The 144,179-nt window shown below is 39.1% G+C and overlaps 1 protein-coding gene, 1 long non-coding RNA gene and 1 other non-coding gene across 4 annotated transcripts; all 3 read right to left on the minus strand.

Moving 5' to 3' along the window:
* Positions 1 to 373: 373 nt before the first annotated feature.
* Positions 374 to 114,123, minus strand: IARS1 (isoleucyl-tRNA synthetase 1). 2 transcript variants are annotated; one of them, XM_049826141.1, is made up of 35 exons: positions 114,025 to 114,123; positions 111,349 to 111,439; positions 108,531 to 108,650; positions 107,838 to 107,994; positions 107,244 to 107,363; positions 104,218 to 104,300; positions 95,367 to 95,484; positions 92,458 to 92,605; positions 90,445 to 90,532; positions 86,169 to 86,229; positions 84,521 to 84,616; positions 78,396 to 78,518; positions 76,853 to 76,944; positions 71,843 to 71,941; positions 60,234 to 60,360; positions 55,236 to 55,309; positions 54,683 to 54,877; positions 48,691 to 48,777; positions 47,896 to 47,979; positions 43,752 to 43,899; positions 39,645 to 39,765; positions 35,084 to 35,175; positions 34,625 to 34,702; positions 34,024 to 34,145; positions 30,802 to 30,904; positions 30,507 to 30,590; positions 22,580 to 22,754; positions 21,690 to 21,802; positions 21,312 to 21,407; positions 19,113 to 19,289; positions 15,263 to 15,374; positions 14,149 to 14,274; positions 7,597 to 7,740; positions 6,440 to 6,592; positions 374 to 1,923 (listed from the first exon to the last, which is right to left on the minus strand). In XM_049826141.1, the coding sequence occupies exons 3-35, from the start codon at positions 108,647 to 108,649 to the stop codon at positions 1,841 to 1,843; spliced, it is 3,798 nt and encodes a 1,265-aa protein (XP_049682098.1). In that variant the 5' UTR covers position 108,650; positions 111,349 to 111,439; positions 114,025 to 114,123; the 3' UTR covers positions 374 to 1,840. The 2 variants fall into 2 exon arrangements, with proteins under 2 accessions (XP_049682098.1, XP_049682096.1); XM_049826139.1 differs by lacking the exon at positions 114,025 to 114,123 and adding an exon at positions 112,930 to 113,882.
* On the minus strand, positions 110,632 to 110,766 carry LOC126049990 (small nucleolar RNA SNORA84). Its single transcript, XR_007509356.1, has one exon. It is a non-coding gene; the product is annotated as a small nucleolar RNA SNORA84 (small nucleolar RNA).
* Positions 114,124 to 120,760: 6,637 nt separating the features above from the next.
* On the minus strand, positions 120,761 to 127,700 carry LOC126049775 (uncharacterized). The gene is made up of 3 exons (XR_007509303.1): positions 124,760 to 127,700; positions 121,642 to 124,650; positions 120,761 to 121,593 (listed from the first exon to the last, which is right to left on the minus strand). It is a non-coding gene; the product is annotated as an uncharacterized LOC126049775 (long non-coding RNA).
* Positions 127,701 to 144,179: the final 16,479 nt, after the last annotated feature.

Here is a 144,179-nt window from a genome sequence, read left to right on the forward strand (position 1 = left end):
GAAAACATATATGTGTGTGTGTGTGTATATATATTAAAAAAATATATATAAAAATAATATAATCCAGTCCTTACACAGAAGAACTTGGCCAGCCAACATCCTTAGAAATAAAAAACATACACATACACAAAATGCTAAATCCCAAGTAAGTCTTTAAAAAGCAAGTAATGTTGTTCCCTTACATTGTCTCATTAAGAATGAGGTTAGATTGCAGTCATTTACCATCTTCATTTATTCTCCATAATAAAGCAAAGTTATTCAGCTTAGGAATAGCAGTCTTACCTTTGCAGAAGACGTAAGCTGGACATTTTTAATGTGAAAAAACCCCACCCAACCAACCCAAAACCAATACAAATTTCATTTCCATGTCACTATGTCAATAAAAAGATAAGCAAACTGACTTACAGGGAATGGTAGAGGGTAATGTCCAGTATTCATTAAACTGAACAAGCCAGTGTTTCAGTAGGTTCAGACACTGACATTTTTAACACTGATAAAAATAATTTTATATAAGCTGAATGCCAGAGACTTGATTTACTTCAAATGAGTATTTACAATTTTGGTATGGTCCACTAGAGCACAGCAGTTACACAGAACCACAGTTATAGTTATTCCCACTAACACAGTGTTATCACAAAAAAGCTTTGGTTTATATTCATAGTGTAAAGATGAAAAACAGAGCAACGGAAAAACATGCCAAGCAAGACTTTGTTATTCTTACAAAATATTACTCTCCTTTAATACTCTTGTTCGCAGTGTACGTAATCTTGTTCTCAGGAAGCTAATAATAACGGCACAGCAGTGAAGGCAGCTGCATGCACGTATACCTTCTGAAGTTCCGTACGCTGTACAACAGCAAGTTTCAACGCTGATTAACAACACTATTGAAATGCAGTGAAACTTAAGTGTGCTTAAGTTTCTAGTTTAAGACAACTAGTCAAAAAACATCCTCAAACTTAAAAAAGGTTGCCTGTTATTTCACTTACCTACAGATACAAAAGTTACCATTAAAACATTTGGCAAGTTACATCGATTATTATGAAAACTAAAAAACCAACACTAATTTCAATCTAAAACTGCTTTTAAATCTGAAATCAAAGCCAACAACCCTCCCCCAAAAACCTAACCAAACAAAATCCCCCAAACCTGTCAGTATCACAATCCAAACAGTCACTGGCATTCAGTGTGGATGTTTTCAGATTTTGAGTTTCTCTAGGTTTTCCTGATCTATACAGTGGGCTAAGCGTTATCTTCTTTAGAAAATGTAAGGAAGCAAAGTACTCTGAACTCAGGGAAACAAGCGTTTGGAGATGAAGCAAATTTATTGTTCCAAGTGTTGAAATTAGGGAGTATTTTAAATCAACAGCCACATACTTCATGGAAACCCAGCTAGTATGAATGAACAAATCCAGGTAACTTAAATAAGTTTCAAAGCTATTGTAACATGGTATATATATATCATAGAGCCTTGTAGGTAACCCATGGTTTAGAAAATCAAAGATGCCCTCTGCATAAAGGGCAGGCAGACAACAGCATCACTGAGGTACTAGTCCCATTTCTTTCAGGCAAATTACTGCATAGATATCTAAGGTTAAGGAGTTCTGAAATTTTTCTGAACAGCTTTTACAGTATCATAAGATAACATAATGAAAATACATTGTATTCGAAACCGAAGAGCAGCATATTAGACATGCACTGGTAGAAAACATCCTGTGTGCAATTTGAGATGTTAAAAGTACCGTACACAACTTGGATGTTCATCTAAAAGCATACTAATTTAATTTGACTTCATTTTTTGTGGTAAAAAGTCTACATGGTTTTATTCATAAAAATGGAATTCTCAACATTCAGCTGTGGTGGGTGTAACACAAACATACACAGTCTTCATGTTCAAGTTCTTCATGGAGATGTCCTTTGTGATCTCTGAACCAAGAAAACAAGAGAGAGACAGAACACAGTTAGTGCTCTTGCTTACAGGTAAAACTATGAATTTTTAATATTTTTTTTTTCTCATTTATTCAGACAGTTCTGCTGGTTCAATCAAAATGGGACTAGGACAGAAACTGCTCAGCTGAAAATTCCCTCCTGTTAAAGCATGGTACATTAAAGGAAGGGTCACCACTCGCCAGGATTGCCACTGCAAGAGCTGAAGGTACTGTTCTAGGCTACAAAGTACATTTTTTTGAAAGCCTATGTCAGCCCAGAGCTCCCAGCTTCACATCCAAACAGAATTATCTCTAGTTCAGAAAACTATTTCATAACGCCATGATATGAAGTCAATATTAACAATACACCACAATGCACTGAAAATCAGAATCCCTTATAAACATTATGTAAGAATGGCCATATAGAGATCCATCTCCTCTAGTATCCCATCTCTGACAGAATATAAAACAATGTACATGCGAAGGAGTGCAAGAATAAAAACATGCATACATTAACTTGAGTTTTATATGTAAAGAAAGGATTGTAGTAGTATCTGCTGAAAAAACTAATGTTGCAATCTTGTCAAGTATGCATGAAGAATTTCATACCACACCAGATCAATTCCTTAAGTCTTTTCATAGCTGTACGCACAGTTTGGAACAGTAATAGGATAAAGTCTCCCCAGAAACGTCTTCTAAGGATACAGCATACTTCCAACAGGCTGATTCAGGGTTTGTAATTATTTATGAAACACAAACACAGAATAATTGTACTTTGTGGCTGCAAAGTTGGTAGGAACTGGAAATCTCTTTCACTATTCTTGCCACCTTACAGAGAGCATTTTTCCCAAGAAGTTAGGTGCTTCTTAGCTCAAGGCTTCCCAGCAGCCATCAGCTGTAGCAAACTACGCCATTAACAGAGCAGATTGTTTTGAATACTGGGAGGTAGAGCTCTGGAACAAAAGTAATCTGAATAACAAAGATACCAGAGGTCTCTTTACTAAGAAACTTCAAAGTGGTAAGAAACTTCAAAGTGGTAACCACAAATACATCCACTGAAACCAAAGCAAAAGAATATTGGGGGTTACAGTGTTTATGCTGCACACTAGAATCCCTATACACAACACAAGCAAGTAAAAGATAATTTTAAATTTTGGCACTAGCGTTAGCACAAATGACAGATTAATAACATTTAGAATGCCTGGGTGGTTTTTTTCAGTAGAAACCATTTTGTAGTGTACTGCAGTGTATCACAGAACTGACGTCTGCTATTCACACTGCTCTAACTTGGGCTCACCTCCAGCTGAGAGAGACCAAGGCAGCGTGTGTGCGGTGGGGGGAGGCAAGTCTGCGAAGTGCATCCATGGAGATAATGTAAAAGCCGCTTAGTTTTCAGTAACATGATGTCCAAGTGAAAACTGATTCTAGAAATGGCAGCAAGGAGTTTTGTTTCCATGTAACAGTATGCACGCTCCTTCTAACATTAAGGCCCCTATCTTTCTTTGAAAAATATTTCATTTTTAGACTGAGCAGATATAGTCTGCATTGAAGTTTAAAAGCCATCTATTAATTAAAGAATTAAAAAGCCCTTACGGATCTTGATGGTACTGGTTTTAAGGAGTTCTCTTCTGTGTAGTGCTTCTGCTTTAAGCAGCTGAATACCCATCTACAGAGCTAAAAGTGTGGAGGAATAATCCAATTCAGCAATTAGGGCTTTATTCCCTCATTAACCTTCCTTCCCTCCCCATGAAATGTTACATCAGTACGTAAAAAAGTTATTTTGGTCTGCAGAAGCAGCCAAACAAACTACGAACTTGGTCTCAAAGTCTTTTTTTTTAGTTATTTATTTTTAAAATCCTGAAAAATGAGGAACTACACGAAGGTACTATTTTCAACAGTGTTTTACACAACAATTACTTTTAGAAATTGGAAACTTGATTTATCAACAAAATATAAGAACATCCTCCCTTCTGTGCCAGTTCCTCCAAAGGAAGGCTTTGAACTTATCATGTTAACAAGTATTGCCTTCATCCTGAATGTGTCTTTGAATCGGCTACCTGTAACTCGTGTTTAAATCTCATGAATAAGCAACGGTCACCACTTTGACATCTATTTATAGAATGTTTTTCCAGTACTACAAAGGGGGGGGGGGGGGGGGGGGGGGGGCGAAAACCACATTTTTTAATGAAAAGTTGGCAAGCTTTTATGCAATAGACAGCAGATGCCCAACTGCCTGTACCTGACAACATCTATTAAAATGATGTTTGCAAAACTGATAACTCATTTCCCACTAAGTGATTTATTTTTTTTTCTTTTTATAAGACAGGTATCAACCTTCCAATTCATGGGTTACTTTCAGCAAACGGTTCAAATGGTTAACAGCAAATAATTTTTTATTTTTAGAATAAACTATGAAAAAAGCTACTGAAGAGACTGAACTTTTTTTGTTTTGAAGGTAGGACCTTGAAATATATAGATAAAAAGATGAACAGAGGATTACAAAGTTGCAACAATACACACTAACATTAATTGACCTAATATTTTTCCACAGGCATCAAACTGTTTGTTTTATATGCAGCACTTATTTATCTTATAAAGAGATCTGAAGATAAAGTACAACCTTTTAAGTGTTTGTACAATTAAAAAAATGTTATAAAGAGAGCTGCATAGTGAGAATTAAATCTGAGATAGCAGACGCATAGCTATATAGCATAAGCATGTGTTTGCTACACAAATAAAGCTCCAGGACCAAGTTCTCTACATTCTGACTCTAAGAAAGACCAGAGCAGTTATTTTAGCCTTTGAAGAGTTATCAAATCTTATCTTTCACATCATCGTGATTTGTCGCTTTATAGACTTCATTTGAAGTTTAAACGGCTCTGGAGAATTCATACCACAAATATGTTACAGTGATTCAACTGATTTCATACAGGTAAAAGGCTATATATTTTCCTGTTTTGTCAGTCACTTCCCTCTTTCAAAGCTCAAAAGTTTTCTACAATAGTTATTTTAGTATCTTAACTGAACCATATGCTGCTGTGAACCCCTTTTGCCCTGTATGAATGACAGAAACCAAAAAAGAAATATGTATAACATCAATTGCTCCAGAATGGCTAAATTCCTAGTCAGCAAGGTTTCGCACATGAATACATTTTTTCTTTATGCAAATGAAGTGTGGTTGATATACTTGGTTCTTACACCTTGTGCTGTTTCTAAACACTACAGTCTCCGGTTCTCTCTGTTTGTTAACACCATTCAGCACATTATTTTTAGCATTAGCTCAAACTATCACTAGAAAGTCTCATCAACATTTGAGATCCATTTTACTTACCAAAATGGCTTTCGAATAAACAGAGTTCAGGTCACATGAAAATAAAGAAACAACCAAAAATCCACAACAAAATCCCCGCACCTTCCTTGCCCTGATTCCAATCTATCCTACCTGAATCCCTTCAGCTCAGGGGGGCGGCTAAGTGACCCCAGTTTTAGCCAGCTACACTAGAGAGCTACGCTCTTCCTTCCCTCATCAGCTGACAGGCACCTCCTAAGGAAATTCACCCCATCCTAGGATTAGATAACTAGTTTAAACAAGATGTCTAACTTCTGGACAGGTAACCTAACATGTGATAAGTCAAGGTAAAGTATCACGTACCCCTCCCAAAGAGCTTGTAAATCATGCCACTATGATAAACTGGAGAGAGAGTCCTTTGTATCATTTCATTTGAAGAGCTGAGTTTTCCTGAATACACAGAAATACCTGTTGGTTTTTTTTATATGTAGTTTCCAGTCTATTCTTCCTCTCAAATGAAGTCCCAAATCTTTCTCAGGCCTGACTTTTTAGCACTACAGGAGGCTACGTCTTTAGTCTTATCTTTGTCATGAGTCAGAGATTTTTGTTTCTAAGCCTCACCATCTGTCTGTGGTTTTGGAAGATTCTTTAACATTTCAGATATGTGACTATGTGATAAAGCTTCCTACTTCCCAGGTATTCTGAATGAATTGCAGCTGCCGTACCCTACCAAGTCTGACCTACTCACACAACTCTAAAATAGATTCGATACTCTTTTCCACCCACTCCCATTCTCCAAAAGGAAGGAAGGGAAAAAAATTAATATCTGCAACAATATGAATGTTACAGGAACAATTTGAACAGGTTCTTAAATACTCACACTTCAGACTCACTCCTAAGGAAGAGATTCATTCTGCTTAGTCACAGCAATATGTAACTACCATTTACATTGCTGACTGACCTTTCTAATTAAAAAGGAAGAAACTTTTACGGAATTTGTCTTGGCCATTTCATGGAAGGAATGCATTAGAGCTTTGAATTTCTAAATGTGTATGTGTGCTTAAAGGATTTTACTGAGTAAATATTGAATTACTGGGCAAAACCAGAAAACAATGTGTAAATAGTGTGCATTTAGTAATTAAACTAGAGCTCAGGTCACATTAGGTGCTGCTCAACAGAAACTTCCAAGTATCCTTGGACAAGCAAACCAAAAGTTTGTGCTTACCCTGAGTTTGCGCTTCATCCAGGAACAATTTTAGCCTCCGGCTTCTGAGCCCAAAAACTTTTGCCGTTTCATGTAGAAGACCTTGGTACGTTAATCCATTCTGACCAACAGGGTTTTCCATTAGAAGAGTTCCCACTGTTCCTTTCTGACATTCTGAACAAGAAAAAGAGTTGAATCACTATTGGTGAGGAAGGATATTATTTCATTTATCTTGGTAAATTGAAATTTTTGATTTCTTCTTCCATTTCATCTCTATTTCTTCATAGTGCTGAGTAATTACCAATACTGACCTACTTACAAATATTCAGTAAATAAGTTCATGAATTATACAATCAGAAGTATAAGTGATTTTTAACAGCTTGACAAACAAAAGAAAACTTTGCAGAATTCTTTACATGGGTCAGCAGGATAACCTAGAGACTGGGAAACATGAAATATTTCAACAGGACACACAAACCACTAAGAACTACAGAAGCTCACAAAGCACCTTCTGTTCATCAAATCCCCAGTTAAAAACACATTTTTGGTCCCCGTAGGTTCCCAGTAGTGTCAATAAGATTCCACATGGACAGTCCAGAAAGGACTCATACCAGGGCAGAGATTAAGAGCAAATTGCTAACAACGTGACATAACTGTTCCAACGAATAGCTGTTCCAAAGTGACGTTTCAGAGTAGAAATTACAAGATTAGCAGCTGTGAAACAGAATTACATACACACATCTGTACTCCAGATCAGATTAATAATACAATTCATGTGGCTTCTAAATAGCTCTAAGAAATGTTTCACAGGCTGTTTACAATGTCTTGGGTAAAGACCTGGCTCCTCCTTCCTTTTTGTCAGTTTTAGACTCAGCCTTTTAAAATAAGCTGCACAGGTGAGCTGATGGTTAGAAATAGGAAAACAATGCTGAAGGGCTCCGTTTAAATGCTGTCGCTTATCTCAAACTGGCTCTCCTTTTTCTTTTATGAAAAGACAGAGAAAAGCTAAATATAAACATTGTGTTTATTAGAAAGCAAATACTAGGGAAAAAATAAACAAAATCACCATCTGCCAGTGAAAACATACGTATTTATCTTCACCAGTAAGCAACGGTGTCCAAAACTTGTATCTCAAAAAGCTTGGCCTGTAAATGAGGAGAGATCAGTATCCTACATACCTTGTGGTTTTGCATTCATTAACTGCAAGTTGATATACTGGCAGAGCAGAGCATCAGGGGAGTTGATCAGAGCAGGTGCTGACCCTGTTGTGACATGTAGAGTCTTTCCACTGAGACTCAGTAAGTCAGTTTTGTTTATCAGTTCTGAAAAAGAAAATGAGACCATTACAGGGCCATTACAGGGAAGCTGAGGTCCAGTTCTCACTCGTTTAGCTGACAATGAGTCTAACTACTGATTCCACTGTGGAAGCGTTTCCCTCTCTGCAATCTTTCCTCAAGAAAGAGCATTTCTCCATTTTGAAAAATGGAGTTTGTGCAGAAATATTTTGTTTTCTTAACAACACAGAATACTTCATCTGCTGTGGAAATTAGCTCCTATGTAGCACTTCTTATGCACATAAATATACAACATGATTACTTATGCAATAAAAATAGTTCAATAACTTCAAACAAGCAAGAAATTATTCACTTAAGCCAACCATTTCTATCTCATTAAATTAAGACCTATGATCTTTGCCTATACCCTGGCTTTCCTAGCTGAAACGGCACTGGATATGTGTCAGTATGCAACATCAGGACACTTCCCTCATTCAACTCCAGATGACAATAAATGCAAAATCAGCGGCTGGTTAGCTCATGAATAATGCCCTCTGCATTAATATTTGTGTTTAATGTCAACAATAGCTGATGATTCAGCAGATGACTCCAGCCATGCATATAGAGAAAATGGTGGACGATCAGACCCAAAATAGGACCCATGTCTCAAAGGGGTTTAGAAGTAATACCAGCACCCTGAAAGCACTCAGATGAGGAGCTAATGAGGTTTCTGTAATACAAATGAAATACGTAGGGCTGCATTCTGCACTACCTACATGAGCCTGTCTGTCAGAGGTTAAAAAAAAAGCTGCTGATAGCCACAACATTAAAGATACAGAGAAATAACATCACTTTCTGTTACAAAGCTTTTGCAGCTACAAAAGAACTCCAAAGGCCAAATCCAGTAAGAATTAAGACATTTAATTTCTTGGAAGAAGTGTGTGTTGCCTACAGAACAGGCACATCTGTCATCTCTCTCCAACGGGTTTTCATGGCGTATCAGCCCTAGTCGCATGTCACTGAGCCTGAGCTTTATAAAGCTTATTTTCCATCAGTTCATCTGAATGAATTTCAAAAGCAGCAGAAGTGGCACTCCTTTTTTCCAGGGATGTTTATCAACTTAAAAATGAAAAAAAACCCCAAACCAAACCAACTAACAAACAAACACACCCCCTCCCCAAAACAAAAACAAAAACAAAAACAAACAAACCTCCAAAAGGTGAAAAGTAATCACAGACTGGAATGTCTCAAAATTTTGCCAACTGCGACAGAACATCAAAGCACAAGGCACTGTAGAAGGCTTATGAGACTGCCCTAAGGAAGGATGAAGACCTCAGACTGCATCTAAGGTTCTAAAATGCTTTAGAAAAAAAAAATCAATTTCTAGCTATCTAAGTATCTATCTTTAAAGAAAAAGGCAAAACTTCATTGCTGCTTATAAACTTCAGTTATCAAGAATGAAGATTTTATGATGATGGTAGCCATCCGCTAGCTACGCAAACACTTCTTTGGTACGTTTGAGGTGCAAGGCACGTGACGCTCAAGCACAAGAGGGGTCTTGGTTTGGTTTTACTTCAAGGAAAGCAAGAAAATAACTAAATTAACAAGTGGAGAGGAATTAACAAGATTGCATCATAGGGAAAGGGAGCTAGCAGCAGGTTTTTCCTTGCATAACCTTAAAGCAGCGCTGCCTGCCATTTACATACAGTTCCTGGGTAGGAGACAGCACTAGTGAGCAGGGGGCTTTATAGAGCAAGAAACACATGGCTCAGGATGGCTCAGGTAACTCCGAGTGTGACATTACCCAGTTGCCAGGATCTGTGCAGATCTACGCAGGGCAACAGAGCATGAGCTACAGGAATGGCGATTTGCGTATTTAACAAATCTAGCATTTTGCATTACAGGACCGCTGACATTTTCACAAGGAAGAGCTCATGTACAGTGCTGTCAATGGAGTCAGTTCATATAACCCTCTAATAAGAGCAAGAAAAAGTGGATCATTTTTTCATATATAACAATAGACTCCAAAACAAGCAGATATTACAAGTGCTCATCAATATTAAAATCACTTTTAAAGTCAGTTCTCCCTGCAGCTGAGATTGAAGCGGTAATGCTCTCCTAAGGTGCCTTACAGCCTCATGGCCTTTTAAAAATTAAAGATTAAAAAAAAAATAAATCTTTTTTGTACTCTTATTCAGAAAACAGTGCTAAGAATAGATTTAAAAAATAAATTAGCCATCTGAAAATCATAAAGATGAAATAAGACATGGACTAAGAAGTTTGTAGGAGGATTTTTGCCACATCACCCCCGCCCCCCCACTTTTTAAGCCCTACATCCCTACATGATTTACAGCTTCATTTATTCCCATAAGCAAATTTAATTTTTTTTTAATAGGTCTTTTTCAATATGGGCTGCTTCCATGAAAGCCAAGTGCAAACCAAAAAACATTCCCAGTAAGAAGTTCGGAAAGTTTTCAGCTTTTCAGCAGTCCAGAGCAAAAAGAAAGTCACAGACAACTGTTTTTACCATCTGACTTGAGCCCAGCCTCTCTCCTTTAATTTTTTTTTTTTTAAAATGTAAAAAAGAGACAAATTCTATTCTCAGTTTCTGAAGGTCAGTACAAATCCCAGAGCCTTGCTCAGTGTTTGTGCAGTTACTCAAAATACTTCAATACACACCGTTGGGGAGGAAATGTTTATCCCATTATTTCAATGTTGCGCTGAAAAACAGGGACACGACATATTGTAGCCTGCCTTAATACAAGTACTGCCTGATTTTGTGCCATTGTGCAACCCTAAGTACATCTTCATTACAATTAGAAAGCAAGATAATAAATTACTGCGAGTAAAGGGGACAGCCCTATAAACCACAGGAAGGAAAATAAGGAGCCAGAAATATGGTTTTACTGGGTCATAATTTTATTAACACCCGTGGGAACAATTCAGCAACACTTTGTCCGGAGCGCGTGACCTTTCTTTGCAATTCCTCTCAGAGGGGCTGATACCAATCCCTTCCCTGTCCTAAAGGGACCCTGGAATGGCCATCAGGCCTCACCTAACATTACCCATGCAAAGGCAGACAAAGCAAAGGGATTGTACCAAACCAAACATGAAGAACTTCAGTTCTATTCTCTAACATCTTTAAGAGCTGTTTTCTTTGTACAGGCTTTCAACCCTGACTCCTCAGGGAGCCATATCTGCTGCTGACCAATACTTATTTGAGATCTCTGCCAAACAGTAACAGAAGTGCATTTGTTAATCTAATCTTTCCAAGGGAATTTCCATGTTGTTAATAGGTGGGCAGGAAAAAAACCTGCTCTGCCCAGACCACTTAACAAAGAGTGAAAGTTTAAAATCAGCACGCCAAGATGGGAAGTCCCAAAATGATACCTACAGAGCAAAAGCACCACGGAAAGGAAAGAAACAAAGTCTTTGTTACTACAGCAGAAAAGAACCTTTGAGGAAGAGGCAAGGTTTAGATTTTCTTTACCACTTCCTTTAAGAATTCAGCATTAATAGATTTATGCTGCATCCTTTTGTCCTGTTAGTGGCAGAAAATAAACCAAAGAAGGAGTCAAGACTGCTTATAATCTTAATGAGTTTCCCAACTCTTCCTGGCCTTTTGCAGGTCATGTCGTTATATCTGTGATGGTAATGAACTGTACTAGTACGTACCCACCTCTGTAGGCACATACCGCACTGCTATCAAGTATATCACTACTATTTGGAAAAGGATTTCAAGGAAAACTAGTTCCTCCTTCGAAACATAACTGAAACTTGAGGAAGATACTGAGGGATCCAAAATTTCCTATAAATCACCTATAACTAAAAGGAAAGAATAATCATTTTGCATGATAGAACTATTCAGTTCAGCTGAGCACAACTTGGAAAGAGGTTTTATCACAGTGACATAATGGATTACATCAGATATGAAAACCCCCAAAACATTCTTCTAGAAATACTTTCAGGAAAAGACAAGTAAGAAAACTAAAGACAGAGATGGCAACAGTGACATTACAGACACAAGTAAGACTATTCCCCTACTGATGTCATAGGTAGACATAAACCGGTGATCCTTCGCAGTCCTGTGGGCACCCCAAAACAGCCTTTCACAACAGCCAATTAAACTATCTCCCCCTTAGATGTCGCTTCAGTAATATTTCTACGAAACACACTAGAAAAAGTTTCTGTAGCTGTCCAATTACCATTTTTGCAGTATTTTATAATTTCTTTGCGTAGTGGTACATTTCTTTCCTCCTCTCCAGGCTGATTTACGAACTTGGGAAGGCTCGCTAGGCCTTAGCGTAAGTGTAACGAGTCAGGCAGTTAAACGACCCTCGAGTGTGCCAGGAACTCTTACGCGGCTAACTAAGACAGGGAGATAGGCTGTGCGTCTCGAGGGCTCCTGCTGCCCGGTGAAGGTAGGGGGACAGGAGTAGAGATAGCCAGTTCTCTTAACAACTGGCACCCAGTTCTTTCTCATAACAACCTTGAGACATTACAGTCCTCCCTTGACAATCCTGGAGCATCCCATGTCTGGGTTTTGAGTTATTCTCAGTCTCGGAATTTTCCAGCACAGCTGGGATTCTAGCAATTTGTTGATGACAAAAGTCAATCATCTCCCCAACCTATAAAGAGCGGTGCTAAGGGAGGCCCCTTGAGCTCTCCTGGACCGCAGCAGGCTGCGACCAGCATCTCCCTCTGAGCAGGATGCCTCTCGGAGCCTGGAAGCTTTCCTATTTGCGAAAATTGGAGGTTTGTCACTGAAAGCCAACATGGCGTGCGCCGAGTCTCTCTGCTCCTTGAGGCTCAACCCTTCGCCCATGGAGACAAGTGCCAAAGCATTTTCACTGACCTCAAGGGGTATTTCTAACAGATATACCTCTTTTTCTCTCTCCTATCTCTTGTATGTATTTCTCTTAGTATCTTTATGCACGCACATGTACTAACCTGAATAGGATATAATAAGTTATAGCAAGTAGATTATAAGATGTAATACTTTCAAATTTATACTTAAGTTACTGTTGTGATTTTTTTTATTCAACTGTGAATGAATTTTAGGCTGCTATTATACTCATAACCCCTTTAGATATAAGCCATTGACCAAGTCTGGGACTAGGAGTCAATCCAGCTGCACCTAGACTCCGACAGGAGTTTAGAAAGCAAGGGGGTCTTCTCTGAACCTCCTGACTCAACAGGAGGGTCTCCCTTACCCTTTCCCACACTCCCTTTTTCCCTGTTACGTTTTCGGTCCCTATATACATAAGTTTAGCTTGATTCTGATTTAATTTTCCTGTGTGCATTTCATCCGTGTACTAAGGAATAGAGTGAACCTTGCCATCGAACTCTGTGAAGTCACACTTTTATACAGATTTCTATTACATCATTTTCCTATTGCTAATACAATTGGAGGTGATTCTTTAAGCGATCCGACCCCCCCTCTCTCATTTTTTTAAATCCCCCCATGACACATTGTCACTCATTTTAGACTTAATATGAATGGTGTGGAAACAGACAAAGTTTGAACTTCAAGATGTGCCTGTAAATAACACCAAGAACACACAAAGAGTTTACTATTACTGTTGAAACATCTCTAAAGTCATGTCACGGCATGGCCATTGTTAAGTACTCTACTTCCTGTATTTCTTCACTAAAGCATTTGGTTATTTAGTGTAATCTTGTTCTCAGTGTCCTGATTTTTAAGTTGTAACTCTTTCTGATGTATTAAAATATTATATGTAATGTAATAATAAAACAGCATCTTCATCTCAGGGGAGAGAATGCCAGTTTGCTGGTACGGTCTCACAGTCACTAATCGCAACATCTTTCATAACATTTTTCTTCTGTTTCAGCTATATTATCTTTGTAATGAGCCAAACTATAATATAGCCTGTAAGTCTTTGTATAATCTATAAAGATACTTTACATTCTCATGCCTTAACAGAGGCAAAGTTCAAGCTGCAAAAATACTCGATAGATTTTTCTAAAAAGAAAAAAAAAGCAGAGATTCTCAAGTTTCTCTAGGGTGAAAAAGCAACATTTTTTTTCCTCTACAAATAACAGTTTGCATTCCATTTAAATTCTCACCCTGCCTACTGAGGCATTAGGGGAAAAAAAGCATGCAGAAGCTGATGGCAGCTTGCCATCAAATATATACCATAGCCTGGACCCCATGGAAACACATTCTGAAATAAATCGGATTTTGTCCTGATAAGAACTGCAATGGAAATAACAGAATAGATGAGCATCATTTAGCAGAAGCTTTTGGAAACATTTTGATATGACTATAAACACAGTCTCATAAAACTAAGGCCTATAAAATAGAATATTTCCTTATGCATTTTCTTGTCAAGTTTTTATATATATAGAAAAATTCTGCAGTTAATAATTATACAGTAAGTAACTCCTAGCTGCTGCTAGAAAGAGTTTCAGTTTTCTTTGTCATACTCCATTTACCTGTTTTTCCATTAAAAATTGTCAGTTTTGAATTTTTAAGACCAAAAATGCAGGAGACAGCATCTACAAGTCCAGTGAAGTTTAAGGTATTATCTCCTTTCGGATTTTCAAGCAGCAACACACCATCTAAAACCAAAATTAAGAAATTAAAATGTAGTTTGGAAGCAACATCCAAGTTTCAATGATCTTCTAATGTGCATCTTCTAGAAATTTTTAGTAAGAAAGGGAAAGAAGAAAGAAAACAGGGAAATGGACTCAAATGTACTTCAGATTTAGAGTATGGAAATTATATTTGTTTTTATTAACCAAGCAGTCAAATTTTTATGTCACTGAATTATAATCCAGTATTGTAGTGATTAAAAACTGACAGACTGTGTGCCCTCTGAGATGTTCCCCAGCTTACAAAAAGTTACATTCATTATTATTCAGTAAGCAACTTTGTAATCATGTTAAACAAGGCACACACCTACTTTGACACATAAACTGTAAATGCGTTGGAAAAAAAAGTTCCAGAGAGTGCATTTAGTTTTCTCTCCTTTTAATATATAACTCAACCTTGTAATACTTTTAACAATATCACTGCACTCATCTTTTCATTATCCAAGACACAGTCGTCATATTCTCTGGTTTTAAGTATTCTTTTCAGCTCTATTATCTAAGTTTGTCAAAAAGAGCATCTCCTCCACAGAAAGGCATCACCTACATTTACAGTAGTGTAATGTAGGTGTACGGTACAGATTTACTAAAACGAAGGCGTACAGTACAGATTTACTACATCAAGAATTAAAAATTCTCAAGGTACACACTTGGAGAGTAGGTGAACATACACACACAAATACAGAGTGTATAGATATTCATGTGCAAACCCTTCTGCAGAATATAAATAATTCACATGCACCCCTGAGTATTTACTTCAGGTCCACATCAGAAGACATCACAGACAACATGTGGTTTTGCTCTTAATAAACTTATTTTCAAGAACTATTTAAAGCTACTGTTGGCAGGGAGTTCGCACCATCTTTCCAACAAATTCATGGCTCCAACATTCATCACACTCTTTTCCAAACAATCTTTTAACACCACCACTGACAAATCAAACCTGGTACATCCCTACCTTGCTCTGTCCCATTAACACAAACTTTGAGGTTGACGTAGGCACAGGCTGGACCAACGCACTGACACAAACCACCTCGGACGAGTGTAATTTCTAGCTCTGATCCCTTCAGCTGAAGAAAGAGGATTATGCTGATTATTTGAATACGGTGTCATTAAAAAAACACAACAAAGTATTTTCCTTCAATAACTAACATTAAGATTGTGTCTTATTGTCTTAAACACGACTTAAAATTAAAAAAGCAACTCTCGCAACATCTTCCTTCAGAGTGCTTCAAATATGAATTTGCCTTTAATATATGTTAAAGATATAGCAGTATTTAACACATAAGAAAAACAGAGTGTAATAAACAGCCTAATTCGCACAAGTGATGAGCAGTGATGACAGCCTCCCAAAATATAATCCAAAAGTGAATATACTTGAGAGGAACACTCTTCCAGAGGTAATTCAGGGTATCTGAAGGCAGGACCCTGCTCTCAGTCACTCTCTGGAGAAGCCTTCATCCGTCTCCAAGCGGCTACCGAGAACAACCAGGGGCAGCAGCTGCCCTGACATCAAGTCAGCCTTTGTGACTATCACCCCATTACCTGTTAGTCAACCAATTAAAACTCGAAACACTCCATCCAGAAACCGAACGTGTATCTTAATGTGCAGATGAGACAGAGGATGAAGAGACTTGAGAATCTGCAGCAATACTACAGAAACAGACTTATTTTGTAGAGGCCTTAAACCGCAGCTTTAAGACTACGGTTTTTCTAAGCGCAGGTCTTCTCCTGAGCTAAGTACAGGCTCACCTACACCAATTTTCATGAGAAGCACACCTTAAAAGATCTCTTAATTAAAATTTTTGATTAAACAAGCCTCATCCAGAAACCACTTATATGAACAACTGGTACTATTTGGCCATTTTAGCCAATTTTTTTTGTACATTTAGAGACAGTCTTTGGTAAGAGTCACAGTCCAAAGGGTGAACAGACAAACTTGGAAGTGCCACTCTTTACTGAGCTCCTATTACAGAGTAGGGAGAGACACCTGGAGCAGCTAATCTCATCTTGTGTTTATCCGTTCTACCAGCAATTAAAAATACATTCTTCAAGTAGCTGCTTTTCCATCCCAGTATTTTCTGAGCAATTGCTGATTTTTTTTGTTGACTCTCAGAGCAAGTCTTTGGGAGAAGAGTTCATCATTAAGGCCTTGTATCAAAAATTGGTCCAGGATAATTTCACAGAAATAATGATCCCAAAGGTAATCAACATACTTGTAGAAAAGACAGACTGCATTGCATTTTGGCCCCAGTCTTCACATACACCCAACATCACGCAGACTTCTGTTACTCCTTTTAATAACTTGCAGAAATTTGATGCAATGATGCTCTTGCAGTTGACAACTTATGCACTCAGGTGTGGAATTACACACTTTGTTCTTTTAACTTGCATCTGCTTTTATATCTGAAAGCGTGTAATGGCCACTAAAGCATTTTCCATGTCAATGCTGCTTATCAGCCCCCACCAACAGAAGACAGTTGATGCACAATTCAATCTGAATTCACATCCTCATAGTCTTTATGCCTGAAACTGCTAGTAGAAAATGCAATGCAGTTATGACCAACAAAGACTACTAACCACAGCCATGTCTGATGCACCAAACTACAAATTCATTGCACACAGCTGCAGCTGTCTTCCGCTCTCCGCAAAGGGCCAAACTTCTACACTGAAAAGATTTCTGAAGAAGGGCTTTTTCATTTCAGGTATTTTTATTCACTGCTCTTAATGCGACAAGCTAGTTGCAGCAGAACACAGAGTCAAAACATCTGCCCTAAGCAATCCATCTCTGCAGTCCCAGGAAGCGAGACTTCCAAGGAAGACTTTACAGTTGTACTAAAATCTCAGTCATCTGTTTCTCTCTGCAACCTCTGTTTCAAAGTCTAAGTATGTAACTAACAATTCAGAGGCACATCAAGTCTGTAAGCACAGTAACCATCTCAATATGCAGAGGGCAACCCAGGCGGCAAAGACCACAGATTGACTCCATAGGGAGGTACTTTGTAGTGATTGAGGCTCCTTCAAGTAAAATAATAACAATCAACTCTCCATTTACTTAAAAAGTTTTTCTTCGCCTCCATTTACCACACATAATCTATATAGCTTCAGTACACAGAACTCGCAATAACTCCCTGCTAACGGTTTTGTTTGAAAAAATTTCCACACCCAAGATTTTAAGCTGACAGGTAGGCACTCTCAGCTGTATGACTGTTACAAGATGACTGCATTTCTATAAATTTTGTCATCAATTGCAATAGTCACACAGAACCGTCTGTTGTGTATAGTGTTATTCCAGTTAAAATTTTTTAGGTTTTCCCAGTCTGATACATAACATTTGCGCAAATGCATAGCCTGATCCACAAATCTGCTATCTCTGGTTTATATACTAGCTCATCATTTCCAAAACCAAACGCATCTCTGGTCTTTGCTGACATCCAGACAACAGCTATCAATTACATCCATAAAAACCAGCACCTTCTGTTGGGACAAGATTTCATCTTTACGTAGACAGCATTATGTAAAACTAATCCAATAGATTCATCTTTCATCTTTCCACAATGTTTTTCTTCACTAGAATCTGCTAAATTAAGGTTTAGAAAACAGAAAAACAATAGAGGGGGGGACAGGACGATGGACTATACTTGCACAGGCATGTAAGCTTTCATGGAAGGACACAGTGACCAACATTAAAGCCCATGTACTAGGCAATTTCAGAGGCACACATTCAGACAAGTGTTTCCCAGCACTACACGTTTTTTTCCAGCTGCTTTTACATTCTAATTCAGATTTGATGTTGACTTAACATCAAACTGTCCATCAGCAGCATCCCAATCAAACAAGGACTTAGAAGAAATAGCAAAATATTTTCACCGATTTCTCAACCACGATATTTTCCACTTTAATGTAGTGTTTTTCCCTATATTTGTCACTATTAAACTAATAGTTTTGAAAAAGGCCAAACAGAGCTTTGTTTCAAATCTGTACAACTTTAGAAGTGTAATTAGTAAGTATAAAACACTTCCTTTACATATACTGTTATTACAATGGATAAAATACGCACTTTCCTTTCTGCTATTCTCAGACACACAAGCCATTCTGTAAATCAAAATTTAAGTTTGATACATCCTAAGTTCTTGTCTTTCTGGTCTAGCGTGACATTTAGATTGAAGAATACTTCATCCACAATGCTGCTAGGAATGCCTTTTGAATATAGTAAGTTTGAATAAAACCATGGCAAAAATATTCTCAAAACATGTCAGAAGAAACAATCAAATAAAACAAAGGAAATAGTTCAAATCTGCTGCTGAAAGAATAAACCATCTGCGAAACTGTGTTGTTACAAAAGACTGAACTGTAGCAACACGGGGGAGAAAAAAATAAGTGTTCTCAAACATTAATAACTGAAGCTGGTCTTAAGCCAAAAGGCAAAATTTAGCCTCGAAGGAGAACAGTTTTAATATGAAAGCCTATTAACTTAAAGAAATCAGAGCAACAATATTTTTGCTGTCTAAACAATGCACTAATCCAAGTACAAATAACTGTGTGTATTAAGCTTACACAAACAACTACTTAAGATATTTATTTTGGTACCCAAGCGGCTTAATTTTCAAAAATACTACACACACAGAACCCAACTATTTTCTTTTTTAAACCAGAAAGACTAATATGCAAATTTATAAATACGAAACAACATCCACTATATCCCACAAATAAATATGGGCGTACAATTTTTCTGTAATTGAAGTACTTTGTGCCATTAAAAGCAGATAACAAAATGAACTATGCAGTCAATGCTTTTTCCTTCTTACCTGGGTTGTTTCCTGGATGAGAACTTCTTTTGAGGTAGGCACTGGGTAAGGCTTCAGGGCAGCCTTTACAGTTGCAAAAATGAAATCCTTATGTTCCTTAATAACAGTATCCAGGTAGTCACCTTCTGGATGTGATCTGTAGTAAACGGTAATCTCATCTGTAGGAACCAGATTTCGCTGTAGGATACACCAAATATACTATTAGTGACAGCAAGAATGACTTTCACATACACAAACTGTAAGAAGAACACTCGTTAAGTTAAAGAAAAAAATATCTTAGAAAGACAAATCACAAAAGATTTAGAATAAAACAATTCTTTTGTCAGAAGGGCAAGAAAGAGGCTTGAAACGTGGTGAGTTTTTCTTCAAAAGGTAACGACCAAACAGTATACCTTAATCAAAATGTCTCGCTTCCAAATTCATTTACCAGTTCACCCCCTTAGTGAGCTGAAAGCCTATGAAATTTATTAAAAAGCTTTTCTTGATGCACAAGAATTCTACTAGCAGTTGCACATCCTGTTAGCCTGAAATTAAGCCCTCAGTTCTTTATTGAACAGTTGCTCAATCAGTGACATTTTCTTAACACCCAACAGTCTCCAAGCCATTTTAGTATTATTTTGGAAGGTGGTGACCAGACTTTTGAGTTTTCAGGCTAGCTCTGTCACAGCTCACGTACTAACATATACTTCAGGAAAAGAACAATTAATTTGAATGGTACGCTTATTAAAGTTGAATTAGAGCAAAATTCTGCTTCATAAGAAAATGGTTTCAAGGAAAACAACAGCAGCACCAAGAAAACTTTATTTCTAAAATCTGCTAAAAATAAGAACTGCCCTAATGCCAGTAATAGTTACTGTTATTTTTATTACGTGTACACTTTTATAACAGGAGCGGGAATGAAAGAATGACAGAATAAATGCACATTAGCATCATGTTAATTATTAGGCTAGATTAAGTATTTTGATATTCATTTAAGTGAGAATAAATTATGGCTTTATGTCATTACAAAAGTAAATTTAAATCATCCAGTAACCTATGAGAGCACTTTCTTTTCATGGCTATATTCCTTTCTGGTTTTATTTTACACAGAAATTAATCTACATAGGTGTTTAATATATATTACGTATATACACATAACAATTTGGTACAAAATTGTCATTTTTCAGTCTTATATTGAAGATTCATGCAGTCTTGACTGTACAGATATCTTTTCCCAAAAACATGTCCCATGAAAATTTTCTCTACACATCATTTAGAGGTCTTGCATGATTTCTTCAGGAATAAGTCTGAAAAAGACATGAATTCCAGCACATTGTGACCAAGTTAGTCGAGTAGGAAAACCCTACATATATCATAGAACAACACGTTCCAAGGCTGCAATGTGTATGTGCGTGAGGGGACAGGGGATTGTTTGGTTTGCGTGCTGGTTTTTTTTAAACTTGCGGGTTCTGAAACCTTTAGAATTCTTTGTACCAAGTTCAATGTTACTTAATATCCTCTCCAGATGAAAGGCTTTTTAGGCTTGTCATCACCTCCACAATGGCCACGCTTCCTCGGCACAAAATGGAGATAACGAGCGCAGCTCTTTCTGGATTAGTATTGTAGAGAGAAGGACGTTACATCGGTTCAAAGTGCTTTAACATCAAGGTCAGACGGCATCATTTGTATGTATGCTGAGAACAATTTAGAGTGGAATCATTAATGTAGGTATACAAATCAGTGCCCGAAACGCCTCCTGCAATTTGCGAAGACACGAGTTTGTTTCTTTTAGCAGTCCTAGGCTCAGATGTCTTGGCTTTCACCAGCCCAGCTGTGGTAACACACCGGAACCGAAACGGAACAGAACGTAATTCTAGGCAGGAGGCAGGCAGGCCTGAGAGCTGCTTAACTGGGCCTGAACCACAGCTATGTGGCTGAAGACAGAAAACAAGAGGGCCTCAGTAAAATAAATAAATTAGTTAATACACTATGGATGATGCATAGCAAGCTCATCATTCAACTCGAGTTACTTAGGAATATGGGAATTCAAAATGAAAATAATGATTTGCAATCATTTATGTCCAATCAGGAAGCTATACATGAGCAATAAGTGATACAGGGCTTCATGTTCAATTGAAAAGGTCAGTTTCTGCTGCATGTTGCCCAAAGATTGCTTAAAAGTAAATTAAAATGTCTTGTTCCAAACCATTGCTTCCTAACCTTTTTACGAAGCTTCTGGATGCGATTAATCACTTCCCGGGCAACTCCTTCATCCACCATGGACTGGTCTGGGGTAACATCTAGCAGAACTAAAACCTGAGGTAATGCACAGAAGACAGTTGAATAGGTGACAAACTTGAGACAAGCTACTATTAACTCACTCAGAAGCTCAGGTACACTCTTAGAGCTCCTCACTTACAAAATATCATGTTGAAGAGAGTACTTGAACATCTCCAAAATTCAGAAGATAGTTCAACAAATTCCAGGAGTCTACCTGAACAAACAAAGCCACCCCAGCTTTCATCTATTTTCATATTACTTCTAGAGGAACTCTTCCCTTAATCAAAAAAAAAAAAGAAGAAATAACCAACAAAGTACCTGAGCATCGGAATGTGCCTCAAACTGGGCAGATCCTCCCGCAACCTGATCAAAGGTATACATGAGACGAAGATCTTCCCCATGGAGTTCATGTCCTTCTACAACAATGGTGCCTGCAGAATTGGCAGATGAAGAGCATCTCTTACAATCAGAGTAAAAAAAAATTCTTTTAAACTCAAAAAAGCTTTAAATAAGTATCAGACTGCAAACAGATGAAATGCAGTATATTTGTGACACAGTTAAACAGCAGTTAAGCACTAGTAAGAAACACTGAAGTACCCCACATTCAGATTTTTCACACAAGCACTTCTACAGGCAGCAGAACTCGAAGGCAGACACTTCTGCAACTGTTTGTGTACTGTTTGAATGAAACAGAATAAAACTTAAAAATAACCTGTACATTCAACCAAATCAAAATTTACATTTCAGCAGTTAAACAGCTATAGCTGGAAAATTCACACCCACTTGTAAATCTGTAATTGAAGCAATGCTTTTAGAATAAAAACTATTGCACATATACTTGTTCAAATCTGATTCGGTTTTAAGGAACAGCTTAGTCTCTACTTCATTTTGGCCTTACCATAGCACTGAAGCAGGAGAACAACGTGAGATTAGTCTACACAGCCACTTCTAATCTGTCAGCAAAACAACAAAACCAACTTTTCTCCTATTCTCATTAATATAAAATTTAATAGGGATAACAACAGGGAAGTAGGCCTTAAGTTCCCTAAGCCCACAGAAGGATACTTTTGCATCTGTTCCTGCAAATGCTCAATTAAGACACACAGATCAAGTGCAATTGTTTGAATTTTTTTCTGATGAGCCAAAGGATTTTGGATCTTTTTTTTGGTCAACATTGTCATCATTTAGTGGTTTGTACCACTACATACCTGTTGCCTGGAATTCTTCCAGCTGCTCACTCTTCAGCTCTTTGATTGCAGCCATGACAAGCTTAAATGCACCTTTCAAACGCTTCCCAAGCACCATGTGATCCGGTTCTGCTCTCAGCCGGACTCCATATTTATCTTTATTAGTGGATAGTGTCACTTGACGTACATTAAGTTCCTATATAAATACACCGAGAGAAAGAAAAAAAAAAAAAGAAGATAAAGAGCAGCCACCTCTGACAGCTTGACAGCTGTGGAAAGGGTACAAAACCAGGGGCCACAGTAGCAGGGACGTCGTAAGTCTCAAGCTGCAAATTTTTTATATGGCTGTCGCTATGAACTAAGTTATTTGCCAACACTGCAAGAGCAAACAAACCCAACCAATACTGAAACTACCCTTCAGCAGAAGATCCTATCCTCCGCTTCAGCCTTTAGGTAGACATTTCTGTGTTATTAATAGACACCAGTCAGCTCTTAACTCAAATCAGATCCCTATTCAACAGCCTTTTTTATTTTACCGTAATAACTGCCTGAAGAGATAAAAGTATTACCTTTGTGTGCGATGGCATTAGAAAATGGCCTGGCAAAATTCAAGAAGAACAATTTTGCTGAAATAGCCCTTTCAGTATGCATTTAGCCAGAAAACTATAACCGACAATTTTATGTTTTAGGTTGTACAAATGCTACTGCCTCATTTTGTCTCTTTCCTTATCTGTTTATTCTAGGTCCTTACTGTTCAAAAAACCACCTTGCTCTTAAAAACTTCTGTCTATGCCCTGCAGCAGAAGATCAGCATGCTGGAGCAGACAAAAAAAGAGCTTATAAAAATTGCATCAACTTCAGGAGGGGCCCCAGACCAAGGATGTTATTTTGCCCCTACATAAAACGTGGGCACGCCCAAGTTTAAGTAATGCGTGCATTTTTTGTTCCCATATCTGAAGGGGAATATAGTAGTGCTGTGGAAAGTTTTACAGAACTACTGATTAAGAAGACATCTTTGCTACCATATGAGGTAAGACCAAGGCTAGAACTCTTTGGAGAGAAGAAAGCTGAAGGGGAATATGATTGAGGTTTAAAAAACTATAGAAAAGGTGGGTAAGGAACGTAAAACTGTTATTCACCAAAACCCAAACCACCCCTCAAGTAAGGGAGCATGCAATGGAAATAGTAGGAGATTGGTTTAAGAGAGATATACAAGCAGTTAGCACTTGGAACTTAATGTCGCAGGAGGAGGTAAGCAGGAGCGTACCAGCAAGTTCCAAATGGAATTAAGCTCATACCAGTAGGCACATGAAAAGATGCTAAAGGGAACAGGCAGGCATGTGCCCTTGAGCATCTTTAATACACTAGCTGCAGATGGTGACCACGACAGGAGCCTACTGCAAGAAGTGGCCAGATGCTTGTGCTTTCTCTAAAAGGACTCTACCATTGCAGGAGAAGGCACAATGTGCTAAGATGAGCTGTGAGTCTAAACCACTAAGTAGTTTCTTACATTCTTAAGTACAGATATTTCCCTCACCACAAAGACATTAAAAATCACTATTAAAAAACCCCCACAAACCTTATTACACACCCTGACCATCATACAATGCCAAATTTGAAAATACACAGCAAACCTCTCCACTCTCCACTTAATTCTGTCCAATGAACAAATGCATTACACATGGTATTAATAACACCAAGAAATAATGTCTCGGTATACCTCCTGTAAATAAGAGCACTGTATCCCAGTGTTATTTTGCATCTTCAAGAGAGCTTGGTTTTTTCCTGCTTTGTAAAGCCAAGTAAGAAACACACACAAGGCAGGATTTGATACCTAAATTCTCACTTTCAGTCTCACTCTCTATTCTTGGTGTAACGTACCAGGAACAGGTCTTGGGAGGTTTTAATTGCTGACATGCAACTCTACTACAGGTACAAACCTGCACATATCAGGAGCACGTTTCACTATAATTCAGCAGGTTTTGTCTGTCAGGCTGTCCAATAATTGAAGCATTTTGTGTTTAAATCTCCACTAGAAGGTTGTTAGAGTTCACATCAACATGATACAGAATCACCAAGTGCATTTGGCAAGCAAGCTACTCCAAGTCATTTAGGAAGCAGAAGTAAATGGTAGCGTCAGCATGACAGGACTAGCAAGTAGCCAAACATTTAGACTGAGAAGTAATGCTTAAATACAACCTCTGAGCTACAGCTTAATTGCCTAGGAAGTGCTACTGACATGAGGAGCCAAGAATACTGAATCTAATTTTATTTAATAAATCTTTTAGGAAATCTAATGAAAATTATGTACTTCAGAAATTCAGCTTTAATGGGGTGCTGTTGGAAATGAGCCCACAAGTGGTAAATGACAACCTCATGGAGAAAAACAGATAACCAAAAAAATAGCACCAACTGAAAGATGATTTAAGGCCTGATTAGATAAATTGCATACAAGCCAACTCCATCAGGACAAGTTTTCTATGCTAATTAGATTAGGAAACCATTCTTCTGTATACATTATCAAGTAAAACAACAGAGTGACTCTTCAAAAAAAGAAGTAAGCATGTATCTTAGGTCTGTTTACATCTGTCTCAATATAGTGCTTTGACTTAAAATAGTTCTTATCTTCCCAATAAATCAAAATTAGCTCCTTAACACTTCTTTCAAGTCTCATACACACAAACTGAGGCAACCAGTCCTTCCCATTGCCAGTGAGAAGACCTGTAGATTCAGGCATTCCTATGTACAAGGGCTTTTTGTTGGTGCCGTGTGCCAGCCATGATCAGATCGACCAGCAGCCCAACTACGCTCAATTCTCAGAACAGAGAAAGAGAAATGCCAGTGCTGTGCTTCAGCTGGTCTAGGCTCTCTAAGCTAACATCCTAAAAAAGAAAACAAATATTGATTATGTAATACTGTAAGAAACAAAATACTGTGAAGGCCCATACAACTACCACAGTTCATGCATCAGTTAATTCAGCCCACTCATGGATGTCATGGTTTCACCCCAGCCTTCAACCAAGTACCACGCAACTGCTCGGTCACTTCCCCCCCTCAGTGGGATGGGGGAGAGAATTGGGGGAAAAAAGTAAAACTCATGGGTTGAGGTAAAAACAGTTTAATAGGACAGAAAGAAAGAAAATAATAATAATGATGACGATAATAACAACAATAATAAAATGACAACAGTAATTAAAAAAGAATTGGAATATACGAAGCAAGTGATGCACAATGCACCACTGACCGACTGATGAGTTCCTGAGCAGCGATCCGCACCCCCAGACCAACTCCCCCCAGTTTATATACTGGATGTGATGTCACGTGGTATGGAATACCCCTTTGGCCCGTTTGGGTCAGCTGTCCTGGCTGTGTCCCCTCCCAACTTCTTGTGCCCCTCCAGCCTTCTTGCTGGCTGGGCATCAGAAGCTGAAAAATCCTTGACTTAGTGTAAACACTACTTAGCAACAACTGAAAACATCCGTGTTATCAACATTCTTCTCCTACTGAACCCAAACCACAGCACTGTACCAGCTACTAGAAAGAAAATTAACTCTATCCCAGCCCAAACCGGGACAATGGACTCAGTCTACTACATTATAACACCATTAACGTTATGAAATACTGGTAGACCTTGGATTTGAAGAAAAAGTCAATTTTCTCTGTTTTATCATAACCATATATAGGGGTGGGGGTTGAAGGGCATACAGAAGTCTGATGCAAACAAGATTCTGATTGGGCATAGAGTAAAATTTACTCAAATAAAACCTTTCCCTGGAAGCAGTTAGGAAAAGTAGTCCTGAACTAGGCTTGTAAAAGGCCTCAAATACTAATGAATAAAATGCAACTGTGTTCAGTTGCTAAAAGCCTTCTGGATTTGTTTCATTTTGTGAGCTTCGCCATTTCTGCATGACAACTCTATACTCTGGACAGTTCCAATATTAAAATCCATTTGTTTAAATGATTTGCTATGTTCTGATGATGAGAGAGTAAGACTGCGGATCAAAGACTACAGCTACTTCTGAAAAAGCAATGAATGAAATTTTCTAAGGATTGACAAGTGTATTTTTCAAATTCTTTTGTCAGCAACAGCATGAAATTAAATGGTGTAATTTTTCTTAGAGATTACCTCTGGCACCTGCAAATTTACTAAAAACACACATCTGGCAATAACTAAAGGTTTTAAAGGTCTGAATATGTAGGAGGTTGATGAACAAAGCTGCAAATACAGCCCAAGTAATACTACCCAGTCTGCCTGTATTCACTGACCTCTTTAGCTCTGAACCATCCTAGTAAACAACTAGATTGATTGCTATGCAATACAATAAAACACATACTAAGCTTCAGCATCAACTCGCTGAATTTTAAGATACATAATAAAAATAGGACAATAGACAGTATTTTGTATTTGTGCTTCCATAAAGGTATTTGAGTTTCTTGTAACTCATCTACCCACGAGACATATCCTAACTTTGTTTGCAGTAGCAAACGAACATAAATTAAGACATACTTTTGTACAATCCAATTATGTAATAATTTATCAAATTGTTAGGTTCCTTTGTTACCTTTTACTAGCTGTAGAAGTTGACAGCAAATTTTGTCGGCTATCTGTTTGGAAGTAATTCGAGCAAGCAAACCTCATGTCCCTTATAATTGGATTACATAAAATCCACAAATCCAGTTTTCAGATCAAGCAAACGTGATAGATACTAACCTAAATTTCACAAAATTCTGCTATTGAAAAGATCCATGTATTGAAATGATTAATAATAATAGCAACTCTGAAGTGAAGCATCATAACTGCCAAGTCTAAGAGAAATAATCAATAAGTTAACATGACAGAAAAGCCTTACAATCCCACTTGCAAATGAATTATGATTTTTTTTTAATTAAAATTCCTTTAGTGCACAATTTTTAAGACTTTAAGTCCCATAAAACTAAACTAAAAGCAATAATAAAAGCAAGAAGCGTACATGCCATTTCTGGACAAGGGAGAAAATCCTTAGATACTGTACTGCCAGTGCTTATTATAATAGAAAAAGACCTTACATCTCACTTCACTTTGAAGACCTGTTTCACTGACTTCAGAGAATGCAAAATGTTACAAACACTTATGGAGGAAAAAAGAAAAAAATCGATTACCTGGAAAGCATCATAACCTTATGCTTCACATACTACCAGCATGCCTTAGTACAGCCATTGGAACTGACTGTCATGAACATATATAAAATGATCTGAAAAGTGACAGATTGTGACAAATAAAAGACGATAGGAAGGTCAGAGGTCAATTATTAGTAGAAATACATTTTATTTAATAAACCAGAGACCATTAAACAGACACACAAACTAAAGACAGATTGCTGAACCCACCAGTCCTATATTACATCAGCTCTTAAGAAGTATAGAGGTCCTAAGGTGATACAAAGAAAGAACTTCCTGAAGACAGAAATGAGACAGTAAGCTCCTCTGCAGTGTCAGATTCAAAGCTCCAGTGCTGAGGACAGAGCTGAAGGAAAGGAACCACTCTGAACTGTGGAGAATCCCTACATTTCCCACCTGATTACTCTGCTTGGATGCCTAGAAACCATTCACTAATATGACAGTAGCTGGGAAGTACACTGAAGGTAAAATAGGACAAAGAATTAAGTTAAAACAGTGATCTCTTGTTAGTATATAGGCTACAGGCACTTAAAATACAGGAAGAGGGCAGACTTCAGAGGATAATGAAAAGTACACTCTATGGCTCACCCTTCCAGATGTGAAGTTATCAGGGGAAGGAAGGGAAGGAAGTCGTTCATAAACTGTTCAGATGTACAACTACATTCCTGTTCAAAAATATTTTTTTTCCTTCCAGTTTCTGCTCATTTAAACAGAGATTGTTTCAAACAAGTAGATTTGAGAGGGCAAGACATGAGAAGGCGAAGCTTGCAGTTCACAGGCATTCAGAAACTGTATGAAGACTTCTACATGAAATCTCTTCTAACAGTTAAGGAGTTGATATTTGGGGCGGGGGGGCAGTTAGTTTTTGTATTACATTGTGCTTAACTTCTCTAACAAGGACCTTGCATTGAGGCTAGTATCCCTTCCTCAGAAACATTTTTATTAGGCGGTCCTGAATGGGGAAGATCATCTGAACAACTCCCTAGGTGGTTTTGTTTTGCAAGACCACTCCTTCAGTTCTCATCTGAGAGAAAAGCTGGCATGTATTCTGCCTTGTTGAATTAAGAGCTACACACAAATACATCAAGATTGCATAAGGGAAGGATTCAAGTGAAAATCCAGACAGATTAATACACAGAAATTGTTGTTGTGAAGTAATCCCCAATTTATATTCAAGTCTAATGCATGCATTCTGCCCAACATCAACACCAAATCAGCTCCTTTAGAATTCTGCTTTCTTAGCAAAGAGCCACTATTCAAAATGCAGTTCTTCCTCCCCAAAACACATACAAAGATGAAGTCTGGCTTATCTCCCCAAGGAACACAGTGAAACATCTGGGTGAAAAGCGATCATCTATCCCAAGGAGAAACAACTGCAGCAAGAGGAAATTAAGACTGCTCAGAAAGAACAGCACTGCTTAACCTGTCTTCCTTCTTCCCTCGTTGCCTTCCAGAGTGGTTCTGAAAGGTCTCCAGTCTTACAATGGAGATGATATTACCTCTAACTCCCTGTTCAGCAAAGCAATTATAAAGCCCCTAGGCTGCTAACACTGAGAAATTACGCACAGCATAGCTCACGTATACCAAATGCATGATCATGGCAGGTTTAAGCAGTAAGAACCATTGGTTTGCAAGACATTTTGAAGGCCCCAACACCTAGAAAAACGTTCAAAAGCATACTGGCACAGTACCTTCCCCCTACCCCCGCCAGCTTTTCCTTTTAAATAAAAAAAAACATGGGTCATTGAAATTCATCCCTGTAGCTGAAACACTCTTCCTTCTCACTATTGCCTCTTACTGTTTGATTTCAGTTGTACATCACAGATGTGAAAGATGATGCATATGGTCTATTTGTAATGAAATTTACTTGAACATAAAGACTAAAAGAAGCCAACTCTACAGTCTTCTAAGCAATGAAAAGTAATAGGCTTTGTGCCTGCACTACAACTTCTGAAATGGAGTACTGAAGTTTAAAAAATATATTTCTAGTAAAAATATATATATAAATAGACTTCATTTATTAACAAACTCCTTTTTCATTTCACTTCTTAAAATGCTATAGCTTTTTACATGACTGACTAAAAGCAGAAAGTGCAGCAAATTTCAGAAAGTTAAGCTCAAAAAACAAAGAAGGCTTACTTTTCTTTTGAATGATGGGGCTTTTATCCAAACAAAGATTTAGAAGTAGGGCATGCTGCATTTCTCTAATGGACACACATTAAAAGAGTATTGCAGTGGCATACAGGAGCAGATGAGTGTAAGAAATTGTATAGACTAATATCTTATTTATTTGACGTTTTATTTCCTAAACAACATCTTGCAAAACATCTGGACTGATCCCCTATCGTCCCTTACATGGAATTCCTTCTCTCCATCAACATTTCTACTTACTGTCAAACTGTTTTTAATGCCCTTTAACTGAAGGAGATCACAAATTTTGCAATCCATCTCTTTGACAACATGTAGTTGACTATTGTTTTATTTTCATTCAGAAAATATTTTTTTCCTTTCACTGATCAAGAAAAAGTTCATTTCTAATAGTCTCTTAGTTCGGTGTGGTTAGTTTGAGTGATTTAAGTATTTCTCAATACTATAACTGACTAAGGATCATCACCCATTCACCTTCATTTCTGTACACGGTACCCATTGATAAACCCTTTCATTGCAATTCTCTTAAATTAATTTTACCTAGTGAGTTATTAAAATCATCAACAAGGAAGGTTAGGGTTTTGTTTGTTTAGGCAACTGACATACACAATCCAGTTAAGCATCACGTTCGTGATGTTCTTACCTCAAGTACGTACTTCTCTAAAGATTTGATGTTTTCCAGAGCCTCTGGATCCTGATGGATAACAACTACTTCTTTCAAAGGATACTGGGGAGAAGGAAGAAAAAACCCATAAACTTCTGTCCTTCCAACTGAAAATAAAGAACTTCAGAAGTTATTATTTATCATTTGAAGTATTTTATTGTTGAACTCTGTTTGCTATTCCAAACCTCATTATTCAATTTCTCCAGGCTTATCCCAAAGTTACAAAGCTATTGCACATCCCAAGGTATTGATAAGAGATGTTAAGAGTTCTAACCTTTACTGGAATGGTTTTTCTGTCTCTGATTACTCGTCCAAGCTCAATAACAGACTGCAAACAAGAAACGGCACTTTCAATTTTTTTGTCGATGAGATGCTCCCTAGATTAAAAAGGAAACATTACATTGCTTCATTTTCACTGTGTATGTTTGAGCACATTGAAAACATTTTGCCCCCTCCTCTGAAATTTTCTACAAGACACCCAATTATGCCCTGTTTGGGGCAATTTGAAAAATGAACAAAGAGGGTTTTTTTCTCTCTTTGTGTAGAAGATGATGAGGAAATAACTTGCTGAAAACAAAAAACAGAGCAATTTTTAAATCATCTTTTGTTAGCACCTCTCACAAGAAAGAGATGATGGATTGAGTCATACTACCTATTCTATTAATATTCAATAAAAAGTAAGATTTATATTAATAATATCATAAGAAGATGCAAAAAGATATTACAAACAGAATACTTCAAATGACAATGAAATGCCTATAATGTAACAAGCTCACTGGATGTCAATTTATAATCTTTTCCAGGAATTCTAGATATTTTAGCTTGATGTTTTAGACAGTCTTGTCATCTTTCCTGGCTTCATCATTTTGCCTGTCTTCATCATTTTAACACCCTTCCATTTTGAGGCAAGGCAGGGTTGGGGGGGGGTGCCTTTTTGGGGAGGGGGTTGGGTTGTTTGGGGGTTTTTTTGAGCAAGCTGACATTCACATCTTGTTGCAAATGTACTGGCAGCCAACAGTTCTGAAAATGTGGTTTTCTTGATTTCTTGAGTAGCTGCATAAATTGAGCAGCTCCTTTAAAACTGCACAAGTGTCATATGAAGAGCAGAGGTACTGGTTCAAAAGACAATTGTGAATAAAATGAACGAAGTTGCTTGCTGTAATGTAAGTAGCAAAAGTACTGGGGTGTAAACTATGCGTCCAATAAGGATTGTCCAGAAAAACAGAACTGGTAAAGCAAAACGTAAAACTGAAGTATCCCCACCTTCTGCACTAAGGCTTTAAGATGTTACTACCCTTCTTGAAGCTTTTGTTCTTCCAAAAGCGAGTCTCCAGGATGGTCCTCCAAAAACTTGGAAACATGTAAATTGTGAGATAGAACATTTTTCTCCCCGAAAGGTTCATATATTATAATGTGGCAGTATTTCAGTATTACTTGCCATTACTTAACAACATTGTGGAGCCACAAAATAAGAATAGTCTTCATAGGCTGCATGCGCATCTACAAAATTTAATGCAACCAATCTGTTCAGACACTAAGCAACCAAATAACACCTCAGTGGGGCTTGTAACACAGGTATTGAGTCAAGTTCAGCTGTGAAAGCGGCCAAGTCACTTAGCTTTATCTGTACATACCCATCATATTGTTAAAGTAGTATTTTCTGTAACTGCATGAAAAAAAAGTCTCATTATTAACTGACAATATTGTCCTTATGCAGTCATCAGAAAACTGTTCAAAGAAAAATGTAATGATGTGCTTAGCAACTCAAGGTAAAACTAAAACTTCAACAATAATTTAGTTCTGAAAAGATGTCTTTTTATCTGACAAGGGGAACAATTTATACATAGGGGATCCAGTAAATTACACAAACTAGTAGCAGACAAAAATCCAAACAAAGTACAAGACAAAGAAGAAAGCCGTGCAAGCCACTCAAACACATCATATACGTTTGCATGATGCAGCAGCAAGTCAGTTAGCACTAACAGGAATAAAAAGTGACTAAGCCACTATTAAACGCTGATGCTAAGTCCATGCCTGAACTGAGTTCCTGCAAATAGCTCACTATCCTTCCATTATTCCATTCTACAGGAGCTCAGAACCATTTCTGATAGCTCACTGATGAGTTTTGTATTCTTTGATTACATATTCCTTACCGCACTTTCCCAGGGAACAGAAAATCAGCACCATCATTATGTCAATCTCAAACTCCTTGTTGCAGTAACTCTCACTATTAAAGCTATGAGAAAGAACACACACCTTCCTCAAAGGATATAGTATCCATAAAAGAAACACCATTACTAGAAGATTTAAATTTTCAAACTGGCACATAAAGTATCAAGGTAAGCTCCCTTGTCCTTGAGGGTTTTCAAATTGAGCTGCAATGCAAAAGGAAAGCTTGCTTCTCTCACATTCAGTGACTAACAGCAGACTGCAGTGCAGGTACTAACTTAATCCACTAACGAGCAACTGATTACTGTAATACTAGTGTCTCCCAGGACTGGGGGTGGGGGGGAGATAAAAAAACCCGAAACACAACAAACCACAAAACCCAAAACAACACAACTTCAGCTGTCAAGTTCTACCTGGGTTGATTTGATACTATGGATAACCCAGAGTGTATGTCCAGTACAACCAACCATCATGGACCCAAACCTTTTTGAGACACACTGGCACTTACAGAAAAACCCTCACCCATCAGCATCCAAAGAAACTATCTGTCTGGCAAACTCTCTCTCATACGATGTACCCCCTTATAAGGAAGTGGCAATCTCTCGTCAATGGACTAAACTCTTGATCTGAAGCCAAAAGAAATCCCTCTGCTGGCTCCTTATGCGATCCATACAAAACAATAATTCCAGACCACATGGGTCTGGCATCAGCATTCACTACGAAAGGCCTAGAGATGGGGGGATGCACACATACTTGCAAATGTAGGGTCCACAAGAAAGTTTTATAATCCTTTTGGGCCCTTCACAGGTAGGCATTATAGCTTCTAGTCAGTGCACATTTTGAAGAGTAAAAAGGATATTCCTTGCCCACCATGAGAAAAAAACACTATGAGTTGAGAACATGCATTCTCCCTAATTGTTTTCCTTCCTAGCTACAATCCTTTAACCTAGCACAAGTCTCCTGCCTAAATGTGGAAGGAAAAGAAAATTCCCAGCTAACATTGAGAGTGGGGTGTGAAGCATACTGCTAGTGAAATGTTCTCCTACAGCAAAGAGACTAACATTATTCAGAGCTTAATCAAAACTTAAACATTTTTTGCTTATAGAAAATAATATGTTATCATACTAAAATTCTCCCTGAGGCAAAGGAATATTCACGTTATTAAAGCAGCTTGTTTTCTTGTTATGCAAAACAGTTTAAAACACAAGGAAGTGAAGGAGCACTGTTCTGTGAAAGGAAAAAAAAAAAACCCAGCCAAACTAACAACCACCAACCAAAATCCAACCAAACCAAAACCCCATTTTGCCACATAACAGCTGTCTCTTACCTCACTTGGGGAAGCATGAGGTAGTGGATGCTTTCAGTATTCTTTTCCTGAACTGAGGCTGGATCAATAAGTGTCTTCAGATTCTGGTACATCAGCTCAGTGATAAACGGAGTATATGGTGCCTGTAATGTTGCATTCAATCATCATCTTTTCTTTACTGTTGGTATATTATGAATCAGTAATACTTATGAATTACAAACGGACAGTTCAGCAAAACCAATCCTTATACAGTGTCTTCAATGCAGAACTGGGATGTTATTCAAAATGCAGACTGAAATAAATTATTAAATTGCTACTATTTATTCACCCCCTTCCTGATAGTCACATGTTACTTTCAGGCATCAGATAAGAAATCATAATGTCTCTTTATCAGACAGGTGGTATTTGATACCTTAATAGTACCATGGGGCAGATAAGCAACTAAAGAGGGAAGTGGAAAATGAACTGTGCTACACAAATCAGTAGCAGTATGTTTTTTCTCCCCATGTGTTCAGTCTGTGTATCCCTAGTTTCTATGGTCAACTTAGACACAAAGATGCATGCTTTCAGATTAACTATGTTAAAAATGTCAAACAGTTATAGTGGGCTGTAATTCCCTTACCATAAGTCTGCACATGGAGAACAAAACACTAAACAAGGTTTCCAAGGCCATAATGCAGTCTTCAGTTCCATTCTCACCCTATTTGAAAAAATCACCAAGAAAAAAAACACCAAGAAAAAAAACAACTGCAATATTAGGATCAGTAAGTGAACTTCAATAAACTTCAAAAATTTCCTATGTTAAAGCAATAAACTGTTTTTCCAAACTGTATTCATTTTGATCAATCCCATCCAGCAAATGAAATAGAAGTACTGGGCATTTTGTTTGGTTGTTTTTCCTCATAAAGCAAAGAGGAGGAAAAAAATGTTAACTTCTCATTCCCACTATCAGGTACAAAGCGATATAATTTAAAACGCAGCATAAAGATTTTGTGTAACACCATGAAGCTGCTATGCATTAAATTAACATAGACTACTAGGATTTTGTTTACAGTACAAGATTGCAGAAGCAGATACCTACCTTTAGTCTTCTGCGATTCATTCTAACATACCAGTTGGTCAGAATATCAACAAACTTCACTAATCGAGGGACTACAGTGTACAGCCTGTAAGCTAGAAGGAAAAATGTTTACTGTAGTTAACATTCACCCTCTCCATCAAGCTCCTCGCTTAAAGAAATACATTACCTTTTGTAGCTCTGGTGTTAAACATAAAACTGGAGCAGAAGCACGTGTGTTAGTAAGATCAAAAAGGTGACTAGACATACTATTATGTTAAAACCATATTTTGAAATTGCACATGTCATCAATTCTCATGCTTCAAGACAAACACATCTACCACCAAATTGCTTCCCTAATCCTACACAAACATGCATTATGGAAGCCTTATGCTTTTATCTGACTCGTAAAGAGGATAGTGGATAAGAGACTATTAATCGCAAAGGATTTGGCAAATCCTAGATTTGCACATGCTGTAAATACAGCCAAGTCACTCAAAGTTTAACAGAAATTATTGCAGAATCATACAATAAAATTTTATTAATTACGGCCCATATCTTCTTTTTTGTTCACCAGATTTAAAAGGAGATGCTTATTTCAATCAATTCTCCCTGAATTAATTGCAACTTTTTATTATTTTTTCCTAAGTAAAACAGAAGGCTAAAAGAATGTAAAGTAACAGCAAGCCTCACGAGCTAAGAAGATAAACATAGCTGTATTTTCAAGTTCTGTGTAACTTAAAAGCATGGAGGACTGCCAACAGAAAAAAGAAGGTCATCACAAGCATCACTATGCAACTGGGAAAACAAATTTCAGTTGTTCATGAGAGAATTGGGGGCGTGGGGATGGACCTTAAATAGGACTCAGTTTTCTAAGGAAAAACTTGTATATAACTTCTCTAAAAGCAAAGAGCTTTTTGATCTCTATTCTGAATCAGTTTCATTAATCAAGCAGCTATCTAATAAAACAGATCTTTGGTTTAAAAGCTCCACCACACTTTTCATTACCTTTTCTAAAATGGAAGTGTTTTTAAAGGCAGAATGCTGGTATTTAAACCTAAAAAGCAAATGCTCAGAAGACTCATGCCATGATGGGGAAGACATTACTTCTGTGGGAATTTGTACTCCTAAAAAATTCCCAGCTCTCTTCTAGTTATTCACTATCTAGTTAGGAGACTGGTTAAAACCAAATTTAAAAAAAAAATCCTTCAGGGATAGTATATCTTTAACAAGAGATTCAAGTTAGCCTGGAAACATGCATTTCTCCCCTCAATGCTGTAATCCCAGTTCATAAACCCAATCATGAAATCTTACTTTTTCATGTCTCAAGAAAAAGGCATGCATATACATGGCCACACACATGCACAGAGACACACATACTCTCCTTTCAATTTCAGTCATCAGGAGAAAAGTTGTTTTGTAAAATAATTTCTTGTATTGGGCACTTAAGTAAGAAAAAAGCGTAATAAGGCTTACTGTTTTTAAATACAGCATTCTAACCCCCCTTACATGCAAAGGATTTTTTGCACTATTACTTTCCATAATATCCTCCCAATATCTTACTACTTGCCCTATTTATCAAAGGGTCCAAAACCCAGAAGTTTCCATCATAAATGATGAGGTTTAGTGACAAAACTATACTACTATTCAGTAGCTAACAATTCATTTGGATAAGTGTGTTATTATCAAAGTGAAGCTAAGTTAGCTGTACCAGCTGCTGCTGAAGAGGTTATTGGCACACATCTACCTAACTTGCAGCACTTCTGAAGACGGTGTCTACAGCTCCAGTTTTGGGCGCCTAATAAACCAGAGATAACACCCAACAGCAAAAACCCTCTTGCAAACAGCCATGTGTATGGTTTCAACACGTTTAACTATTGCCAATTTCCCGTGAATAATTGAAATGATACTGCTTTCTGATACGTGTTGTCTCCTTTTGCTCCAATCGCGTATGTTCTAGGAAGTCAAAAGTTCTCCCCAGGCCAGGATTAGCAGAGGGTTGTTAATGCCTTTCTGAAGTTTTCCTAGGTTCCCTAAAGCATCCCAAAGTTGGAGCGTGCACAGGTACGTTCCCCTTCCCACCCTCGGTCTAGTCAAGTGAAGTCAATACTAAACTGACAGGGTCTCCCTTTAGGCTGAAATACTGCTGGCTATTCAAGCTACTAGTAGAAACTGGGGCAGAATTGACATAAGTTGTACTTAATGGAAACATTTTTCTAGAGGCAGGCAAGCGGTGTAAAATTTAGCTCTGCTATAAAATACACTTGATTAAATGGAAGAAGCTAAACTCAATTGCAACATTTTTCTGGTTAGTGGTGTCTCCTTGCCATTCAGAGTTTCAAGCCTGTATGTTCTTACACAGGGTCACACACAGCTGCAGGACCAGCACGTCACAGTGCAGACTGCGCCATTTCTTTGACAGATAGTGCCCATGTATCACAGCAGCACCACTGCCTCAGCTATGCTTTAGTCATGGCAGAGGCAACAATATTTTTATTTTTTTTTTTTTTTTTTTTTTTTTACACATCTTGCAGGTAACAAAGTTGTATGGCATTAGTTGGAGAACACAATCATTTATTTTTGCTCATGTCATGCCACATCTACAACAGCTTCTGCATTTGTTTATTATTTTTTCATTATGATGATTATTTTCAAAATCTTGGGTTCTAAAATGAAGCTTGTGTAGTGTATTTATCTCTTTTACCTAGCATTTGAGGTTATCAGTCACCATTATAATCTTCCCTTGCCTCTCCCTGACATTTTTCCAACTTCAAGTCATGTGAAGTAGAAAATCTTTTTAAAAAATCCCAAACTAGTTTAAGAGATTAGCACAAGAGTATCATGTTGCAGTACACAAATTTACTGCATCTCATTAATGTCTGACTGAATTCAGAGTTTATGCAGAAAAATAAATTGAAAAATCCTGTTTATTAATCACTTCCAAATGAGATGTGTCACTCATTTGATGAGCACACCATGTTATCTTCATCTAACACAAGACAATAGCGTTTAATACCAACACACAGTCTTGAAAGTCTTTACATTGTGATTTTCCAACAGGAATTTTCTTCTCCTGCTTGGAAGGATCTTCTTGCTTTTTAAAGAAGTCAGCTGACACATGCCTTTTTATTAGCTTCATCTTCCTCTGAGAAATCCAGAGCAGCAAATTCATGCTTCTACCCCCATACTCACCTTCCTGCAAATACTATTTCTGTTTAAACCACACACTAATCCAAGATCCCAGGTACATATTCCCTCAAAGTATTTTCCTTTTTACATGCCGTGTATAAACTTGCATAGGCTCTGCCTATTTCTGTTTGGCAACACGTGAAATTCACACACCACCATCAAATTTCAAGGACAAAACTTCTATGATGAAGCAGCATTTTAATTAACAACAGCCAACTTTATCATGTTTTTTGTTTTGGTAGTTTGAGGATTCTTTCTTCCTTTAATGAAATGTTATTCGATGACCTCACCTGAATTTTGTTATTACCAAAACAACCTGCTTTCTCTACTGTAGCAGGGTAAACTCACCTTACTGGTCTTAGTGAGAGTGAACTTCATGCCAGTCTAGGAGGGAGACTGAGATACAAGAGATGACTGAAGCAGAGAAGGACTGTCCTGTGTCCTCATAAACTCAGATCTGGCATTTGGCTGTTTCCTCATTATCTATTATCCCACTAATACCTACCTTCCCCTAGCTCAAGCACACCTGTGGAAAGCTTCTAAAAATTCTTCCGAGGACATAGGGGCGATTGTTAGTTTATTCATAAACAGGAACTACAACAGCAAAAGCCACCTTCTTTCCAATATCTAGGTTTCTAGTGCCCTTCAAGGCACTAAACCCCATCGTGACTTTATCTGTAGATTTGTAAGCTTACTGGATTGCACCGGTTACCTCAGGGGGCTCTTGCAGCACCTTCTCTTTGCAATGAATATTGTCTTAATATAGTGTGAGCATTGAGAGGTATGGGATGATGAAGACGACAACATGCAGGAAGAAAAACAAGCAGGAAGAAAAACAAGGAGAGTATCTTCTTACAGCTATGCAATATCCTAATGCTATTCCATCCTGCTGCACACACTCCCAATACTATTACAAAGCAACCCTCTCCACGGAACTATGCAGGGGAAAATTTATTCCCCATGCTCACATACCTGTCAAAATTATTTTATTTAGCTGACTGGAGCACTGCCCATTTTATCCTTTTTTTTACAGCATCCCCAAATTCTATTTGGCTTCCTTTTCACTGCTGTCTTTCAGTTACTATTATAATATTATTAATTGCTCCAAGCACTGCAGATGTTGTTACAGCAACAAGCTACGTCACTGAGCTCATAGGATTAGCCGTGACAAAAAAAACCTCATCACTTTTTGAAAACTCATGAACAAGCATAGCAAAATCTGTATTAACACCCATGAAAGCAGGATTCCATGTATTACGGTAGCTGGTTAAAGATTTCCTTCCTTTTATCTGAACTGTAAGTCTCATGTGGAATCTGGAAATCTCTGGATGAAATGGCTATTTCCCTAATCAAAAATTAAACATCCATACACACACCCAACCAAACATGTGCATACCTGCCATTTCAGCTTTGAAGAACTGAATGAGTGATTGGGTGAAAGAAAGAATCCATTTATCCATGATGTTATTGCTCTCCTTAACTGTGTTCTCATTGTAAAGGAATTCTCTTCCCTCATCCTATCATCAACATAAAAACACAAAACACATTTTCAAGTCATAAGAGTATATATTCAAACCTCTATATCGAATCACCTGTCAGCCACTAATATTTTGTCACCTTCACCGTGTTACACTGGTTTCCTAAGAGAGAACATTCAATTCCACAGACAAGTATGTAAGAGAAATAGCTAAGGAAAACCTGACTCCCACTGCTGCTGATTTCACCACACCTTCAACTACAAAGGAGGCCAGTTATTTGGATCTGGTAAACCAGATAAAAAGTAGTACAGTACACAATGGTATGCAGTTGTTCTTTCCCTGTTTACAGTCTAAGTCATAGCTTCCAGACAGAGGGTAGGACTCTTGAATTTACATAAATCCTTCATCTAGGAGGATCTGAAGCATTTACAAGAAAATGTACTATGAAGATGAATTCTATTCAGGGAAAGTGTATATAAACAATATAATTATTTTTAAGGGCATGTAACAATTTCAACAGATTAAAACATAGAAGAACCCAACAACCTGAAAAAACAGGTGGAATTTTTAGGCATCCAACATGCCCCTAGTGGATTTTGTTGCCTTCCAGCATACTGATGTTTGCACCCGTCTGAGACATTTCATAGCACTTTGCTGATTCTGTAGAGCATTGCAAGACCACAAGTAAGCTGTATTGGGTTTGTGTGGCAAGGTTTTGGAAGGGCGGGGGGGGGGAAGGGTGGGGGTGGTGGTTACAGGGGTGGCTTCTGTGAGAAGCTGCTGGAAGCTTCCCCTGTGTCCAACAGAGCCAATGCCAGCTGGCTCTAAGATGGACCTGCCGCCGGCCAAGGCCGAGTGCACCAGTGATAGTGGTAGCACGGCTGTGATAACATATTTAAGAAGGAAAAAAGGTTGCTGGGACACACAGAAACTGCAGCCAGAGAGAGGAGCGAGAACATGTGAGAGAAACAGCCCTGCAGACACCAAGGTCAGTGTAGAATGAGGGGGAGGAGATGCTCCAGGCGCCGGAGCAGAGATTCCCCTGCAGCCCGTGGTGATGAAGACCGTGGTGAGGCAGGCTGTCCCCCTGCAGCCCAGGGAGGTCAACGGTGGAGCAGATCTCCACCTGCAGCCCGTGGAGGACCCCACGCCGGAGCAGGTGGGTGCCCGAAGGAGGCTGTGAAACCGTGGGAAGCCCACGCTGGAGCAGGCTCCTGGCAGGACCTGCGGATCTGTGGAGAGAGGAGCCCACGCCGGAGCAGTCTGTGCCTGAAGAACTGCAGCCCGTGGAAGGGACCCACGCTGGAGAAGTTCATGGAGGACTGTCTCCCATGGGAGAGGCCCCACATTGGAGCAGGGGAAGAGTGTGAGGAGCCCTGCCCCTGAAGAGGAAGGAACAGCAAAGACAACGTGTGACGAACTGACCACAACCCCCATTCCCCATCCCCCTGCACCGCTGGGGGGAGGAAGTGGAGAAAACTGGGAATGGGGTTGAGCTGAGAAGGAGGGAGGGGTGGGGGGAAGGTGTTTTAAGATTTGTTTTGCTTCTATTATCCTACTCTGGTTTGATTGGCAATAAATTAAGTTAATTTTCCCCAAGTTGAGTCCGTTTTGCCCACGACGGTAACTGGCGAGTGATCTCTCCTTGTCCTTATCTCAACCCACGAGCCTTTCATTGTATTTTCTCTCCCCTGTCCAGCTGAGGAGGGCAGTGATAGAACGGCTTTGGGGGGCACTTGGCATCCAGCCAGGTGTACAACCCACCACATAAGCACACTTGTCGGAGCCTACAGTCTGACTCTTTACCACGTGAATGTTCTTATAACTGGTTGAAAACAGGGGGTTTGGTTTTGGGGGGTTTGTGGGTTTTGGGGTTTTTTCAGATTTACAAACAGTATTTAACATCTGGTTTTAAGAGTCTTTGGACCTTCCCTTCCCTCAGAGTCCAGATGAAAAAAATCTGTTTGGATTATTCAACCCCATAATTACGCATCCACTTCCATAGTATAAAGGAGAAGATACTCAGGAAGGAAATGCATCTGCATACGCAGAACTGCAGCAGTCCCAGTGTGAGGTCAGCAATCCTTTTACCAACTACAGTTACTGTGGTAATTACAGTAAGCATAAAATTATTATTAGACTTTATCCAGGACACTGGGATTATAGTTTTTCTCTTGCAGGAGGCAGAATACAATGACAAAGTTGTTTAAGCCTGTGCCTGAAATCTAATTTAAGCACTGTCACCTCCAATAGCACATTCTTTTGCCTAATATGGTGCATAGGAATGGTTTCACTATCTATTTAGAAAGAAAAATGACATCTGCTGAATTACCAAAACTATCTGCCTAAGCACCTGGATTTTCCACTGGGGTCTTCCATCCCTAATTTGGCTGATCTTGCAAGATTTAATGGGATCACAGCAAAAAGCTGCAAAGCACACTTTAGATAAGTTAAAGGTCAAACAGGAAAAACTGAGGTATATTTTTGGGGCAATGCATAAGTTTGTCTGATGAATGGTGTCTAGGGATCCTAAGAAAAGATTTGTTAAATATTAGGATCTGAAGTTACCAGACTTTCTTCCCAAAAGGGGTTGTTAAAAAGAAAACTACTTATTTAAGTCAGCTATTTACTGTACTATTTATTGAAGTCAGCTGCCTTTATTGCTTCAAATGGCAGCTCTCCACAGTGATTAGGCTGCTACTGTAATTCCATGTGTAGTACAAGGTTTGAACTTTTTTGCTTAGTTCTCACTCTCCCATAAAAGTCTGCACTAACAAGTGGTAGCCTTCTGTCATTAATCTCAGCTGAAAGATTAAAATTGGTATCAACGGAAACTATACAATATACACATAAAATCTTCAGTTTAAATGAAAAATTACTAGAAGAAAGGAATTTTAATCTTGCTTTCATCATGTCACTCATCCAGCATTTTTTAGTCAACTTCAAATGTAATCTACAAGTCTAAAGCATTATTGCTTTTATGATGATTTACCTTTCTTTCCATTCCGTTTCTTCATTTTTTTTCTAAGTTGTATTTAAATTTTACTTTTAAAAAATTAACTGTCATGTTACAGAAGGCAATTTTCTTGCTGTGGCTAATGTATTCAGTATTGAGTATTCCTAAGTTAAACATTTTTATGGAGATTCATAATTAAACTTACAGTAAATGAGTTAGCTCAAGAAATTGTCACAGCAGCTGCTACTGAAAATAACTTTCTCTTCATTACTTATTTGCAGTTCTATTTGTGTTAAATCTGTATGCTATTAAGCAATGTTCTAAGTGCAGTGATACTTGCGGTCCAGATGCCATCCTCTGACGGCATCTTTCCTGCGATGTAGCCATGACTGACTACATGATGTAGGGTAACAGCAAAGAAAAAGCTGCAGCAGCACTCAAGGCAGTATTAGTGACACCTACTGCCTCCAAGCTACGACACAAACACTGATAAGACAATTACTAGAAAACCAACAAGGCTTTGTATGGACATTTCAGTCTGATTCCCTCGAGTACATATGGTACCTGGCTTTTAACTGGTGTTCCCAGCAAGGTGACTAGCAGCAGATAATCACTTAGTATGTATTAACCCCACAAACTCAAAGTCCCTATCTTGTTCTCTAATTTCAAGAGTATGAACGCAATAGCACCACATTTATCTCAAAGAAAAGGGAATCAAGAGCACCCTAACCTGAGAAACGATAGCTGTTATGTCTTGACAGTCCCCTACCTTCCACTCCTCCTTTCGATATAATAATAAGCTTGGTCAAGAAGAGAAAGATGCAGGTGATTATAGCTTTATAAAACAGGGTACAAACAGCAAACAACACAGAAATTAACAGTAAGTATATACAACCTGATCTAACTTTGAAGTCAGCCTTGCTTTGAACAAGAAGGTAAAGATCAGATAACTTCCAGAGTCCAGACCTCCCTTCCAAACTAAATTTCTCTACAATGCTAATTCACTCTAACAGTGGAAAAAGCACAAAGCCCCTTCCACTTTGCCTTTCCACGCTCGAGAGATCTGTACCTGATGTTGCAGGATCTGAACATTCTGAACAAGAAAGCGATACGCATTGTACCAGGGCAGGAAGACATCCTTCAGTATATCCCTTACTCCTTCCTCCTTAAATCTCAGGTTTTCTGCTCTTACCACAGGAGAATTGATCAGGTATAACCTACAAAATAAGAACACGATACTTAAAAAGCTTAAAAATGCATACACTGATAGATAGAAATGCACTTAAACATACAGTAAACCCTAGAGAGCTGCATAGCAGGAGAAAGATACCCAAGGGAGCCGTTTCACACTAAGGACTAAGGAAGACAGTACTGTAAGCATGCAACATATTGAACATATGACAATTTACTTCCTAGTGCTACAGGATTATTTTTATGATACTGCATATGGAATTGGAATTCAAATTTTTTTTTAATCTAGAATAATTTTAATAGTTAACTGAAGTGATAACACATGCTCAGATGCTATCACAGTATAAACAAGCAGTGGATACAAGGAATTAGTATTCATCTTCAGAATGGGACCTATTATTTCGGTAATATTTTGAATTCCTTAACAATGACACATTACCTTTCTACTCAGTCTAGTTAATTTTCTCAATTATAAAAACCTTTGGGCCCATTGCAAACATAAGACTACGGAGCAAGGCAAAACAGACAAATAAAAGAGCAGAAATTAACACTTTTCAAGAAAACAGCCCCAAAACAGGACAAAGGATGTACCTCCTACCAAGACAAATATGCCTCAGCTCCAGAAACAGCTTTGAAAGAGCAAAATGGAGGATTCGGGTGACGCTGACTACTTCTATCAGAAGAAGCCCCTCAGAATCATGCCCACCTCAGCCAAGAGGGTTCATCTATACATGAATATCCACCCTGTCTAGGGAGATCCTCCTCTGGTCAGTCTCTCTCAAGCTAACAGTTCCTCATTTCAGACAGAAAGACACATCCCCCAGCTTCCTTGCTGGCTGCAAGTTTACAAAAAATAATCTTTATACTTTATCCCATCTTCTGCCCTAAACAAATACTCTGTCTACAGAGACAAACTGGTATCCATCAAGTTAACTCAAAAAGAAACCAGATCTTACTCAGGTATCAAAAAAACGTGAATACGAACTTGATTTAGATACACTTAATTTAATTTTCCAAACATGAAAAACAAATCAAATGCTTATTTTAAATATTGTGGCATTTCTCAACAGAATTTATCAACTCATTTTCTCACATTTTATCAACTTTTAAAATCATGATTCTAAACTAATATATCTTTATAGGCACTTCCTTTAGGAGGCTTTAAAATCTTAATGGGGTTTGACACAGCACATTCAAGAATACCAGCCCATAAATTCTTCAGGAGACGGCTTGTTGCATAAGATGAATACATAAAAATAGAGCTGCAAGAGTAAACAGACAGTAATGCAGCACAGAAATGGGCATTTTCACTACTGTATTGGGAAGGAAAAAAAAAAAGTATTTTTAAACATGATATCTGAATTCAAATTATAAATTTACAAAAGTACAGAAGAATTAAGCACGACAATGAACTAGTAAGTCCTTAAATGAAACTAGAATTTATAAGTATATATTTAAACCAAACCTCCTGTCACAATTATTTATGTGCTTATTACTCATTAATTTATTTCAGAAGTCAAACGTAACTTTGCTCTGAATACGAGAGCTGGTCTGGCCCTAGGGCACACCAGGATACTCCAGGCCTCTCACCAGTTTAGGACTTACCTAGAATAATGACCACTTCAAATCGCCTCCACTGTTTTCCTCCTGAGGCGGCAGCAATGCAAGCTAATCAGAACTATGAAGGATGCGTTAAATTGCTCCTCCGCACCCACCTCAGCAGCACTTGCTGCAGAATCTATCAGAAGTCTTGTTAAAACAGCTCTTAGTATGAGAAATTGAAGCAAATGTAGTGCTCTCAGGCTACAGTTTTGGGGTTGGGTTTGTTTTGTTTTTTAACATAGCAGCCCTACAGTGCCTTACCATATGTAAATGTTAAAAGAATAGTAATTTCCCAAATTATTCCAATGCAAAGATTGGAATCTATCTTACATCTATCCTACAGAAAGAGAAATAAGGCACCTGATAAAGGGGTAGTTCCATCAATTTAGTTACACCTAGTGTTATTACCCATTGGGCAGAAAATAAAACCTTCCTCAAATCAAACCAGTATTATCAAGTTTTCTAACACTACGAGAAACAATAAAGTAACCTCCTTTTCATCTCTCTAAAACAGTAGTCTGTGGCATTATGTTATTTCTTCTGCATTTTAAGAACAAATTGAGAAGAGAATGTAACACATCACTTCTAACAGCAACACTTACCCTCAGGATACATGAAATCAAACATCTTGTAAATACTATGACCAGCAGATTCTCTTTCTGACATACTTCAACTTTGACAGCTACCCAACCCAAGTCATAGGTCTTAGGAATATTAAAATATAAATGTTTTTGACAATTCTTGCAGTTTTCACACACGATTCAAGTTTCAGGAAGTCTGAAGTTGGATTGTTAAGTTTACTGTGCTGTTATTTCTTCCGTTTGCCCTTTCCATTCAATTCCATATTCATTTAAACAACTTACATGTATATTTTCTGCTGATCTATTTATCAAGATACTGCTGAGAATACTTCAAAGGTGTAGTTAAAAAAACATATATATATATATATATGTACATACTGCAAAAGCTAAAGTAACTCTGCAGGGAAACAGTGCCAAGGAGAAAAACTCAGTTGTAGCTTTTTCTATAAACAGAACACATCAAGCGCTTCAGTGAATAAGCAGAGACAACTGAATCGCAGAGCTCCTTCCATAAACGAACCTAGTCTGCAATGCTTTTTACTCTCTATGTGGGTGTATGTATAAATAAATGTGACATTAAAGAATGAGTACACAGGCAGAAAAATGAATTAGCTTTTCAGAGATAAAAAAAAGCTGAATAATTGAAATGTAACTTCTGGTGGTTTAGATTTTTTGCTTTGTTTTATAAAGAAGGCAGATGTTTGGGTTTTTTCAACATCACCCGCAATTTAAAAATCTCCAATACGAGTAACTCCAACCCTTTCACTCATATCGTTCCAGCTACCAGTTCACTGACATTCTGCTAATACACCTTGATTATTTGTACAGAACAATCTTGATTAAATTTAAGAAATCCACCCAACTGTCCATTGTAAACATATATGAGAAGATAATTTACTAGGTCTTTTAAATGCTAAAGCTTGAAACAATAAGGAACTTCACATCTATTTTTTAAAAATTATATAGAACAAGCAACAACCATCTTTCTCAGATAAACAAAAAACCCACGGTACACTAAGCTTTCATTCAGCCCAATCATTACCATGTGTAGTTGTAACATACAACTCAATGTGTGTGATAGTTTAAGGTTTTCTTATATAAAGCAAGAATTACAGGGCTCTTGAGAAATGTGTAAGTAGTGTACTCCCGCAGTTATTAAAATGTCTTTGCTGTACCTTTACCTCAAGGTATCACTTCATGCAGGTAGTTAATGCATCTAGCCAAAGTACCAGGCAACTGCATAATTACGTTTATGCATCAGTATAATTTTAGGGAAACACTTGAACTGTGTTTAATATCTGACCAGGACAATTTATATATACATTAGGCTGCTCCACTTTTGTTTTTCTGGTTTCACTACTATTAGGTATATACTGTATTCTTATGCTTTCTCTTTAGCAAATGTGGAGTATAAGCAGCAAACAAAAATTTCTGTGTATTACACAGTAATCCTTCCCTAAAATAACAATTTAACAGTAAACTAACAGTATGGCTCTCAAAGATTTTATTCAAATTTTCACTGGGTCAACTCAGACTATTAGCTGCAAGAGCAGACAGTGCTGGTTCGAGTGGAAGCATTCAGCATGTCAGCTTTGGTTGTACCAGCCTTGAGGGAGATAAGACAGGAGTACAGAAAGGCCAAGCACTGTAAGTATTGCCAGTTCTTTTGAGTCATCCACTCTTTCAGCTATTTGGCTGCCATAGTGGTCTAGAAGTTTCTAAAATTAACTTTCTTCCTACTGCTAATTGTCAAAAACCCCTAAGCAGCCCTCCTGGTATATGTCTGCTATGAACAGAAAGCTAACATATCAGATTGTACATTAATCGAAGAAATCCTACCTTAGTGCATCAGCTCCATAACTATTTACAATACTCATTGGATCAGGATAATTCTTCTTCCTTTTGCTCATTTTTTGGCCATCACTACAAAATATCGGAATGTAAGCATAAATTCCCAAAATTCTTGTAATACATGGATAAAGAAAAAAGGCATTTCAAATTCCGTTTAATTTTCCTGTCCTATTATGTTCTTAGTAGTATAGACATGATTATAAATTAGCACATCATTTCAGTATGACTGTTGAACCCATGAGAGCAACTAAACCAAAAACCAAAAATCAACCAACCAAACAAAAAAATCCCCACCAAAACCCAACCCAAGAGGCTCCCAAGTTACAAATCTAAGCAGGAAATCTGTCTTTCCTACCAAAGCTGAGGGAAGATGCACTTGTTTTGAATCCAGCCCACTGGCAAAGCTTTATTAGAAAATAAAGGGAAACAAATATAATTAACTTATTTAAAATTACATCTAGAGCTACATTTATAATCCCTTTTACTCTCCATAACAAGTATAATTTATTTTCTATTCTTTCCTATTCTGACTTGTTACTCATTTTCTCTTTGTCTCTAGGAAGGACTAATCCTGCTGGGAAGAACCTAGTGCAACGGATTGCTGGGATGTATAAACCTCACACCCTCAGGTGCCTCTTACCTCCTGCAACATCGATATCTCCCTGACAAGTCTTAACGGCTCCAAAGTCCATTTCAGATTTAATTTACAATTTGCAGGGACTTATCTGAAATATTCTTTGACTAAAACAATCTGTTCAGGGGAGAACTGACTAACATACCAACCTGGCAAGAACGAGGCCATTCACAATTACATTCTTGAAAGGAGGCCTTCCAAAAAGAGCAGTGGACAGCACCAGCAAAGTGTAGAACCTGAAAAAAGAGACAACGTAAACATGACTTTCTAAATACGCCAAGCTAAAGTCTGCATGTCCTCCACTACAAAAGAAAATTTTCATTATGGCGTTTTACTTTAGCAAAGTTAAAATTTAAGTATGTGGAACATTTATGTGGCAAAGTCCCAGAAGAGGAGCTTATTGTAAGTAGACCTTTTTCCTCTTTGTAATGTATTGTGCTGTTTGCTCAGCTGTGATCTACTAGTCCAAGAAGGCTGAAAAACTGTAATAGTAAGCATTACGAAAGTTGTGAAGACGAAAATTGTAGCGTTTTCCTCTTTACAATACAGAAAAGAGAACCCTGTCCCTGAACAAGCTCCCCATTTGCTCACTGTAAACCTCTGCACACAGCATCAGTGAGGAACAAACACAGCAGACAGGACTGGCATGCTTTTTTGGTGTGTGTTTGTATGTCAACGTGTGTATTCTTCGACCTAGCAGACGACAGAACCGTTACTGCTGGGAGCACACAAGCAAGTTAGCAAAACTGAGCAGGGCCTCCTTCCAATCAAATAAACTTAGCTGGTTCAATTAGCCATCACCAGAAAATATGAGAATGTAGGCATCCCCCACAACAAAGGGCAGTAGAGGGTTCCCCCCACCATTTGATGTGTTTACAATAACTCTATAAACTACCTAGGACACTTAAGAAATCAGTGTTGGAGCAAGCACAGGCACCTATTGTTCAATATGTTGATATATGATTATATCTGAGAAATTAAGTGGAAGTGCAAGATAATGCGATAATTTCATACTCAGGAGTCAGAACCTTCACCAAAGGAGATATCTATGAGCTTCTGTAACTGCACTGCTGGTAATCACTTTTAAGAAAATAACTGGAGGGTGGGCCACAGCTTTCCTGGTTAAAAATTAGTATCACACTGACGATTGCTTAGCAACCTTAAAACAGCAGATGATTATTAAAAAGCTAATTGATTTAGAATAAGGCACAGGAGATTATGCCTCAGAACTATGCAACTGCATGAAGATTTAGTGGAGAAACACTTCAGTGGGGAAAAAAAAAAAAGTCCATCTGCATATTCCAAAGTAGTTTTTATCAAAAAGCTGCCTGTAATTGTGAAAGCATTTTTCTGATGCTTGAGAGTCCAAAGCTCTGTAGAGGCTGCTGTGTGCATTACCGCATTTATTAAGTGGCTTACCTGACAACTCTGATGCTTATCTCTCAGACAGGCTTTTAACTCTCAAAATCACCTCAATTCACACTACAGGATACAAATTCTCTTTATTAAATTGCATTGTAGTTTCATGAATTTTAACCAACACTCCTCTACCTGCACAGAAACACATGCACTTAAAATACCCGTCCTAATTTTTAACCTTCTTAAGAAAACCCCTAAACACAAACATCTGAGCATTTACTCAGATGATTGACACCTCAAGCCTACAGCACTGACAGTTCAATACAAACACAGCAGTACTACTTCTTCAGTAGTTAGTATGAAGGTACCTCATTGACAAACTCCCACCACTTTCTGCTAACTAGTCGTAAATTCTCATATTAGAGCAGGTTCATTTGCAATTAAAAAGAACAAAACAGAACCAACTAGAAGATATTTCAGTACTGTTTGTATTAGGAAAATTGTACAGATGGACCATGGGCACTGGAAAAATACATCCAAGAACTTTTCACAAATTATTTGCATTGTCAAACCCGATGAGCCTCAGCAATGAGGCACCTTAGTTGATGACAGTTACAAGACTGTCTTTGAGATCCTGTGATCCACTGGTTTACACACCATTCTGACAACTCTTCTCATTCTTTTTCAAATTATCCTTTTTAAAAAATTCACCTCATTCACTCTGAATATTTTAGAAGTGTCTCTCTGTACCTTATTTTTGAAATACCTTGTCCACAGACACATTTGTTTGACAACTTCGACTGCTCTGCTGCTTCATCTTCCATTCACCAAATCTCAAGTCTGCTTCTAGTTATGTCCTTGCAGATATATAGCTGTCAGCCAAAACAAAAGTAAAAAAACCCCTAACACCACAAAGACAGAAGTCTACTTCTTTGCTCTTCTTCCCTCCTCTTCCACTCCCCCCAAAAGGGAGAAAGCATTCCCTCGCCTGTTTTCTCCCTTCTTGAACAATTGTGGGCAAATCCATAATCCTGTGGTTCATGCCAAAAACCTTCAGCTGTGAATTCCCTGTAGGCCACCACATTCTGACCATGACTATAAATCCTGTTGCATCTCCCTATATACAATCAGAGATAGAGCTTTTCCTGCCAATCTGTCTGGACTGCCAGTCTTGCAACCCAACTACTGTAACGCCTTTTCCTTCCAGCCTCAACAAATATAATTCAGCTCTTTCTCATACCCACACAGAAAGTCATGAAAAAGATCACTCTTCTAGCTCATCACCTAAGTCACATTAATTTTCCCCTTGTCTCCCTTGACTTTCTCCCCTTCTCTATCGAGTCAAACAGAAGCCACCAGATTTCCACCCCGAGCCTTCCACCACCTACCAGTCCTCATTTCACGTCAGCTGCAGAATCCACCCTGACACAAGACCTGTCTCCATTCTGGATCTTAACACTCTATACAGAATGCTTCAAATAAAAATCACATACTATGCTCCTAACACTTCAGAACTCACTCACCAGCTTGTTGTTCACTTAGGCCTATCATGATATAGCGCTGTCATACTAGTGGAAAGATAGATGTGTCTTCTTTTCAAGATAACCTCATTTTTTCCAAGACTTGGGAAAGGTAACTAAAAGCCTAACAGTTTTAGTATAAGAATCCTTCTTAAGAACAGCCTGAGATAGCTTTACCTTTTACCAAAAAAAACCTACCACCTCACATCTTAATTCCTTTTTTCTTTCACAAAACAGAAGTGCTCTTTTGCAAATCACAGAACAGTAGCTGTTATCAAAGCCCCAGCTCATTAACAGGCATAAGCACCATGGGAAAGGTATAAGCATCATGTATTGAGGCAAGTGTTGCGGTATTCCACCCACAAACAGATGAGACTGACTTGGGTATGGCGAAGACTTACAGTAACTCTTACGCTGATGTTAAAAACAAAAAGCAATCGATTCAAGATTGCAATGTGAAAGTCTCCGTTTGCACATTGCCTACAGTACACAACACAAGTGGGTGGGCTCAGACTGAAGCACAGCGGGTGTATGTCTACAACCACAGAGTCACCGCTGGCATTAGCATCAGCTTGGACTTCTCCTGTGATTTTTCCAAAGCCCATCTTCAGTTGCATTAGTGAGATGATTCAGTTCGGCCTACTAAGGAAAGGGAAAGAAGCTGCTTATCCAGAGGTTACATTTACTATTTAAAAAAGAAAATAACATTATAAAGCAGAAACACGATAGCGGATCTGGATGTTGCACTGCACTCAAGTTTAGGTTAATATCATACTATAAAAAGGCCAACTTGTGTAAAAATTACAAACGCATTCTTTAATGGCACTAGAGAGCTTCACTGGATGCATATGAGATCAGACTTATCTTTTCATCTGTCATGTCTCCCACACATGCTTCAAAGGATAGCACTAAAAGAAACACTGCAGTAAGTGTGTGTGACACATACTAATCCACTGTGACATCCCAATCTCAAATAGCTAAACCCTGAAACCTGAAATTATTCATTCCTCCTACATTTTTTCAGGAACTGTAACTACCAGGAATAGATTTTGTATCCAGATAAAAATCCAAAACCACTTTTAATTCTGTTTAACTTTTATAATTCAGTAGCTCCCTTGCACAGTGTAAGAATGACTACATGTTGTTCAATGTTTTTAGTTTGCTTTCATTTTTTGGCATCTAAATTACAATAAATGCTCTTTTATCTTTATAAAATGTAGCAGGGAGAAAATCAGTTTCTGACCATGCCTTTTGCATGCGTTTAATATGTCTTTATCGTGTTTTATTTGTCTCTTTCCCTAAAAAAATAAAAAAAGGCACAATTTTCAAATTTTTTTCAGATAGAAAGAATTAAAAAAAGAGGGAAAACTAAGTTTTTAATTCTCCTTTCATGAGCATAACGAACAGTGTTGCAGAGAGACCAAGACATGGAATCACTAGTGTTACAACTTTTCAAGCTATTTTTCTCCATTCCTTCTTTGTTCCAACCCAGTACTAGCCTCCCCCAGTCCCCAAAGCACAGCTGCTGCAGAGTAAGAAGTTCTTCTCCCAGATAAACAAAACATATCACTTGCTTCAAGATGAAACAGGTATTATTTAAATATAGTATATAACAGTCCATTTTGTAGTTAATATTTCCCAAATTAGCTTTAGTCAAATTAACAGTGCTGTATCTGCATGCTACACACAACAGTAAAGAAAAAGTAAATGAGGAAACATAGGGTTCACTGTACCTACTGGATCCAACCCTGCTTGAAGAGCAGCAAGAACAAAAGAGTGACCTGCAAATGAGATCAGTATGCCCCTCTGCTGCTGGGTTTCATGCTACTCTACTTAGTTGCATACTAACACTGAAAAGCACCATGACTAACAGGCTGTAATACACAACTGTGGAGAGCACAAAGTTAAAGATCAACACAAACAGATGGCAAAACAAAGACTACTTTTGGCGGGGGAGGGGGGGGGCGGGAAATCACTATACATGTAAAGAGGTCAGTTTTAACCGAGTTCACCAGGTTGCCCTAATTCTGACCTATGCTTTGAGGACCCATTACAAATATTATGCATAGCACTAACTAGGTAAGGCGCAGGTATATTCTGAAAACTATTTAAAATGCCATAAGGAGTCCATGTTACACTAAGTGAGACTTAAGTGGTCCCTGCCTAACCGGCAAACTTGCAAATATAACTTCTGTTTTGAGGACTGAGATAATTTTTTTGCATCGCAAGTACGGGGTTGCAAAGTGAAGACACTTTTCACTATATTCATAAAGCTTATTTTTATTTAGCGTCATGCCTCAAATGTTTCCTTGCTCAAGCCTCCTGGTTTTGAGAGTCTGTATAAACCTTGATCTCATCTTGACAAACACACAAAGGCTGACCTCTCACTGCTTTGTTTGGGCTCGTTGGTTGTTTCGTTGGGGGAATAGAGGAGTGGGCAAAGGGGGGTGCCAACTATGCTCCAGAGGAATTTAGTTTATTTAACTGTAATAACTCAAGCTACTGGATGGAAGAGTTCTACTTGCACACAGTCAAATGTACTGATCTAGAAAACACAAATTCATCTTAAAAATCTGTCAGTTTTCACAGCCAATCTCAAACTTCAAAAATAGAATAAACACTTAAAAATGCCAAAATTAAAACTGTATGTATGCATGCATGTATGTATGAGAACATTACCCAGAGAAAATCTTAGAGAAAAATTTTCATCAATGATTGAAAAGCATTTATCCAGAGAGGAACCAAATAAGCAGATGAAGTTTGCAGTTAGAAAATTTCATTTTTGTAAACTATAAGATCATAACAATATAAGGTTTGACTTAATTTGTTTTTTCCCCACTCATATAAACCCAAAATTCTAATTTAATCTAGGGGGCAAAAATTACTAGCTTATACGTTGGCTTGAAATCCTCAAAGAATTGACTTCCATTTCAACTGACTCAATTGCTGTTCTGTTTCTAATAGAGAACTCAAGTCCTACGATCATTCAGCTGCTGAATTCTGAGATTGAATTGCTGAGATTCTTCCTTACCAGGCCAAAGATCTGCCCTATTACCTAATGATGTTTTCCACAAGAGCCAAGAAGATTGCTTGCTAACATGTCATCTTTCTACAACATTTTTGTCACCAAGCTTTAGAATACTTTGCATTTTACTGAAAAAAGATAACATACGCTTATCTATACAACATTAAAGGATCATCCAGATGTAATAGTGTTAGACGCAGGGCAGTAATATCATATAATAAAGTGGCAGAAAATTACCATCCTCGGGTTTGGTCAATGCCTTCAGCAATGAAGTCAGCAGGGAAAGCGTCTTCAAGTTCTTTTTTGTTTTCAAATGGATAATGGACTTGTGCGTAAGGCATGCTTCCGCTCTCAAACCAGCAATCAAAAACTTCAGGGACCCGGTGCAGTAAGCCCTTGCCACAACGTGAAGGGATAGTTAGATGATCAATACTATGGGAAAGAAAAAGATTGACAAATTCTAAACAACAAGAATTCGCACAAAAAGTTAATGTTACACTTGCACATTAGTTATGACAGGAGTTTTAGTTTTAATTTTAATGATTCTTCAAAAAAGGTCAGCATTTCCTTTGACAATTTTTATCACTTAAAGCTGTTTTAGAGATTTTTTTTGTATTAACAGCACCCAAGACAGAAGAAAGGACAATTTATACATGTTAATCACAAGTCCTCTTACTACTTTTCTATTTTCCCTAAATCTGTTTCCCTAGGTTTGGGCAAAAAAAACCCTAGTACTTTTAATGTCTGCTCAACTATTTTTAATAACTAGTTAACAGACTCTGTAACTGACCTTTCTCGATGGAGATCAGTGACTTTCACTCCAGACAGTTCTTCCAATTCTGCCATTGAACCAATACAAACTACCTGTAAGAGACACTCAAGAAATTTAGTCAGTTATGTGCACACAGTAGCAATTTTTTTTAACATTAGACAGGAGATTTGTAGGTCAGTCAGTATTGTCTAAAGTAGCTGAAAAACAACAAAAATTTTGTACAAGGTTCCCTTCTTCAGTCTAACAAAGCAGCAAATTATGTTAGAGACCACTGGCCTGATTTAATACAATTCACGTCAGAATAAGCGGAGACTTTGAAGACCAAGCATGTTGTCAGATATCAAAAAAGGCGGAGTTTTGTTGTTTGGGGTTTTTTTCAAACAACCCACAACACAATCACCTCTGAAAGGTCAATGATCCTGACTTTCACACAGATAGGAGTTTCAGATCCCAGGTTGCTCCTCTGAAGCTAAGGTAAGCAACTAAATTGCTCATAATTGAGTGTAAGAGCTCTATCCCAGGTACACTAAACTGTTCATATTAATGGCATCTTATTTAAAGTGAAAAAAGGTGTCACAGCTAACAACAGGTTGTTAAGAAAGGTACAGACTTGTCTTGGTTTTATTGCATCCACATGCTAAGAAAAAAGCAAAAAGTTTCAGCAACAGCCTTGCATTGATGTCATGAAATGTTCATGAAACAAATTATTCTGCAAAGCCGTATGTAGGAAAGAAGGAGAAAAGCAAAGCTTTCTTTGCTTTACATGTTAATCAAGTTTAACCCTCCCATAGCCTTATGGCCCTCTCTCATCTGGGAGGATTCAGGAGCCACGAGCTGCAGTACAAGTCTGGATTTTAGAGATCCAGTCCCACATGCTATCAGTCCAATTTAGAATTGCCATGGAAAAAACTGGGTTTTGCAAGATCTGACAGGGAAGGAGTTAAATGTACCAACATAAAGAAGCTCTAAGTAGGCTAGACTTTTTTCACATAACTTTCTAAGTTGCTCTTAGGCTATAATAAAGTCAGAGTACCGCTCAATTCCTATAGCTAGTCTTAAATATATGCATATGTATACACAGAGAAATTGTGACTAACAAAAAGGTTTTGGTGTATCCAATTCTGAAAAACTGTCATGAATTACAGAGAAGATAGAAACTCAGTCTGATTTGGGTTTTAAGCCATGATTTTCCTAGTCTGATTCAACTGCTGATCTGTATTACTAACCACCATCTTTTATTGTTAAAGTACTTCTGAAATGTAATTTTTTCATTACTTATCTATTTGTCTTATTTTTCTACAGGAAGTAAAGCATTACAATGACTATGATAGTTAAGTACAACAGCGTGCAGTTCACATAGCAAACCGCACTGGGGGATTGATCCCAGTTGAAAATAATGCCTTTAGCAACAAACTATTTTTAACCCAGATCTGTTCTTCATTCACCGTGTGGCCCCATATGCAATCGTACAAGCTCAAGTGAGCAGGCAGCAGGTGCTTCGCTCAGCACTGCTGGCAGAAGAAAAGGTTTTAATAGCAGCATGGGTAAAAAACACCCTCGGATACACCGATTACTTCATCTTCACTAACCTTAATATCCGAACAGTCTTTCACACTATGCTCTGGGTTAAAAGCTCCCCATTAGTTGTTGCTTTTTGAACCAAGCATTTCAGTACTTAAGTAAAATTCCAAGTACTGGATGCATCTGCAGCACTGCAGCGAGACGCAATAACCCCAAGTCCACATGAAAAATCCAACAGCCAGCAGAGGAATGCCAGACACCACCATGCTGAATAAGACTGCCTCCGTCCAAGTCAGAAGGATGGAGCTACTCAGTCCCAAGGGTAGCTCATTAGATACTTGAAGGCAAGAGAACAATACAGCAAGTAGATGCTAATCAAATCCGATCCCTCATTAGGCCACACCCACTTGTTTCTGCAATGAACAAAGTGGTGTATGCTCTCAAATTAAAGCTCTTGCTTTGGATACATTTCTTCAACAGCGGTGTCTACTTTAGTAGCCTGGCCCCTTTCCCTACAACTCACTTGTGCCTCCTCCATTTTATTTTTTCAGCCACATCAATTACACAACCAGCTGTATCAACATTTAGTAGCAGACAGTAGAGACTGAAATAAATAGGCTGGGACTGGGGGCTGTTCAACCCTGTTTCAGCACGACTGAGACCTAACGTGACATCAGAGATCAAGGCTAAATACTTCTAACAAAATGAACATTAGTATTATGTCTGGGATTATCCATGTAAATAGGAAGAATAAAGCCACCCGGCAGTATTCATGGACCTCAATGTTCCTGTGACATAGTCCTGCAGTCCCTATTAAATAAAAATATTTGCATATATTGGTTTGTCATTTCAGCTCTGTTAAGTACCTATAACGAAGGAGTAAGGAGTGTTCATAGGAAGAAAGAAGTCCATGTAGTGTATCAATATATCAGCACGACATTCTGGGATCTTTAAAAAACATCTTCTGAATAGTAATCAGTAAAAGAAAGGACTGCTAAGGGCAGCTAAAAGTGGCATTCTTAATGCAGACTTAAAGCAGACCAGACACAGACCTAGAGAAGTTCCCTCACCCTTCAGGAGAGCACAGCCAGAGTCCTCTTATTCCAAATCTGTTATGCAAGACCGAGTGCACCAAAACAAGCAGAGGGTTAACAGTTTACGTGAGTGACAAGCAATGAAACCATCGGAGAATTTCCGTAACATCACTGAATATTTACTACTATAAATCTGTATGCAAGTCCTGTAAAATTAGCCTATGTCCTCTTTATCAACTTGGGTGCTCTATTAAAAAATGTTATTATCTAATCCAAATGAGATGTGTTCTTCCACTGAGGAAATTATTGAGATTTGAGAGCTTAAAATGATAAACTGTCTGCAAAAATATGGCAATAAACACAAGCTTCAAAATTTGACTTCCATTATGCGTCTCTACCTGATAATTATGCTAAAATAAAACTAAAATAAAAGCTAAAATAAAACTGTGGGAAACCAGATATTGATTTGTAATAAAATTCACTTTAATACCAATTAATTCACCTTACTGTATATTAAATAAGGAACTGTTATTACTTCTCCAGGATTTAATATGCATAGCATAATTGCATGCGACAAAGTGTTCTTTTGAGAACAAGACATGAAGAGGAGGCTTTGCAATTTCACATGGCACTAGGCTGCAGTAAAACTGAAGGAAATTTTGAGTGAGTATTATTTCTATATGAGAGCAGATGTCACTCGGGCCTTAAGTTCCACATCAGTTCCAATGGTATTTAATTTTCAAGCTATATCCCATGTGCATAAAGAGAGAGTGAATATTAAAAAAAAAAAGAACTAACTGAAATTTAACATGGTCCAGAAGCCATACTCAACTATTGAAGCATGACATTCAGGCTCTAGAGTAAGCAGAAATGTATAACATCTACTGATAAAAATAATAGATCTGTTGGTATTTCTATCATTATTCAGAATGCCAAGCCCTAAGGAATATTTGCAGCTAATATCAAAGGAAAGGTCAATCTTCCAAGCTAGACATCATATTGTTATTAAAAACAAGCAAATCAAACCTAAAAAAACCCAACAAAAACCAAAAATCTGTACGTCCAGGAATACAGACATGGGGAAACTGAAGAGAAAATAAAATGTTATTAGAGGCAAGGAGTGGGAGTAATGTAACCTTTACACAATCTTTTTCAGCTGTAGAGTGAAGTCTTGGAATACTTTAGCACAAAACTGAAAGCCTTTTCTCCATCTAAAAAACCTGTTATACCAAACAAGGGACTTAATTTTTAACATCCATTCAAAATTTTTAGGTATAAACTATCAGTCTTTAAACTTTAACTGTTCTATGAGAGACAGAAGCAGTTGGTTTGCCAGTAATTTACAAACATGATCATAGCATACATAGAATTAAAATGCCAAGGCTTTCTCAGATACTTAAATCGTAATTGCAAGGAGTATCTCCCTCCCTCCTCCAATATCTCCCTGCCTATCAGCAAGATTTCCAATGAAGAGGAAATAAAAAATGCTTTATGGTGCACATCTAAGCAATAGTGCAGTTTAAGACAATAAAATACTTTTCTAGCACACGTTTTCTCCTAGTTGAGGTCTTCCACAACTAAAATGAAAAGTAAACTTTTTCAAATCAAGGGAGATAAAAAAAAGGCTTGGGGTATCGCCATCAGTATTTACGTTCCATGGACACCCTGCCATTGATTACCATTTCCTATTTCCAGCACGAGGAAGAGTTATCATACAAGTCTAATGGAACTAACCCACACAGGGAAAAAACCCAAAGAACAAAACAAACTCCAAACAACCCCAATTTTATCTTCAGAAACAGTTTTAAAACTTGGTGTTTGACACTTAGAAAACAGCAGTCATCAAAACTGTGTGAAGTATTCACTTGTGCAGTTAGCTTTATGCTACCAACTGCAGGGTACCTTGCAACTTCAAAAACCTCATTTCTAGTATTCCTATTATACACTTTCATCATTCCACTCGATTCACATATTTACAGTCTGTTACATTCACATTTGTAGCACTACAAATATATACTTCCACTGTTCTACTATGATGGGCTTGCTTTTACACCTTCAGCAATTCATTCGGCTTGAAGTAACCAACCATCAGAATTTCAAAAGCAGACAAAAAGGACTGAGTAAAAAAATCTCTTCTTTCCATTTTCTCACTGCATTTGTTACTTCGATTAGATTTATCATCACTGCAAATTCTTCCAGGAAAGATAAGATTAATTCTAATATAAAAAACAAGAAAAATTACTTGCGGTTTTCAAGCAAAAGTGAAGAAAGCATGTATGGGCACAGAAATGCATGCATACATATGCGTATATCTATAACCTATTATAGATATACGTATAATGTCAAGACGTATTAATAGAACTTCAGACTGCAGCAGCCAAAGATATAACAGCCTATCAAAATAAGCAAACAACATATACAGACAGGCTTTTCTGTCAACTGAAAACTTTTGTTTTCTTACCTCTTCAAAATCGTCACTGACCCACAAAGGGATGGGTGTTCCCCAGTACCGGTTTCTAGATATAGCCCAATCTCGTGCATCTTTAAGCCAGTTCCCAAAACGTTTCTCCCTCACAAAATCTGGAACCCTGTTCCAAAAATACAAAAAGCATTCTTTTATCACTACATTCCACTTACAAGAAAGCTAGTAAGAACGCTTATATTTTAATTCATCCACAAAACAAGTTGATTTCAGCATATTGCATGAATTGGAGCACATTCAGTACTGGCTACTGCAAAGCCTACAGACTTGCTGCCAAAGACATGACACCATTTCTTCTGCCTTTCTTTGATCTTCAGGTAAGCCATAGAAGTGAAAAATACCATGTTCATTTTACTCTAAAGTAACTCAGTAAAAATACGTGCAACATACAATAGATTCATTAAGGATGAAACAATGGCCAAAAATCCTCAGGATAGTCCACCACTGTAGGGTTATGGCTAAGGGTGGACAACAATACTACTGCTTTATTTTACATAAAGAAAAAAACCACTAGTTACTGATTTGGGTGCTGAATGAAATTACAAAGTTTCAAAAGCCTGCAGTAATAGCATCAAAAGGCACCATGCATTATGCATGAGCATCCGGGTATCTGCACATTACTTTTAGACTTTCAGAATAAAGAAATCTCAGGTTGATAGCTCCTACAAAAAAGCCTTTTCACGCTATTTATCATCTCCACTTTTAATTCTCCCATTAAAAAACAAAACACACACACCCCCAAACACAAAACCACATCAATGCTTGCTAAAAACTCATTCTGAGCACTAATGGGATCTGAGGGATGTTAAAGACAAATTTTCATCATATGAAAGTGTCTTAGAGCTCCAAGGCTAACATCAGAATCCGATACCTAGCAAGTTTCCTGGATATGCTCAATGGCCTGATGGCTGATTAGGAAGCAATTGTGTTCTCCTATGATGTAAACAAATAATTAACTATTTATACAAGGATTATACGGCAGGTGAGGAAAAGCAATGGGTTTTGAGGTCAACAGTAGACTCCCATCATGCCTAAAGGTGCATTAAAAAAGCCCAACCTCAGATGAAACTCACAGGAAAAATAACCTTAAGACAGTGTCATAGATGCACAGAAGCTGTGAATGAACAGCTAATAATAAAAATTAACTCTAGAATTGAGTTATTGAGCAAACCACGGCAAGTTTTTCGGGGTTTGTTTTGCCAGTGTAACTAGAAGGGCCCTTCCCAAAGTTTGAGCTGGGTTTAGAAACCCAGAGTTTCTAAAGGAGGAGCAGCCAAACTACAGAAAACATATGGTCTCTTCTACCTTTTTTTTTTTTTTTGAAGCTCTTGGTCCATTTTTAATCACAGATCAGCCCCAAGAGCAACAAAGATAAAAGAATCCTTTAGAGCAAAAATTAAAGGAATCGATTCACATGACAGACTAAGGTAGGACTTGGCCCTGCAGAGGGAGATTTGTGAAGTGTGAGCATGCCTCAAAAATCTACTGATGAAAATGAAAGCTACTGTCTTTTAAAAGTTTTACCCATGATGACGCCACGTGGAGATCTGAAGGCTTCTTGATGCCTATGTCTCAGGTGGCTAAAAACTACCAGTAAAAGACTCACTAAATATCAGCTCAAAGTTTCACAGCTTCACTAGTTATTTCCAGATTTACTTTCAGCTGCAAAGTTATCTTCTGTAACATTTCTTAAACAAGAATTTAATATAAAAAAATACTTTAAACAAACTCAGTGACCAATGTTTCGCATGACTTCTGTATCCCTGCTTTGAAATTTAGAAATGTATGCAGGCTTTTGCAATTTGTTTTAGAGTGGGACTCATTACTATTAACTTTTTGTGGTGACCTTAAGAGACCCTCTCTCCAAACACAAGTGGAAACTGTACAAAGATCATTAGCATTTGCCTAACATTCCACTAATGTGGAAAACTTCTCTTTACATCACTCCTAAACAAGTTTCCGTTTTTCAGAAGCTGTTAGACACTGATTAGCTGAAATTATTAGTCCCATTTAACATAGCTAGAGGCTGAAACAATCCCCCAATGACATTAAAATGCTAAGAGTTTCGACTGCCTCCTCAAAACATGCATGAAAAATTAATTTTATCCCCAACGTGGACATTAACCACAAAAATGTATGTGGTGCGATCTCTCTCTCTGAACTACGAAAGCATATCATTTACCTCTTCCGGTAAAATCGTCTGACCCTGCTGTCACTTTTTAGTGGAACATAAAACACAAACCACTTCATCTACTACGAACCACATCTGCAACAATGATTTATGGCTCTTTAGAGGTACAATACAGAAATAACACTGACACAGCCATCAAATAAAATAAAAAGAGCCTGTATCTCAAACACATTTTAAGCCCATCACTCAAAGAAAGTGTTACTTAAAACAGTCGGTTCTTACCACCACACAGATGCTGCCCATAGATGCTACCCAGATACCGAACAGCAGATACGGCCTCCGACTGGGAACAAGCTAGAGGAGGTACCTGCAGCACAGAACAGCCTTGCCAGCCACACAGTTCAAGGCTGGAGCCTGTTTCTTTTATTTAGTCTCACTAATTTAGCTACAGATATCTCAGTCCGACACTTCTGACTTACCTACATATCATAAGGAAACAAAAAAAAAAAGGTGCCTTATAAGCACCTTCTATTTAAATATTTCACTAGGCTGGGAAGACAGAACAGAGTATACTCAACAACATTGTTATCAACACCTGATCATTGTGTTACACCAACTCCAGGTTAGTGTTTCTATAGGGGTTTTTTCCATTTCTTTTTAATCCTCTTCTCTTAGATATTTCCTCGGTATACTTCTCTGGTTAAATTTCAATAAAGATAACATCCTGCCCCAGGTATATATTATTAGTTAAGGAAGCATTTTTTACTCTTCCATCTATACAAAGCAATGATTTCTTAAATTTGCATAAAAATAGTTTGGTTTATGCAATTAAGGAGAGCGAGGACAGCCTGAGGAATGCTGCCCTCTGGTGAATTCTGCTCCCTTTTCTCCCATGCAGTAACTGAAGAAACTCGGCCTCACCCCAAGACTACACTATACTGTGTTTAATCTATCAGCCCACAGTCTTCCTAATAACTCCCAGTTAATTTTCCCATCTGTATACCAAAGTACATTGCAAACAGAATTGTGACTTTGATAAGACCGTGACAAAACTATGGATCACTACTGACGCTGGTCCTTAGCTTTCAGACAATTTTGGGCTGTGTTAAACACCGCTTGCCTAAACCCAGAAGCTGACAGTCCCCTGAAAGTTAACGGCTGCACAGTTTGCCAAACGCTGACCTCTGTGCATCAAAACTGCCCTCACAGCAAGGATATTTAGAAGCTTTAAAAAGAATAAAAGAGACAAAACAAAAGCAAGGCCACCCACATAAATATTCCTATTCTACAACACAAAGATATATGAAAAAAGCCCTTTCCCACATGCCAATACACATGCTTTTCACGTTTAAGCAGGTCTCCATCACAAACCCCCTTCAGCTTGAAAGCACAAATTTCAGTTTTATGCTGGTCACCACTGAATTTGCAGTTGGGTGTGACAAGCAAGGTGACTAGTGCTACAGCCCATTTAGAGCAACCCACTGCTAATAGCACCGAGTGGATTCAGATCTCAGAAAAGGTCAAGCTCCAGCATCAAATAGTTCCACAAAGTTGCAAGTGAAATCAAAGCAGCAACTTCTCTCCTAATGCAATCCTGCTGCAGCTCCTAAAACTGTGCTGTTACTCCTAAAACTCTGCTGTTAGGAACAGGTTTTTTTATTTCTCAACTGGCCTACAATTTGTGTTGGTTTTGACCTTCAAATTTTTCTGCAAAATGACACAGATAGGATATCATACTTCTTTCTCAAACATTTAGCAAGGTTAAGGAGACTGCTGTCTCAGCAGGTTATGAAGCTCTTGATTCATGTGTGTAGAATAGTGTGGGATAATAGCTATTTCTACTTTCTTGGCACCCAGGATAGTGCGCTAAATAAACTTCGGGATGCAGACGTTTCAGCAGTTGGAAAGTTCAGGGAACTGAACTTCACAACACAAAGGAATAAATATTGATTTGTCAAATCATAAATTAGGAAGATTTTGAATGGAAGTACATCAGTTTCAACCTGTTTGAATGCTAATTTCTATCTTATTCTCCCAACTTCAAAACTCCATCGTAACAAGTTAGAAATTATGAAAGTTATTAATTTGCTCCAAATTTGTATGTCCGTTTTTGACTCTTTATTCCTATTTTTTAATGCAGATTTGGTGTTTTGCTAAATTTATGCATTGCTAAGTCCTCTGCACAGTGAACTCCCACATCCTTTCTTAGTAGCTACCCATTTTCTTAGCATCTAAAATAAAAATTCCATTTGAGAAGCAAAAACAACCCATGAAGAACAAAACAAAATGCAGTACTTTAACAACATTTATTAGGTTATCACAACAGAATCTGTCATCTTTGCCTTCAAAGTCTATGTACCACTCAGCATCCAAGTCACACGAGCAAAGCGGGCATGGATTTGAAAATAGCAAATTAGCGACCATCTTCAATCACAGAGCATGAATGGGCGCAGTAACAGTAAGTTATCTGCTGAGCTAGTGAATTCTCATCACCAATTAATACCCAAGGAACAGCACCAATTAAAATCAGTGTATTTGCTTTCTGACTGAAAAAAAAAATTACATAATCCAGAAGGACACTTATTAAAGGGATTAAGACACCTGTTCCTTTTCTGTACATATATTTTGAAGTATCTCTCTTGTGATCATAACACAATTGCAAATACTGAATTCAACTTATTATTCCATTTCAAAGCTCGGATGTGCTCTGCATGACTCTGTGTCTTGGCTCACCTTGCCCTAGTCATGGATACGGGAATTCTGTCTCAAAGCAGTACTTTCCCTCTTTTCTGTAAACACAAACATCACTGCTGAAATAAACAGCTGTCAAAAACTGCCACAGCAGAAGCCTCACATGTTTTATCATCAATTTAACATTAAAAGCTGTTTAAGACGTTACATAAAGATATACTAATCCTTTCTCACTCTTCAACATTCTTCTCATCAGCTGATTTTATTCACTACAATCTTTGAAAAACCAGAGACTTCATGTATTGGGTAAGATTTACTTCATAATTACTAATTGAAGGAAGCTTTTAGCTTATGAATTGTTTGAAAAACAGTCCCATAAGAGTTAGACTATGAAGTTGATAAACAAACCACTAGCTTAAATAGTGTGAATTGAGAAATCTAATACTAGATTAACACACAGCACCTGGTATGTTTGGTTCTGAGAAGATAGTCCCAGTTCTATCCTTTCATTTAGCAACCTGGTAACTTTTTAAGTCACACCTGAAAGCAGGAATCACTTCTCTGCCTGGAAAGGAGGAAGTCATTCTTCCAGAAGATAGCCGAGTTGTAACAGCAAAACCAAAGCTGATTAAGTGGTTATCCCATGTAATTTAACTAAATATGTAGGGATTTATTTAAATTCATAGCATAACAGTTGGGTTTTTTTGTTTTAGGTGTAGAATTTTCTTCTTAAACATTAACCAATCCTTAGAAGACAAAGTCTTAAATTCCATTATGTTAATTTACTCTAATAACAAGCCTCCTTCAACATGCCCTCAAATTGATTTTTAATGGTTTTTAATTCAAGGAGATAAAATAAGCAACTACTCATGCCCTTTTGACACTCTAATTAGTGCCAATCTATATCATGGACCTAATTAAACATTGGGGAAGGCGGGAGGGACAAAAGGGGAAGAGAGAGGAAAGGTCAGCTGTTTGCAAAGCACGCAGAATTTCCACTGCAGCAGACTCTCTCCTCCTCAATTCAGGAAACCTTATTAGAATGGTGCATAACCATATATCCCACACAAGTTCAGGTTGCCTCCACCAGTGCAAGAGAATTTTCTGCTTATATGCAGCTTACATTTGCTAAATGAATAGTGCTTTCAATCATGTTGATATAGCAATGTTTTTCTTCACTCTTTTATCCTGGTTCCCATAGCAACAAACACTTTAGCGTGAGACTGCAATGCTGCTGCAGTCTGCATCATAACCCTGCCGTCAGCAGTGCACAGCTGCTTGACAAGTCAAGATTAAGTGAAGCCGTGACCTCCAATTCTTTGTTACGCTCCTATTAAAAAAATCCTGATATATTTTATTTGTATGACCCAGACACCATGCTAATTGCTATTAAAATTCTTAATCATACCAATGATGGCAAAAATCCCCGTGTCCTGAAGCCAGGGAGAAGTGACGCTTTCACTTCTCTTCTTTCTGCATAGTTTCCTTCAGAATATTCTAACATTTATAGTTACAAAGTACTTTTACACAGCATTACCACTTCGGATTCATTTCAATTTATATGTATAAATATGCCTGCATTCCAGTAACAGTGGCAGGCATTCAACATACTGCACATGCAGCTAGATTTACCAGCTGCCTAAGAATATGGTACGATAACTGCTTAGTGAACTGGCATTTGGAGTCTTCATTTAGTGAGGTATTACTTGGACCAAACAGCAAGCTTTTGATGACCATTCACTGGGACTGAAAAGATACCTGCTGTATTCATGACATAACTGGCAATCTCTGCTCAAAAGGCTTTGAGAGGAAACAGCAAAATTAGGACACGGCAGAACACAAGCCATCAAAATCAACTGGAACAAGCCTCAAAATTCACTTCTAATCCTCAACTATGTCTGATAAGAGCCAGTAATAAAATCTCCTGACTTACGCGGCTTTAAATTAGACAAACACAAAGCTAACCCTGCAGCAATTTTTTTTTTTTCACCTCCTACTGTAGGCAATGACACTAGTTCGAATTCTTCCTCGGGAAATGCTGCCATCTAGTGACTGCCCGTTGCTATACACCTCACAACCGCTACTAGACAGAAGACCGGATTTGTATTCACGTTTCCCGAGTAAGGAAAGCGCGATCGATGATTCAAAAAGAAGAGTTACAATTGCATAGTCATATTAAAGAAAGAAAAAAAAAGGGGGGGGGGGGGGGGAGGGATAGAAATACACACACACACACACGATGCATTTAAAACTGTTCAGATAAAACGTATTTATTAATGCTAACAAACTAGGAAAGAAAATACCCTATGAGACAGTCTAAAAAAAAAGTAAAAGGAGGAAAACAAAGGACTCAGTAACTGATTTTCCTCCATTATGCTACAATTCTGTTATGACTTAAATTCTGTTGCCCCTGCTACAGACTGGGATTTCTCATCTGGACAAAAATGACAAGTTTAGTACAACAAGCATTAAGCTTTCCATTGCGGATGGGCTCTGCAGCCCATCTTCAGCACACCCTAGCAGCCTTAGGGTTTACGATTCAAGATAGGCTTCATTTGTGATCAAATCACACCTTTCAGAAGGTGGGAGACAGTTTGCTGTTCAGCAAAGGCAGTGGCTGGTCGAAGATTAGAAAGACCAAGATCAAAAGCTTCTCAAAAGATTAACGTGTTTGACACACGTGAAGACACTGGGTCTGAGCGCTCATACAGGAACAGCAGGAATATGTGCAAAATTCACACTTTGTAAACCAGGAAATTCTCTTCTAGCAAGAAGGCCTATTGGATGTGTTCTGTGTGGTATTTTCAAATAAGAACTAGCAGTTCAAGTGATGAGAGGTAGAAAAGGATACCTTCAACTATGGACCTATACATCAAGCTCTTTACTACAATGCTTGCATTTTTCAACGCCAAGAAAATGCAAGAACAAAAGACTTGGCTTCTTTGAAGTCCCTTACTGTCTTTCGTCACCGCTTTCCTTCCACTGATGCTCATTTTTCCACTATACCAAGTGCTGTGCATCTTATGTAAGTAATGTCAGAACTGTGCAATAGTCTCTAACACTAGAAACTTGTCAACAGCTTGAGGTACATCTTTCAGGAGCTGCTGAAGGACAACTTTAAGTGAGGGAAGTTTTTAAAAAAATAAAAGTAAAAAAACCATAAAGAGTTCAAAGCTGGTATTTAAATACAAACTACACAGAACCTTTTCTATCGGCCCGCAAGTATAAAAATAATACATACATCGCTAGAACTGTAAGCTACAATAGTTTAGAAACATAAGTATAAATCGCACTAATTTACTCCTTACATTAACTTATAAATTTGTAATTTATACCAACTTTGAACTCTGTGATGATAGGAATTAGTGTTATATTATAAAATGGAATCTAAGGTGGCATGGTTTAGTTGCTTGTCTGTGGTTATATAGGAAATGCTCTTTCAACAAATCATTCTATAAGACAAGAGTTACAACAATTAAGACTGACATCCAGACCACTTACACCAGGGACCCAGCTGTGGTGCTGCATCTAATTATCCATATCAACATAACAGGAAACCACGGTCTGAATGGTACAACAGCTGAATTTGCCCCTCTTATCTCAAATACCACAGTATTTGGTATATCTCAAATACCAACCAGTATTAGGTTGTCTGAGTACGAAATAAGAGATACCCCCCCCCCTTTTTTTTTTATTTTTTTTTTTTATTTTAAATAATCTTTTCTGCCAGTGGTGTGGTAGAGTACATTAACATTCAGTAAGGGATCTTGGATTAAAGACTGAAACACAGCCTCTTAAGAATACTATTCCAATTCTTCATTTTCAGCAACATCCAGCACAAGTTACTTTCCACTCTGATCAGAATAAGGTTGGGAGAAAGAAGAGCATATTTTTTTTGGTTTCTGATTTTGCAAAAATGCTGGGACATTACTCATGTAATCATTCTTGAAAGCTATAGTTAAGTTCATTTTGAAAAATGAAGATACAGTTGATGGCTTTAATAATTTTGAATAAGTATGGCTTTATCAGTAGGCTAATTCATTAAAAAACTAATTAGAAATGCAATCAGGTTGCAAAGTTTGTCCAACTATGTTTAATCTATTTCATCAAAAAGGGTATCTATAAAGAGTGCAGCTATTCTTAAGGGACAATATACCTATCAGTCATTTATAGGAATAAAAAAAGCAATGCAGTCAAACTCATTTTGCAAAGGTTAATATAGTCTGAAAAGCATTTATCCCAAATTTTCTCATTTTCAGGACATGCTGAAGCCCCAGAGAGTCCAAAAATAAATTTTTAAAAAGCTAGGTATTATTCCTGTGACACTTTCAGAGACCAAGTCTCTTCAAAAGCAAAAATAAAAGTAGGTTTTGTGAAGGATGGAGTTCCCAAAATTTAAATAAATGAATACTGAAGAAGGTTAGCATTCTCTAAACCAGCTTAAGAAGTTACACCCCAAACAAAACTGACATCAGTGGAGAACATAGGAAGAAAACCTTAAAAGCAATGCCTTTTTCTTTTAAAAAGCCAGATTTTAAAAGCCATCTTTATGTAACAGAAGCCATCAAGTATTCAAACTAGTAATTATGAAATCACATACTGAAGATATGTATTAATATTATTTTACTAATCATTTGGTGATAATACATCTCTACTTGGAGCCATATTCCCTATAAAAAGATCCCTAAAATCTTTAAGACCGTACTGTTTTGAGAAACATCCTGAGGAATTCTGTTGAGATTCAAGAATTACCTAAAGGACAAATGGTTACTTTAATACCACAGCATATTGAATATTGCCAATTCATACATTCACCTCGTCTTTCCACCCAACCTTTGCAACCTTTGCTCTCACGTTTGGTTCCACTTGTATCTCCACTATTCAACACTTAGAAAAAGCACCACTTAAAACACAAATATGTAGATGAGGTAGGGTTCAAACTGTTTATTCATTCTTACTAATGTCTCCTGGACGAGTGGAGGTCACTTAGTTTCTTCTTAAAGCTTTCCTTCTGGAAAAGCAAAACTACCTCAAACATTCAAACACTTCCTTAATAGGATCATTACATTTTTCTTACATTTGTGTGAAAATTAAGTATGCAGGTCTACTGTCAGCCATCAAAACAGTAAAAGCATCTTGAGAAAGCTAATTAAAGCTAAGAACAAACACTTTCACCCCCTCTCCAGCTTATTTTCCCCCAAAGAAGGATCACAGTATGTTCTGTTATGGAAAACAGAAAGCAACACTTACTAATCTATAAAATCTTCTTACATATCCAGACTGGGCATGTGCTGATTAGCAAGCCAACGCTGCAGCATTTTTGGACAGTCTGTATCATGGATCACTAACTTTTCCCACATATTTCAATATTTACAGTGCTTGTACCACGTAAGCAGTTATGCAAAAGCTGCTCATGGAGAACTTAATTGCTAACTACTGTCCATGAAAAAACACAGCATAAGCTGTAATTGTTCACTGAAAACTGAGTCACCTTCTTTAAAATCATTTCAGTTGCTGAGCAGAGGCACAGTGGTAGAATCCCAACTCTCCTACAGTCCTCATACGGAAGGACTGAATGACAACTGAAACAGCACACAGTACAACTGAATGAGGCTGTAACCTCCACATTTTCCCCACCTGGTCTCAACTTCTCAGTCACAAGTTTTTTTATGGGAGGAAAGGAAACAAAAATAAAGGTTATGGAGGTGGAGAAGATAGGGTCCTTTCGTTACTAACACACCATAAACACACAATTGACTCTCAAAATGGCTACTGTCACCAACAGTTCCCTCTTTCTGCTAATTTAATAGTGCTTTTAAATTATCTAAAACTTATCTGTTCTTTTCTACATAAATTTCACACAAATATTTTTCACATTCCCTATACACATTTAAAGATTTAATTTTTGCCATTTGTAGAGAATTTTTATTTCAACCTCTGAAACTGAGTTACTTACAAGTATTACACAAGCTAGGGCAGCTGGGTTGGGGGTTTTGGTGGGGGGTTTGGGGGGAAGGTGGGTCAGGGTGGGGGTGTTGGGTTTTTTCTTCAGATAAACCTATGATAAAGTAATCAACCTTATCTGCAGTAACTAGATGAAAAGGAAAAAAAACCCAACTTATCATCATCTAAAAATTAGTTTAATTTAGAACAATATATACCCAGAATTTAGCTGCCTAGATTCTTCTCTCTAGTGGACCCTTTTGGGAGGCTTAACTGTGCACTTCCATGCTTCTGCAGATTGACTTTCCTTTGCAGTTTCTCCCATGCTGAATTGCTTAAGATTGTATAACATGATTTCAGAATACTTTTAATGATCCAGTAATGTTTTTCACTATAGATTATTAGTACATATTCAATCTTACTTACACCCCCTAAAATGTATTTCTGGGATTTTACACAAGCAAAGAATGCCTTCTCAACACAAGAAAGGAATAGTACACAACGATGTTCAAGCACTAGGCTGATATGCAATTAAGCAGGTTTTATCTGTTTATGCCAGGAAGACTATCCCATTACTCTACCAGTTTGAGGCACATTTGTGAAACCTGAGATAAAACACTACTTAAAACTGGTTACTAGCCCCATTCCAGTAACGTTGGTTCAGAAAGACAGAATGGCAACATGAAGTTAAGTGAGCACACCAACAGTGAAACAGAGCTTTGTGGAGTTCCAGCATACACACACACACGCTCCCACACGCATGCACCCCCAATCCTGGGCAAAGAAAAAAAAAAACAAAACACAAAAATGCAGGAGACATTACCAGTAGCATTGTGCATTATTCTCTAGTAGCTTCTCCACCATGTGCTCCACTCTTACAAACCAGCTTGGCACAGCTTTGTAGATCAACGGAGTGTCTGACCTGTAGAGGGAAGGTGATGGGAAGGGAGCAAAACAAACAAAAACATTTTCAGTGCTACATTATTTATAAAGTACTCTTTAAAAATGTATTTTTGCACACGACAGTCCCCTTTCCACAAATTGAATTCATTGTTCCTGAAATATTATCACAGTTACAAAGGTTGGGTTTTGTTTTGTTTTTTATATTACACAAACTGTTACACTTACGTGATCTACTATTTTAAAGTCAAATCCTAAAAAAATTTTTTTGGAAAGCCTTCAAACCCATCAATTTAAGGAGTTTGTATAGCAAGAGGAATCATGAGAACATATAAACGATACTTCAATTTGGAATTTATGTTCCTACATAGTATAATATGAACTTCAGTAACTATTAAAATGAGTCGTATTCAAGTCTACCATGTGAGCTCATTCTGTATCTTTTTTTATGTGTATATCAACCTGAAAAACTAGAAAAAATTACGCTATGTTTTTATTATTTGCATTTAACCCAGGGTTAACTATAAGAATGTCCCATTCCAGAAGGAAAGAGATCCAGGTAAGTATATAAAAGTAAGAAGTTATAAAGACATCTTAATATATTCCTTACTTCAACATTCAATGAAACAAAAGCCATATGGTGTGGGAGCAGTTTCAGAACTTGGGATTGCTTAGAAATGGTAGCACTATAGGGCAGAGCGTACAGACTGAAAAACTCCCTAAATTACCTAGTAATATTAGTACCTCCAAGCATCTGACTGCATTGTGACTCAACCTGACCTCTTATTTGTCAGTTCCATAATACGACTCCTTAAGGTCTTGATAGATTGTTCATGTAGCATACATCCTTCTAAAGGATCCAGTGATGAAATAGTGTGTAAAAGTCATTATAAGAGAGTTCAGACATTTCTAATCCTTCACATCCATCCCATTATTCCAACTTTAAAAGGGAGACTGTGCCCTCAGGGATGGAATCTGTCTAGGGGTACAGAGCAGCTTCAACAACACTGGGACAAGAAGCTCATTCTCCCTTAGTATCAATCCACCCCGCAAAATGTTTCTTAAAATATTCCTTTTGTTTAAGTTGCTTTGCCTCAGAACTTGGAAATACGCTTGCTCAACAATAATTTGCAAGCAAAGACCCTGAGAAACTACTGTTACCTCCTACATGCAGTTGTTACTATAAACAACCCATCTTAAAAGTTTAGTTCATTTTATTTATATCCATAGCAAGGACTCATTTGAAGTGCACAAACTATTGGAGATTATGAAGTAAATTAAAATTGCTACTGTGGAAGCACTTCCTAAAGGTACACCTGCCTAACCAACAGAATTAAAAAAAAAACCAAACAAACAACACAGCAAAGGTTGCTCAAACCTTAAAAAACTGCACTCACATTGCATAAAGCCCAATAATAAAAAACACATTGCTTCTCTTAATACTGTATTTCAAAAGATTTTTCCTTTTAACTATAAGCTATACATTTCAATCTGTATCTTTTAAGAGTTGAAGTATCTATAACCTTACAGGAAATGGTAAGACCTCAAAGTAGTAATAATAACATAGTAGATTTCTATCTATTAAACGCAAACATACTAAGCTAGGATGTTCTGCTTCTGAAATTTAAGTCCTAACACCTAAACAAAGGGAACAGTTAACTCCTCACACAGCAGCAAGATCACATAAAAAAAGTTTCACTGAGCATCTTGCTTCCCATGTGCTGAAGAATGATGAATTGCCATCGCATACAAGATACTGAGTTACTGGAAACAAGAAGAATAAAACCCAGTAATAACAGTTTCTCACATGGTCTTAAAATATTGCAGAGAGAATGCTGGGACAATAAACTGGTACCCAGCCTCCATCAGGAGAAAGCAGCTGAGAGGTGGGGCTGACTGAAGACAAGCTTTAGTGCAAAAGTAGCTTCAGACAGAAGGTATCTATGAAAGAGAAACAAGCAGATGAAGCTCTAATCATTTCCCAGGCTTTCAACCCAACACTGTAGGTTTATAACACTTGGTAACTATTCCAAAGCACCCACAGAGCACTGATTCCACCTACACTAAGGTAGTAAGTAAGGGGAGATGGCACAGTTTCCCTGAACATTTTCTTTCTTCTAGCTGTAGTGCCAAGCAGTGCCTCCACAGGAGGCAAAAAGAACAATATACTGAAAATCTGCCCAGCCAGTGACATCTTACACATTTCTGCCCCTCGTGAGTGGTGAGAAGGTTGAGGAAATCAGATTCAATTCTTTGCTGTAGAATCAAATGAGAAATACCCATTACTGGGTTGTTTCCAACAATAGAAGACAAGGGAAAAACCACCCAGGCAGACCTTAAATCAGAGATTGAAGCTTACAAAATTCCTGCCTAAACATTTATCTCTGTCTGAACTGAACGATGTTTTGTTCCCCTTATAAATACATCCTTTAGAATCGTATCAGAGGAATCAAAGCACCTGAGCAAATTGCCTGTTCCCTAGCAGTGCCACAATTATTAGAATTCTCTGAAACACAATCTTTATACTTGAAAAGAGCAAGATCATTCTCTGTGGACACTACACACTCCCAATAGTTTTCTCATATCTGTTTTGGACTGCACAGCTGTTTAGAGTAAGTTATTGTGATCTTATTCCCATCCCATTTTCTCTTAATTTAGAAAACAAATGATAGATAACTGACAATGTGCTAAGATGCTTCTTGGCTTTGCTTGAAAAAGACAAAGATCTGTATCTGTCAATAATAGAGCTTCCCAACATTGCTTCCTAATAGAATGGCACACAGTAGCTGCTGTGGACACTTCAGCTGTCATGTTAGTTACCTCTGCTATTTCAGCTGTTAAACTGCTACCTAGACCATATAGACTCTCAAGATCTCACATGTACATAAAGCAGTTTAGACCAATGATCTCCATCTTCAGCAATTCCAATGAAGGGGAATTCGAACTGAAAACTATCTGCTGTGTACTTACCAAGTTGTTACTGTTCCTCTCTCAGATTTTAAAGTTTAGTTGACAGAAAATTACTACATATCACAATAACAAGAAAATGTAGAGAAGGACCCTAATTTGATGATAGGTAAAAAGAGGGAAAACATCTCAAAATACTGAGGATTCAACAACTGCCTAGTTTCAGGAAAAAGCATGAACAACAGTACATTAAGTAGAAGAGACTGATTTCAAAGTTTTTGTCCATTAATCAAAATAACTTACAACTATGTTTGAAGTTAAGAACTACTCTTCTACTTTTAGCATATTCTAATTATGGTTTGATTTGTGATGGCAGTGAAATGAGCTTTTCAAGTAGGATCCATTATTCTGTTCTTCCCACCAGATAATTTGCTGCTAGGTACTGCCTGCAACTTATCATCAATCAACAAAAATGTCAACAGAGTGGCAGGATTAAGTATGTTCTACAGAATCAGCATTTTTGCATTACTAGCTCGTCTCAGAAGGCCATGACTGTACATTTGAATTGCTACGTAAGAAAAACACCAGTATTGCTTGGTTTTGGGCTGCCATTTTTCCAAAACTGTCCCAAATCATCAAGGACGTTAACACTTGCAGAGTAATTCCCCGTCTTCCTCTAGGTAGCTGTTAGAAACAAACCAATCACTTTATTCAAGAGCAAGTAAAGGTTATTCTTGCTATAGATCAAAGATAAATGCACACTTCATCTACTAGCATTAAAGCTAGACAGACAGAAAAGCTTTTATCATAGTTATTTCAGTACAGGTGCTGTATGCATCAGATGTGACTTAAAATGTTCAAGTCATTTCAGATATGAAATTAGGTATTTTTTGAAGTGTGTTTTTACTTGCAATAAAACAATTTAATACAATATTCCTACTAAAAGTTTACTGAAGTTTCTCTTTTTAAATTTGACATTGTTCAGTGTTTTCTCAATTTTGCAATAATAATCGTATATGTTTAAAACCAAACAGGACACAAATAAAAACATGCTTCATTTCTAGATTAAATTTGTCTAGCCTGTATTTCTCATAACCAAAACTGCTTATGTTAGCTTACTATACTGAAGGCCCATGGAGACTTGCACATGGAGTCTTCCTTCAAACTCTGCAGAATCCCTAGTCTAACAAGGAAGATTCGTGACAGGCCACTGTGCTGAACCACCTCTTTGACATTCCAGAGCTAATCTTGAATTTCTAGTTGACAAAAACAAACATTTCTAAGAAGTCCCCAAAGACATTATATAAACATGTCAACTGCTATTTCTGATCAGAGACATAACCGTTGTTTGTGAACTCCATTGAGGAATGACTGAGCAGAAAAAACATATTTCTGTATTACACTTACTACCCACTGCAGTGGATAAATCCTAACTTTGATTTTAATCAACAATACAGACATTTCCACATTATAAGCAACTGGGCTCTACCAGACTCCAAAGAAGTAATTTTACAAGGTTAAAAAGAAGTTAACTATGTTTACAGCTATAATATAGCCATTTTATCTGAAATATGGAAAGTTTGAACACAAACATTTGAAGACATTCTGCGATCTACTTATTTGGATACAATTCAAAGGGCACAAAAGTGTCCTCTTCCACCATTCAGTACTTAGCTGCTTAGAAAATAAGCTTTTTAGACTTATTATAGCCACCTTCAAAGGGTAGTTAGCAGTACTACGTGCAACACTGAAGAATGAGAAATTCAAACTACAAAAACACACCTGTAAAATCATAATAGAAAAAAAGTCAGCACTACACTTAAATTCATTAGATTTATGGCAAAAAAAAAATTAATTTACTAAACCAAAATTGGAGCTCTCCTAATTCAATATTCTTGATTCCTGTTACTTTTAGTCTTGTTTAAAAAAAATTAAGTAGGTCAAGGGAGGGGAAAAATGAGACAAACCTGAAGAACTATTCAGTTAGAACCCTCAGTCTTAAAGCCATATGCACTTCTCTCCTTACCTCCAGCAGAAAGGATAGCTGTGCTTAAAACTACTGCTGTGAACCAGTCTGCCTTTCTCTTTCAGTACTTTAATGATGTTCTTATCTGCATCCTAAAAAGACAGAACAAAAAATTGTCCTTGGAATACAAATTTCACTACTTCAATAAACTACTACAGGATTTGTCTCCAATACCCAGATTAAGAAAAGCCCTACAAATAATCCAGCATTTACACACACAAAAATTCCAAAAAGTTTCTATACAATTTATGCATTTACTGCAGAGGCACTGTAAATCACTACATTTGGAAAGTTACTTGCTCTACAAATCCTGGTATACAGCATCTGTCCTTTTTTTGCTCTTAACTCTGTTTCTACGTAAACACAACTCTGTACAAAATTCAGATTTTCTGCAGCCCTAATACAAGCCAGAACTCATATTATTTAATATCTTAAATCTTTCATTGAGTCTCCTGATTTTGTGTCAGGAAGTCACATAGTGCTTCTTACCTAATACTTAGACTTCACGACAACACATTCCTCTAATGTGACTATAGTTACAGAAGTTGAAGCATCTTTTGTAATACCTTACTAACTTAAACAGGATTCATATTCTAAACTGGAAGTGAAAGTTGTATATTGATAAACAAAGAAAATCTACTGAACAAACAGGTATCAACATGACATTAAGAAAGGAATAAAAATACAAAGATTTATGATACAGCAATATTCATAAGCATAATAATTTAGCATCATAAGAGTATTTTCCAAGAGCTTCAAGTTAAGATTCCTGCCAGCAAGAAGCTAAACGTGTAGCCTCCAGTGTTCTCTTATTTGACTTAATATATAGCAGGAAGCAACGACAGCTGTTTGAGTTCAAATGCAATATAAGTTTTTTAAGTCTTTTTCAAGTAAATGGCACTTACAGGAACATGCTTTGCTACCAAACTGTAGCAGCAGGAAACCGACTAAAACCAATTTGTTTTCTTAGCACATAGAATTAAAGAGGGACTGCTTTCTATGGATTTGCGTCTGTAGCAATCTGGAGTTCCTGTGGGTTCCTTTTACATGGATTCTCTTGCATCTATTGGCAAGTAAATTCACATTGCAACACGTCCCACAAGTGGGGAAAATGACTGGATTTCTCTCCTCTAACATGTCATGTTACACTAACTGGCTGGTATAAACTTGATGATATCTGTGAATTCAGAAGTCGTCCGGAGGCAAGGGAGGCCTCTGCACACTTGCCTAGAGACTGCATGTGTAACATTTCCAAAAGAAACAAGGGAAAAGTGAGACTCTTTCTGCAGTAGAGGCAAACAGCGGATACTCTTCTTCCCTTTTGGTACTAGGTACACAGTATTACATTTCAAAATTCTTTATTCTTCAGATATTGTAATAAACAACTGCAACATTGTTGCAAATGTTAAAATACATTTTGATTTATCCAGATACCAAAGACACACTGAAGAAAAAGCCACTTAGGGAAAGAAAAGAACACTTCTACCATATATAAAATTTATCTTGAATAAAGTAGTAATTTACTTTCTCCAAGACCACTAACCTTCACATACTGTCCAGCAAAGTCAGTCACTTCTGCTGTGAAGCAGCCTGATGCATCAACGGGACAAACGGGCACAGAATCTTTCTGAATGATATTAAAATCCATGCAGACTCTGTAATCATCCTACAAAGAGAGACAAGTACCAAGTTATAGAAAAACAAAATACTGGTTAAAATATCCATCCCTGGAAAAAGAAATTAAATATTAAATAGAAAATGTGATGACTAGACAAAAATAGCAAAATCTCAGCCTTCACTAATACCAAATATGTATAGGAAAATATGCATTTTACAGCATTGTAGTTTTATTCATCAGAGAAATGACGACTTCTTCAGAATATATGTGTTTTCTCTCAGCTAGTAGAGAGGATACGTGCATGTGCATCTGTGCATATAGATATACGTTCATATATATACACACATACTTTATATGTGTGTGCACACACATACATACATGTAGTCAACACCTGCAGGCTACTACTGCATGGCAAAGGAACCGACAACCACTGTGCCATGTTCCTAGACACAAGTCTCTGGTGGGTACGTTTAGCACACAGGCCTGCATGGCATTTTTCAGAAGGCAGGTTGTTTTAATCAATCAAATTCTGGAACTCCACATAAGAAATCCCATTTTCTGAATGTCTTAATGATCCAAAGCCTTTAAATCTGTATTTCTCAATCTTTGTTGGCCTGTAGGCAAATCTAACTGACCAAGAACCACACATGGACAACATCACCGTTTATTTTCCTGGCCAGCCTCCATTTAAATTTTTAATTTCCTGTAGTAGTAAGAAAAAAAAAAAATAATTAAGAGGGTCACTTCAGGCTTTCCTGAACATAACTGAACAACAATGGTATCTTAGAAAAGATTTAAACAAAATTATTAGGGGAATAAATCCATACCTTAACCAATTATCACTCCAGATTACCCACTTTCTTGCCCAAAGGCTACTGGGGGTGGGAAGGGGAAGGAGAAGGGGACAGCTGCAGATCAGTCACTCTCAGCACATTCACAGAATTGCTTCCTTTTCCTCAAAGAAAAAGGCGCTGTCTAAGCCTGCATCAAGTCAGGCTGCTTTTTTAAGTCTTAGAGGTTTCTGTATTGCTGCTCTGACAAAATGGGGGAAACCACAGGCTTCAGGGACAAAAAACTGAAGTTTTATGTAGCGTAAAACAGAACCTGCAGTGACCCTGCCTGCCAAAGCTGGCAGCGTTGAACTGTCGCCCTCCACAATGCTTAGAGCTCATTTACCTTTCGTAAAATGCAGCAACTATTTCATAGGCATTGCACTCTAAAGCAATTTGTCCACCTTGATCAAGGAGACCACACCAGAAGCAAGCGTATAAACAAACGTTAAATAAGCAAGTGCTCCATAGCTAGCTGAATTCTCCTTTCCTAGATAAAACCAACACAGGTGAGCCAACTTGTAGAGCAACAGGGCAGGGTTTCCAGATCCTTTGTGGTCCTCATCCTGTACCTCCAGGCCTACCCCCTAGTCCCTGTAGTTACCAGCTCCCTCAAGCCAGATCTGGCAGATATTGCCTTTTGATCCACAGTATATTTTACAATGATGAAAATAATCCACAGCAATAATGAAGTTGGCTACTTCATGTACCAAGGCATTACACGTAGAAATGAAAAACCACTTCAGCTACAGCACTCATTTACTCCAGACCACAGTCTCTTTCCACTCTCCAGCAGCTGCAGACAGCCATCACAATTATTCAACCTCCACCTGGTCAACCAGCTTCTTCAGTCAATAGATTAATTGAGATAAGCCCATTCTCAGTTGACCTTTCATCAGCTATTATTACTAAGATATAGCAAGCAGACTGCGGTGTTTAAAATGTAGGCCAGATGACATAACTAACGTCAACCCTGATTTGGCAGTGAATTGTAAAAGGCTTTGAAGAAGCAGCCAGCAAAGACTACAAAGCTTGGCACGCTCACAACCTAGCTAAAACATAATAACAAGCCTTCCACTTCGCAGGACCTAGGTCAAGAGGTGGTTCAGTTCGATTTGCATCGCTGATGCAGCCAATGATATATAAAGGGCTTTGCTATTTCGGTTTTCTACAGTTAGTTCCTTTCTTTTGAAGAACTCAAACTTGAATGTAAAAGCTTTCCTGACTGACCTGCCATTTGATTTAATGAAGATTTGCTTCAGTAACCACAATCCAAGAATATATTCAGCCACATACAGAAATCCACAAATGCTAAGCTCCACTGGAAAGCTAAGGCAAATTTCAATTCTTTCCAGGACAGAAGTCATAGTGTTCACTTTTGTACCCCTGCCACAATTAAATCTCTCAAAAGATTACAAATGAAAGTTGTAATAAACAAAATGAATGAAGCAGAAGCTATTAAACAGCTCATTGATCAGAACTCAAAGCTTTTCTATATGAAATTAAAAAAAACCCCAAACAAATGAAAGCAACAAAAAGATGAAGTCAAAAGGTTCACCTTCGGCACCTCTTAACAAAAATCAAGTATACTTTTGCAATCTACTGAAAAGAAAGTGTAACAGTAATATATCTGTGAAACTTCTGTGACTCAGTCTGAGCAGGCACTAGAAGTACAGGGCTTGTATGCAAATTGAAATGTTACTAAAGCTTTTTAAGTTGACTGTAGATGCATCTACATATGATGAGATGCCTGAGCAGGTGAATTTTAGTGTCATGTTAATCTGGAAGTACAATGAGTTTACAGAGTTTTTAATACAGGTTCGTCTTGTTCTGCGAGCTTTAATTTTGATGTCTTTTGAACTGAAATAGAGTGCTCTGATATCGTGTGGCAGATTGTATTTGGCAAAAGCATCACACAAGACAATGAAACTACATATCCTAGAACTAAATGAAGGTGAAATTTTACTTCAAATTTTGTTGGAGAAGGAGACATTTCTAAGCTATCAGCAATACAGAATATGTATCAGTAAGTAGGATTAAAAAACCCCTTACTCTCTAACCCTATTTATCAAAGGGACTTACTTATATTGAGGGGAAGAGTTAGAGACAAGATATGACACCTCCTGTGACTGTGCTCTATTTCTTCTCCTCTGACCCTTGCCCTCCTGCTCCACTTACGCCTTTCCTATTCACTTTCAACACAACAGTATAGGAAGTTGCAGAGGAGGCAATTAATTAGGAAGACAGTCGTGCCTACAATCATGAGTTATCTCCCTTCTTTCACCTAAGCTTGTCTAAAGGCAAACATTTAATGCCAACTGTACTGGCTTTGTGTGGCAAGGTTTTGGTAGCAGGGGGGTGGTTACAGGGGTGGCTTCTGTGAGAAGCTGCTGGAAGCTTCCCCTGTGTCCGACAGAACCAACACCAGCCGGCTCTGAGATGGACCCACCGCTGGCCAAGGCCGAGCCCATCAGTGACAGTGATAGCGCCGCTGTTATAACATATTTAAGATGGAAAAAAAGTTGCTGGGACACACAGAAACTGCAGCCAGAGAGAGGAGCGAGAACATGCGAGAGAAACAGCCCTGCAGACACCAAGGTCAGTGTAGAAGGAGGGGGAGGAGATGCTCCAGGTGCTGGAGCAGAGATTCCCCTGCAGCCCGTGGTGATGAAGACCCTGGTGAGGCAGGCTGTCCCCCTGCAGCCCAGGGAGGTCCACGGAGGAGCAGATCTCCACCTGCAGCCCGGGGAGGACCCCACGCTGGAGCAGATGGGTGCCCGAAGGAGGCTGTGACCCCGTGGGAAGCCCACACTGGAGCAGGCTCCTGGCAGGACCTGCGGATCTGTGGAGAGAGGAGCCCACGGAGCAGGTTTTCTGGCAGGACTTGTGACCCCATGGGGGACCCACACTGGAGCAGTGTGCTCCTGAAGGACTGCACGCGGTGGAAGGGACCCACGCTGGAGCAGCCCGTGGGAAGAACCCACATTGGAGAAGTTTGTGGAGGACTGTCTCCCATGGGAGGGACCCCACGCTGGAGCAGGGGAAGAGTGTGATGAGTCCTCCCCCTGAGGAGGATGAAGCGGCAGAAAATAACATGATGAACTGACCATAACCCCCATTCCCCGTCCCCCTGCACCGCTGGGGGGGTGGGGGAGACTAGGTAGAGAATCCGGGAGTGAAGTTGTGCCCAGGAAGAAGAGAGGGGTGGAGGGAAGGTGTTCTGAGATTTGGGTTTATTTCTCATTACCCTGCTCTGGTTGATTTGTAATAAATTGAGTTAATTTTCCCCAAGCTGAGTCTGTTTTGCCTGTGACGGTTAACTGGTGAGTGATCTCTCCTGTCCTTATCTTGAACCATGAGCCCCTTGTTATATTTTTCTCTGCCCTGTGCAGTGATAGAACGTCTTTGGGGGGCACCTGGCATTCAGCCAGGGTCAACCCACCACACCAACACATGTAACACTCAGTATTCTATACAGAGTCTACCGTACAATGATAAGTTCCTGAACTTAAACCAGAACACTTTGTGAGCCTTTCTGAACAAAAATAATCAGTGGGCTATCAAAACTGAACAACATGCATCCCAAAAGAAAAAGGTAGCAGCACTAAGTGCAACATAGCGTGCTATGCAGTTTCCTTCTGAAGGTAGCACAGCCAGTTGACTCGGGTCTATGCATCACGCATTATAAAGTCAAGCTGCTCCTTAGCTACCAAGTGCAAAGTTTTGTTTGTGATGTTTGTGTGAGGAAGAAGTGCACTAACATTTTATGCATTCTTTGCTTTGCAATGCATTTAACTGATACTCTCATGTTTTTAAAAAGAATGGTTTTAAAGATAATTGCTGACTTCCCAGGAGAGAGAGACAAGATTTTTTTTTTCCTCTGTTTTTATACAAATCTCTGTGGGCTTACAACAAAATCAAATAAAAGAAGGCAGATAATCCTTGCTCTAACTGGCCAGTCAGGCTTTCCAACAAGCTGTTTCCAGCAACTAAACTGTATTGTGCAAATACACAACAAAACAATACAGCAGCCAAAGGAAAGTTTCTTCCAGAGCTCCTTCTCCATTAGCTGCCTATTGCCTTCCTTTACTCCATCTCCTACAGAAAGAGCTCCTCAATCAAAATCAAGTCTGCTCCCTCACCCCTCAGTCATATCCTTGCAAGATTTAGCTATAGGGGAATATCTGAGGTGCAAGTACTGTGACAGGCTTCAGACTCCTTAAGACGCCTTTACCAGTCACCATTAATTTCTTTATTAACTGATAACATACAGCCCAGTCTCATTTTCTTTATTCACAGCTGCATTAAACTAGGACAACTTTTCATGTCAATGTTCATCTTGACAAGGGAAACACCACCACAATGGATGCACCCTTCAGAAAAACACAGAAAAAAAATACAGAAAAGGATGGGACACATGAATACAAAGAGGCCTATTACTAATGCCAACAGTTTCTGAAAATGATGATAGAGCTCATGGTCCAGGGATTGCTAATTGCTAGGCATTGGCAGCTCTATAGCAAGTTTTTTGAGGGCATCTTTGGATAATGGCTGAAGACAGGACACTATACAAAAAGGACAATGAATCTAAACTAGTGCATTTAATTAATGCGTCTAAAAACTGAAATGATTAAATCCATGAAAAATTATCCCTCTTAACCTTCAGAAGAATAGACTGAGGGAAAGGACAATAAAGACAGAAAAAAGAATGGAGTGCAACAAAATCCTTTCACACCAAGGGATAAAGTCTCAGACAAAAGCAGTCAAAGCATTTTTCTCATTCTCTAAAAGCCCAATGAGTAATGAAATTGAAACGCTGAAGAGGGGCACTGTGCTGAGCAGAACTGCTGTTACCATCCAAAATTACCGCTTAGCAAAGCCAGTTTTGACTATCAGTGCAACAGATCATTTCTTCTCAAAGCTGTAAATTTAGACTTTGAGAAAAGCTAAGATCAATGACACTCAGAAGATACAGTGGTGAGTTCACTTCACATACCACAACAATAACCAAATCAAGGGACACCTAAAATCTCCAGTCTAGCACACAAAGGGCACTAGTGAGTGCACGAACTCATTAGAATACAATGTAGCATTGCATTCATACATTTTTAAGTAGCAAATGGGAGCACTGTTTTAATATCATAGTCACCCAGTAGCTGGAAAGCCAAGCAATGTGTGTTGGAACAAAATTAGCATTACAGATACATGGTTCATACTCACAGCACCAAAATAGGGGGCCTGATGTACAACACCTGTGCCTTCCTCCTCCTTCACGTAACTGTCTACTACCACAGCAAAGGCACCTTTATCTTTGCACTGTAACACAAAATACATATGTATACATATATATAGCAATGCAGAATTCTTAAGAACATGGAAGAGCCACTAGCCACCTGCAAGAGTAAAGAACTGCATCAAAAATAAGTGACACAGTGAAATGTGACATTCCTAACATTATCTAATCATTTCTCATAGCTAAGACACCCAGGCTGTATACTCCATTAAACAGTGTCAAATGTGATTAAATCTAAGACCTCTCCAGAAGGCCTCATAGTCAATTACTCTTCAAGCCACAGATCTTCACAAAGTCGTGTGCTTAACAGATTACAAACCAATACACTTCTCTAAGTGAGGATACAAACAAGAAAGCTACAGGGATTCTATATACAGAAGTCTCCTTGCATTTTTATGTGTCCAGTGTACCTTCTAATTTTAAAGAAGTTTGCTTGTACAGTATATTTTATTTCTGCCAGAGAATGAGAAAGTGGTAAGTTAAAAAAAAAAAAAAGAAAAAATTGCCAAGAAAAGATCTGACAATTTTCAGTGTGTTCAGTATGTAGATAATGAAAAATAAAGAGCTATTTTCTGTTCCTTAATACAAAAGCATTAAAAAAAAAATCACTGCAGTCACAGCTGAACCAAATATGTTACAAAGTATTAGGTTTGGCTTGTTCTGAAGAGGGATATTTTGAGATAAGACATACATTCAAAAAAAAAAAAAAAGCAGATCCCATCTGCTCCTTAAAGTACAGCGGGACTCAAAAAATTTATCCATTCCAAACCTTTACACCTGCAGTCCCATTTTTCAGATTCAGCTTGGTGTTTGACCTTTCTCTAGAAATAACAGGTCCTGCTCCCTACAGAGGTTTTCTCACCTTTGCTGACTTCAGCACATGCTTCAGAACAGATGGTAGTCACAAATGGCCAAATCCCTTATATGAGTTAACAGCTGCTTGTCCAGCAGTACTGTAACCCACTTAAACTGTTTGAAAAATTTAATCCTTTTTTTAATCAGAATTTTTTTAAAATATATAACCCCCTCTCTTATTGCTACGTATTCTATTATCATCTGTGATGCTATTAACTACACTAGACTTAAGCAGTGCTTAAATGCTGCACAGAAGGACATCCATAAAAACGAGATGTATCAGTAGTTATTTTATCAAAGGCTTTTAACTCTTCAGTGAAAAACACTACTTGTCTGCAACTGTTACCCACAAAATCATTCTCTTGTGAATACAAAATTTGTGGACTTAATAGGCAGGCAACAGAAGGTCACCAGATGAAAAGTTGAGAGAATACTGCCTATTTATTAATGTTTATTGGAAGTTTCTCCACAATCTGAAATCAAACTACTATTTATCACTGAATTCTTACTCTGGGTATATTTAAAAACTAAGGGGAAAAAATACAGAAAAAAGCAAACTTTCTGTTTTTCAACCTTTCACTAGGATTTTGAACTACTTTAATACAACCTGGGGTTTGTTACTAGAACACAAGATTTTTATAATATAAACAAGGAATACTAAGAATGGTTTTTATTTTTGTCTTTGTATCCTGTATCAAACACCAAACTTGTTCATCTTACCTGAATAAAATATTCAAAGAGTGGTTTATATTTCTTGCCTTTAAGAGCAATGCCAGGAAACCTGAGGAGAAGGATTTACAGGAACACAAATTAACAACTTGAAAATTGCTTAGTCAGCTGGTAGGAATGCTATTTTTTCCAATTTCCTTATTCCCCATCTCTAACAGAATTTAACTTCATAAGGTGAAGAAAAAATTACTTCCTCAATAGCTTGCTTCTCATTTTTACAACTCTTTGGCAATTTGGACTTGGACAAAAACCGTAACATGTCTTAATGCATCTCTGCTACAGTCAACAGGTACACTTGTACCTGATGGTCTTTCAATCAAGCGATCATTGTAAATTAATGTAGGAATTAAACATTAATAACAATCACTGTCTGGTAAAGCTGGGCAAGGAGCTTCTGGATAAAATGCAATTTCAATTTAATATTCATAACAACATAGCCCTGTAGCTCAGCATGTTCAACAGAACTAAATAAGCACTGATCCAAAACACCTAAAAGTTACATGCACAGAAGACTGTGATGCAGGGTAGTGGAGCATTTAAAGCCTGGACGGCTCATTCCTTATGCTAAAACTAGGCATTCAAACTCTCCACGGGTATCTCAGGGAAAGATCCAACAGACAGGACTGACTGAGGAACCAGCTAAGCCAGACAAGAAATGCAAGACAGACAGAGCCTGCAGATCTCGCTCTCTTCAGACTTCCGACAACAGTTGACAAAAGACAGTGATTGGGTTGGGATTCACTGCTCAGAACTCTCCTGAAAGTGCTTAAATCATCCATTTCAGGAAAAAGTCTAGTTAAAACACAACTTCATCGAATAGATGGGATAGCTCTCTGAATGTGTCACAGCTGTGGTCTTTGCTTATACTATCCTTGATCCACATCTTCCAAAACAATGGTCAAACCATAAAACACTTGACTACTTCAAAGTGAGGAACTCTTCAAAGCTGTTTCATTTCACAGAAAGGAACTCAAGCAGTTTTTAATGCTAAGTTAAAGGGCATGAGTCCTCAGCTCAGCATACATAATATCCACTAGGAAAAGGGGAGATTTCTATTTTAAGCCACAGCTTCATGGACAGTTTATATATTTTACATTACATACAGCCTTAGGAATGTTTGAGGTGCTTAATCAGGATCAGATGAGAGAAAAGCATCCCAGTGCTCAGCCACACAGATGTGGGAATGCTCAGACACAGAATGTGAAGCACTAGAACTGGCCTTAAAAAAAAAAAAAGTTAAATTCTTATTTAATGCAAGTCAGTGAAAGGCAAGGGTTATGGATCACATTCCTGATTTTCTCTGTTGAGATCTGAAATACTTTGTTTATCACGTCCTGAACTTCAAGCTGAAAATTTATACAGTGCTGCCTTCTTGTGACCTAAGTTATAGTAATAACAGACTCACTTAAAATCACTACAGTAAACCTTCACTCTCAAGAGACCAGAAATCCTTTTTTGGATTCTCTAGAATCTAGAGACAACAGTGGAAAAGAGTTTAAAGAAATTAAGTGTTTAATATGCAAATAGACTGAAATGTAACACAAAGGAAGGAAAATGCTCATCAATCATTTCATATCTACCACTGCTGAATAAAACAACAAGCCACTCAATGGCCAAAAGTGGGGTAATATACCAAGACCAATCCACGTGTGCAAAGCAGCCGAAAGTATTCTGATAAAGATGGTAGCCATCTCATCAGTGAAACAAGTAAGTATTCCCATTTGCTCCCACACAAAAACCTACCATCTGCATCTGGGAAGAAAAGGGAGAGAAAAGTCAGTTTTGAGGGAGAGTGGGAAGGCTGAGAGTACTCAGGAAGTTCAGATGATTTCAGATACAGAAAATTTTCTATAAGATCATTCCTTGACCTCAGCCTGCCACATGGTATGGAGCAAGCATCATGAATTTCTCCCTCAAGGGCCTAACTGCCTGAGAATTTAGAAGTGAGCTGAAGGAAGAAAAAAGTTAAGAGCAGAAATGGGAAAGTTAATTTCCATAAACTTATACACTCATAGATCTAAATCTTTAAAAGATCCGTTCAACTACCAGCTACCTCTTCATTGTCTCACATCTCACATTTGAGAGAACTAATTTATTATGTAACATAAAAATTGGAGCATGACCAAAAAAACCCATCTTGAGAAGACTGTAGCACTAATACAGAAAGAAGAAAAATATACTGCTCTGCAAGGAGAAAAAAATTGCTAGCACCCTTATGTATAGGTACGGGGCGGGGGGGTGGGGGGACGGGGAATCAGAGATCGGGGGCGGAAATTAGAAATACAACTAGCCAGGGACATAAGCAATGACAACTGAAACCTGTGTATGATTGTCTTAAAGAACAGGTACTTCACAGTTGTGATCAACACACCACACCAAAAAAAGGCTGAAAGGTTCAGTGCATTCCTGGATACCGAATTTGTAGTATTCCATTAAAAGAAGGATTTGGAACCAAAAGACAATAGATAATAAGTTTAATACACCTACCTTGCTTTTTTTTTTTTTTTTTTTTAAGTCTAAAGGAAATGCATTCAGAAATTTTTAAGAAAATAGAGATCTTTTTGTAGAAGGCTTAGTTTTTAGACACTGAAGAGGTTTCAAAAGACTAGAAAGCAACACAGCACTTATACTTCAAGAGAGAAATGAAGTACTGATGGACCTAAAAACCAGTCAGACTAGCATAACAACTTGATTCAACTTAAGTGATTGAACAGTTTTTAAAAAGCAAAGTGCTAAAATCATACAATATGAATTTGTCAAGAATAAGCCACACCAAGCCAAATTACTTCTTTTTAGGCAGACCAACTAGCTTAGATAGCAAGCAAGCAGATAGATTTAAGTCTTAATGTTAGTAAGACTTTTGACACTTTGACATACCATTCTGACACACACAAATATTTTAACTGGGTGACTGTATGTTTAAATGGACACACAACCACTTTGAGAAAAAAAAAGTTATTGTTAATTCAGTATTAGACTGAAAGAAAATTTCCAGTGGTATCCTGGCAGAGACTATCATAATGCTGACACTATTCAATGTTTTTACTGATGACTCTGAAAGGAGGAAAAAAATCTGGAGATCAGAACTTCTGTCAACCCTGAAGAGTGAGACCACTGAATATCATCTTTATAAATTGAGTACTGACTTGAATTGCTACAGAGTAAGTGATAGATGAAGAGAACTCAGTTGGGGGGCGGGGGCGGACAGAAATCAATGCAAATACAAAATAAGAACTACTCAGTTGTCACCGTATGAGGCATCATGGTAGACAACATCTTAAGCAAACATTTCAGCTCTATATTCCCCTAATTCAATGACTACATGCAACTGCTTAGCTGAAATAAGACATCCTTTTTGTAAATTTTTTTTATGTGTAAAGCTTTCAACTGCTTGGTAAAAAAAAAAAAAAAAAAAAAAAAAAACACAACAAAAAAACCCCAAAACACCACACCACAAACAAAACCTGATGCCAGTGAAGAAGGGTTGTTATTCTCAAAAAAATGTTTAGTCTTTTTGTTTTGTTTTATTGTGGTTTTATATTGTGTGAGTTTTTGCTGGGTTTTTTTGTTTGTGTGTTGGGTTTGTTTGGTTTTTTACCCACTGCACAGGACTGAATAAAGTAAGCAAATAAATATTTGTTGTATTTTACCTCTTTAACAGGTTAATGTTTTATATAAAAGATTTAAGAGAAGCCAAGCCACATATTTTGCTTAAGAGAGCTACAGAATTTAATACCTATGTCTCCTTTCCAGTCTGACTTATTAAGTAATTTGTATTTTTCCACAGAACCAAGATGAATAAGCAGTCTTCAGAAAGCATTAACTACCACTAACTACATAACTTATGTAGACCATCCTATGGAAGCAGTATTTGCTCGCTAAAGACAATGGTTTTGCTTTTACCCATTTCCCTTTAAATAGTTACATAAAGTTTAGAATGTGTTCAGCATTTGGACAATCTCCAGGGTTTTTTTGAGACTTTTAAATTAATGTCTTTCTAAGAAAACACACAGGAAAAGGACCAACTAAGTAACTTTCCCCACCATAATACAATGACCCAATGAAACTTTTACTCTATTTGTAACTTCACGTCAAGACCAATTTGTTCTAATAAATTTCAATCTCTTTTATAGATTTTTGCAAGATACACACACATGCGGGAAAACCCATCTTTAGGTAACTGCCAAATCCAACTTCTTGAAACGTTTAACTTCTGATCTATAAAAATACTGGAAGTTAAAAAGTGTATAATAATTTATGTACTTGCCTGTCAAGTATCTCATATTCACTGTCAGATTTGTACAATGCTATCAGCCTAGATTCCATCAAAATGTAAATCTTTCCTGTAGCATTATCTAGAATATAAAATAAAACAATAAGTTACATAAATCTCAATTTAATACCCTTATTTGCACCATTATGAAACCTCTCAATTTATGCAAGATAGTATCATATTAGCTATAAAACTGCCCAGAATAATCCTGCTGATCAACCACTAGTTTCCAGCTACTTCTTCTCCACACAGCCACTTAATGAACACTTTCCAAAAGTTAAGTTTAAACAGAAACCACAAAACCTAGGCCACTGATTTTCATTCTGGGTTTGTGGGTTTTTTGTGGGTTTTTTTTCGCCGAGCAGCAAAAATACCCTACCTTGTCTACTATCATTGTAGCAAAGAAAAGCAATTGAAAGTTTCGGTATATGAAACAGAGGGAAACAATTGGAAGATGGACAATTACTACATAAAATCAATATTATTAAGTTGACATTAGGGGTTATGATTGCACTTTATGCTGCCTTTCTGAGATTTACTATTCCAATCAATTTTATGCTTGGATTTCTTTTTAAAGTAAGTAAATACAAAGTGAAACGTTATGAAGGAAACCCATTTTCTCCCCCCAAAGAACCCTCATCTCAAATTCAGTTACAAATTTTATTCAGACTACTACCCTACCAACTTAGTCAGCATGACTATCCCACCAACAGACTGTAGGCCAAAGACATCCAAGCCAAATACCTCAGCATCCCAGGCAGGTGTAGGCGTTATTTCTGAAAGTACTCAATAACTCTTTTTGAGATGACCAAATTTATGTTAACATCTTTGAAAACTGAAACATACTTAGTTCTCTCTTAAAACAAAGAAAACCCAAACACATGGAGTTCCCTGTAAAAGCCTCTGCAACTTTTCATGTTTAACACCTTAGGCACACATTAGATTCATATGGTTGTTGGAACTGGAAATTGTATCTTTAGCATATTTTTACTCCATATTAAATGCCATCATTAACTTGAATATCTCTTTTTTTCTTTGTTTAAACATACACTGATAAGTCAGAAAAGGTAAGCAATTTGGGAGAACCTGAAAACAGCAATGCAAAAAAGTACTTTCATCCAAATTCCTGCTTACTATTTTATTTACTTTTTTTTTTAAAAAGGGTTTTGTAGATGAAGATATAATTAAAGACAACTGCATTTCAAGGATAAAATAAATTCCTTGCTCAAGCGAAAAGGAAGACACATCATAACATACTCCACTGCCAACTGAAAAAAATGGAACTGCAAACCCTGGAAAACTACTTGAAGCAGTAACGAGAAAAGCAACAGCCTAGATTGTTTAAGCACCCTACATGGTCTGTTGCATACAATTCCTAAGTGCTGGGTGCTCTCATGAAAGAGATTACCTTATAGTACACAACTTGTTTAGCCAGGTGCAGCCAACTGGTCCATGAGTAAGCAAGCCAAACCACTTGGTCAAATGTACTCTACATTGGAAACCACAGTACCTTGTCTTACATTTCTGCTAAAACCCATGCTTCAGTCAGGTTGAGACTAGCATGTAACACCTTGCATCAGCTATGGCTTAAGAGTACAGAGACGTTCACTTACTGCAACTTAGCAGTCATGTAGCAGTAACTCATTCATGAGTCTGAGCCCCAAGAGAGGAAGGAATCAAAAAAGCTGGGACACGCAGTCACACTTCCCTGTCTCTCAAATATAGTGTGACTTTAAGACAGGTAAAACATTTGCTCTTGTTCTTTATTTCATCTATCAATATTGTTTAGGGAACAGTCCTCACAATGCATGTAAATAAAATAGCACAGCAGTCGGAAGTCATCAGCCACATAAGAAGTGAATGTCATCCTTCAAAATAACACTGATTCAACCCAGCAAAGTGCTATAAATGTAGCATAAAACAGTCTATCATACAAAATATAAGTACGTATTCACAGGCACTGAAAAAAGAAGTGTTCATTATATGTCACTTTCAGTTAACACTTGCCTCTCAACTTTACATATTGCAACTCTGGATTAACGCAAAGGGCCAAATTACTAGGCAAGGTCCAAGGAGTAGTTGTCCAAGCAACAAGAGAAACACTTGCATCTTCATCCAGTGGGAAGCTCACAGTCACTGAAGGATCTTGAACATCCTTAAAAACAAGATAAAGTCAAAGGGGGAAAAAGAGAGGGGGAGAAAAAAGGTTTACTGAATCTATTAGCGAGAAAACACAAATCTAAGAAGTAGTAACTATTACAGCCATCCACCAAAACCTATATTGCAACTTGCCTAGTTCATCACTGTAGTGTTAGAAGGGGAAGTGGTAGCATAAGAAAGTTTGAAGAGAGCACCAGTCACAATGTTACTCTACTATACCAGCGCAAACCGTCAGTCCAACAAGGCCACAGGGTTAAAAATTCAGATTAGCGGTGAGATTTTGGGGATTAGCTGCCAAAACACCAAAGAGAGCTGAGTGCCAGTTCCCTCAAGTACCTCTTTTAATCCCATTTTTAAAAGTTTATAATCAATCTCAACTGTGAAGAAAATCAGCAGTTTCTCAGATACTGCTACACAAAGCCTTTTCCCACCTTTTCCTCTAGAGTCAGGGAGTAGGAAGAATAGCCATCACTCAAGAAGATGAAATCTCTTATTAGGAAACTGTTGTTAACAAGGGGGAAAAAAAGTTTGGCGTACTTAAAAATAGGAGTACGTCAATATTTAAGAGTAAAAAGATCTCAGGAAAGGAGACCTTTGTCAGCTACCCTATAAAACTTTGCCTCCAAATGAGTCAAAAGAATCCCCTGAAAACAAGTTTTGCTTTCAGACAAGTACAATGCTATTCAGTCACTTCACATTTCACATATTACAAAAAGCAGATTGAAAAAGCAAGTCTCATCTTGCAAATGTGAAACTATCACTATTAATTTTAAATGCCAAACAAAAATGGGTGCTTTGCACACAGACCCTAAACACGTGAGTCCTATCCCCTCATCATGTCTAGTGCAAGGCTCTCTGGTTTCTGTCCAGCATCATGGAACAGTTAACGGCATCATGGGACAGGCAGCTATTTATGTCTGAGCTAAGGGCTGCTCCAGAGGGAATTTTCTGTGAACATCTGGTGCAGTCAACAGTAAAACATAAATATTACATAACTCTCAAACCACGCTCAATACCAAGCAAAGATTGAGCTATCACTACAGTCCTGTCTCCACCAATTGTTAAACAACACTGTAGGCTATTCACTTCATTTTCTGAAGCACTAAAGTTGACCAAGTAGATAAAAACAACTGGCAAGCCATAAAAAAAATAACATCCAGGCTGCCAAGTAATGGCATTGTGTAATGTTTTATCTGTTCACAAAATTATGCCGGCTCTCATCTGAAGACAACACTTCTTCAGTTAAATGTAATACGAGCTGTTGATATAGTTTACTCAAATATACATTAGACACCTAACTCAGTTTCTGAACATGCTTCTTATGTCCTATTTCTCATGATTTGTGTCCCGATTCTCACAGGATCAATAAACAGAAGCCAAAGCCTGCTTTCCACAGTGAAAAAGATAACAGCTGCCTTACACCCAGAAATGACTGGTCTTGCCAAGAATAAATCATGTCAGCTTATGGGCCCTCAACATGTCAGCCTTCAAAATACCACCTCTAGCAGACAAAAAAGATAATTTTTGTATGAAGTGGCAGAGCAGCACACCCCACAGACACACTCTACTGGTTCTATAGTAAGAAATAGCACCTAAATATTTCACTAAGACTCGAGAAAACAGCTTTGCTCTGTGGAAAAGGGGCACACACACACAAAAAAACACCAGAATAGTCTTTGTTCTAAAGAAAGCTCATTAATCTGAGCCTATATGAAATGTCAGTTAATAAGTACAAGCAAAGTAATTATTTCAGTTGTCACAGAGTCAAACATAACTATATCTTTGCAGGTCTCACTTATTAAATCACAAAACCTTTGTTCTTGAGTATGGTCAAATAACCCTCAACAATATTGAAAGCTCTAGTATCTGTGGACTGAATTATACTACAAGTCTATATTTAAACATTTGTTTTAAAAACACTATTTTTGGCCAGCAAATTGGCCTTTTTTAGGCAAGATGTAAAAAAGACCAGCTGTACAATTTGTGCCAGCTCTCTGCTGCAACAACGTAAGTGAAAGATTTACGATATGAAAAAATGGAAGCCTGGTGGGGATTGGAAATGATACAAAACCTCTGTCCACAAACGAAGATGAAATTTGGAAAACTGGGACACAAGTTCTGCCTTCACATATGTAAACATGAGTTTGTTGCAAATGAAAAGCTGCACCTACTATATCCAATCATTCATTTTCAAAGGATCATTGTATAAAACATAGTATACCATTCATTATATTAGGTAAAACATTTCCTGTAATTTCTCAATCTAAATTAATGATTCTTAGAAGAACTATTATCCTACTGCTCTACAACCAAACGCAGTCTTTGACAATTCTTATTAATCCCCTCACAGAAGATTTCAACTCTGCCAAGGACTTTTCTCTTTTCAGATCTGCACAGACAGGGACAGTTGCAGCTCTTAGATAAGTATTTACCACAAAAACTCAACACAGTGCAATACTCATCTTGAGACCCCAGAGAGAAAGTGAAAGTAATTTACCAGACTAAAACAAAGTATGTACTTTATGTGTCTGTAAGCAGTAACTAAGAAGAGGGAAGGCAGCTAAGATCAAGCGATCTAAACAAATACAGCAAAATATAATGAAAACTAACCCATTTACCTAATTTTTTACTATCAATCTGGAGTGTGATAATATGCTTATGTATCACCAAGCAAAAAATACTAAAGCTTTCCAAATCCAAACTGAAGACAACAGAGAAATCTGATTGCAACATAATGTACACATACACTGACTTACCTTGTAATTCTGGTGGGACTCAAAGTTTGACAGTGGGGTGTTGCATGCAGTTGAAAAAGGCATGACCTTAACACCTCTATACACCAGTCCTTTGTCATACAGTTGCTTGAAAACCCACCTGGAAGTAAACAAGGAATATGGAATAGCACTTGGCATTTCAAATTTAGTCAATCAACTGCACAATGGGGTTCTGCTCTAGCTGGAGTGCCATTCTGAATTACACCTTTTTTTAAACAATCAATCATCAACTAAACACCATACTTGCATGTCAAAAGAAAAAGAGATAAAATGACTGCAACTGTATTTCTGGCTGATTTTTAGCTTTAGCCGATTCCACCAGCTTGGTTTTCCATGCACTGTCTGCACAGCACACAGTATTTAAATGAAACAAATCCGTATCACTGTTTAATCTCTCTCAAATTTCTTGAATACAGACCACCTGAAATTTAAACTATTAACAAGGCTGGAGTCAGTCATAATTTAGAGAGAAGACATATAGTAACATGGCTGCTCACTTACCACATGATCTTAAGCACTTACTGCAGCAACCAGTGCTACAGAAGAGACACAGATACAGGTCAGAAATACCTGCAACCCACCCTGAATAAATCCTGACGATCTGAAGAGCATTTTTCACAAGAGGGCACAGCTAACCATGCAAAGTAATGAACTCAGTTTTATGGTTCCACAATTTACATTAATGTTCTCTTATTAGCTCATCTCACCCTGGACTCAGCTCCTGTCCAAGATCACAGTCTCACATCAAGCTTTAACTCTGCTTATAAAAATCTTCAATACAGCCTGTAGCATATTTGGATTCTTACATCTTCTTGAAATAATCAAGACAGCACATAATATTACAATATGACAAACTGAGTCAATGCTCAAGATGAACGGAAGCTGGAAGAGAAATATCCTTCACATAGCAACTCATCAAGTGTCCACATGATGGACAAAAGCCTTCGTTTCTGTGTATCTGAAAACTGCAGGGTTTGTTAAAGGATCATCAACATTTATCAGCTTATCACGTCTCACTGACTTGCACGCTTAGTGGTATAGTCTGCAGGTTGGCTACTGCAGGAGAGGGCAAGCCTTAAAAAATCATGTCAAATTCAACTGAAAAATCAGAGTTTCTGCAGAGTCTGGTCATTTCAAATTCCACATACAAATTGTTCAACACTGCTGACTTTTAAAACTCCTCTACTCAAACTACCTTTCAAACCATCCTGATCACTTTTCTGGGTCCCTTTCCAGATAAATAGCTCATTGCTAAGCAACCAACCCCATCCTGGCAAGCAGCACTTTCTTCTGCAGGCTGTCATTTTGTGCTTGAGAATCTGGACCGGTATTTAAGTCAGTGTCTTGCCTTCTATGTTTGAAATCCTAATCTTCAAGACAAAACGCAAGTAGATTACTACACTGATTTCTATCTGCAGCCTGAGGCAAGAACATCAAAAGATATGCACTGGCTGGTCATGGAAGTCATACAGTATCTTAATCAGAATACTTATTATCCTGCAGATTAGACAGTTGGAGAAAATACACTGTCATATGGAGAAGACATGCAGTTCACTCAGATTCATCCATGGGCCTCTAGTACAAGTCCAAAATTTCCTAGGAGTGATCACTAACATGAGAAAAATTAAATAATCCGAACTCTAGGATGGATAAATGCTAAGAGACCCTCAGCAGCATCAAGTTCTGCCCCAGAGGAACCAAACCCAGAAGTCTTTCAGAGCTATGCACTCCAACAAAGGTGCCTTACCTTACACATACAACTCAAAAGTAATTTTGTTAAAGCAATAAATGTCACCCACATTCAGGCAAGTTGTGCCTGCCTGACCCCTAACCCAGATTCAAAACATAGCAGTGAGTGCATCTGTTTTACAACAGAGACTGTGTAAACTTAAACTTGCATAAATATAAATCAGTTTTTTATAAAAATGATTTGTGAACATAGTTTCATCAACTTTCAGCATATACATTTGAGCTGGCCAATTGCAGAAGTTGTTGTGCAAGTTAAAAAAAAAATTTAAATGTATGCTTACCACCTCAGAGCATAATTAATGCAGATTGTGACAAGTGACAGCACTTATACTGAAGGTGTTCTACTTGCTTTTCAAAAACAGATAACTAAAATATCTATAGAAAAAAGCTCCACTTCATCTCTAGTTTCTAAAGAACACTGCCTACTAACAGCATAGAAGAAAACTACTCAGAGAAACACTGAATATTTAATTCAGCTGTAAATATAACTGTAAACTTCAGGAAAGGTGAACACTAGATGGAGCTGCCAAGTTCAAAATCCAAGCCAGCATCTCCCTCTTGTGGTAATTCTACCCCATCGCAAACCAAGTGCTCCCTAGTTGTTTCCCTGCTGAACAAGACAGGCTTTCAAACCGCATCATTCTTCAAAGCTCTCGTAACAGTTCATAACGACCACCCATTTGTAGTTTATCATAACCACTTCTCTCAGACAACCATTCCAACATAAGCAGAATTGTGATTGAGTCGAGACGGCTGCTTGATGCAGTAGCCCTCTTATCACTACAAAAGGCTGCTCTATTATCCTGAAAAACACCTAATTGGTTTTCTTAGCAGGAAAGCTTCTGAGAACAGTACTTATGTGACCATCAGAAATGCAGAGGAGGTGACTCAAAGAGCCTCCTGCTAGCAGCACTGCCCACCTAAACCAAAGCAACTGCCAAAGATGAACCTAGCTCTAACAGTTAAGTGGATATCATGTTTTGCTTAAAAATTCAACACATTATATTTAGACAATAACATATCAAACAGTGTTTTAACTCTTTTGTTTGCAAAATGTTGACAATTTGCAAGAAAGAGGCTCTGGGTTTGTCAGCCAAAATTGAAACTGCAGTCCTTTCTGAAAGAAATACACGAACAAAACCACAGAGCTCCTTTCTACTGATAATCAGAAAAAGTTCATTCACAGAAGCTAGAAATTAAACCCTGTTACCCTAAATTCTGCTATGTTTCTCCTCAAACATAAATAAACTTAGTTGCATGTTCTCGGCTATGGCAGCAGCACTTACATACTGAAGAAAAATGAGCTTAGGGAAAATGTGAACTCAAGATGCGTATTTCAGCTACTTTTTAACATAGAATCTTGTTCCTAAAGATGCAAGGTAGCTTTAACTTCTAAAAAGCACAACACAAACTGAAAACACATGTTTGTTGTTCCTAAAGTGTCATGAAGGGATGATACAACTGGTTCAAGCCCTGTCAGTAACCAAGACTGAATTACTTTCATAGGCATAACTTCCAAGAAATTAGAACTTTGCTACGACATTCATTGATCCAAGTCACATACACACCATGCAAACACCACACTGACAAAGGGAGTTTTTGCTTCCAAAAGATACTGAATCAGTCAATGCAATACTCAAAATACCCTTGGCATTGCACACAAAATCCAATATCCCACAGTATCCTCCAGCAGATGCAAAATCAAGTTGCCCTCTTCAAACGTGTACATACACTTCATATTGAAGAAAAGAATTTGACCTTAGAGCTTCTCAAGTTCTTAGTGCCATTTCTTTGGGGTATCAAGTGATTTCAAGTGATCAAGTGGTTCTGTTTACAATAACTCAATATATAATGCTTTTCTAAAGGTCTGAAAACTAGCCTTCCAAAAAAATGAAAAGTACTTATTACTGATATTGAGAAATTATTTTCCAGCTCATGTAAAGTGCTTTCCCCCTCCCTTTATTTTTAAAGAAAGAAGAAACAAAAAACAAAAACCAGGAATTGTAAACCCAGTTACCGACAAAGGCTAAAAGTAAGGTGGGCAAAATATTACAACTGCAGGATCTAGAAGTGTATGATTTCAACATATTCATGGTAGTACAGATAAACAAAATTATTGCTATATGCCCTAATATAGGTTCATGTCGAGATAAAGTGACAATTTACCAGCCTCTGTAGACTAAAAAAAACAAAACAAAACCACACCTAGAAAACCACACACAAACACCACACTATGTAAGAAAAGTCCTGTCACCTACACAGTTCAGAAAGCAGACTGCATCCAAACAGCACCATAAGCAGCAAGGATTTGAGGAAAAGGTTCTCCCATAACTCATGAGCAACATTTGAAAGACAAGATGAAATCAAAAAGAAAGCAACGATCAAAAACAGATGCATGGGGACAAAAACTAGAAAAAAAGTACTCAACACTGGACACGAATCAAAAAAAAAGCATAAAGGTAAGAGGAACATTAAGTCCAGTAACAAACACAACCTGCCTTTAGAATAGAATGTTTGAAAGACACCTTCTTAAAGAAAGGAAAAACATTTGTTCTGGGGCCTAGGAATCGTCAGCACAGAATTTGTCAAGTCTTATGCTCAACTACCAGTGAAAGCTTTAAAATCCCAGCATATAGAGATCATTCTGCTCCAGGTCTGCCCTCCAAGCGCTCAACTAGCAAGAATGAGGCATTTCCTGATGTTATCTTTGGATCAGTGTGTTAAATGATTCTGGATCAAGCCACAAGTGCAAAATACCTGTACAGCAGGAAATACAAATATCTAAAACTGATACTAGACTTACCCCAAAGGTCATCCAAGCGTATTCCTCCTTCAAAATACAGGGAAGGAGATAAAATAAGAAGGACTTTCCAGTCATTGGTAAGAAGAGAACAACAAGGGGAATAGAGCAATAAATGCACAAAAGAAATAAAAATACAAGAAAAAACGCAGATAGCTAGTCCAAAAATGGACAAAACTAATTTCTTACGAATGGTATCTCTCTAGAAAATCATTAAAGAATCATGGAATACACAAAATGCGTAGTCATTCCTATTAGGACCCAGAGAACAGTTGTTCTGTAATCATTCTGGTTTAATGCTGGATAAACCATAAACTCCACATGCAGAAAAAAAATAAAGTCAGAAAACAACTTCTACTGCTTACACAGAAGAGAAAAAAAAACAACGTAACAATCCAGTTGCTTTGGTCTTTACAACAAACCAGTCCTCCTTTCAATGGGGAGTCCCCATTCAGCTTCTCTCTGAGAAGGGCTAAGGCAGCTGTACGCTGACATTTGGTGACAGGGTTCATCTTGAAATAAAGAGTACGAAAAAACCATCATGCCAAGATGAAAGCAAAGCTACACAAAGGGAGTCAGGCAACTCAAGGCAAATGTTCCAGTAGCTACCTACAGCCTCTTCAGCTGCAGCATAGAGTAGTGCGATGGCACCCCAAGCCTGATGCTTCTACAGAACATCAAAGGGCAGGGCTGCGAGGCCATACCTGGTAAGGAAGGAGAGAGAGATCCCCCCTCAATAACAATCCTAAAAGGAAATCTGAAGCTGGAGCGACTGAGGTGGGTCTGGTAGAGGGAAGGCAGAAATGGACAAAAAGCCCCATTACCAAAGGGAGCTCCATACTGCATTTCCACAGTAAACAGAGCAGTTTTCAGCATATAGCAATGATCTCAAACATGTAAAGTACCAATTTGCTACCAAAACTAGGAGTGTTTTTCTTTCTCTCCTCACTCACTATCTAGTGTTATGACAAAAGGACTCAAGAGTATCTTCTTAGGGTACAGAAGTACCTAAGATGTGTTTCCGCTACCAGTGGTACGTAAGCACGCTGTGGTTTCGCACTATAAAAGTGAGTCTTTCAAAAGATACACGAAGCTTTCAATTGTTTTGAAAATTGAATTACGCTCAGTCTGCAATTGCTAAATTTAGCCACTAGATGGTGATGGAAATCTGTTTAACTAACCCTAACGTTGCAGAAAGGAGGAAATGAAAATCCCTGCTCATCAGACCCAGAAGCATGGCACAGCTCTGACATCCCCCCCTCTCCTCAGCACTTCACAGGCTTTTTTTCCTCAGTGGCCAGCGCGAACTGTTCTTGAGGTGCAAACTCGCAGCTGGCCTGAGAACTATGTAATAAGCCAGTAGTGAAGACAATAATTTACTAGTTGGGGTTTTTTTCCCAAAGCTCATATACTTCTTTCAGACCAACTGTAGATCAGTAAAAAGTTTATGATCACATCAAACTGCTCTCAATTTCACTGCATCCATCTCATGAGCTGTAAAAAAGGAAAAGCAAGAATATATTGCATGTTTGTTCCACACTAGCTCAAGAACATCATTCTCATTGTACCGTTTTCAGTGAAGGATATGTTTTCATCGAGATTCAAGCCGGCTGCAAGACGGATATACAAGTTCTACAGAATTAGAACTTTGAAGTTCTATTTAACTTATTTCAGACATGAAGAGCTGACTATACCTTCACATGAGAAACCGTTGCAGTATCACCTCTTACCATCAACAACATTCAATGTTCCCCTGAAAAATTATGCCACAATGCCACAGTTTTATCATTGGATGAAGTTTTAAGTCAAAATTTAGCAAGCTGAAAATTCATTCTACTCTGTCAACAACCATATGGCACAGCACCAAAATGCTTACAAAGCAGCCATTTCCAACAAACCCATTACAAAATATGAAAAAGAAGGCTCTCTAGCATCCTGAGCTTGTACAGCATCTCTACAAAACAAGGTATTAATAAAAGGTATATTTGGTGTCCGAGTCCTAAACTATTTCAAGTCTAAATAATTTGGATAAAATCACTGAACTCAACATAAACATCACAGATGAAAACATCACGTTTCATAGAAAGCTAGACGTTCCAGTTGAGACCATTCCAGAACTGCAAGCCTTAGTAAGAGCTAGAGATAAAAAAAAAAAAAAAAAACAAAAACAAAAACCAAAAAACCCTACACAACACACCTAAACAGACAGGTTTAGCTGATTAAAAGACTAGAGACAAAGGCCTTACCATATTTTAACCACAAAATTCATGGCTGCCATGCTCACTATCATTATTATTATCGATGTTTTTTTCTGGGCCTAAGAGCAGCATTCTACTCCCACAGGCAAGAACAAAAAAAAGATAAAAACACTGGACAGGCCAATATTGTCACCAGGTTACAGTCAATGCAGAAATTTATCTGCAGTTTCTCTTTTGTACTTAGCTGGACACTGACGTTTTAAATTGTTTTTTTTTTAAGAAGGAACTCATATTAAAAAAAAATTCCAGTCAATATGAAGAGAACCACCCTAGAATCTACCGTTCAAATAAACACTCCTAATGGACGTAAAATAACTTCAGTAACACAGATTTTCAGTTTGATGATCACCTAGGTAACAATCTGATTTTTTTAGAAAATTGTACATTATCCTGTCAAAAGCACTACTGTAACTACAGTTACAGTGCTCTCTAAGAATTATCTCCCTTTGCCTTGAAACAGGCATTCCTCTTCCATTCCCCTCCTCCATCCACTCTACGCAAACACTGGTGGTTCCACCTCCTGTTCTACTGTGAGAGCAAGCTGGCAATGGCATTGCAACATGCCCCTCCAAGACTTAGAAGACTTCAGAAAACCCAGTTTTTAAAAACAGACTTCTTAACGTATTTCATTACATGATTACACAGAAAGTTGATAGCACCAGGAAACAAAAAAAGTACAAAATTAAGGGGCTGACTGTCTTTATACTTCCTGAAATCTTATACCACAAAGATTTCAGATCCAAAGTTTCTATTTTAGAGTCTGTATCTGAAGTAAGCATCAGAGACAGTAACCTCTGTAAACCAGGTGAGAGACTAGAAATTTTCTTTCAAAGGCGGAAAAAACAAACAGAAAAAACCCAACACCACCAAAAAGAGACCAAAAAAACCCAAAAAACAACAAACAACCCACCAAAAAAGGCTTGGGCTGTTGAGAGAGACCCTGCAGCTAGTTCAAGTCAAGTTTGTTTTCTAAACGGTCCTTGGAAGATGCTAGTTAAACAGGATTTAAGGTGCCACTAAGTATTTTTATAATGTATAAAAGGAAGGTTTCTTGTCAGTCTTAGCTTTATTATCATGCAGGGTTTCTTCAGCTAAGTTAGTTAAACATCTGCTCCCTTCCCACCATCTCTTCAATGCTCATCAAAAACTCACTGGCACTTCAGCCCTATAAAACAGCTTCAGACACATCTAGAAATTCTGTCAATCCTTTGTCATAACTATATGTAACTAAATATACAATTAAAGGTTACTAGTAAAATTAATATTAAAGAACATCAATAATATATTAGTATGCATATCATTTGCTTTTCAATGACTTTTTGTCAGCACATACTCTGCTAAACCTCTCCCTGCAATTCACCTTGTAATTCTACCACCTGAAGGACTCAACGTTGCTACTTCTTCACTGGGTTAGGTCAATCTGATTGACCTATAAGGTCATCTTGTCTTTTGGAATTCCAACAGTCACCCTGAATACATTGCCAAAATACCCAAACTTTACTTAGCTCTGCACCAGGAGTCCAAGACAGTTGTCAAACTATGCTGCCAAGAAAAAGATAGCAGCAGATTCCCAGCCTCTCAATTCAGGCTTGAAGAAGAGGTTTAGAACTAAATTGAGTTTGGTTAGTTTGCCCATTTGCAGCTGACAGGGTGAAGAACATCAAGAATGTAGAGATATAATGCAATTTCCTAAACCAAGCAAGGAACATACTAGTAAATCTTCAGAATTGCTTTTAAGTTGCCATGGAGCAGTAAGATTTCAGGGCTCGCTAAAAGCAGTACTGTTTTATTTTATTTTGAAAAGCATACTATCCTGAAGAAGAAAAAAGTAGGTCAATTAATTCCCTCACTTTGACATCAAGAGATTTCACATCACATTAATTACTTTGCCCGCTGTTTATCTGAATTTGGCATGTTTCAAAACAGTTCTAGTGATATATGGACTAACACAAGTTTACAACAATTGACGCCTTCTTAACATTTCAAATTCAGAAAGCATACATGCAATGTATATAAGTTAACTTACCACACAGACTCCATGAACTCAGGATAAAGAGTTTTATAGTCATTTTCAAAATCAATCCAGCGTCCTAATCTGGTAACGCTGAACTGTTAAGAAACACACAGATTGAAAGGCATCTTAACATTAAAGATGATGATACATTTCCAGTATTTATTCTGTGAAACAGCTTGATTTTTAAGTGTAGTGTTTGTCCCATATCAATGAAACACATCTATGAAATATTTTAGCCTGAAAAGTGTTCCAAACAGTGTATTTAAACAGGCAAAAATAGGCAAAAAAATAAAGTCATAAACATAATTGTTTAGAACCAAGGTCACACAACAAACAAACGTGTTCAACACTACTAAACAGATATGGTGGGTCACTTGGATCATTCACCAAATAGAAGTGGTGGATCATTCAAGGTTCAGCCAAGGTTCAAATGCCTGAAAATTGCTTTTGATTACAGTCTTTTGCTTCTATTTTTAAAACTACTCATTGCAGAGATAGTCAAAATCCAGAACACATAGTCTATCAGCTTTCAGTTATATGAAAACATGATGTAATTCGAAGACAAAGAAATGCTGAAAGAAATTGATATGTCACAAGAAGTTATCAAAACTATTTCAGGCCAACTGCCTTCTTTAACTTCCCAAAGCTATGACAGGGCTGCCAAAGACCGCAAGACTGACAGGTGTTAGTCCCTGTCTCAGGACAGATTATGGTCACGTCCATTGGCACAGGATATGAAAACTAAGGAGGAATAAGCTAGCTATGGGATTCACTTGGACAAGTGGTACTCTCTTGCTAATTTCACAGCTATCGGAAGCCCTAGCTCTGGAAATAAACCAGCCCAAGACACCTGTCCTGATACCCTTAGACACAGACCATACTGAATGTCAAAGTAGTAAAGTGAAAACAAAGCAAATTAATTCTCTCACCTCTATATTTTCACATAACACTGGAGCTCCTGAAATATATGTTTTGATTCTGACCTTTAAGCCACTCTGACATTCCACTATTAAGATCCAAAGCCTAGGACCGATTAGTACAAGGATCCATGAAGTTGGAGTATTAAGTTTGGTCTCAACACTGAAGGATCTTATACATCCAAGGAAACTTTTATATTTTTTCATAAAGTTCAAACATTTGCTAGCCACTACAGACAGAAAATAAACACTATCTCCAATAGGAATGTTCGGAATTCCTTTCCTAGCACCATCCCAAAATATTTGAATTTATTACCAGCCAGATCACAAACAAGATATTTAAACAAATTTAATTGTTTTTCTTAATAATCTAAAATATATGCCTGTGTGTGGAAATATACACATGTACATGCACAAGTTTATGCACAAAACAAAATACAAAATCCATTTATCATCCAAGAGACTAAGTATTTGGTCTAATCGGCACTGCAAAAATACCAGTTGCAGAAGATGCAGCAAGTTAAAAGGACCAACTACGGAAAACAAAACATGAACCAGAATAAACCTTTTTACTTTTATTTCTTAAAGCAACAAAGCATCATTGATTATGTTTTTGAAATACAAAATTTCAGAGTACTGATGAATGATTGTGTATTTGAAAAAACAAACTCTGTGCTTTTCATCCAGCCACTCGCTTAGATTTAGGCCACAGCTATTCTAACAAAGGCAGCTGTAGTTTCTTCAGATACTGGCCATAACTTCAAAACACTCCCAAGAGCAAGAGGCAAGTGATACTCAAATAAGAAATTGCTATTTCAATCAAAAGGAATATAGCAGGACTAGAGAACATACAGAGGATTGTGATGAGGTAGAACAGCTTCTGCATGAGGAAAAACTAAAGAATTATTACTATTCTGCCTAGAAAAAGATATAAATGATGGTGAAGATCAAGATTTACTGGAAACCATATTATAGAAGAACTACAGTTCTTCAGACTGCATATAGGAATGCCTTGATACAGACTGTTTAGAAGCCATCAGTATACCTAGATTCAAAATGTAGCTAGAGGGAAAAAAATCTGTTAGGGTTTATAAACTAGGGAGAAAAAATCTAAAACTCTTTGGCCTAGGAAGGCTTTGTGCCACAAAAGCTGAAAAAATATGGGCTGTTCTTCCATTCTTCCTTTGGCACTTGCTATTGCATGCTCTCACTGTAATATAGTGGCACAACTAGGGAAGCACCTGGGCAACTCCTTAGCTCCAGAAAGCCACAGAAAAGAGTCATCACTTCACAAACATATCAGACTGACACCAAATAAAATAATGGGCTAGATGTACTTTATTCCAGCCACACTGCTAAAGACAAAAATAAGGAGCATTAGGTGCTATGCACAGGATGAATATTATTCAGAGCTAGAAAAAAAACCTGTGCATCTCTTCAGAAAACACCTAACCCATCTACTTGGAACAGCTCTCCAACCTCAAGAATCTGCACAGACCAATGCTCTCTCTATCACTTTATTTATGGGATGCAAAGTTTAGACCAATACTCTCTTGGAAGACTGAGGGTTTACCCACACCTATTCTGACACAAAATCAGATGCTGGAACTTCTGCTGTTCCAAACATACAAGCCATGGTCCTACACTCCGGCAATGAAAAGACTGCAAGGGGGGGGGGGGGGGGGGGGGGGGCGGGGAGTGGGCAAAAAAGCATGGAGCTGATGTGCATTTCCTTTATTGATTCCATTTGCAAACCAAAGTCAGATCTTACTTTGACTTTTCCATACAACAGAAGACAAAAAGAAAGAGATAACTTGTTCAATATATCTATTAGATGTTCAATGCATCTATTATTTATTCAATATATCTAGTTAGACACTTTGAGCTCCAGGTTACCTTAAAGTAACCTTCTCTTGACATCACAGCAGTCTCCCTGTTCTGAGCCACAATGGTGTTCTTTTTTGTTCCCCTTTCAGGATCACCTCTGAGAAACACAGAAGCTAAAGACAGGAGATATATGCACGTAGTCAAATGGAAGGATGAAGTTCATCCCGGCTGAAAAACTTCTCTACACATACAATTTGAAACATACAGCAGAACATGTACCGAGCCTTTACTTACCTCCCATTCCTTCGAGTATCTCATCACAATTCCTCTGCACTGGTTGTTGTATTCTTCAATCCCCATCTTCGCCACATCCTCTGGCCCTTTAATGCCTAAGGTCTTGTCAATCTCATATTCCTGAGAGCATTGAAAACAACCAGACAAAAAACCCACGCTGTCATCAAAAGCTTTTAGGATTTCTCTGGATAGTTTATGTCCTATGCATTCTAATGAGGCTAAAGGGCCTCCTTTATCCTTTTGACATTTCATGAGTATTGCACCTGAACTAAGCAGATATTTCAAAGGATAACCCTGGTGTGATTGTTTCTTTACAATCTTTAGAAAAAGAAAAAAAAAATTCTGAGATACATACCAAATATATGTATCTTTCTAGTAATGAACAGAGTGCCTGGAGAAGGGCAGGTGACCAGTAGGAAGCACCTGAAATCACCACACATGTAAAAGCCAGAGCAACACACTGGACAAAGAACTCTATTTCTCTTTCAGCAACAAATCCAGGCATAAAAGCAGTAGAAACGTGATTGCTAAGCAGGCAATAACATGGAAAGAGGAACCAACAGAAGTATCTGTAGGCAGATTTACTACACGTACCACAGGTAAGCCATGGCAATCCCAGCCAAATCTTCTGTCAACATGAAAACCACTCTGATGAGCAAATCTGGTTACTATGTCTTTAATAGTTCCTGCAAGAATATGGCCATAGTGTGGAAGCCCAGTAGCAAATGGAGGGCCATCATAGAAGTTAAACCTACAACACAAGATAATATTCTTAATTTAATCAAAAACTGAGCGTCAAATCTTCAAACAGGATAAGTATACCTGTACACTTATGCTTCTTATGTCTTACTAGGATAACGTCAATTTCTTCCTCTTCTATTACCAGTCAGCACAGGTATCATGTTAGTCCCACTGCCAACTGGAACATTTCAACTCATTCAGTTCCTAGTGAATGCCAGTTCTACCAAGATTACTAGTGAAAATACCAGCAAGCTTCTCCACAGCTGGCAGACATAGGAAAGGGTTGTCCTTGCTTACCTGCAAATTTCTTTTATAAAAAACCCACCAAGCAGGAAATTGCAGGTTTATTACTACTGTTTGAACACTGTTGATTCTTCACAAATTGAAATATAAATGGTAACTGACACGACAGCAACATTAGCCAAGACTGCTATCTGCAAAGGGAGCAGCTGTTGTTAACAGAACCAAGGTTAAAAAAAAGTAATTACAGCTAAGCCAACCTTGCACTGTCACACGCAGTTGCTACGGCTTTTAGCAGGTTCTTACCTAGGTCTATTCTTTGATTGCTTTAGGCATTCCCGGAAACAATCAAGGTTTTTCCAGAGCTGCAATATCTTCTCTTCCTCATTTGGAAAAGTTATGTTTTCTGGAACTTGCTGAACCATTCTTTCCCAGCAATGACCAAGCAGAGAAAAGAAAACACATATTGAACAGAAGTGAGAAAAAAATGACTTCACAAATACAATTTATTGTCTTACAAATCCATATGACCAAACTACCTCTCAGTTTTTCAAAGAGCTTGATTCAGTGTAGACATGAAAGCAAGCACTATATTCTAAAAAAAGCCTAATAATTTTGACAGACTAGAATCAAAGTTTTGTAACTAGAGGAGGATTCCCCATTCATTCAACTATGGTGGTTCTTTTTTATTATGCTTTCATTTTAGTCTCCTATAGAAAACAATCCAAGGGCAAATTATTTTTTGGTTACAAGTTTGGGGTTTTTTCTTTAGGAAAAGTTTCCAAGTTCAAACTGACCTTTCAGCATCAGTTTATGAACTAGTGAGATTTACTTGAAGCGCAGGAACTAAAACTAGTGAAGAAGAGACTCCTCTTGACTGTGCATCTACTCCTACCATTTAAACTTTTAGAACAGTATTTTTCCATCTAGCTAGGCCATCATTCTCAGATGCTCCTAAAAGCAGCTCGACTTCAGACAGCATAGTTGAAACACATTACAATGAAAGATGAACATGTGGGAAGAATTCAAACAAACAGATAAGGAAAAAGCTCAAAGACCTCAGCTGTGAATCTTGAAAAGCTCTAAATTCAAGAGTACTGGCATAACTACTAGTCTCTTTCTAGTCCTTTTTTTTTTTTTTTCCCCTCCAGTTTTACAAGTATGTCAGAACTAAGCCACAAGGGACTACTTGTTGCTGGCCATTTCCTGAAGGTCTTTTTTTATATGGTGGGTTTTGGCCACAAGAGCCCAAAGCCATTCTTCAATTCTGGGTAAGTCAATGAAAATTGCTCCAAGCAAAATTCTGTACCAGCAACCCAGGGAAGAGAATTCTCAACATCATTAGAAACACACAACAGAGCTGCCTGGTGTTCCAGAGCTGCTACAAGAATCACAGGGATCAAATTTCTAGAAAATGCTACAGCAAGCACACTAAGCAAAAGCTCTGCAGAATAAAGATTTTTAAGACAGGAGTTCCATAACAGAAGAAAACTGGTTACAAAGGTTGCAATAGATGAATGCAGAGAAGAAACAGGCTCTCCCACCTCTAACTTTAGTGCTGCTGCTCCTTAGCACTTACACCAGAATGAGCTGAGCACTACGATAGCCTTTAGTTTTGCTTAGCATCGCGGAATTACAAGCATTGGCACAAGAACTGAGTCTTCTGATTCACTCAGGTTTGTCAAATAGTAACCATAAGCAGCAACAATGCAAACACATGAAGACAATACTTCAAGTTACAGCTGACATGCTGCTTGGTAGCACTGAAGTTCCAAAATAGTTAACTTAAATGAAACCCAGAACACCACAGAGATCGCTAGCTCAATGCTTGAACCCATATGAAAATATGTGCCCCAAAATGAAACCTACTGACAAATTCCACCATTCATACTTTTTGTATTAACGACAAATCATTCACCCCACTAATAAACCCAAATTATCAAATAAGACAAGAAATTCATTGAGAAACCCACAACATGGTACACAGGCAACACAGCAGCTGGAGGGGAAATCACGAGCTGACAAGGAACACGTGGACATGGCCTGGATATATTCTTAAAAAGGTAATAACCAGTCTTACTTAGCACAGTAAGTTACAGTGTACACAACTTGTACAACAGTTTTCATCATCATACCTCAAAGCACTCAACAAAGCACTAATTAGGCCGTGCCATTTCTCAGTAATTTGATCACAGCCCCAAGATCACAGAGACAATGGAGATGATAGAAGAATTCAGCCTTAAAGCTTATTTCCTACAAGCCTGTTGACTTGAGGACTAAGGATCTGCACATTTTACTTAGATTAAGCTCAGCCTTCTCAATTTAGTCATAACTACAAAGGTTTTGGCAACTGGCCCAAATGTCAAGTCCCTATAATCTAATAAATTAAATATAGGTTCAAGGTTTGGTCTGTAACTGTGACCGGGCTATGGAAGCTGCTCACGTATCACAGACTCCATGCATAAATCACAGTATCACTTTTGGCCCATTTCTACCAACTGAAGCACTGTATGCACAAACCAGTGTCCAGTAACCACAGGGCACAAATTCATACACACTCTCATCAATATTACAAGAGAAGTTTATTATGTCAGAATTAGGGAAGAAAATTACTGATGAGAATTAACATGTAACAGTCACTACAGGTCAGTTTTTTCAAGTTACAAAACAGAATTTTAAACAGATTGACTTAAAAGACAAACCACATTTAAAAATCTATCTATGGCTCAACCTCAGTTGAGCAAAAAAGCAAAGACTTCTGTGTTCAGGAAAAGCATCATCAGTTTATAGACAGAGATATGAATAATTCCATATACCTACAGCCAAAAAAGTTCATTACTATAAGCAATCTAGGTATTTTAAATCAGAAAAAAAATCATGGACAACTCATTACTTTGAACACAGACTGAGTGAAAACACCACAAATGATGTCACAGAAATTGTTATACAAATGCATCTCAAAACAACACTTTTGGACAACACTCCAAATTTACATACAGATTAGTAAACAGAAGGGATTTTTGTTTTCTTTTTTGTCCATACATTTTATGCTGACAAAAAGTGTTAAAGTTTAAGACAATGCACCACTGGGGAACGACTCTTTTTTTTTTTTAAGTACACTCACTTTTTCTAAAAGATAACAACATTCAATAGGAAACGTGTCAAAGTTTGTGGATTGTACTACAGCAGTCTCAAAATTATGCTGGGCTTCTTATCTAGAAGAAAAAAAACAACGAGCATTAAAAACATAAAAGGAAGTTAGAATGAGCTTTTTTCAATGTTAAGATTTTTTTTAAAAAGTCAGTACTTAATTTTTCAGCAAAAATTCAATAGAAATGCCACTATGAATGAAAGGAACCAATATTTTAGAAGTTCATTGGACTTCACATACATCACATACAGATAGATAATTAAAAGAAAGTGTATTTCAATTACTCATTTTGTTAACCAAGAAACGGAAAAGGTAAAGAACCAGCACAAACTAAAAGTATACAAAAACTCTCCTAATTTCAAGGGGCTTATGATCAGTCAGTCTCTCTCATCCTTGTTCCAGTCACCTTTTCCCACAAACTATTCTATACAGAGACCGACCTATGCACAAACTTCCCTCCAGAGATGAGGAGGAGCCTCCCTTCTCCATCTACAGATGCCTTCCCCAATGTTAAACAATGAGCTATTTTACATACACACAGAAATAGGCTCCCCATTTCTGCCTTTGTAGGTACTGAGCTTTGAGGCAAGGCAATTTCTGGGTTAACAATATTCTAAACTGTTCATCTGATAATCAAAAACATCCATTTCTAGAACGGATGGAAATAACCAAGTTTAAAATTAAAGGAAGGATGGATGGGAACAGAATACTAAGCTACAGAACAAACACTGCTTCTGAAAATCTTGTGCTAATGCCTTACACAGGGAATAAAACTGCAACACTAATCAAAGACTTGAGAATGGGTGAGAAAAAAAACAAACCAATCATGCATACCTATCTTTAAAACCTCTTTTTAAACTGAATAATCTCGTCCTACTCTAACTAGCACTTTATATAAACCACGAAATATTGGAAATGCAAGAATAAACTTAGGAAAAAAAAAATAAAAATTGAACAATCAGTTTTATTCTCCAAAAGGACATAAAGCTGCCATCCTCATGGTCAGTCTCCCTAACACTGCAATTTAGAAGTGTAATTACTTCAGGAAAGAACTAAAACCATGGTTTTCTTCACAAAAGTTTTGGGTTTGATAGTAACATAGAAAATTTACACCTTATTCACAGCAGACTGATAATGGCCTGATTATTCCACTGTGCTATTTGATGGGTCACAAAACTGAAGAGTTACTGACTTTTCTTACTGAAAAATATGCCCCAAAGTAAGCAGATCAGAAAACTAAACTTGGAAACTAGGAAGTGACAGTTTCTAATTTCTAAACAGGTAAATGAAATCTACTCAAGCTGAGCTTGATACTTAAGGATGGGTTAGGGAGAGTGTATCAAGATTAGTTCACCTCAACATATCATTCAAGATGAAACACTGCCCGAAATGGACTATAGCCCATCTGCCCCCCAGCAAGGAGTATCTCTTTTTGTGCTGAAAAGCCAATTAAAAAAAAAAAAAAAAGGACTGCTAAAACAGTGAGTGGACTGATAAATTAATACTATGTTTAGACACAAATTTATTTCATACTACACAAGAACTCAGTTTTACCCTATATCTTATGATGTCTTCAGCAAATTTTTCTGTTGTCTTCACACTACCTTGATTATAAGCGTAAAATGTCATTGTACCAAAGGAAAAAAAAAAAGGTTATTTTGAAATAACTTTGAGCTATGTATTTTTTAAAAAAATCAGAAACTACTGTCAGGTAAATTAGCAGACGCTGCTTTACATGCCAACTAAATTCTGCTATTACCTGACAGTCGCTTCCTAAGCACCTCACCAACAAACTGAAAAAATATGCTTGCTTCAGTTTCCAGAAGGCTCCCGGGGTGCGGCGGGGAGCCAACATTTGCTGAAGATAGAAATATCAAAACCATCACAGCTACACTAGTCAAAAGTGTGCCTTCCTCCCAAGTTTCTCCTCTATTAAAAGGATGCTGAAGTGGAATGCTTAAGACATATTATGCATTGCAAGGCACCTTAGAGTCTTCCTTCGACTAATTAATGAAATTAAGCCTTGACAGGTATTGAACTCTGCGAGAAGGAGACTGGTTAACCTTTAATAAGTATCTATTTTAAGCACTCACTAAATTCCAGAAAACGCAAAGAATGCGTATAGCACCCAGGGAAGCCTAAGAGTAAAATATCTCAAACATAACGTTGCGGATACGGAATACATTCGACCCAACGCCTGAGAAGGCGCCAATAACCTCAAAACCGAGCAGTGCGGCAGCCAGCCCGGCCGGTTTCCCGCAGAGCTGGACGTTAAGGCGCTGCGGAGCTCCGGGCGGTGACCGGAGAGGCACCAGCCGGCCACAAACCGCGCCGGCCGGCCCGCCGCGGGGCGAGAGCGGGGCAGGCAGCCAGCGGCACCGCCGCCGCCGGCACCGGGACGAGCCGCCGGTTTCCCGTGACACCCTCAAAATCGCCGCCCGGCCTCGGCGCCCGCGCGAAGCGTCCCCGAAAACCCGGCAAGGGCCGCGGGGCCCCGGCGCCGGCCCTCCCTCCCTCAGGCCTCTGAGCGCGACCCCCGCCTCGCCGACACTGACACTGCCCCTGGGCCGGCGGGGGGCGGGCGAGGGGGGCTCGGGAAAACAGCCCCGAGGGCCGGGCCGGGCCGGGCCGGGTCCCGCCGCCGCTCACCTCAACGCCGCCCGTCCCGCAATGATGCAACCGCGCCCGGGAAAGCATGACAGGAAACACCGGCGGGCACACCCGGCGGCGGCGGCCAGTCAGCGCGCGGCACACTCAGGGTGCAGTAAGGCGGCTTCCCATTGGGCACGCCGCTCTCCTGGAAACGCCAGGTCACGGCGGCGCGGGGCAGACCGGGAAGCCCTTCCCGCCCTCCACACCCCGCGCCTGCTCATTGGGCAGGACGGGGCGGTGAAGGGGGTGGGGCTCCCCTCCCTGAGGCGGCGGCGGCGGCGGCGGCGGCGGCGGCGGCCGCCGCTGCCCGCCCGGGGGTGCGGTGAGGCAGCGGGGAGGGTCGGTCCTGTTCCGGTCCTCGGGGCAAAACGTTTCTTTCACGAACGAAAATGGCTTTTTCGAACGTCCGGCGGCTGCCATCGCTGCGTTTGCGCAGAGGGAGGGCAGGGCCGTCGGCTGAGGCGGCGGCCGGCAGAGGGGAAGGAACCTCTGTTTGGAGCCCCACAGGCGGTGACCCGTGTGGTATTTCTGGATTTGGAACCCAGAAAGTGTAAACGTTCTCCCTCGGACGCAGGATTTCCCCTCACCCACGCAAAAAAAAAGAAAAAGATCCTCTAAGATCCTAAAAGTGAAATAAACTTGAACTTTGGAGTTCAGGAGGGGCTTCCAGCAGCGTATCCCCAGCCCAAGCCCTCTGCTTAAAGTGAAACCCCAGGCAGTTTTGCTGGGATTCCTTCAATACCTGGATACCCAGTGCGTCTCGAGAGACACATCTCGGAAGCCTGACCTTGCCTCCATTAAAGGAATACTCTTAAATATGTCGAGATAACCGATTCTTAAGGCTGTAAATACAACAGAAGTCCCCTCCTCTACTGCTGCACTCCAACTAGGAAAAAAAATGAACTTGTAAATGGGTCCCCATATGTCAAAGGAAACTTAGGAATTTGAAAAAGTATTATTACTGGCCGCCAACCATAGCACTGTGAAATTACAAAACATTTCCTTCCACCAATAGAAAGCGCTGAAAACAGCTGTGGAAAGGCTCTTAGCAGTGAAAAACATAAGAGAGTCCAGGGAGGTGATGAAGGGAGACAGGTACTTTTTCTGGGCTGCACATCTGCACACCTGAACCCTTAACCAAAACAGATTGTGGGGGATGAAGTTCAGATCAGTAATGGTCTGAACAGTTCAACTGCCTCAGACGTCTCCATGTAACAATTTTCCATGACTCTTTAGAACTTGCATACTAATAGAAATGTAGGTAATCAACAGAAGCTAGCTTGTGATTTTAATTTTCAGGAGTAGGTACAAGATCAGCTCACTGCTCCATACAGGACAGTGCCTCAGTCTGCGGATGGGGGACGCATCCAGATGCAAAGTGTGTCACATCAAACGGAATTCTCACCTGCACAAAGCAGCACAAGACTATTCTCTATACAGAATTTCATACCTTGCTCTCGGATAGCCAAGAGGAGAACTCAGTCTGTGTCCAACTCAGAGAAACAACACAGAAAATGTGAACTGAGGCCAGACTAAGCAGGACTGACCAACAGGACAGGGAGAGACTGGATGCCTGTGCTTGCCAGATGGGAGTCTGCAGTATAAACACGATGCAGATTCCTGCCTGTGTGGAACCGGGATGTTCTGTATCCAAGAGGGAAGTTGGAAGTGGCAGAAATCTGTTTAACCCGTATTGCTTTCTAATGCATCTAAAAGCTATGACAAAGCCTGTGACAACTCAGAACGGAAAGGGCTTGGATTCTACCACCTGATGCAGCATTTTAACTGAGCATTTTATTTTGTCATGTTTTGGAGTTTCCATGGCTTTTTTTAAAAAGAAAATCTAGTAAGTGTGGTTCAAGAGTGAAGACAGGTAGGTAAGAGAGGAATAAAACACAGGAAAGAATATCTAATTCAGAGATTTTACTCATCTTACAATTGTGGACATTTTCTATACCCAGAGAGCTTTCTTCACTATGCAGACAGATCGGTATTACTTTCAGGGAGCCTTGAACTTCATTTAACAGTGGCTTCTGTTAATTTAGTTTGAACTTTTCCCCCCTGCCATGTAGTCTAAGATTACTTGAAAAAAACCCCAAACGGGTTCAGACCACATCATGAGCTCTTTCTTTATAAACATACTTTTATCAAATCTGAAAGCACTGCAGCCTCCCCGTTTTCACATTCTTTCAGATTACAGAGGTTGCATTTTTTTAGACGACTGTAACTTGTGCCAACTCCTTCAATGTTGGACTTTAGTTTGTAAAACATATAGGTGATAAGGCCAGTTCACTTTAAAATGGGATACCATGTGATTTCTGAATGGAATTTAACACTCTGCTTAAAAATATGTCCTCTTAAGCAATGAAATACGGACAAATGTTGACAATTTGTTGTTGACAATTTGTTGTTGACAATGTTGACTCCGCAGTTACCACACATCCAGATTTTCACCCTGTTTCCCCCTGTATATTTTGTACTTCTTTGCCCTTCACTAGTAAGTAATAATAAACTGTTATCTACATTAAAGTCTACTGTCCTTATACATTGACGGCCTTTAATTGAAACCATTTGGGCCACAACACTGAGTTCGTTTTTCATAAACGAAATGACCAGAAGAAGGGGTGAAGAGGGAAGTCGCTGCCAGATTTAGTAGTGCAGTAGCCAAAAAAGAACAAAACGGATTTGAAAACCAGGGGAAATCTGCAGCAGAGGGATCAAGGCCCAGCACGAGTAACTGGGACAGCCCCCAAACCAGAAGAATGAACGTCTCTGCTCTAATTTTTCACAAAACGCCGTTTAAAAAGCACCGATTCATCCGGAAAGGTTAAAGGGAAGAAAGAAAACCCCAGAAAGCCTCAAGAGGAGACTCCCCTCCTTCTCCCCTCCGGCTAAATGCCAGCTCAAACCTCCTCACACCCCGGCCCCTATCTCCCGGCCAAGCCTCACCGCGGGCCTCGCCGCCCTCCGCTGGGGTTGTGCCGGTTGTCGTCGCCGGTCAAGCGATGCCTTCCCCCCCCCCCGCGTCCCCGGAGCGGGGCAGCCCGGAGAGAACCCCCACCGGAGCGTGTGTCCCTCCCCGCCCCCGAGGCGGGCAGCGGCGGCCCGCCGGGCCCGTTCTCGCCGACACGGCGGGGGAAACCTCCTCTCCCCACGCGTCGAGGGGGGGAAGGCGCGGTCACCCCTCGCTCAGGCACGGGCACCATTTTGTGGGCTACGAGCGGGAAGATCGCCCTTCCCCGGGGAGGGCGCCGGCCCCCGTCGGGAGTTACGGGGGAAGGGAGACAGCAGGCGCCGGTACGGAGCGCCGCCGCTTTCCAGCGCTTGGTCACGGGCCCCAGGCCGCTGCCAGCGGCGCCGACGGCCCGGGGGGCTGCTTCCCCCCCGCACCCTCGCCGAGCACCGGCGCTGCCCGCAGCCATTGCGCCCGCCCCACTCCAACGCCGCTCCGCACCTCACGGGCGGCTTAAGCAGTTTACGTACTGCCACTGCAACGGAGAGAGAGACAGCCGCGCTTACGCGCGGCACCGGGCGCAAACGGTGTTCGTGAATAGGGGATGAACAAAATAACGCTCCCGCAGCGTTGGGCCAAACCAAAACGCGTCGGACGGGGGGGACAGATCCCGGGATTAAGCCGGGAGACACGACCGCGCGGCCCGGCGGGGCTCGGCGCGGCGCGGAGCGCCCGCGCTCGCCTGGCACGGAGGGGGAGGTTTGGCGAGGACAGGCTTTCTCAGGAGCGGCTGTCCTCCCCCTCCCCCCCCCCGCGGCGCGGCGGCAGTTGGACTGCGCCGGGCTCTATAAGTAGGGGGCGTGTGAGTGCGCGCCGCCAGTCGGCGGCGGGGCGGCGGGCGGTGACCGAGGCGTGCGCTCCCTGCGGCCTCAGCGCCTTTTCCCTCGCTCGCTCCCTCGTGGGCCTCGCCCCGGCCCGCCGGCCGTCCCTCTGGCGGAGCGCTGACAGTCCGGTAGGCGGCCGGCCGGGGGAGTAGGCGAGACCATCTCTCCGAGGCGGCGGTTTGGAGCCGGTCAAGCTGCCCCCCATCCCGCAGCCCTTCAGCCAGGCTATGCGCTGTAAACGGGCTCCGCTCAAGAAAAAAACGGAGCGGATCGTGAAAAGGTAGAGGCGCCCGGGGACGCCGCCCAGGGCTCTTCGGGAACCGGCAGCTCGGCGCAGGGGACGAGGGGGAGGAAGGCGCGGCGGGGGAGAGGCGACGGCGCTGGACTCGCTCGGCGGGGTCGTCCCGGCGGCGGGGAGCATGTGAGAGCGCCGGGGGCCGCGATGCTGCGACGCGCCGAGCTGATGGCGTGCGGCGGGGGAGCGCGGCGGCCCCGCTGGGAGCCCGCCCGCGGCGAAGGGGCGCCGGGAGCCGCCTTCCCGCCGCCGCTGAAGGGCGGCGAACCCCGGCGGGGCGGCAGCCGGTCGCGCTGGCCCCCCGGGCGGCGGGGGAGACACCCCGGCGTGTCGCGGAAGCTGCTGGGCAGCCGCACGCACAGCCATTACCAGCACTCCCAGCAGCAGCAGCAGCAGCACTGCCGCGCTTTCCGCCGCTGCCACCGGCCGGCGCGGCCGCGGGTGCTGCTCTCCCTGCGGCCCGTCAACGTCCTGGGCCGGCGGGCGCCGGGGATGCGGGCCCCGCGCAACACCAACCAGTTCCTGATGAGGGAGAAGTACCAGCTCATGCACCTGCGCTCGGACTCGGTGGGTACCGAGAGCGGCGGGTCGGACTGCGAGATGGACCCGCTGGACATGGACTCCTACCTGGGGGTGCTGGAGAACGCCCGCGGGGCGCTGATGGAGTGCGCCGGGGAAGCCGGACCCGCCGCCCGCTCCCCACCAGCCCCCCGAGGCGCCGGGGGCGGCGCGGCCGCGGGCCCCCCGCAGGAGGAGAGCCAGCAGTACTTCCCCTCCGAGGACGATGTGATCGAGAGCGAGCTCTTCATGGAGAGGGACTTCGACGAGTTCTGCAGCAGGATCGCCTGAGCAAACCCCCCCTCCTCTCCGACGGACGCGCTGCTCCGGCTTTCCCTTGGCCGCTCTGGGGCGGGGGGTGGGGTGGGGGCAGAGAAGAAGCCTGCTGGTTGCGAAGCCTTTCCGCCTCGGGGGGGTGTGGGAGAGGTTTATTTATTTCTCAGCCACCCCTTTGCGTTTTTGTCAGGGGGGCTTGGCTAATTTTATAAATGTGTGTGTGTGTGTGAGTAAACGGGGGGAACCCCCCCGCACCTCCCTTGGAAATAAAGCGAACTTTTCTGAAGGCGAGCTCGGAACGGAACGAGCTTTGTTGGGCAGGGACTGGGGGGGCCTGCCGGGGCAACCGCTGTGTCCTGTCTCCCCCCTCCGGGGGCGCTGGTGAGACTGGGAGGGAGGGGACAGTGAGTGACTGGGGGGGCGGGGGGCAGAGACGGACTGAGATGGCTTCTTAACGTGCAAAACCGTCGCGGAAAAGTTCCGTGTGTTCCTGGCTGTCGCTCCTGTTTATAGTTTCCTACGGAAAAGTCGTTTGACGATGGCTGCAAGCGGAGGGCAGCCAAGGAGGAAAGCCGATGCGGGGAAAATGGCCCTTTATACCCTCGAGGGGGGGGGGGGGGGGGAGGCAGGAGGGAACCGGCACCATGAAAACAAACAACTCCAAGTGGTCCAGGAGCCTGGGGGGTGGGAAAGCTCTGCCTGCCCCCTCCCCTCACCAGCACGGCTCAGCTCCCTGCAGCCCCCCCCCGGGTGGGGGAGACACTCGGTGCAAGCACAGCAGTGAAGGTAAACACGAAGGCATCGATTCTGCTGCTATTTACCATTGCCTTCCTTCGAAGGAATGCAATCGGAGCCGAGTGGCACTTCGGGCATGAGCTGCTGATTGCACCGCTGTGCCGTTTTCCTACTGTAATGGAAGCGTTTTCATGGCTGCCTTATATTTATGACAGCAGGGTTTTATTCCTATTTTATGAACTACAGGAGAGGGAGAAATGTCTAGAAAGATTTAAAGGACCTCTGCGCACCGAAAAATGCAGATGCCTACCAGCTGAACCAAGTTCTCTGGAGACAATTGGGCTTAAGCTTTCTGTTTTACACCTACCACGAACAGAGCAGATAAGGTAAAGACAAACCTCACCAAATCCCTAAAGAGTAGAACTAGCAGGCATAAATTCAACCTTAGCAGGAGATGATTGGCTTGACGTGGTTAAAGTACTTTACACAACAGGTAACGCGTTCCTGGAACTTGTTGCTGCAGGAGAAGATAGGGGCAAATTGTATCAACTGGTCTGAAACAGGATTAGGTAAATTAGTGATGACGTGGCCACGAACAGACAGAGCACTGACAGTCCGTGCTGGGGGAGTAACAATATAGAGGGGACTGTGGAAGTGGGTGCTCGTGGTGCTGGCTGTACCCACGCAGCCCAGCCTGTGCCTGCCAGCACTGCTGGAGACAGCATGCGGGGCCGGCTGAGCCACAGGGCTCACCTAAGGCCTTTCTTACCCTCTGAACCCCAATTACAGCAGAGCTATAGGAGCCCTGGAGCTGCACAGTTGTCTTTTTGAATTGTTTTTCAACGTGGCTCCTTTTCCCCGAGGACTGTCGCACATCTTGTGCTTTACAGCCTGTAAAGATACGGTGTAGGAAGGTTGTAGAGTTGGGAAAGTTGCTGCCCGTCCTCTAGTGCATGCCTGTGAAATCCGAGTATGCCTGCACTCATATGTCAGAAGAATAAATGTAAGGTGTGATGTGGATATGCAGATAATGCCCCTTGCAATTACAGACACAGAGACAGGAGTTAATCATTTCCTTACAAAGGAAACTGTATTTTAAGGCAAAATATTTAAGATTTCTAGTAGCTCAGTTGCAATCCTATGAAATACAATGTCCAAAGACACCATTTTCTTCACCTTTCCCAGGAAACAAAGCTGCTGAACACATTAAGACTAACATCATGTTTGTTTTATTTGGAAATAGCCATATGGTCTATACACAGAAACTTCAGGCATTATCGTCAATTTGTTAGATGCAAAACATAGCTCTTACTGGCAGCAGCAGGTTTGTATTAGAAGCATGCTTATATTGGGAATTTTACTTGGTGGGAAGCCATTCTAGAAGAAAGGTACGGGGATAAACCTCTCATACAGGTAAAAGAAACCTAAAAGTTTGCACCCAGAAAAACTCCAAAGATTTGGTTTTCAGCAAGCTTGTATTTTATGAATGAATCTAGATCTGTAGTTACATGTTAAATTAATGGTTTGAATGCATGTTTTCTTTTTTTTTTTCCTGACTTGCTATTTGAACAGGTATGACAAAAACTCACAAACACTAACTTGGAACTGGGCCTTCGCTTTGTAGTACTGCTGGTAAATTTGCATCATAATATGGATCAGCTTGAACACAAGTAAAGCAAAGCAGGAGTGTAAATTAATAGAAGAGCACAGGGACATAATTACAGGTCACATACTGCCTGACAGAATTAGAGTGATACCTTGCATTTGGAAAGTCAGCCCTAAGTTCTAGGCAGAGTCATTTGCCATGAGCGATCCATTCGCCTTGAAGCCCTAGATGTACGTTACGGCACCTAGCCTTCCCCCTCCTTCCAGAGTGTCCTTCTCCATTGACTTCTTGCAGCTCTGGCCACCACCTTCCAGAGTGTCCTTCTCCATTGACTTCTTGCAGCTCTGGCCACCAATTTGGACTGCAGCGCCCTGTCTTGGACAGGAGCATTGGACACCACTTGAGTCTGTTGATCAGTCATGGAAGAAGGAGGGAAAGAAAGATGACACAAATGGGATCCCCCCTTTCTCCTTTAAGTCAGTACAGAGCCGAAATGTAGATGTGTTTGGCCATGCGCCAAGCAAAGCTGATACCAACACTTTCTGCGAGGAACTCTCACATGTTGCCCTTCATGCCCTCATATTCACTTTCTTACTGCACACTTACGTGGTTACCCTCGTCTCATCAGCAAGCCCCAATTCTCTTAAAGACCTTTTCTTGGTGTGTTACTTCCATTACTTAGGTCTGGCTTAATCATAAAATTTTCCTTTATCACTTGAATTATGAATTTCTTAAGTGTTTGGAAAGTACCTGCCTCGTAATGGATGCAACCACAAATAGCACCTTACTATTAAGTTTGAAAGCACTTTACAAAGCTGACATTCAAAACATAACAAAGTTAGTCAACATCAAAGCTGAGAAGAGAAACAAAAAGCTCTTACTTCAGAAGATCACTGATCAACCCACTGGCCAACAAACTTGCTCATCTTCTCCAACTTTACAATGGCAAGTTTTATATGTGCATCATTGGCTTCTAAGTATTTCTTGTGCCGCTGTCTCAAATCTGATTCATACACACAGGTGGTGAGGCAGATCACAAAACCACAGGAATAGTTCTCAAGCTGATCAAGGATATCTTTGGACCCAATCTATTTTGTATTTTGAATCCTTAGAGCCTACATTTTGCTTTGATAAGTTATTGGCTTGATTGTCATCGTAATCTATCAGATAGTAGTACAATGACACACTGAACACTAGCATTTGTAGAAGGAGAGATAGATGAGCAGTGTTATCAGTTGGGAAACATATGCCTGTGCTATGAGTCACACCGTAACTGTTGTATGGACATGATAAAACATTATGCTTGTAAAAACAGCAACATTTTTAGAAATATTTCCACCTTATTTTCATTTTTAAATAGCTTCACCAGAATAGGATTTTTCTTTTAGAGCCACACTTTTCATACAGGTGAGCTTTACAAACTTAAACAAATTTTATTAACAGAACCTTATATATCAAGTCATTAAATCACTGATTTTTTGTTAGGAGTATAGTTGGAAGTCTTTTATAAAAGACATATGAACTACTTGGAAGTCCAAGGCAAAGCAGAGGAAAGACTAAGGCCTAAGCTATAGAGAGGCTACGCTGACATCACACAAGGGGTTCTGTTGTAACTTGTGTAATTTATTTTTATGGCCAGTCTGTGCACAGGATGACTTAGGATTTGGTAAACTTACCTGGAGAGAAAGGGCTTGGTAATATTATGAAGGAGGCATAATTTCCCTTTTATTATGCATTATTAAAATTTCAGCACATTCTGTTAAGCATGTAGATAAGCAGTTTGTATGGCTGCATAATTGTTTGAAATCTCCAGCAAGGCAGAAGCACTACTTTTTATTGAGGAACAGGTGATGCTGCACAATACAGAGAAGGCGTTCAATCACATTCACTAGAAAAAATTAATCATGATTGGAAGAAAATTGTCGCCCAGTTTCCCCTTATTTCCAACAATGCATTTGTAATGGATCTGAGGATGTTCAATTCAAAGGTGGGGTGATAAAAAGGAATTTATTAACTATCTGCTGTAATATGAGTGACCATTTTGCTGTCTTATGTTTCAATGACATTCAAATGTCTCTGGTTAATTTTTCTTAGCCCTTGTATTCTTTTCAAGACAAGAACTGATGGCCTATTTTATTTTCGCTGGATCAGGAGATCCTTTTTCGCCATGCAGAAAAAATACCCACAAACTTGTCTTGAAAACATATATATGGTTTCGTAAAGACTGCAGTACTTTCACATCACCCAACAGGTGACATTTTAGAAGGAGAGGAGGCAATTTTCCTTCAATATCTGATACAGTATCTTTGTCATTTATTGAGCTACTTCTGTGACTTTCTGATCTTTTGAGTTGTTGTCACACACATACCAAAATAAATGTTAGAAAAGCATTAATTTACAAGCAAAACGGTTACCTATACAGTGCTGCTTTGACAGATTTACCAATTCTGACCATCTTTACCTTCAAGTCAGCTCCTTTCTCCTTCCCTTTGTACTTCACCCATCACTTTCCACATGCATTTAGTTACGTTAGTGTGCACAAGATGATTATACTGTATTCCACCTTTCTACACAGCCTCTGAAAATATTTTTCCTTGCTCAGGCTCAATATCTGCAGTAAAAGTGAAATATAAAGTTTTTTCATAAGAAGCCTAAGCAGATTCTCAAGAAGGAAAATAAAAAAGAAAGAATCCCAACTGCAAACCACACCTTAGACTCACCAGTCATCCAGGCCTAAAGAAAGTCTCTTTCAGGAGATCTTCCTAGTGCCTCAAAGACCATAACAAAAGGATTGCACTGAATAATGTTCTCAACTCAGTTAAGAACATCAGATTTAAGACATGAAAATATACTTTTAGAAAAACAGGGAGAGAAGTCCAGAACCTAGACACAAATGCTAAGAGGATTTGGGGAACTACACTTACTTCACGTTCTGGGTAGGCCTAGAAATAATAACTGTAAACTGCAGTGCTTCTTTAGTGAAAAAAATCATGATGTATTGCACCACAAGCGCATTCCTAGCTCTTGAAGGAAGTGGAGACATGGCAGTGCCCTTCCTGTCACACACACTGCAGACTTCAGTAATTTAGTTCTTTTGTACAAACCGTCATATATTGTTTTAAGGTAATGGAGAGTTTTGTGGCTTGTAGGAAATTAAATACAAAGTACAAGTCCTGGGGAATCCTCCTTGACAGTTTCTCCTACAGAGGAGTCTATGGTTTCAAGGCACTGCACCTAATTCAGACAGTTCCTTCCAAGCCTGCATACGGGCTTTCCATCCTGAGAAGCAAACAGAGCTAGGGTGAAGTGAAAAGGCCTGTGGAAATTCAAAGTAAAGAACAGGTATGAGTAACATTTATTTGAGATGGTGGGACTGAAGCTACTTTCATTCTCGATTTCTTCAGTCAAACTGGGGTGCAGCTTACCATCACTTATGGCCATATTTCTGCTACATCATATCCAGCTACAACATGCTAGTTTTAGCTGTGAAACAAGAAAAGTAAAACATCATGCAAAGGGAAGCTTCCATCTAAAGTGCAACAAATACTTTTGCATTTCATATTATCTTTAATATTAAAGATCCTTCTGTCATGAAATTTTGTAGTGAAAAAGATCAACTGTTTTATGCAATTCAGAACAAGGCAATTAGTTCAGAATAAAATTTTGATTTATATGCCCCTCTTCCTAGTGTTTCTTTAGGAAAAGAAACCCAAAGCCTACCAGCAACAGATATAAACTGAAATAAATAAATACACTGTCTAGCATGATTATGCCCAGCCAGTTAAATGTCTTTTCCAGAAGATGAATACTTTATTTAATAGCAACAATTTAACCAGAAGTTGATTCAAAATAATTAAAATTCCAAGCTCCAGAATAGTTCTTTTAAACATAAGCCAGCAACTTCTGCCTAGAAAAAAAAAAAAGCCTCCTGGCATGCCCGAGCATCTCAGTCAGGTTAAGAAGTTTCAAACAGGAAAGTACTACAGAAGTACTGTCCTACCAGTATTCCTATGCACTCCACTTGAGAGTCCAGGCCAGCTGGAAACTGAGTCAATGATCTTTGCTTCAGTAAGAGTAGGAGGCCCCAAAACCTCATGGAAATATGCTATTTTTGCTATTTCAAGGTTTCTTGCAAGAGTCAAGTCAGTGGTAAAAAAATGAACAGCCATCTATCCATAACAACTAAGTCAGTGCAGCAGTGCTATCTGCTGCCAAGTTAAGGGCAAAGTAGCATTTTTCTTCTTTGTTACTATCACAGAGAGCTGCCCAGGCCAGCATTTCTTAATTATCTTGCTCAGTCCCTTTTCTCTCCACAAATGAACTCTGTCATTCAGTTCCTGTCCCTAATTAGCCCAACAAGCAGCAACCATGCAGACAAAGCTGTGCTGCTTCCAAATCCAGACCTGCTTCCATGCCCTTTCTGAACACCTCTTGTGCCATTTCTAGAGTAGTATGCCCCCTTCCCATTTTGGGAGACAGTGGAGAGAAAATTCTTTGCCTCCTGCATTTATACAATTTGTTTCCACTGGATTCTCAATACAGGCTTGGATGGAGCAGGGTCACTTCTACAAAGAAGTGACTTAAGCCCATTACTTAAGTCCTTTTACCAGATCAGTGAAGGATTCTGCCGTGTACCTGTCAGGCACAATGAAGCGATCCTCTGCCTATCCACAGCGTCCACATTCTTGATCATGGAATCTATCAGTAGAAGCATGAAGACAACCTAGATGTAGGTAGAAGATGGTTACAACCTAGGTACGTGACGCCTACTTTAAGTCTTACTGTGTTTACTGCGGTTCAAACAGTCTATCTGCATGGCAAAATAAAAAAAAAAAATCATATTCAAAATCTACTTCAAGGTCACATCCTTTCTTATTTACCAAATCAGGACATGACATAAAAATTGAGATCAGTTCAATCAAATCAGACCAAAAGCAGGACTAGCATACTGTCTTCAACATTGCCATATAAGACTGTACGAAAGAGGAAGGGCAAGGCACAAGTTACAAATACACAACACTTTCTCCAAATGCTATTCCAAACTGTGACTATTTTCATCTCAGGGAACCTTCCGAGTCAGATGTGGCTCCCTACATTTAGCAGTCCTCAGCATATTTCTATTCCATATACCTCTTCACTTGCTCAACACAAGTAGACCTTTAATATCCTTTGGAAATAAGCTTCACGAGTCTGCCGCGTATTGAATCAAGTACATGTCCTGATTCTGTTAGGCTTCTGTGGTGTCTCCAAAGTTCTTGTATTAGAAGAGGTGCTGAACAGCTGGTCTTTATCTAATCTCACTAATGGTTTTACAACCTCTGTCACATCCCAAGTTGTCTTTTTTCTGAACCGAAGACTTCTAGCCTAATCATCTGTTTCTCAAACTGATCAGCCCTGTGACCCGCAAAGAATTACTGCAAAGGTTACATCTCCTCTTGCAGACTTTCTAATCAGTTTGTCTATATGAGTCACTGATACTGCCTAAAAATTGCTTATCTAAAAACTTAAGTAAGTCTTCACATTTTGTCTTGTAAAACTACAGGTGACTTGTACTTCAAAATGACTTGCACCCAGAAGGATGTCTTATATAACTGAGATTACCTCATTGTAACCAAAAGTTATTTGGCTTGTAAATTAATTTTACCATAGGTCAGTTGCAATGAATTCAGTGTTTCCCCTTTTTACTGTAACAGCTGCCAACAAGATGTCTCTAAAGAAAATGCAACTGAATGTAATTTTACACAGAGAAAATTTTGCTTCAGTATCCGGAAGGAGGGAATATTTCAAATGTTGCAAAGTTTGCCAGGTGAAAAACTTCTTGTGGTTAATTGAATGTAGATGTCAAGTTAGATGTACCAATTTTTATGTAACAATGTAAACCTAAATCCATCAATTTGTAAACAAACAAAAAGTACTTGCTTCCAAATGTGAAGAAAAGCAGAAAGAAAAATAAGATCACAACTACTCTCTGGTACTCCTTATTAATATACAGAATAGACAGAGAAAACTGTTTTATAATGATTTGACAACCCTGGGGGAGAGGGGAAGAGGGACGGTGACGTTTTCCTATTGTATTACAGTCATATCACTACAATCTCATCTTCTGGAAGAAATGCAGTGCATATCATAGTTCCAGCTAAAATTCATCATTTTAAACAGCAAGACTATTGAAGCCAGTTTTCCAGTAGGCTTATGCCTGGTTGCCGACTGAATTATTTTCAACGTTTTTATCACAGTTCTGCATCACGAGTTCATCCTTTACTGATGACTGCCTGAAAACTGACATAGAAGAGAAATTTTAACTGAGAGCTAAATCTGGGGCTTTCTTTTGTGGATTCTTTGATCCACAGGTTGAGTTCACATTGCATGCTTTAATCCAGCATCAGTCTGTCTCTGTATTTTTTCCCTCTTCAGAACAGAAATGATTGGTGTGTTCTACCTTTGAGATCTCTACATCCCTCTTGGCTCTAGAAATTATTATAAGGGACAGATAACAGGACATGTGCAACAACGTGATCCTTAAGAGACAAAGCTAGAAAAGAAAAGAAAAATAATAACATTTCAAAACACTTGAACAAATGTCATTATTCTGTAGCTTGTATTAAAGTGTTAAGCTTTACAAGCACATGCAAAAAGGTGCTATCCTTACTGAAAACTGTACGTTAATACAAAGTTAGTATTCATGCTATTTTGTAAATAGATTATGGAAGAATTTAGCTTATTCACGCTTTTCAGAAAAGTAGAGTGGTATGCATCTATGACCAATATTAAAACATATTTTAATAGCTTTAATATTTAAACTGAAAATGTTACCATCTGATCATGTATACAACTGCGTAGAGCATGACAACGATTATTGCGATGATTGTAAACAGCATTGTGGTGATTATAAACATTGAGTTTGGGATCCTACCTGAGTTTATGTTGCTCCCGCAAATGTTTTCCAAAGGGGAAAAAGACCCAAAATGCACACATCCCAACAGGCTGTTTATTCTTAACCATTGACATCAACATTGACCGCTACCAGTTACTAAGTTTCAGAGGTAGGAACTTTCTCACTTTCCTCTCAGCATAATATATATACACATTGCATCAATGTGAGTTATGCAACTGCTAACCTGTTTATTACCTGGTTTATATCGTTGTTTAGTCCTGATCCATCTATACCAGTAGTCAGTACCAGAGAAGCTGCACATGTGTGCACACACACACAAGTCAAGAAAAAATTGAGTAGGTCTCACAAATACCAAGGAATTACTGGATTAAGACATCCTTTTATTCCCATTGCTCCTTAGTTCAGTTTTTCAGCATCCCTATTTAACTAACCCATGTTACGAGAAAAGGCAAATCTTCTCATGTTTCAAGACCTGCTTCAATCCGTCTTACAGATAAGAAAAGCCCTGTTACACATTTCAGATCATCAAGAAATTCTCTCTGCACAAGAGAATGCATTTTTTCCCCTCCTGTAACCAATTACTGCAAAAATTGGAAAGTATTGGCTATCTACATAAAAGGTGCAGTGGTAAAGGTATTAGCCTTCCAGAACATCAGACAGCCTCACGTATAGGTTTGATGCTTCCCCTTTTTTTCAGAGATGATAAGTCAGGCACACTAGAATCTGGTTTGCCTTTGGATCTAAGACATGTACTGTTTAATTGCCATTAAAAAGCATACAAGCTTGAAAGAAGCAATAAGCATGCACAGATTATTTCTTTGCTAAAACTTTCATGAGAAAAGTTGCTCCTAAAGGGCTAGGAAAAGGCAAGGCCACAGATTTACTCTACCCTTTCCAGTCAAACAATGCAAGTGTCAGTGTGTATGCCGATTCTTTTATAGGCTAGTAGCCAGTATTACAACACAAAATTCTATTTGAAAAGAAAACCAAAACAAAACAAACCCCCAAGATTAAGTTGGACACTCCCAAAATTGTAAGATTTGCTTTTATTACTGATTTTATATTCATTGATTATTTTGGGTTTCATTTGAGGAGGAAGCTTAGGAAGAGAATCTCCCCCCCACCTCTTCAGGAGTTTATAGCCTTCAAGGGAAAACTGTCAGGCTTCTAAACGTGTGGCATTTTGGGGATACAAACCCAGCCTTAAACAGTGGAAGCAAGACTTCTCACTAGTGATCAGAAGGGATTCCTCGTAGCTCTATTTTCTGGAACTCATTCCTTGTGTTCATACTAGTCCATTTGCTTTAGTATCCTCCTGCTCCAACTTTCTCCTTTACCCCCGTTCCCCTTCTGTTCCTAAAGATCCCCCATTTCTCCCCTTTCCTCCACATCTTTCATTGTTTTGTTCTCCTTACAGTTTCTACACACCAGAGCTTGGTCTCAGCAGGACTGTAAGAGATGGTGGTCATCATAACAAGAAACTGCTTCACTTTCACATTGCTTGGATAGGATGATCAACTTGCTGACCTCAGCAGTACCAAGAACTTGCCATTTTCAATTAAAAAAAAAATCACAAGATAGCAAAGTTTAAGAGCACTAGGAACACATTATTCATCAGACCAATGGTCCATCCAGCTCAGTATTTGATGTCCAAGAGCAGCAATAGGAGTTGTCCTCCAGAGGAAAGCACACCATTGTCTGCTTTCTGCTATTTGTTCCCCTCTTACTCCCCCAACATCTACTATTGTTGTGCTCACCGTTCCCATTAGCTTATGGATCTGTCATCACAAATTTGTCTCATCCGTGATTAGACCAACTGATATAATCTGCCCCTACACACTCTTACTGGGACAAGGAATAGAGAGTCTGTGTGTAAAGTACTTTATTTTAACTAGTTTAAATTTATGCCCCCTTGTTGTTCCACTGTTTTGGGATTTAGCACACCAGATATTTCATACAGGAAGCATGATAAACATTTAACAATTGTAAAAAATATGGAGCTATTCTAAGGCCACTTAACTATTACCCATTTTCCCACAGTTATTTAGGACAGCAAAGCTTTAGGACTTGCAGCCTAACCTTATGCAAGGCAGGTCTACACTAGTGCTACCACAGCCTTACACCAACACTTTGGACCTAATTCAGCTTTGACTTGAACGCAGCTCCTAGCAAAGCCAGCAGGAGCTGTGCCTACACTTGTCAGGACTGAGTTTGTCCCTGTACGCCTACAGCTTTCCGTCCTCTACATTTAGTCCTCCAAAATTCTCTGGGTTTTTGAAGGGGATCAGGAAGCATGGATTGACTAGGTGAGACGTTGCACAGCTTTGGTCTGCCCTGCATCAGGTCTGTCAATCACAGCCTGTTGGCTTTTGAAGGCTGTGGAAACAAACGGGAGTGCAGAGTACTAGTTTTTCAAAGAATATACAACTAACTTCTGCCAATTGTTTTTTTTTTTTTCTCTTTTTAAAAATAAATCCATACTTTCATTACATTCCCAACCCCTCAGTTTCTACTTCAACATATTTTTCATTATATAATATCCTTGCTCCCATATTCAGGAAATATAAAAACTGACAAAATAAGAGCTTAATTGTGAAGTAGTATAACAGGAAAGGAAAGGAGAGTGAGATATCTCTATTTAACTACTTTCAGTGGCTCAGTAAACCTGCTAAGCCAACAGTATGCTCCTCTGAAAAACTTCTTTAAACCAAAATCCTTGCATAAACCAGTTTCTTCATTTCTAATAAAATCTGTCAGAATAGCAAATTTGCATTCATGTTAGTTCGTGATGGCCTATCTAGTACATAGTAATACTAGTTAGAATTACAGCAGAGATTTCTGCAAATCAATTTTTGGAGTAGAGACAATTCATCTCTAACCCTATTTATCTTTAAACTACTGCTCTGCTTTGCCTTCATCAATAAAGTGGCCAAACCCAAGACAAGCTAAAGATACAAGCTTTCCAAAATATACCTTAAATGCACAACAGTTTGCTTTATCTGGGAAGGGAAAGGAGAAGAGGGAGTGGCACAAAACTGTTAAAAGCACTTCTCCAATTTTAGGTCTGCATGATATCCATTGCTGAATGCGGAGAAGTAAAGTTTTAGGACACAGATGGCAACATTTGCCAGGTGCAGGTTTTGTTCATCTGTAAACGCCAGCCACACAGAGCAAATACCTACCTAGTCACAGTGGTGACTGCATGTATTATAACTCAATTTCAGGTTAGAATCGATTCTTACTTAGGGCAATAACACCTCTGTAATGCAAATAAAAGACTCACATAGCCTCTAATTTTAGAAAACAGCTTGCATGGGATTTGCACATGATTCTGAGAGGTGACCTGCTTTTTATTTACTGGACCAGTGTTTCCTAACCTGTTTTGAAGAGTTTTAAGAGACGCTAAACTGAGATGAGAGAACCTGGGCAGCAGGGAGGCTACTAGGACCCAGCACGGCTAAGGGGGGGGGGGGGTGGGGGGTGGGTGGGAAGGGTGAGCAATTTGCTTCCCCAGGAGGGCTGCAACTCTGTCCCCTGACAGAGGATGCTGACCCACAGCCTCAAGCCTTTACTGCTGGGGAAAAGGAAAAGGGAGGGGGGGAAGTATCACCAGTACTTTAACTGCTGGTAAAGTACAACTTCAGTCAGTTAAACACGAGCAAGAAATAAGTTCCCATGGGGGGGGGGGGGGGGAGGGAGGAGCTTCTAATCAGAACTAGGAGGACCTTTGGCTTTCTGTGACTTTTGAATTAGAAGTTAATAGAAGCTACAGTGTAAGCTTCCTTCCCCAGCCTGGCCGCCTTGGAGATCCCCTGCAGGCAGCCCCCCAGCACCCCCTCTCCTTTCCCAGCCAGACCCCTTTCTTTTTATGTCCAGGCTGGAAACAATGAGCCACAGTGAGCCAGCAGTCCTCCAGCTACCTCAGGCAGAGTTATATTTTTCAGTCATTACGGTTTTCATTACTAATTTGACCGGTGTAAATTGTGAATGAATTGTCTGGGCTGTAAAAGGTGGATGGGGAGCCAGCATACGGCAGAGCAGCCCTGAGCTTGCTAAAACCACGCTCCCAAGCTTTCGATTCATGAGATACGTAAAGACGACACTTTTCCAAGAGTCCCTTCAGTACAACAGTTCCCCAAGAAGCAGGGCCTCAGCATTTAACCACTGGAGACATGAGCCCGATGAAGTTCAGTCGCCTTGGAACTGGGATGAACAGCACCAGAGTTCAGAAACTGCTGCTCTTGCGGCTGCAGTTGAATTAAAGCCCTAACAGGAGGGATCCATGCCAAGGTGCGCTGTTTTACATACAACGTGTAAGAAGAGCGAAGTCATATACACCAGTTAACCTCCTGACTCACCGCCTCTGCCCTCACATGAATATGACTACATTTGTTAATGGTTGGGAGGGTGGGGGTTTTTGTAACTCCTACTACTGCTGACCAGCGTTGCCCTTTGAACACCTTCCTTCACAGCCTCCTCCTCATGTAACCTGCATGTTTTTCACTTTCTCATCTTCACTTCTTTTCCCCTTTTTGCTTTTTCAGCCATTAGCCTCTCCACTGTGTTGTTGGTTTGGGTTTTTGTTTTGTTTTGTTTTTTCTTTTGCTTTTTTTTTTCTTCTGTGATTTTACGAGAAAATGGTAGCCAAATGCATGAGAGGCTTACAGTAGAAATGGCTTAACAAATTGGACCTGATTTTTCTTCTCTGATTTAGTGGTGAAAAAAGCAAGGCGGGACACAGACCCAGGAGGGCTAGAGGGAGAATACTCATCCGCTGGGGCACAACAGAGAAGAGTTATACTTATTCAGACCTATGCTTCACCTCAGCTGTTTAACTTTCCTGAAGCATTGGGAATTGCTCTCCAGCACTAGCTTTCTATTGCCTGTTTATTTCTGAATCAGACCCCCATTGTGTCCTAGATTATTTCAATCTCCCCATTGTTCAAAATCCACAGTTCCTGTCCTCATTAGCCTGGATTCTACTTTGAAAAAATACTTCTGGATATCAGAAAAAGAATTCCCCAGAAAACAAGTATTACAATTTAGGTTGGGCTAATGTTTGAATGCTTCAGGAATTGTTTTCCTTCTGGTAACAAGGAAAAAAAGCACACAAAGAAAAAGGTTTTCTGTTTGCTTCTCTGGATGGGCTTAAGGTTTATTTTGTGTTTTTCTCAGATTTCTAGGATTCCAGTGGCCCTGAAGGGTTCAGCAGTACAGCTCTATCCAGCTCTATCTCACTTGCACTTTCTGTGCAAGTGAGATGCAAAGTCCACGTTCAATATATGCTGGCTGTGAAGAAATCTTTCATGCCAGTAAATCTCGTCAATTCTGAAAGTACTGGCCTTAGTCATGCTTGCACAGCACAACGCATTCACATGTTTTGTTCAAGAACACCACGGAGAGAAGCAACCCTTCTTTAACTGCACAGCAACTGGTATTTTTTATATGCATCAGAGTTGCTGCACATCTGTCACCATTGCTGTGTCCCTAATGCAGGTGTTCAGTGCTCCCCAGACGTATTGGATGTAACTGCTGCACGTGTTGAAGGCGTTAAAGTACCGCTCTGGGATGTACAGTGCAGCCAACTCCTTTCAGAGACACCAGTCTTGCTGCTCATTCATTGCACAGCTCTTTTGTACACCCTCCTAGAAATTCTGGGCAAGAGGACAAAAGGGCTGTGTTTAGAAAGCATCAAAAGAAAGATTTTGCCACGGACACTACAAATGGTTAGCTAATAAATGGCATCAAATTCAGTATATTAGAAGAAATCAGAATCCCATGTCTTCAGATATTCTGGCCTGGACAGTAAAGTATGTAGCATTGCCTCTCATCTAGACCATGTTCAAAGACCCATAGTAAGATGACTATTTCCATCTCTTCTCTGCACCCTGTTTTGATACATACAGTCTACGGTAAGAGCCACAAAAATCTCACTTGGATGTCTGTCTCTCTTCACTGAGGAAGAGAGATATCTGTCTGAACATGGCCCCAGGAATCTAGAATTAGTGAATATTTTATAGTCACATTTAAAAAAAAGTGCACATAAATAAAAGGTCTGCTTAACTGATACTTATCCACAGCTGCTACCATAATAGGAAACCAAGTTAAAGACATAGCTAATAGGGGAAGTGGAGTAGTTAAATATAAAATGCACACAACTGTTATTGTAAACTTTCACTATGACAGAGAGGGACAAGGTTTCCAGAGTTGTGACTCTAGAATATTTTGATATGGATTAATTTACCCAGCACTGAAAAGAAAACGAATTTACTACATTGTGCACTACTCAGTTGTTAGCTCATTTTGATGAAAAAAACAAAACAAAATCCTGATAATTTTATCAGGACAGCACTGTAGCTCACTGGTAGAGGAATGAAGGCCATTATTCCAATTTGGTTAGAAACTGGAGTTGTGTGAGACAATTTGTATTACTAGTGTTGCTTCAGATGGTATTTGTGACCCTTAAACAGCTCCCTTAACCTCTCTAAGCCTCAGATAGAAGGCAAGGAGGTTATTTCAGAGGAAGTAACGCTTACCTCTTTCACAAGCTGGAATCTCTGACTATCTGTGAAATGCTTTGGGTTTACTGATAGGTTTTGATAAAAGATATTCTCACAGTACAATAATTTTAGTCATATAAACCATTCCAACACACCTCTAAAAAATGCTTGGAAAATGAACTCTGTATTGTACAGTATTGTAGAGAGAAATGCTATACAGTAATTTGTAACAGAGCTAAAAAAAATTATCAGATGACAAAACAAGGGGAAAATGGGGAAAACTCAATTTCTCTATTACAGCACCCCCCTCAGCTTCCCCCAGAGAATTATGTCTACGATATTTACCCTCACTGACCACATGGCAGACCTTGCTATTACAGACCAGGAACCAAACAGCTACTGCTTCCTAGAACACCCACTATAAATATGACATCACATTAATTAGCCTTTCTTTTATTCTACTGTATGACTAATATTCCAATGGGAAGTCTAGATAATACGCTCATTAACTTTTCCGTTCTTTGAACTAGTAAGCTGTCGAATTTGAGCAAAAGTATTTGAAATAAGCTTAATTTGTCTCAGTTTTTACTCAGTTATCTTCTCGGCATGAGAAACAACCTGTTTCTGATACATGAAGCAACAATTCTATAACAAGTACTAACCTCAAAGTTTCTCTTTTGTACCTATTTCACCATAAAGTGGCTCATTCAATCAAGGAAGGCTTTTAAGCAGATAGTGGAGCTGCAGCCATGACTAAGTGACAATAACGAGACTAGACAGCTTAAAACCTTGATATTGTTTCTGCTTCATACCCAAGCTGACACCCCACTGAGATCCTTCCACATTTGCCTCCCTTTATGGTACTGCAAAAGGTACAGCTCATCACCAATGACAACATTAATGAGATTTCTATTGGGATTGCAATACGTTTTTCTATCGGGACCATTTGGACGCTACTATTTGCCTAATTATTCCTCTCCTAATTAATTCTACTGGCAGTTGCAGATCTTCAGCTACATAAATACTCTCCTGTGTTTGCTCAATTAAGCGGAAAGATTCCTGTAACCTAATATGTTAACATTAGGAAAAAAACAGATCCATAACCTCCACCCCATACAGAAAATATTGGAGCTCTCTAAACGAAAAGCATATCAAAGCTCCTCGGATATCTATTTTCCCCCCAATATAAATAGTTCCTTATATTTTTCAAAAGTATATCACAATTCTTTTTTTCCATCTTTCAGAGCTGGTAGAAGGTATCAGATTACCAGTGAGTACAAAACAGTATCTCTTTGGGCAGCTACATGACAAGGAGCTTTAATACAACTTTACTAGACCAAATGCTACCACTGAAGTCTTTGAAGGTTTAGGGAAAAAAAAGAGTTCAGCACCTTGCTGCATTATTCAGCACTTACACTAGGAAAGACAAAAAACGTACTTGGGTATAAGCATATGTATCTTGTCTTCATGGCTTCCATTCCAGTGGAGAGACAGGTAACTCCTTTACCTCACTCTTTAGAGGAGCCTGCAGCACTGCCTGTGTCAGCCTTGTCTCATGAAGTCTGGCCAAATCCACTTTTAGGAGATCCACAGAAAAATGGATTTCTCTCAGTAGGAAAAAGAACTTCATTCTGCAAAAGGACAGACTCCCTACAGCGGACCACATGGCACGCTTCCAGGAAGAGTTAACTGACTCTTCAAGCTTCTGTGCTGACAGACCATTTATCATCCCCAGCACTCCTCCCCAGACCACCCACTCCACGTAATACATTAGGTTCAACGCATGCTTCAGACTTGTACTTTTTCTGAACAATTATAAACAATGTAGATGAACGTCTTCAGTAACTCCACGTCACTGGTTTCCGTACTTTCCAATGGGTGCACAACAACCTTGTTTGGTTTGGCTCATGCCTAGTAATTTACAGAAAAATTTGCCTTTTGAGGCCAGAATTATATGCCAGCAGGTAAATACTTTGCTACAGGTAAATACAGGTATATATATTTATACAGGTCAGCAGGTAAATACAAACTACAGACAGAATTAGCTTTTATAGAATGGCAATCAAAAATTTGTGGACAACTAGTAGCTCGTTTGAATTCCATCCTGAGTTACACAGGGTGTCTCAGGATGCCTCATCAATAACTGTCATTCAGTTGTGTCATGGATTTGATACTTCTAAACATTCATATCAAGAAAGATTGCTGTTATGGTTAAGTAGAACAAGGGGTTTAACAACTCCATTGCATTTTGACAGTTCTTATGATTACTGTACTTGTAAAACAAACACCTTATGACACATGTACACACTGCTTATAATGTCTTTATTGACTCTCCCTTATCACAGACTTATTTAAGTTTCCAGTTGGAAGCCATCAGCTTTGGAAGAGCTGGTTAAGTATTTTAATGAGGTGTTGGCTTAGAGCTCCAATTTTAATACTCGAAAGGAATAACAAATGATAACTGCCAGCCTCCAAAGCTACATGACACACATTACTATTCAAGAACATAAACAGGATTATTTAATGTTACAAACCAGAACTAGACTTTTCATTCCCTGGGACTGTAAAATTATTTCAATATGGATTATCTCTAGGTTTTCTAGACATTATCAACATTATCAATTCTATTCAATGCAAAAGCTTCCAGCTGTGTCAGTTAAGACTGCGATTAAGAAAAAATTGTGCCAATTAACCGAAGAGCCTCACAAGATAAAGGTGATACTAAGGTCTTTCTGAAGTACACATCCCAGTTAATACAAGACTCCTGTTTAATTGTCTGGCAATGAAGTGCATTCTATTACTTGGCGTTCCTACTTACTTGGAATGGTACAATCAGAACTACTCCGCAGTACGTTAGGCATGGATTTTACGTTAGTCATCACAACATAAATAACGTACCTTACAGCCCAAATACCGATGCAGCAGATTATACACACAACCAAAAAAGAATGCTTTGAATTTTCATCTCAACAGTTATGAAGCGGGAGAAAAGCTTGATAGGATAACCTTCCATAAAGATCAGGTTCCTTACAAGCAGAAAGCTTCCTCTTGCAGTGAAAATAAGTGGTTCAGAATGTCCTTGTCCTGTCTTCACCACAAAGATATAGGCTTGGTTCCTAAAGCGAGGTGTAGACACTGCTTTCCCCCAAACCTAATCTAATCCCTGGTGTTCAGGACACCAAAAGAACTTCTTTGCAGAGTTCCTTTCCACACCTATTAGCTCTTCTACAACCACAGTTCTTCTTCCAGTTCCTCATATATATGTGTTTAGAATACAGCATATTTGATTTAAGCCTGTTGGATTTGATTATTATTTTTTTCCAAACACAATGCAGAGAACAGGCCTATTGCCCTGCTACAAGGCAACTTTGGCCTCTCTCTGAGAACATACACCCTCTTGAACCTCTCCCCTTCACCCGGATCAGCACATAATCCTCCAAACACATTTCAGCAGGAACAACAAAACTCAAACTCAGCTATAACTTTTAAAGTAGATGGCTTCTTGCAAATACCTGTATGCTGTATTAAAAGATGCACTTTTTTTTCCCCCTAAACCATCTTGTCCTTATTCCACAGGCTATGCTTTCCTCTGCCCACCTTTAGAGTTGGCTATCTTACTACCTTTTTTGCCAGCTTGATCTATCTTCCTGAGATGGTCTGACTGGTATAGACCTAATTAAACTCTGAACTCAACTTGGATTTAATATCCACTTTTATTTAACTTTGAAGTGCACTGCTTTTATTTAAGACTTGAAGGGTTGAGGGCGTTAGAGATGGGGAGACACCAGTATGTTTTTCTAATTTTATCAGCCGATTTTTTAAAAAAGACATAATCTCTATTTTATGAAACTTGTGTGTCTTTCCAATATATGGACTGGACATGCAGTCAGTGAATAGGTAAGTACCTGAACTTGCTTCATTCTTTTCTGAGGCAGAAGAGGCAAGAATCTGCCATCGTGCTGTAAAACCTCAAACGGAAAACTGCAACTCAGGTACAGTTCTTCCTTAAAGGGAAAAAAAGAAAAAAGAAAAAACATTCATCTGATGATGACCAGGAAAGAGAGTAGCAATTTGTGGTGAGCTAAAGTCAGTATAAAACATTCAGATACAGATCAACTTCCTGAATTGTACCTCCTACTGTCCCAATTGTCAAAATGAAAACCTACATGTTCCTAGAAGTGCAGTTCTTCACAAAACCTGAAATATGTCCTGTCCTACCCCCTCACCTCCAATGAACAGAGGCTAATCAATGGTTAAAACAAACATTGGTAAGAATGTAGTCTGGGTTAGACTACTATAAAACACGCTTTAGCTAGGTATAAAAGCCTGGTAATAAATTCTCTGTAAAAAGAGATGTAAGAACAGTCCTTGTCCTGAAAACACTAAAGCAAGTGGATGTGTATCTTCACAAAGTTAAGCTGAACTAGAAGACAACATTAAACACCTGAGCTTGCCATCTGCCTCTCTGCCAGGGTGCTACCACCTCCACCATAGAGTCAGCAGAATACTTCATGCAAGCACTATCTTATCATTCAGGCAAAAATTCAGACAAGTTAGCTCAGATCACCAATTTAAATTATTAAGCTTATCTAGTTCATTTTGCCTGAAGCAGGTTACAGGACACTCACATCATCCTTCCGGATGCCTTGCAAAAGGCAGCACTTGCAAAGGGTGAGAGGATTAGGAGACGCTACAAGGGGGAAGCACACATCCAATTACAGCTTTATGTATCAAATGAAAATTTCCACAGCAACCACTGACTCAATCATCCCAATTTTCAGGGATAAAGTTTAATTTAATTAAAAAAAGAAGCATAAAATGTTAATTTGAGCTTGTTACAAAAGGTAATTAATCTGCCTGTTTCAAAAAACTGATAGGTCATAAATGATAAAGAACTATAGTAGATTAAAGTGTTAGATTTTGTGCTTTTCTGTTGATATTTTGGGGCTACACATTTACCCATTTCTGCAGGTAAGAAATGAAGGTGAATTCTACCCGAGCTGTTCAAATACCTCTGCATTCAAACAAAATGTTGAATTTTAACTAAAAATAGTAACAATAATGCAAAAGTAATGATGAATGCCTAAAAAAGCCCCCCCAAACCAATGAAGTTTGCAAGCATCTATTCTGCCTCATTTTTCAAGGTTTATTTTTATTATTATGCATCAGGAATGAATGCGCTCCATACAGTTCAAAGACATGCAATCCCCTTCCCTTTCACCATATAAATGAGATAATTTACAAGACCTGGTTCAAATTCCAGATGACAGTTATTCACCAACAACTAATCCAGGCTGTGAGTTAACCACACCACAGAGAGATCGCCTTGGCAGCTTGGACTCGGGACTGCAGACAGGCAGCTGGCGCAGCTCTATCACTTCTGTGGCTAACCTGTGCTCACAAACACCGAGTAACGCAGCCGAGGGGTCCCAGCTGTGGCCAACTCAGGTGTTACTTCGCTGTCGGCTTAAAATTGGAAGCATACTACAGATGCAATAAACTGCCTTTGAGCAGCCAGCTTGAGGGCAGCGCTAGTTGCGCTGTGCGTGTTGTGAACCTTACGTGGACCTTACGGAGCCACCCGGCTGTGCCCACAGCACGCTGCTCAGCATTCCTCGTGCCAGGAGCGAGGAATCCACGCAGCACAAACGCAGCGAGGCTGCTAGGCCTATTGCTATGGATTGTAACACGCAGGACGCGTACTGTCCGGATTCTTCCGTAATCTGGAATTCCAGCCTCACGTATATCCCTGGCAGTGGTGAATTCACTGTATATGAATCGTGAATCAGTCCACACTCTCCCCTAACAAGAACATGAATTTAGTAACATTAGAGGTAAAGTTTCCAAGATGCAGCACTTCAATCAATTTCTAATTATGTAAGCCAAGTTACTCTTCTGAATAAAGAACACTGATTTAGCACACCAGAGTAGTTCCTAAATTTCAGATGTGTGCGCGTGTGTGTAGTTTCTTGCCATTTTCTCTCCAGCTAAAGGATAGAATTTGCTGGTTTCTATTTTGTCCAACTATCTGTTAGCTAAAAGCATTTCTTCTTACAAGCTTAACATATAAACCAAACTTCTATTGTCATATACTTCAGTAATCATCGTTAAAAAAAGTATTTTACACACACATTTAACTTTTAAACACTGCAATGTCATAGAACTTACTGGCAACCCACGTATTACCAAAATGCACATTCAAAGATACATAAATGATGAGAGCAAAGCAAACTGCAAAGATCGGAATCCATGCTAGGACAGTCAGGTGAAGGCAGGTAATCAAAACAAACTCACTGTCACACCTTGGAACACTTAACCTACCAGTTTCTTAACTGTAAACTTCCTAATACAAATGACTTAATGTAGGTTTCTAAATATTTGAAAGAAAAATACACGACATACCACAAAGATGATGTGACAAAGTGAATTGAAAATTCTTGGAATATCACTGAAGAACATAGTCACACTGTACACAGATACGTGTCTTTAAAGACATTCTATGTCAAACCCCTAGTTCTCTCAGTAGTAACACTGTGCAACTCCACAAGAAGTTGCTTCTGAGTAAGTACGAGCCTGCAGGGTCAGCTTACTGTCCTTCAGGGAACACCACAAAGCAAATCTGCTCTCATACAGTGGTGGGGGTCCTCAGGGCAGGAGGCAGGGAAGATGCCAGAGGATCGTTGATAGTTTTGCACAGCTCTTTCTACTTACATACTACTCCAGGTTTATAGTACAACAAATATGAGCAAGAAACACTTGCAAATATCTGGAAGTTTTCTGTTAAGCGCTAAAACTGCAAACTTCTCTCCTCTCCCACTTCTGTCTTAATCCCCTCCCTCTCCCAGCCACACGCTCCTCCTCCATCTCTTGAGTTGACTGTGGCACCTGACTACAACACGACCTAAATCAATTGTCACAGAACAAGAATTAACCAAAAAGACATCTGCTGCTGGATGAGAAGATTGGGACTGGTTTGCTGATCATGTGCTTGGATGAGCACTAGGCCTAGCACAAGCAACACGAAAGGAGCACGTACTCCTTTTAGCATTGACAAGTCTTCAGCTTAGTTCGTTTCTACTGTTCATATGCAGGTAAAAGAACAAGTAAGAAAGTGCAGTGCAGAAGAAGATACGACTGAAGATTTCCCCAATAACCTAATTCAGCTGAAACGAGACATCACTAGCAACTGTTAGATATTTAATTTGGGTATCTTACCTTCCATCAGCAGAATAAAAGTCAACATTTCAACAAGTACTGCATTTCACCATCTGAAATACGGCTTTAGGTACAATTTCAGGGGAATGATGGCTGTTTGCTGTGTTCAGAGAGCCAGCTCTGGAACAACTGGTATTCCACAGAATCCTTGAAAGCATCTGGAATAAGTGGCTAATGAACATTTCAGCCGAAGGCTTTATAGGACATGTTAAAGCTTTCACATACCACAGAAGAGAACTTGGGACTCTGAAACGTACTATGACAGTATTTGTATCTACCTGTGTAGGAGGGATTACCCTCTCTAAATATTTTCAATGAGTTCTGAATGTCAATGCCTCTTAAATGCCAGCAGTCATTGGGTTCAGCTGATCAAAATTTAGTCCATTTATTTGTGAAACAAACATCTAGAATAACCCTTCTTGTTTCAGATTACTACTTCAGTAAGAAGGCCGACAACCTGCTCATACAAAAATATCTGCTCATTTTCAGTATTTGCTCATTTTGTTGTCATTCACTGAGGCTATTATCAATGGCTTGTTAGCCTGACCTAGGGTGGTAGGACAATCAGTAAATTGACTCGGGGTTCTGTCTTTATAATAAGCTCATACCAAACCAAACTTAAACGAGGGGAGGTCTGGTATGAAATAGTTACAGTACCTCTGATAAATGAATGAAATGGCAAACTTCACACCATCTTTTCAGAGGCCAAGGCTGGTGCCTTCTCTGCTTGTACAAGAAAATTTTCACTTTCTGATCTGATAATTAAAAAAAAAAAAGGCAGCAGAATAAGCTAGAAATCAGGGACCTAAGATCGCAGAGGATGGATCAGATAATCCTAATCATTATTTTCTAGACCTAAACAATATGAAATGCTATTAATATAAACAGGTTTTTGGTGTTGGGCGTTTTTTGTGTAACAACAGAGATTAGAAACAAGTAAAAAAAAAAAAAAAAAGAAGAAAGAAAAAGAAAGACAAACCAAGAAGGGCAGCTAAGCACCAAAGTCCACTGACAGCTTGCAGGAGATAGATGCCTCATTTTTATTTGCATCCTTAAAAATACTCTTGTGCCAAGGCTACAGTGTTGATCTGCCCTGTCTGCAGCCACTAGAAGCCAGAGACGAATACAGTTGCAGTACTGCAAGACCTGGCATGCTAGGTAAAGGCACTGCTTTATTAGTGGCATTCCCATGCCTGAATGCTCAATAAGAGAAGAAAATCACTAATGGCAACTAACTCTGAATAAACACAAAGCACATTCGAATGACCAGCTGAAGCACTCAAAGGAGACAGATATTAACCACCCTCACACCTGAAACACCTTTGTGTCCAACATCCACATTTGATAGTTCTTCCCTTGAATGTTGTTTTGTTAAAAATCAGAAGCTTAAAATGCCTCATGCAGTTATTGAACCTAAAAATAGCCCTCTAACAACTGTTTGATTTATTTCCCACTGTCATGCACTAAGACTTTTATCTTAGGTCAGAACAAAAGAATTCCAGACTCATGCCTGTGTTAGATACAGAGAGATTTTTGAAATGACGAGGGACAGTAACTATTAATTATAAGTTGCAAGGTTATTTATGAAGGGCAGGAAAATGGGGGCGGGGGGGGGGGGGCGGAAGTCAAATTGCTTTCCAAGAATAAAAAGGAAAACTTTTTAAAAAACGGCCATTTTATCTTTGCTTCTCTCCCAAGACCAAAGGCAAAGGTCTTGCATTGTGACTCTATCACAACAAAATTATTTTGTATCTATAAAATTAAAATGTTATTATTCTCCAAAATAATAAAATTACAAAATCTAAAATAAAAAAATTTCCAAAGTATCTGTCAATTCAACTGCAAGATACATAAAATGCTACCTGACAGCAGCAGTTCAGTTGTTCTCCAGGTTACAAACATTTACAAACAAGAACGGCATGCCTGAAAGATCCCTATAATAGATTCACCACAGTGGAGAGGTTTAGCAAGACGTGAGCAAATACAGTGATCATCATTTCAGGAATCGGATAAAGAAACCAACTCCTTAAAAACTGTGTTAACAGTTTCAGTTAATTATCTACTAGAACAAGAAAATAAAGTAGACCTTTAAAACAGCCTACCAAACCAACACTGGACTTTTCAGGAATGAGTCATTTTACCTACTATATGGGCCTGGACTTAAACAGAAAATCCCACCTGCCTTCTGACTGAGCCTAGTAGCACAAATACAGAAGTGGCAACGGGGTTGCCACC

This window comes from Accipiter gentilis, chromosome 23, assembly GCF_929443795.1.
Source record: "Accipiter gentilis chromosome 23, bAccGen1.1, whole genome shotgun sequence".
NCBI lineage: Eukaryota > Metazoa > Chordata > Aves > Accipitriformes > Accipitridae > Astur > Astur gentilis.

Coding starts and splice junctions, on each gene's coding strand:
- IARS1 (XM_049826141.1), bottom strand. CDS start 108,649: ATGGTTCAGCAAGTTCCAGAAAACATAACTTTTCCAAATGAGGAAGAG. Junction 84,617..86,168: donor TCTTTGAATATTTTATTCAG/GTAAGATGAACA, acceptor TTTGTGTTACAG/TGCAAAGATAAAGGTGCCTT. Junction 15,375..19,112: donor TCATCCAGGAAACAACCCAG/GTAAGAAGGAAA, acceptor CTCTTTCTTCAG/CTGAAGGGATCAGAGCTAGA.